The sequence below is a fragment of the Furipterus horrens genome, unplaced genomic scaffold, assembly GCF_987537825.1.
Source record: "Furipterus horrens unplaced genomic scaffold, mFurHor1.1.pri manual_scaffold_10, whole genome shotgun sequence".
Lineage (NCBI taxonomy): Eukaryota > Metazoa > Chordata > Mammalia > Chiroptera > Furipteridae > Furipterus > Furipterus horrens.
The window spans coordinates 32,467,770-32,611,948 of record NW_028327180.1 but is presented as its reverse complement, the minus strand read 5'-3'; the positions used below and the strand labels follow the sequence as shown (position 1 = coordinate 32,611,948).

The window sequence follows — 144,179 nt, the reverse complement described above, 5'->3', positions numbered from 1 at the left end:
TCCCTGGGCCTAGACTTCTGAAATTTGGTGGTTAAATCCCACTCCAAGTTTGGAGTTTGGTGCTGTACTGTCACAATTAAACACAAGTAGAGGGCATTCAGAAGAATCACACTAAGGGTGCATTTTATGGTACCAACAAACCCTTCCTCTCAATAAAACACTCATTTAAAGTCACTTTTACAGTAAATCCTGATCATATATCATATGTAGAAGACTAGAGAGACTATCAATGGGAATATGATGATGCTAAAGTTAACATTATCACTTACAAGTTTCTAAATAGGCCACCAGACCATGGATTGATCATTTGTGAATAATATTGTTAGCATAAAGAACTTCAGCATAGAACCCAAAATAGCAATCCCCCCAAAAATTATGTTTGAGAATCTTAGAATATAGATCATTATTTTATTTTAGCTTTTTCTTTCTTTTCTTTTTCTTTTTTTTTTTTTTACCAGTGACTAACACAAGTGGAAAAATGAAAATAAAATCTATCTCTAATTTCTATTTATTCTTTGACCATTTGAAGTGTGGGCTGTAAATTTGCTTAAAATGCAGATCCGATTGAACACCTGTTCTATCAAGCACCTACTTACTGCAGATACAAAGGTAGATACAGCATCATTCCACTCTTCAAGCTGTTCAGAATCTCTGTGGAAAGCAGTCAGGCCTAAGTGAATTGAAGTCACTGACTGCCCCTAGAATCTCCATTTCTCCTGTCCCTCTCTGGTTTAACCACCCCCAGCCCCTGTACCATCAGCATTTCTTCAATGCCCTATGAATTATTTTCCTTGGTATCTGCTGTTTTCTATGAATCTTTTATAAATTCCCAAAGCCAATGTCACAAGGAGGAAAACTCAGCTGGGAATGATCCCAAGGAACCTAGGGCCAGTTCTAAACTGATGACTTAGCACACACTTCCTAGATCCATCCTCAGCATCAAAATAACAACTTAAGAGGAGAAAACACAGAGCAAGTGTTAAGATACCAAATAAACATTATTAGCCAGTGACTGCTATTCAAAATTGCATATATATGCAAGTAAACGATGGGTTTGGCAGATTTAACTCATTTCAAGATGGGCAAACCTTTAATACATACCAATATGATTCCCATTGAAATCATACCCTACACTGAAACATATAAAGGATAAAGCCCTAGCTCTGGGGGACCCATCTTCCTAGACTTTTCTGAGGCAGGAGTCTATTGTAATTTTGCTCTGATCGCAGTTACCATGCTGGTCCCAGCAGGAGCCTAAGGACTCAACTTTTGAAATGTCATAAAAGAACTTTTCCTTGCTATGAAGAAATATAGTTTTCTGCCAGCTATAGAAGGAAGACTTTCTCCGCCTACTCTCCCTGGAGAACACTTGCACAGAAAACTCTGAACATCAAAGTAAAAAATAACCCATTATTTTCTAAGTCAGCAGTGTGTTTGCTTCTTACTAAGGCATCAGTAAATCCTTACGACAAATGATTTTATTTTATTTTACTAAAACCATGGGTAAGGTCAGGTTTCAGTAGAACTGTAAAGTGGAAATTTACCTCCAGCTTTGCCCACCCTCCTTTCTGGGCTTCTCTCCTCCATTTTGGTACTTAGTGCTTCATGCTCTTTTTCTGCCCCACAAAGAACTTTCAGTCCTTAAGAAAGTGATGGCCACTGATGGACTCATTGGAATTGAAAACCAAGGCTGTCTTTGTCTCTGACAATATTGTACTTAACCTATTCTGGAAATAAAAAAAGAAAAAAAATGTTGCAAATATATAGGAATGCAGAATAAAATATAACAAACATCCTTTGAAAAAATATTAAAAATTATTCAACTAAGCATACTCTTACCACACAATTCATCAATTGTACTGTTTGATATTTACTCAAATTAGCTGCAAACTTATGTCCACACAAAAACCTCTACATGGATAGTTATAGCAGTTTATTCATAATCGCCAAAATGTTGAAGCCACAAGGTGCCCTTCAGTAAGTGAATGAATATATAAGCTGTGGTACATCCTGACAATAAATGTCTAAAAAGAAATGAGCTATGGAAAAGACATGGATGGACATTAAATGCATATTACTAAATGAATCTGAGAAGGTTATATATTGTATGATTCCATCTATATGACACTCTAGGAATAGCAAATCTATAAAGTAAAAAACAATCAGTAGCTGCCAGGGGTTGGGTGTAAGAATGAATAGGTGGAGTTCAGATCATTGTTAAGGTAGTGAAAATATTCTGTGTTATACTATAATGATGGATACATGTTATTATACATTTGCCCAAACCCACAGAATGTACAATACCAAGCAGAAATCCTAATGTAAACTATGGTCTTTGGGCAATTATAATGTGTTAATGTAGGTTTGTCAGTTGTAACAAATGTACCACTCTGGTGTGTGATGTTGATAATGTAGGAAGCATGTGTGTAGGTAGAGTGTATATGGGAAATCTCTGTGACTTCTACTCAATTTTGCTATGAACTTGATACTGCTCTAAAAAGTAATAACATAAAGTCTTTTTTAAAAAGATATATCTGGTCTTCTGGTCAAAATGGTGGTGTAGGCAGACATGGCTTGCCTCTTTGCACAATCACATCAAAATTGCAGCTAAATTATAGAACTATGATCTCTCAGAACCATCAGAAATCAAGTTGAATGGAAGTCTGACCACTACAGAATTAAAGAAACCAAATCCACCCAGACTGGTAGGAGGGGTGCAGATGTGGAACAAGCTGGTCCCACACCCACGTGTGGTGGATAAAAATTAGGGAGGAATTCTCAGGAGTGAGGAGTCACAGCCCCACACCAGGCCCCCCAACCCAGGTTTCTAGTGCCAGGAAGATAAGTTTCCACAACTTCTGGCCACAAAAAACAGTGGAGATTGAGTCAGTGGAACAAACTGCTGGAATCCCAAGCAGTTCCTATTAAAGAACCCACACATGGACTCAACTTCTCAGACTCACTCCCTCTGAGCTCCAGCACTGAGGTAGCAGCTTGAAGGCACAAGTGGCATAAAGAAGGAACTGAAGTGTCTGGCATCAAGGTGAGCAAAGGCCATTGTCCTTTTTCTAAACTCTCCCCCCAACAGAGCTGGCAAGCTGGTGCCATATCTGAGACTCCCTCAACCTGGCTAACACTGTTTGACTCACTTTGGAGGTCCCCAGAGACTCTGCCCCACCCAATTTAACCAGCTCACACAAGCTGCTTTTCCATATGAATAGCTGGTCTTGTTTCATGCTTCACAACATCTAAATCCTATCAATAAGCAACAGCTGGCTTCAGTGAGCCCTAGGCATGGCACTAGCAGCAGCCAGCCAAGATTCACAACTTGATTTTGCTTGGGAATCTCCAAGCCCAGCACAAATAGTAGCCATCTCAGATTGCTTTATAGCTTAGGCAGGGTGGTCCCAGGCAAAACATATGTGGGGGCTGAGCTTGACCGGCACCACCTGGGAAACTCTAGGGTCAGCATACCCAGTGGACAGCTATAGACCACATCAGAGCACCACCACCCTGCCCCTGCAAAGCTTATCCTCCATGGAGGGCAGATGTGGTAGTCAGTGGTCACAGCCAATTTTTGCAGCTGACTGGCCTGGGTAATTATCCCCCAATGATAACCAAGGCTCAACTATATACAAGAGGAGCATGAACTCAGCCCACAAAAAGGGTGTACCTTGAGTACCAATCTTGGGTGATAGGGGAGGCTGTGCCACTGGAACCCAAAGGACACCTACTACATTAGGCCACGCTACCAAGACATGAAGTCAAAACAGCTCCTAATACATAGAAACAAACACAGGGAGGCCGTCAAATTGAGGAGACAAAGAAATATGGCCTAAATGAAATTAGATCAAACTCCAGAAAAAGAGCTAAATGAAATGAAGATAAGCAATCTATTAGATGCAGAGTTCAGAACACTGGTTATAAGGATGCCCAATAAACTCAGTGAAGACCTCAGCAGCATAAAAAGAGAGTCAGTCATAAATGAAAAATATACTAATTGAAATAAAGAACAATTTACAGGGAAACAACAGTACAGTGGATGAAACCAAGAATCAAATCAGTGATGGAGCATAGGGAACCAAAATTAACCAATCAGAATAACAAGAAGAAAAAGAATTTAAAAAAATAAGGAAAGTATAAGCAGACTCTGGGACAACTTCAAGAGGTCCAACAGCCACATTATAGGAGTGACAGAAAGAGAAGAGACCGAGTAAGAAATTGGAAATATATTTGAAAAAATAGCAATAGAAAACTTACATAATTTGGTCCCAAACAAGATAGATGCAAAGAGGCCCATTCTAAGACATATTATAATTAAAATGTCAAAGGTTAAAGATAAAGCGAAAATCTTAAAAGCAGCAAAAGAAAAAAAGTTAGTTACCTACAGGGGAGTTCCCATAAGACTGTCAGCTGATTTCTCAAAAGAGACTTTGCAGGCTAGAAGGGATTGGCCACAAATATTCAAAGTCATGAAGAGCAGGGACCTAAAGCCAAGATTGCTCTACCCAGCAAAGCTATCATTTAGAATCAAAGGCAGATAAAGAGCTTCCCCGACAAGAAAAAACTAGAAATGTTCTTCATCACCAAATCATTACTATATGAAATGTTAAGAGAACCTATTTAAGAAAAAGATCAAACTATGAATAATAAAATGACAAAAAATACATATCTATCAACAATTGAATCTAAGAAACAAACTGAGCAAATAAGAAGAACAGAGACAGAATCACGGATACAGAGAACATTTTGATGCTTGACAAATGGGAGGACATTTGAGAAGAGTGAGTGAAGAGGTGAGAGGATTAAGAAGTACAAATAGGTAGTCACAGAATAGCCACAAGGATGTGAAGTACAGTATAGAAAATGGATCAGCCAAGGAACTTATATGCATGACCCATGGACATGAACGATGATGGTGGTGGGTAGATTGCCTGAGGCAGTGGGGCTGCTGGATGGAGGGGGACAAAGGGGGAAAAACCAAGACAACTGTAATAGCATAATAAGTAAAATATAATATTTTAATAAAAGATATTCAGGGGAGTGGGTAGTAGGTGACTAAGTGGTAATAGAAAAAAAATACAGTAAAGATTAGATTTAAAAATTTTAAAAGAAATATTAAAAATTTAAAAAAAGATATATTCAGTCTAGAAACCAAAAGTACAAATTACAACCACTATAACTTTTCACATTCATCAGAGTGGCAAATGTTAAAAAACTTGACAATGTCAGTGTTACCAAAAATGTGGAAAAATAGAAGAACTCTGATCCACAGCGGGTGGAGTGTACCTTGGAAAAAAAGCACTTTAATTCCAATTTTAAAACTCTCATTAGATTGGAAAGGCAAACACTTTGTCACTCAAGAATTCCACCCAGGAAAAATCTCCCAGAAACCCTGTCAAATTTATGCACAGTAGTCATGGTTAACCCCTGGCTGGTTTGGCTCAGTGGATTGAGCGTCGGCCTGCGAGCTAAGTGTCGCTGGTTCGATCTTCCAGTCAGGGCACATCAGAGAAGGAAAACTCTGACTCCAAAAAACCTCCGCTGCCTTGCGGCATACCTCTTCAGGGGAAAGGCTAAGGGAGTAAACCCCGACAGAAAATCCGGAGCCGGAGTCCCTAAGGCGGTTTGACGTTGTAGTCAACACCGGCAACTCCTGCGGTGCACCTGAAGCCAAGCTGTATTGACTCCGTCTTTCCCTTGGACCCTTCAGCTGCGAAGAGAGGGGGGGTCTGCTGCATGGGCAACAGCAGACCCTCCATATCACCCTGCCCAGGCTCTGTAGCTTCAGCTTCACTGGAGAGGACACTCCAGCGTCATCGCAAGATGTCGATTCAACACGGGAGGAGACAGATACCGTGTCACTCCCGGGTCGGACTGCACAGCCATTTTCGGCGGTGCAGATAGACTCTTAAGAAGCTACACCATCGTCTCTCGAGATGGACGGCTGCCGACGACGACTAATTTTATCTATATTATATATAGGTATATGTGAAATATATATGTGTTTATACATTATTTCCATGATACAGCATTTAAATAAGTGAATAAATATTTAAAATGTTGATATTTTGATTTGTTTTAAAAATTCTTACTGTATTTTTAAACCAGAGAAGCTTTTCACAATGGAATCTGGAAATAAAACCTTCCTTGCCTTTAAATAATACTGCTCATTTTCTCTATCTTTCTGACTTATAATCAGAGACAAGTCTGGACATGTGAGTCTTAGTTTTCCACTATGCACTTATAATTACTACCAAACCTATTATACTCTCTCATAGGCTCTAAATGCATTGCCGAAAGCTCATTGCTTAGTGGGTTTACTTTTTAAATTGCTTGTTCTCACTGATTCTCTAAGAGTCGAGGACACATGGATCTGTAAATGAAATAACTAGAAATTCTGTGCTTGAACACTTCCAGGGCCAAGCCAATCCTTCCAGTCTTTCTCTCTGCCCTTCCTGCCCCTCTCCCCTTTTTCTTTCTCTTTCCCTTTCTCTCTCTCCTTCACAGGAAAAAGGGAATGAAGAAATAGAAGCTATGCAGCCCTGGTCTCCATGTAGTCCCTCTCCACAATTTCAGTCATTAGCTCATCCACTTCGTATTTTACTGTTATGTCTCTAGGAGCAAGTTGATTACTAGATGATTTCTGCTTGGTCAACTCAGAATCTATCCCCCCAAATTAATCACGATTCACTGCTAATATCCAGGAATTAAAGTTATCTTCCCTATGAGATGTCCTGTAAATAATAATTCCTGTTTCCAATAAAGTTATATAAGTTGAAGTTGCTTATTATTTTTCTAACTGGTTCAAACATATTATGTGTCCATGAGTCATTTGGTCATTAGCAGTCCATACCTTCTGAACTGAACTGGATGGCGAAACAGGCCATGGGAACCTAATTAGTGCCACTGGGAGTTCAAAGGTGCACAATGACTCTCTCTGGATGTCTCACTGAAGCACTGTATTTTTCTATGCTGGAGGTAGGAAAGTAGCGCTTATATATATATTTTTTCATGATCAGAAAAATGGCAACAAGGGCCAATTCTGTGAAGACACCTAAATTTCTTATAAATTTCTCAGTTAATCTGAAGGAAGTAGTTTATGGTACGTGCAAACATTTAGCTGTTTTTGCAATCCTGTGTGTAAAATTGTGTGTCTGTGTTTGCAACATTTTCAAAAAATGAAAAGAATCAGAATAGTAAAGGCTTTGAATATAAGGAACTCCATAAAGTAAAGAATGGCACATTCATATAATGGAATATTACATATCCATTTAAAGTAATCTTTGAGCCCTGACTGGCATGGCTCAGTTGGTTGAGTGTCCTCCAGCAAAACAAAAGGTCACTGGTTTGATTCCCAGTCAGGGCACATGCCTGGGTTGTGGGCCTGGTCCCCAGTTGGGGTTCACACGAGAGATAACAAATCTATGTTTCTCTCACACATCAATGTTTCTCTCCCTCTCTTTCTCCCTCCCTCCTCCTCTCTCTAAAAATTAAAAAAATAAAATAATGTTTGAAAATAATATGTATTGATAGGGAAACGTATTCACAATATATTAAGTGAAAGAAGTAGATCTCAAAGCAGTATACATAGCATGATCTCCTTTTATGTTAAAAATAACAATACATAATATGAAATCAAAGGGTATACAAGAAGATGAAGATAATAGTGAATAGTGATTACCCCTGTGCTGTTGTAATTACAAATGTCTTTTCTTTTTTTTAACCTTTTGTGTATCTGGATCTTTTAGTTATTTCATAACAGCCCTATATCACTCATGTAATAAAAAGAAAGAAAGAAAAGAAAGCCACAGGATTTAAATCCACTTAAATTAAATATGAAGGACATGTTCAAGCAGAAATCAGGTTTTAGTTTTCAAAGATAGAAAAACAAACACTTCAAAAATGTGAAACCTCAATTCTCTTTCTCCATTAAGTACATTAAAAATGATTACTGCTAACTAAAAGCTAAATGACAAGAAAATTTTGTGTCAGCCTTTTGCAAAAGTAACATTTACAAGATAGAGCCAGCTAAGGGAGGGCTAGGAAGAATTAGTCAAATCAAGCAATTATTAATCAATACAAAGATTAAGTTTTGCCAGTGTGAATTATCAACCATCCAGGAAAGGTATATCTAAAGAACTTCATAAATTGCTTCAGTTGTTATCAGTGGGGTCAGACAGTGGGAAGGCCTGAAATAACAATGGAGACTTAGGCTTGAGAAAGAATGGTGATATATGTCTTATTTTAGAATTATTTCGACAGATTTTTCACTTACTTAAGAGTACATGGTCTTAGATAATGTACTCTGGTGCATGTAGTAAACATATTTATTATTAGGGTGTTTTTCAATTTCTTCAAATAAATGATTCTCTCACTGAAAATAGGTAAGAAATTTTTTAAAATAGTGGTTTGATGTCAAAATGGCTTAGCATTTGTGAAAAGTTAGGTTTGCCTTTCCTCTAGCATTAATTTATCAGAAGCACAGTCGTCTAGACACTTAGGACAATAATAAAATCTCTAGATATCAATATACTAGGAATTTTTTTACCTTTATTTTATTGAAATCTAATTTTTGTGATGCTCTTGCTGTTTTCTTTTTGTTCTAATTAACTCTATGTCTTTTCCTTAATCATCCTTTTTTGGTCACACTCACGTTTCTTTCTGATTCCCTGCATTTACTAGTAGTTCAGCATTAAAAATAAGATATTCTTCCTTTTCAAGTATAAGCTGATAGCTTAAAACTGTGCTGGGCCAGGCTCTTTTTTTCCTTTGAATCTGTAATTGGCAGCCTGTCCTGTCTCAGAGGTCTCTGCCCACCCGTGAGGATGTGGCTCTTGCAAAGATGAGCTGAGAAGGCTCAGGAGGGTCGCATGTTGCCTGCCTTGTGTGGCCCTGGTGGCTGTGTCACAGAGTCTCTCATTGTTATCTGCGTAGGACAGACTCCAGGGGACCCAGGAAGTCTGGAAATGAAGTCATGTGGTAGAGAGAATGTGTGGTGGGAAAGTGGGTAGTCAGTATGAAGAAAATGTCAGCCTTGTTTAAATCTCTGAACAAGAAAATATGTACGTCAGATGTCAAACTGGACACAAGCTATATGAGTATCAGAATTATGGAAGGAAACATATGTAGGCAATGTATGTGGGAGAGCTTTCAGTGATGTCTGGTGTTTTGAAAAACATGAGAGAAATTGCAATAGAGAAGACACCTATAAATGTAAGGAATGTAGTCCTTCAACTTCACTTCAAATACATGATATAGCCCACACTGAAGAGAAACTTTACCAATGTAAACAATATGGAAAAGTCTATAAATTTGTCAAACTTTTCAAACACATGAAAGGACTCACACAAGCAAAAAACCCTATGAATGTAAGTAATTTGGTAAAACTTTGAGCTCTTTTCTATATTTCTGAACACATGAAAGAGCTCACAATGGAGAGAAGCCCTATGCACATAATGAATGTGGAAAAGCCTTCACATGTTATCAAAATTTTTGAAGATGTGAAAAAAAGTTCACTGGAGAGAAGCCCTATGAATGTAAAGAATGTGAGAAAACCTTCAGACTGCCTCAAAATTTTCAAATACACGAAAAAAATCCCACTGGACAGAAACCCTGTGAATGTAAGGAATGTGGGATAGCATACGGCAGTGATTTTTAACTGGCATGCTGTAAGAATTTTTAAAACATGCAATACCTGACTCTTTAGTCAGGGGCACTGACCTCTTTTCTCTTATATTGTCACATTAAAAAAATGACAACAGCCAACACTATAGTCATCTGGTGTGAATGTCCTGTCTTGAACCGTAAATACATAGATCATATAACAGAGTTCCATCTTATTGGTCACATCACATAATAAATTTGCATCTGATTGGTTGAGTTTGGGTACCAGGAATCCTTATATACAAGTATAGGCACCTGATTTTTTTAAAAAGTCACTTTGAAGCAAAAAGGGTAGGTAATTATTACTATTTTTTTTTGTAAATCAATCAAAATTATACCTATTATTTGTCAGGTCAGCAAAAATATATTTATTGGTGTGTCGCAGAACTTTAGTAATTAGTTTATGTGTGCCGTGAGGTGAAAACACAGGGCTATTATAGTACCTTACAAAGAAACAGAAAACTCACACTGGAGAGAAATCCTATGGGTGTAAGTGATGTGGTGAAGCCTACAGAGATCACAGTTCTTTAAAAACACAAAATAATTCATAATGGAGAGAGAGACCTTATTATGTAAACAGTGTAGTAAAGCATTTAGGTATCCTAGAGATCTTCAAAAACATGAAAGAAATGTCACTGGAGAGAAACCATTTGAACATAAACAATGCGGTGAAGCAACAGTGAGATCTCAGTTCCTTACAAACACGTGAAGGAACCCATAATGGAGAGAAATCCTATGAATGTAAGGAATGTGGAAATGCCTTACTTTACCACACAAATTTTTGAAGACATGTGACAATGTCCTCTGGAGAGAAACCATATATTCAATAGAATTACAGAATTCGGGAAGGGCTTCAGTTATCCCAGTTCCTTTCCAACACATGAAAAGACTCACTGGATAAAACCTCTTGAATGTAAACAGTGTGAAAAAGACCCACACTATTACATGTGAAGACTCCCATAGAAAAGAAATAGAAATGTAGCAGGAGAAAACTTGATAGAAATTAATCCACTTGTGATGTGCCAGAAAACTTTCAAGATGAAAGAGTTCTTATTAATGTTATATATATATATATATATATAGTGTTGATTGAACATTTGTCTATAGTACATCATTAGACTGTGTTTTATTCTAATTTCAGAAGTGAATATTCATGTGAGATAACTGATAGCTGTCTTTCAACAATGGTACATAGATTAATAGGTACTGCTTTTTCCTTAAAACATTTAATAATATTTTTTCTCCATTTCAAAACCAGCTAGATTTATGGGTGAATTAAAGTGTATTTTTATATGTAGTTAAGTTAAATATCTTTTTATAAATTTTATTTGTTCTGTGTTAAGGGGCCATTGAAACAGGGCAGTTTGATATTTGGATTTTCCTGTTGCCTTGTGGCTGAGGGATAAAATATATCCCACTGACAAAGCTCCTTTTGCAGGTGGGTGGGTGGGTAATGGGAATAGGAGCCTTTTTCTGTTTCCCATACTAATAAACAATAAATATTATGCATGGCAAAAAAAATTCTGCTCAGGGATGTTGAGAAAGATTTCATGATCAGCTGCTTTTCAGACTTTCCCCCAGCACAGGGAGGGGAGGAGGGAGAGAGATAGAGAAACAAAACAAACAAACGTGATGGGGCAATATATTTGGTTAGGACTAAATGTTTTCATGGGGGTTGTAAATATATTCTAGAAGCAAAACAGAAATGAAATGACCTCTTCCCCACCTCCCCTGCTCCTTAAAGACTAAGTAATACGGAAAAGGTATGGATAGGCTCTTTGTCACTAGAACCAGCATCTAGAGATTGGAGATCAGCCTCATGAATGCCTTCCTTTCACCGAGAAAAGAGTGGAGATGAACTTGAATGGAATTCATTACAGTCAGTATAGAAGTAGTTTATTAAAAACAGACTACTAGGATTCCTCCAGGTAACTTGGACCTGACTTTGAAAGAGAAGAGCTTTGTGATTGCGGGATGGACCAGGGGAAAATTTAGACGTCCAGGTTCAGCTGCACCCTTCCTTACCCGTGACCAGTTTACCTTAGTGTTCTGCTCTCACTTCATACAGACAGGTTTTCCCATGCGAGATGCACATGAGAGTTTCTACCTGGGTAGCCTGGAAGTTGGACTTTTTAACTAGAGGTCTTTAAGTTCATGGGTTTTATTAAATAAAACCCTAGAAAGAACACCCCGCCCAAATGATAGTTTTCCAATAACAGTAAATTAAGTTAAATCTTTCCAAACCGGTACTGTTATGCATTGACTTGTATAACTCCCCAAATTCACATGTTGAAGTCATTACTTCCAGCCCTCAGAATCTGTCCTATTTGAAAATGGAGTCATTGCAGATGTAATTAGTTAAGGCCATACTGGGGGAGGATGAGCCCCTTATCCAATAGTTCTGGTGTGCTATCTTTATAAAAGGGGGAAATCTGAACATAGACACACACACACAGGGAGAACAGCATGTAAAGATAAAGGCAGAGATTGGTGTGATGTTTTGCAGGCCAAGGAATGCCAATGATTGCCAGCAAACCACTAAAGCTGGGTGAGATGCATGAAATGGATTCTTTCTCACAACCCTCAGAAAGCACCGACTCTGTTGACACCTTAGTCTCAGACTTCCGGCCTCCAGAACCACGAGACAATACATTTCTGTGGCTTCAGTCACCCAGTTGCTAGTATTTTGGTCAGCTCTAATAGACTAATGCAAGCACTGAAAACAAATATGCTACTTGTCTCCCTTTATCCTGTGCTATCTACAATACAATCTACATCACAGAGCACTGGGTTTCTTTAATTTTGTAATATATCTTACTGCAATATATCCACCTCTAGTCACAACACATCCTAGAGACATAAGATGTTATGGAAAAAATGGATTTCTAGAATCCTTGGAGGTTAAAACAAAGGAACTTTCTGAGATACTATGAAATGAAAAATGCTTAATGAAAGAAAAAGTGAAAGAGTTTTAGGAGAAAAGAGTCTGTCTCCATGGTTATTTCACTGTCCATTCAGTCTTCCATGCATTTTCCTTCATCATTGACTCCTTTGTTTAGACCAGCAGTTCTCAACCTGTGGGTCGCGACCCCTTTGGGGGTCGAATGACCCTTTCACAGGGGTCACCTAAGACCATCGGAAAACATATATAATTACATACTGTTTTTGTGATTAATCACTATGCTTTATGTTCAATTTGTAACAATGAAAATACATCCTGCATATCAGATATTTACATTGCAATTCATAACAGTAGCAAAATTACAGTTATGAAGTAGCAACAAAAATAAATTTATGGTTGGGGGTCAGCACAACATGAGGAACTGTATTAAAGGGTTGCGGCATTAGGAAGGTTGAGAACCACTGGTTTAGACAAACCTTTTCTTTTAGCTCCTCACCCGCCCACATTTACTCTGCCTTATTCGTGCTTTCACCAGCCTTCTACATACTCCTTTCTTCTCACACTCCCTTCATCTTTCTCCCACTACTGTCTCACACACTTTTTAACTCATTTCTTTCCAGTGTTGCAAATGCAGTTGCCATTACCTTCCATGGGGCAACAGTGTGTGCAGAAGTGGATGTGGGGTTAGTTTCGCTGTACCCATTAAGCTCCTGGATTTCGAGTGTGTCAAGAATGGGATGAAGGAGATGTAGGGCTCGGTTTCTTGCAGCAAATTTCAACACTAAGTTTTGCTGGATTTAGGGAAGTAAGAGCAGCATGAGTCCTTAAATCAGGCTTGGATCAAGCCGAGGAAGATTGGATTAGACAAAGAAGGAAGTGGATGATGTAGGAATTGAAAAGAATGAGGAATAAAAGGTACTAAAGGTGTCAATATCAATAATAATGATGATATAATTAAAACTCACTGAACACTCATGCTTAGTATATTGTCTTCCTTAGAACCCAGGATATCAATAAATATATTTTAAAACAATGTTATGTTTTTAAAATACATATCTGCAACTTCCAGAAAAGATTTGAAAACAGACAATAGATTATTTTATTTTCTTGATTGTTTTTTTAAATATTTTTTAATTTTTTAATTTATTGATTTTTTATTTTAGAGAGAGAAAGGATGAAAGAAAGAGAGAGGGGAACATTAACTTGTTGTTCCATTTATTTATGCATTCATTGTTTGTTTCTTGTATGTGCCCTGACTGGGAATGGAACCCACAACTTTGGTGTATCAGGACAACACTCTAACCAACTGAACTACCTGGCCAGGACTTATTTTCCTGATTGTTCAATAGGGATTTGCTAAACAAATTTTAAGGTATTAAATTTCCCTAGAGATATTTCTTTTAAAAAATTATTTTACTCATCAGACAAAATGGCTTAAAATTCCAGGAATTTTTTCACATGAGCTACTGTACTTTATGTACTTTCTCATGGTGATACAAACAGAAGGATATTGAACCCATGGCCTCATTTTCAAAATTTATTTCAAAAGTATTTAACCAGAGGATGATGAAGTTAGTGGTAAGGTTTCTGGAAGTTATTGGCCTCTGTCTCTGCATTATCAACTTCTGCCTAGTTACAGCAGAAGTCCCCCACCACACAACATTGTGGTCGATTAGCCATAGTCATAGGGACCTGGACTACATGGGAATGTCCAGGAGAGGGGGCGTATGACCAAGCTGGGAATTCCAAGAAAATCACCAAAAAATAATACTTTAAATGCCTATTGAATCAACCAACGTTTTATAGACACCAACTTTCTGACAGATTCTCTAATCCTTAGTGTTCTGAGGTTTAAAATGAGTAAGATATGCCCCTCTCCAACCCCACACTTGAATAAATGATACTCTAGTTGGAGAATTACAGCCTAGAGAGAAATTATGAACCTTATAGCATACTCTAAATGAATATTCGAAAGTACTTCCAAAAAACAAAGTGCTGGATTTTCTACCCGGGACACTGTTTTACAAATTAATTTCTCCTAATTGAAAAAAAGCCATTAGAAATTATACAGAAAAAAGTAAGTTTATTTCTCTGAACATATTAACCCTTTTTAGTTTTTACTTAGCAAACCCTTATCCCTTAACCATGTGCCAGACTTTATTATAGTCACTTTTAAAAAATTAACCCGTTGCTCATTATAACAACCCTGTGAAGCATGTATTATTATTTTCACTATTTTATAAATAGTAAGTTAAGGACCAAAGCTAGTAAGTAACCCACTCAGGTTTACATAGCTAACAAGTAGGTTACCTTTAAGTAAGATAATAATATAAAATAAAAGATAAAAAAAGAAAATAAACTATATTAACACAAAAAGAAAAATATATTCCATATTAAGGGTTTAAGTTAAATCAGAATAAGAAAAAAATTTTAATGCCATACTAATTAGAATAACATGTTCTGTCCTTGGCAAGTTAGAATGTATGAGAATAAAGTGTGGGAAAATGAAATATTTTCTAGGAAAACCAGATTATCCTATTACTCCCTTTAGACTGAGTAAAGAACAACCAATTAATCTATATGAATCTTGGATCTATTTAAATGTTTGACTTATGTGTCCTCTTTGGGGTAAAACATTTTAGCACTAGTTCAAGTGAAAAATACTATTAATTTATATTAACTTATCTGAAAAAATGGGGATAAAAACAGCACTTATGTCATAGGATTATGAAAGAGTTCATAATGTAATAGTATAACATTCAGGTAGAAGAGCAGGGTACTAGAAAGGTATATTCACCAACAGGTACACTCCTCAAAAGAGCCCTTTTGCTTTGCTATGAATAAAATATAGCTATAAAGAGAAAGAAAACCAGCCCTGGCTTCTGTGGCTCAGTGGACTGAACATCGGCCTGTGAGCAAGTGTCGCTGGTTCGATACCCAGTCAGGGCACGTGACTAAGTTGCACGTCAGGTCCCCAGTTGGGGGCGCAAGTGAGAGGCAACCACATAGTGATGTTTCTCTCCCTCTCTTTCTCCTTTCCCCTCTCTCTAAAAATAAATAAATAAACAAACAAATAAATAAATAAATTTTTAAAAATTTGATAAATTTCTTTTAAAAAAAGAGAAAGGAAACCTTAACATCTTCACAATTCAAAAGTAAGTGCCAACATGTAAATAAGTCAATAAACTACTTTGTAGTTAAAGACAGCTTCCCAATCTTCCTGAGCCCACCAGAAAAAAAAAAAAAAAGTTTACTTTTCTTAGATTAGCAAATTGGCTTCCCAATCTCTTTGAGATTAGAAGGTTGCTTTATTTATTTGTTTTATTTTATTTTTTCTTAAATCATGCTTCAAAGCAATGTGAAACAAAATCCTATGGAACTGTCTTTCTGGAATACCTTATGGAATTTATTTACGTACGTCTGACTTCTTGGTAAAATGATTAAATCATTACTTCTGGGATTGGAGGTAGGGCTGTAGAAAATGAATTGATTGATCCTATCTATGAGGACAGATCAAGTTTTTAGCTTTATTATATTTTGTAATAGGAAAGGAAAGCCCTCCACAAGTCTGTCTGAGTATGATGTCTCAATAAATAAGCTTTAATTAACAAGCTTTACTTTCAGAGTTCTTAATTTCACTGGTCTAGTGCAGATTCGGAGTCAGGATATAGCCTGAGTCTTCTATTGAAACAACTGGTAGCTAGCTCCCTTGAGCTCATGATCAAAGCAAACTGAATCTAAACCAAGATGCTTCAGGAATTGTTGAGTCATTTGAGTCAATTGATAACCGTCAGACGCACAGGATTCCCCAAGCATTAAATGTATTTTTAATTTCATAAGGCTTAGACTGCTCACTGGCTCGGTAGAAAGCTCAATTCACCAATTCGGGTGGCGTGTCTACCTTCTTGCTTGCAACCACTCCTGCTACCTATGGCTGGTTCAACCTTTAGTCCTCAGAGGAATTTTGCTGTTGTTCATAGTGCATCTCTTCCAGGGATTTCAAGTTCCAGGAGAGCAAAGACCATTTTGTTTGCTACTGAACCCTTAATTCTCATCCTACTGCCAAAGTTTATGTGTGTGTGTTGATACATACAGGATTGGTAATATGGATAGAAAAAGAGGAAGTAAACAGACCTACCTATTCTAGAAGCCAATAATGATGAGAAAATACTGACATTTGAGTGCTTCTCACATTTTCATGTGCATTAAAAAATCATGTTACAATGCAAGTTCCCATTGGAACCTCGGGTTTGGGGCTGGGACTTGTGGGTGGGATTCTGTACAGCTAATGAAAGGTATCAGAATATGCCTCCCCCAAAAATGTCACTTTGGTTTAAGAATTATTTTGAGCTAAAGGAATTAAGAACCAGGAGATGTAGGAAAATCTCATTACTTCCCCTTAACTGCCTAAAAATCAGGTATAAATTTTTCCTTTTGTAAAGGAAATTTCCATTTGTAAACGTGTTGCTGTACCAGGAGGAGAGCTACTCCAGGAGACAACCCTTATCATCTGAGCTAGTTCTATCTGCCTCATAAGACAACCCTTATTCACCATACATTTCTTTTCCTCACTTTCCCATATTCAAGTCCCCACGCCCAGAAGTTCCAAACCCATTTTCCTTGGTTTAGCCCAGGATGGTATATAAACCTCACTCATCTGGCTGCCTCTTTGAGCCACATCTTTCTCCACTCCTGTATGTTAGAACTCTTTTGTCTCGTTAATCTGTCCTTATCAGTTTGATTGAGGACCTCAGCCATTGAACCTAGGTCGTCGTCGGCAGCCGTCCATCTCGAGAGATGATGGTGTAGCTTCTTAAGAGTCTATCTGCACCGCCGAGAATGGCTGTGCAGTCCGACTCGGGAGTGACACGGTATCTGTCTCCTCCCGTGTTGAATCGACATCTTGCGATGGCGCTGGAGTGTCCTCTCCAGTGAAGCTGAAGCTACAGAGCCTGGGCAGGGTGATATGGAGGGTCTGCTGTTGCCCATGCAGCAGACCCCCCTCTCTTCGCAGCTGAAGGGTCCAAGGGAAAGACGGAGTCAATACAGCTTGGCTTCAGGTGCGCCGCAGGAGTTGCCGGTGTTGACTACAACGTCAAACCGCCTTAGGGACTCCGGCTCCGGATTTTCTGTCGGGGTTTACTCCCTTAGCCTTTCCCCTGAAGAGGTATGCCGCAAGGCAGCGGAGTTTTTTTGGAGTCAGAGTTTTCCTTCTCTGATGTGCCCTGACTGGAAGATCGAACCAGCGACACTTAGCTCGCAGACCGACGCTCAATCCACTGAGCCAAACCAGCCAGGGGTAATTGAACCTAGGAGAGTAGAGGGAAACTGATTGTTCCTCAATTATACTAACTGGCTTCTTGGTGAGGCCAATGCTGCTGGTCTTCTGACCACACTGAAGAGTGAAGCCTTAGATGCTATCTATAAATGAGTAATATAGCAACAAATACCTCAAAACCAGTGCACTATATAAAAGACAGTAATTTTAATTCATGATAAATACTGTACTAAATACCTCAGAAAACTTTTCTCATTTAATCCTCTCTATACCTAGTAAATCGTCGTCGTCGGCAGCCGTCCGTCTCGAGAGACGATGGTGTAGCTTCTTAAGAGTCTATCTGCACCGCCGAGAATGGCTGTGCAGTCCGACTCGGGAGTGACACGGTATCTGTCTCCTCCCGTGTTGAATCGACATCTTGCGATGACGCTGGAGTGTCCCCTCCAGTGAAGCTGAAGCTACAGAGCCTGGGCAGGGTGATATGGAGGGTCTGCTGTTGCCCATGCAGCAGACCCCCCCTCTCTTCACAGCTGAAGGGTCCAAGGGAAAGACGGAGTCAATACAGCTTGGCTTCAGGTGCGCCGCAGGAGTTGCCGGTGTTGACTACAACGTCAAACCGCCTTAGGGACTCCGGCTCCGGATTTTCTGTCGGGGTTTACTCCCTTAGCCTTTCCACTGAAGAGGTATGCCGCAAGGCAGCGGAGGTTTTTTGGAATCAGAGTTTTCCTTCTCTGACCTAGTAAATATTATTTCATAAATTTAATAATGTCGAGATGAGAAAACTGAGACTTAGAGGATCTGTGTGTTTATACAAGGTCCTACAGCTAGTAGATCTGCCTATCTCTATGACTGCATTGGCTCCAAAACAGAGACTGAGTTCTGAAATGCCAACATCATCATACTGCAAAAAAAGAAGAGCAAATGGGGAAAGACTTTTTTTGACCAGTTATTAGTATAGTCATATCTCTGGGTCAGAAGGAGATTTTCACTTGAGCTCTTTGCCCTAATTCAAAGGGCAGTACTCACAATGACAAGTGCTAGTTTTTTTATTCTTTTCTGTAAGTTATTTTATTAATAAAAGTTATATATAGTTAAGGTATAGGGCATGATGACTTGATATACATATACATAGACAAATGATTGCTACTATCAAGCTAATTAACATATCCATTTCCTCATCCAAAAATAGTTGCCATTTTTTCTTTTTTGTGGTGAGACCACCTGAAATCTAACCTCCTAGCATATTTTCATTATTCAACACAATATTATTTGCTATAGTCATTGCGCTGTACATTAGATCTCTAGATTTATTCATCCCACAACTGCGACTTTGTATCCTTTGACCAACATCTTCCCATTTTTCCCACCTCCGTGCCTCTGGCCACCACCATTCTACTCTCTGCTTCTAGAAGTTTGACTCGACATATAAGTGAGAGCGTGAAGTTTTTTTCTCTGTGTGTCTGGCTTATCTTACTTTGCATAATGTTCTCCAGGTTGATCCATCCATGTTGTAACAATTGGCAAGATCTCTTTCTTTTTTAAGGCTAAAGTATATATATAGCAATTGTTGCTGCACTCTGTAAACGGAGACGCAGGGATAATCTCAGCAAGCAGAATGATTGGCCATCAACGGACAGAGGGCTGAAGCTCACTCAGGCTGTCAGCGAAGACTAGCAGCCCAACTGCTCCTTTTATTAGGTAAATGAAGTGATTAATAATAGAATCAAAGGGTCTTCATGTACTCAGTATACATTTTCTCAAGGATGTAAGAACAAACATAAGCGTATTCAAAACACATCTGTTATTTCTATTATGGCTACAAAACAAGGCTATAAATCTAAAGGGTATGTTTCACATGAGACATTATCGCTATGGGAGAGGAGACACGGCTCTCCGGCTTCTTTGTTTACCAGGACCTTGAGACTTCAGCTGCCATAAACAAGATCTGCCTTGCAGACCTCTGGGCTGAGTCAGGACACCTGGGCCGGAAGGCTTGCCTTCCAAGCTTTCAGGCAGAAGTCTTAGGAGTTAACCCTTCAAGCAATATCTTTATTCATTTGCCCAACAACAGACACTTAGATTGTTGCTATATCTTGACATTGTGAATAATGTTGCAATAACGTGGGAGTGTAAATATCTCTTTGGTTTAATTTTCTTTCCAAATATACCCAGAACATAGATTGCTAAATCATATGGTAGTTGTATTTTTATGTTTTTGAGGAACCTCCATACTGTTTCCCATAATGGCCGTACCAATTTACATTCCCACCAACAGTGTACAAGGGTTCCAAAACAGGACTAGGTCTTGAGGCAGACAAATCAGGCTTAAACTTGTGTTCTACCTGCTCCAAGCTGTGTGAACTAAGTCATTTCACCTTTCTGAACTTTAGTTTCCTTGTGTAACCATAGAACCAGCTCAGAATGATCTTATCCTGCTTAATGAGACATTGAGCTGCCTTTCAGAGACTACAGACCAAAACTGCAAGTCATGCAGCCAAAGCATGTGCAGGGGAGAGAACTTTGGTCTCCAGCTGCGCCGGAATCAAAGTCTTGCCCCTCACCCCCCATAGAACCAAAGGACTTGGAATAACCAGAACTTGAACACCAGGACACTTGTAGAAGCAGAGGGTCTATTTGAGGAAGATCCTGTGTTGAAGTCCCTTACCATAAATGGCCAAGCTCCAAGGTCCTCCAATTAAACCCTGCCGCACCGGCACTTCTGCATCCCTGTGCCCCCAATACCCTTAAAAACCCATCCTCCTGAAGCCTGAATCAGGGAGTTTGGGCTTTTGAGCATTAGCTTTCCAGCCTCATAATATAAGTACAATAGCCAATTTTCCTCTACTGCAATTCTTGATCATTAGTGTTTGTCTCTGCTAGCATCAGATGGACACATTGTTCTGTACCATGTGTAAAAGAAATTGTCATCATAGGGTTTGAAGATTTGATAATAAAATCCTTTTATAGTGCTTAGCACAATGTCAATCAGTACACGTTATTGAAACAACTTTTTATCTTTCTCTCTCTCTCTCTCTTTTTTTTTTTTTTTTTTTTTTTTTTTTTTTTTTGCTACCTTGCTTGATTTCCACTCAGTTGTGACTTTGGTAGCTCACAGAAGTAGCTAGGACTTTGGTTTGTGAAATCAAATGCTTCTGAAAGGGTTTGGAAAAATCTACTCCAGCATATTCTGTCTGCTTTAATGTTGTCCTTAATAAAAATGGAGTAATTACCTCTTGCCACCCTGCTGAAATGGTCAAGGTGAAGTTGAATGTGATGTTAAGACCCAATCAAAGCTTTTAAAGATAGTTTCTATGTAAACAAGTGAGGGCAATGAGGTTACTTCTGCTTAAAGGCGAATGCTCTGACTTATCTGTTATTACTCTAAAGCATTAAGTACTGAAATTGACGAGGTTAGTTCCAAATGGTCTCTTCTTTAGGTTGCAGTAGACAATTTAGTTCGTGCAAGGATTTAGGCAATTTTTCAGGAATGTGCTGCTTTGGGGTACAGATGCTGAGCATGTGAATCAAATTAACTCCTAGAGTAAAACATTAATCTATTCCCCTGGTGCTTTTCCTAAAAGTATTAAAAAGAAGTCACTTAAAAATTGTTGCTAGGAGGTTCTGGAGACCAACTTCAAGAAAAAGAATTCAACTTCTAATCATCTGGGTAATGTCAAAGCTTGATTTAAATATGATATTCAACCCTGAAATATTTAGTATTTTTTATCTTCATAAAAAGTAACACCTAGATTCTGAGCCCCTGGGCCAAATTCTCCGAATGCCTGCTTGTAGCTAATGTATTACATATAATCTCCAAAAGATTCACCTGAACCTAGATTGTTTAAGTGGAGAAATCACAAGCCAAGAACAAAATTTAAAAAAAAAAGTAGTGATGGGGGACTCAAATGTTAGAAAATTTTAATTTCAGGTAACAGCTAATAAGCTTAGTAATCAATGTATGTAAAAAGCCATTGTTTCAAGAACTGGAGGTATGACCCACCTTGACTCCAGGAGACCATAAGCAGTCCCACCTTTGTGCCTCAGGACGACTGCAAGCAATCAAGACAGTATCTGAGCCATTGTACTCCAGAGTGAGGCAACCACCACCCAGGATGCAAAGAGCACTGCCCAGGACACAAAGGCCAAAGCCCAGGGCACAAGGACCAAGGCCAGGGACACAGATGAGAGAATGCTGCAGCTGTTATCTGATTAACTTTTCCCCTAAATTTCAAACCCCTTACCTACCCTTCTTCTTATAAAAAGGGTCCATTTATACTGGAATTTAAGACAGCCTGCTAGGATACAAACCCACTGTCTTCTAGATCGCCAACCATCTGAATAAAGTGCCCATAAAGATTCAATCGCTTTCTCTGCTTACTGGTTTTGGTAGTGACAGGCAGCACAGACACCGGCTTTTCCAGTCTCCGTAGGGGTTGAAAGGGTAGGAATTAGAGACAGTAAAGGGAGGAGGAAGGAAAAATACATCCTTATGCAAGATTATTAATGCCTTAATATGTGTCAAGTTTTTGAGAAAAGTTAAACTAAGGGGAACCACGATAAAAAGTGTATACCCCAGTGGAACGGGGAGGGATATGATTGCAGGAGAGGGGGTGGGTTGGGTGGGGGAGAGAAATTAGGGGAAAAGGGGACAACTGTAATTGAAAAACCAAAATTAAAAAAAAAAAAAAAAGAATCATTTAATTATTGATCTCTTCGTTAGTCTTGATAGTCCCAGAGAATTTTCTTCAGGAAACTTCAATTTCAAGATCCAAGATCACGTTTGATCAAATTGATAAGCAGTCGTCCACAAAACCACGAGGGTAAACTGACATTCAACAGTGTTTTTATTGTGTTAAATAACTTTGCCCAGCTGCAGACTAAATGTAGGTATTCTGAGTGAATTTAAGATAGGCTAGGCTAAGCCTGAAGTTTGGTAGATTAGGTAGATTAAGTGCATTTCTGACTTACAATATTTTTGACTTATGATGGGTTTATCAGGATGTGACCCCATTGTAATGATAATGAAAGAAACATAAAATGGAATAAGCATGGCTAAGAGAGTCACTTAAAACTAGAGTAAGGAAGTTATCAGCAAGTGGGGCCTGTGCACAGCTTGTGCCTCAGTTCTTGGGGTTGCTATTAAGTTGCTAAACCTGTTGCCAAACTCATCTCACCGGTGAACCGTAAACATCTAGGAACAGCTGCTGCTGTGCAGACACAAACGGACTTGACTTCCTCCTTGTAGCATTTGCCTCCCTCATTTGCATTTTGGAACTAACCAGCGCCTATTAACCTAGCCAGCAAACCTTCATTTGCATAAAATAATTACATTTCATGGATTTGCCTGTATAAACCCTGCTTTTCCTTGTTCTCTCCAGTGCAATTTGGTTGCTACCTGAATCTATGACTCGTGGGTTGCAACTCTTTTTGCTTAAACGGATACTTTCTTTTCTTTGTCACAGCCTAAGCTTTTTGGTTAACAGTAAATTGAAGAGCATCTAAACTTGATCACCATCCCAACCTCACTGTGGATGTCTCATTATAGACATTTCACTCCTCTTTTATTGTCTAGCATCCATTAGGTTTAGATGATATAGTAGAAGGCAGATGAAAAAATGGACTACTTTTTGTAACAATTATGATACCTGAATCATGTGGAAATTTGCTTTAAACCATTTTGAGTATTCAAATGAGATTTTAAATATGTCTCTCCTACATAAAAGAGTTCCAGACCTAACATCCATTGCTTTATTCCATCTGGAATAAAACACAAAAGAACAGTACCACGCAAATAAATGCTTCAGAAATACCCTTGATGACAATGTATGGTTAGAATGTGATGCATGAATGAGTTAAATTCATAACCTCATTAATTAATCTCTGTAAAGAAGAGCATAGGATCCCTTAAAACTCGATGCTAAAGGAAATGTTTCAATTTACCCCTAGCAAATAAATTTTACAGAAAATCCAGCAAGTGATATGAAAATTGTCTCTTGGCTTTATCAAAATGAAAATATACTGAGTATTTTGGAACTTCCAGTCAAGATGGCACCATAGGCAGACATGGCTCACCTCTTCACACAAACACATCAAAATTACAACTAAAATGTAGAACAACCATCACTCAGAACTGTCAGAAATTGAGTTGAATGGAAGTCTGACAACTGCAGAATTAAAGAATCCACATCCATCCAGACTGGTAAGAGGAGTGCAGATGCGGAATAGGCTGGTCCCACACCCACGTGTGGTGGATAAAAATTTGGTAAGGATTTTCAAGAGCTACGAGTCCCAGCCTCACACCAGGGCCCCCAGCCTAAGGTACAAGCACCAGGAAGATAAGTTGTTTCCACAACTTCTGGCTGCAAAAACCAGCTGGGATGGAGTCAGTGAAACAAACTGCTGAAGTCCCAAACAATTCCTCTTAAAGAACCCACACACAGACTCACCTACTCAGACTCATTCCCTCTGAGCTCCAGCACCAGGGTAGCAGCTTGAAAGGCACCAGTGGCATAAAGGAAGGAACTGAAGTGTCTGGCATCAAGGTGAGCACAGGCCATTGATCCTTTTCTAAACCCTTCCCCCACAGAGCTGGCAAGTCGATGCCATATCTGAGACTCCACCAACCTGGCTAACAATGTTTGACCTGCCTTGGAGATCCCCAGAGACTTTACCCCAACCAACTTATGGGCCCACTTAAGCTGCTTTTCGATATGAGTGGCTGGTCTTGGCTCATGCTTTACAACTTCCTAAATCCTATCAAACAATCAATAAATAGCTGGCCTCAGTGAGCCCCAGGCCACATTATCAAGGTAGGGAGTCAACGCTCTACTTAATACATAGAAACAAATACTGGGAGGCTGCCCAAATGAGGAGACAAAAAAACATGGCCAAATGGAAGAACAGATCAAAACTCCAGAAAAAGGGCTAAACAAAATGGAGATTAGCAATCTATCAGATGCACAGTTAAAACACTGGTTATTAGGATGCTCAAGAAACTTGAACAACATAAAAAAGATCCAGTCAGAAATGAAGGATATACTAATTGAAATAAAGAACAATTTACAGGGAAACTACAATATAGTGGATGAAACCAAGAATAAAATCAATGATTTGGAACAAAATGAACCAAAAAACAACCAATCAGAATAACAAGAAGAAAAAAGAATCCAATAAATTAAAGAAAGTATAAGCAGCCTCTGGGACAACTTCAAGAGGTCCAACATTCACATTACAGGGGTGCCAGAAGGAGAAGAGAAAGAGCAAGAAATTGGAAATCTATTTGAAAAAGTAGTAAAAGAAAACTTCCCTACTTTGGTAAAGGAAATAGACATGCAAATTCAGGAATCACAGAGAGTCCCAAACAAGATGGATGCAAAGAGGCCCACTCCAAGACACATCAGAATTAAAATGCTAAAGGTGAAAGATAAAGAGAAAATACTAAAAGCAGCAAGAGAAAAGAAGTTAGTTCCCATAAGACTGTCAGCTGATTTCTCAAAGGAGACTGCAGGCTAGAAGGGATTGGCCACAAATATTCAAAGTCATGAAGAACAGGGACCTAAAGCCAAGATTGCTCTACCCAGCAAAGCTATCATTTAGAATCAAAGGCAGATAAAGAGCTTCCTGAACAAGAAAAAACAAAAAAAGTTCTTTATCACCAAATCATTACTATATGAAATGTTTAAGGGACCTATTTAAGAAAAAGATCAAAACTATGAACAATAAAATGGCAAAGAAAATACATATCTATCAACAATTGAATTTCAAAAACAAACTAAGCAAACAAGAAGAACGGAGACAGAATCATGGATACAGAGAGCTTTTTAATGGTTGCCAGATGGGAGAGGGGCATGAGAGGTGAGTGAAGATGTGAAAGGATTAAGAAGTACAAATAAAGAGTTACAGAATAGCCACGGGGATGTAAAGTACAGTATAGAAAATGAAATAGCCAAAGAACTTAGAGTATGACCCATGGATATGAACAATGGTGGGGGGATTGCCTGAGGGGGTGGGGGTGGCTGGATGGAGGGGGGCAAAGGAGGAAAAACCAAGATAAGTGTAATAACATAATCAATAAAATATCATTTTTTTTTTAAAAAAAGGAAAGGTACTTGGTATTTTGAAATTCAATATCACAGAACAGCGAATTTGTTCCTTTGCCTCATAGTGGTTGTTGTAATCTATAAATCCAAGAGAAAGGCTTTTCTCAGACAAGAAATGAGGAACAGCTGAATTTTGTGTAATTATTTGTAGGAGGAGGCAGAAATAAAGTAGTTGCTTAAAATTTCTGAAAGCCATGAAAATTTTGAACCAGAAAATTCCAGACGCCATCACAGAGCTCAATGCCATTTTTCTCCCCTCTAAAATTGTTCATTTTCATCCCAGACTGTTAGCCCAAGATTTATTTCACAAAGTTTTACTCTGAGGGTGGTCTTTCACAGTATGTTATTAATTGTAGGTTTTATATAACTTAACACTGATTTTTTTTTACGATTGGATTTGCAGCTTAAGCCTTGCTAATCACCAATGTCTATCATTACAGATTTGTATTTGCTAAAACCAAAATCAAATTTTTGCCTTATTTTCTCAGCTTTACCCCCAAAACGCCAAGTGAGCAAAAATCCAAACCTCTACTGCCATCCAGTGGTTCCTCTGAATTTTTCCAAATAAAACTGATGCAGCAAATTAACTAGCATTTTTAAAGGATTTTTTCTCTGTCAAATAACCAGGAAGTTTAAGATATTTTAATCCAAAACAACTAAAGATAAAAACTTTTTAAAAATCCCACTATACATTCTATTATATATAAAGTATCAATAATGTTAATCTTACCATAGCAACATAACAATGAAAGCAATAATATATAGCTCACTCCCAGCTTACTGTGTTTGACATGCGACTACATTAACTTTTTATTATGAAATAGAGATTCACAGGAGGTTGCAAAAAAAAAAAAATTCCCATGAAGAAATTTTCAAACTGTTTTTAGAGTGGTTGTTCCATTTTAGTTTCCCATCTGCAATGGATGAGAAATACAGTTTCTTAATGTTCTTACCAGCATTTGGTCTTATCACTGTTTTTCCATTTTAGCCATTCTGACAGGGATATAGTGATATCTCATTGTTTTAACATGCATTTCCCTAATGGCTCATGATGCTGTACATTTTTTCAAGTGCTTATTTGCTATCCACATCTTCTCTTTGGGAAATACCTGTTTATATCTTTTGCCCATTTTCTAACCTTTTTTTTTTTTTTGACTCTTGAGAGTTCTTTATGAATTCTAAAGCTGTGTAACAAATCAACAGAGAGCAGGGGCTTCCAAATAACTTTCATGGTTTAAATCCTGGATAAGTCCTTTACTAGCTACAGAAACTTGGAGACTTAGCTACTAAACATTTCAATTTCAGCATTTTTAATCTCCAAAATAGAATAATCCACTTACTACCTTGTGTTGCTGTCAAGCTGAGTTAAGAAATTTAAAACACTTAGAACAGTGCTTGCCGTATTAAGATGCAATAAATGCAGTTATCATTAATCAAATCTGATATAAAAAGTCTGACAGTCCCAGTGACAGCTTGAGTCAAATCTCTTTTTTTAAAAAAATAATTTATTTATTTATTTGTTAGTTTTGTTTATTTATTTATTTTTAGAAAGAGGGGAAAGGAGAAAGAGAGGGAGAGAAACATCACTGTGTGGTTGCCTCTCACTTGCGCCCCCAACTGGGGTCCTGACATGAAACCTAGTCATGTGCCCTGACTGGGAATCGAACCAGTGACACTTGGCTCGCAGGCCGATCAAATCTCTTTTAAGGTAAAATATATTTATCCTAAACCTTAAGCAAGTTCCTTACCTGGCTCCATTTCCTTATGGTAAAATAAGATTATTTTGAAGAACAAATGAGCTAAAGTCTCAGGGACAGTGCTCAGTAATATAGTATTTCTTTAGTAAATCCTACTTTTCTAAAATTTAAAATACTATTTATTGTAACTTACCATTATCAACAAGAGTGAATGTTTCTGGAGACCTAAAGTATATATAAAGTACTGTGTTAGCTAACAGGCTTAAAAAGCAATTAAGGCAATCCTCAAGCCAGACTGCATCTTATAGTCTACAAGCAAAATTAGGCCATCCGAAATAGAAGAGGCAGGAAGCGATCGCTCCCAGAGGCATATGAGACTAATCAGATTCAGTATCCATAATGCCCAAATGTAGTCTGAGTGCCAGTGGATTTCAACACCAACAACTCCGTTGACCCAGTTTTTAAAGACAGGGACGAAGTTGAGCAAATATGTGAAAATTAAGTTTCTCTGATATCCTGAGAGAAAGAAGTGCCAATTAAGGAAATTTTTTTTTTTGCTACAGAACAGCAGAGGTTGATCAACTTAATAATTGTACATGAGAACTGATTATTGACAAAGAAAATTTCAGGTGGTGCATTAAAGCACTGTGGTTATTTATCTCTTAAAAAGATAATGATCACATTTATAATATTATTTTTTTAATATATGATTGTTTTGAAGGAAAAGTAGAACAGACAGCTTGTCTCCTAAGTTCCTGTAGTCCCTCTCACCATTCCAGTGTGAGCACCTTACTGGCACCCACACCACTGTTCCTCCTGACAACTCACAAGTTTTCAGCAGGTAGATCATGAATGACTTCTTGTTGATTCAACCCACTTCGCCTACTGCAAATACCTCACTTGTCCAGAGAAGCAAGATGACCCAGAGCAGCCATGTGAACCCATTATAGGCAAAATCAAAGGCCGCACATGGAAGTAGTCACTGGAACAAATCAGTAAGTAGCTTAGCAAGTTTAAGATTTTTTAAGAAGTTGTTCCTATTTGTGCAATAAGTAAAGAGATTCAACTTGAAAATCAAAGTTTCCTCTTGACTTCATGATATCACTCTCTCCATTCTAGTCTCATAATTTTTTGAAAAAGAATAACATTATAGTTTTTCCTATGGATTACTTTGTTGTATATTTAATATTTTGATGACAATAAATCTTAGAATTGTGAAATATGTAAATTAATTAATTAATTTACTTACTTATTTTTTGAATCATGTTCATGTCTTTTCAAAAGAGAGAGTCCTAATAACATAGCCAAGACCTGAATGGATCACTGAAGCTGAAACGTTTCTAGCATGGGAGCAGGAAAGAGAATTTCCTCACTGCGCAGTACAAACCCTGACCCATTCTGAGACTTTCCGGGAATAACCTGAAATGCCTGTGCCTGTGATTGTTTGGACCAGTGACAACCTGTCTCTCTTTTTCTTTCACACCTAAATATATGGAACCTGAGGAAATGTGATCATAACCAATTTGGAGGGAGAAAGGATGTAGGAATTGGGACCAACATGCTGTTACCCTATGGAAGTCAAGGGGTATTTTTCATTCTTGGCATTTTGAAAATAGCTCACAAAACAAGAGTGTCTGTGCAAAGCTTTACAGTGAACAAAGTATTCTTGTGTATATTATTTAAGTTAACTCTCACAACCTAAATATGAATGGCGAAAATGCATAGCCACCAGTAAAATTGAATGTATACTATGATTTTGGTTTTGTTTGGTTTTCTAGGAACCTTTGAATAATCTTGGAATTGTCATTCTCTCAGGTAACACATGGAATGATTTTATGCATACAAGGAAAGAAAAAAAAAGGTGGAGAATTATGTCAAAGTTAACTGAACAGATCCACTCAAGCAAATAGCAGCCTGCAAAACAAAGTAACCTTTGTTCTACAGTCTTACAACTCACGGTTATCACTAAAATGTTAGGCAAACGATATATAAATCTATGTTCTTGATCTGCTAAAATAAATAGTTCTACCTTCCTGGAAGAGATTACATTGCCTAAAGAGGTTAGCTATAATTAATAACCCCTTTCTTTAGGTAGAGAATAATATTGCATAAAATAAAGTAGTAACTGGCATCAAGTCAATGAGAAATAGAGTATTAGAAGTCTTAAGAAGAAAAGAGCAAGAAGCTTTGGTAATGTCAAGAAGGTTCAGGCAAATACAGACGTAAACTTGCTATTAAGAAATGGGTAGAATTTAGATAGTTCGGCTGAGAGGAATAAGCAAGATGGTTCAAGTAAAGGAGAATGCATGTGTGGGACACTGTTAATAAACCACTTTGAATTGTGTGGAATGGTCATTCTCATGGACAAATAGACATAAAGTCAGTTGAGGCTAGAGAAGCCACAGGGTCCTGAAGAAAGGTTAAGGACTTTACATATTATTTATCCTTTTGAAAATGGGAAATCATTGATGGCTCTTAATAGGAAAGTGACATAATTAAAGGTATAGTTTGGGAAAATTAACCTAACACAGATCTACAAGCTAAATTAGGAAGGGGCCAAGCAGGAGACAGGAAGACAGGAAGAGGTTATCGCAAGGAATTTCCCCTGTAGAGGGCAACACTGACCTTCAGCCTTGGGAGTGGAAGTACAAAGGTACCACACTGATCAAGACCATTGCTTACTGAGCACTTTCAACTGGCAGACACCATCTAGGGCTTCATTTACTTTTGTAACAACACTGTGAGGTGAGCACTAAGGAAACAGCCAGTGGGTATTCAAGACGCCGTTCCACTTATTTATACATTCATTGGTTGCTTCTTGAATGTGCCCTGACCAGGGATTAAGCTCACAACCTTGGTGAATCAGGATGACTCTAATCAACTGAGCTACCTGGCCAGGGCCTGGCTTATTTTCATAAAGAGGCCTACACCTCTGTTTAAATCAGTGTTGCCCATCTCAGTGTCCATAAGGACACTGCACCACACTGAATTCTTCAAGTTGTAAAGGTGGAAACAAATTAAATACATTTCTTTCCCCATTTGCACTTGAACCACACATTTTACATGTCCCTTTAAACACTCAATGGTGTAGGCAGTCTGAGCATTGATGGCGCTAAAGAGCAAAGAGTTCAATAACAATGGATTGCTCTCACCATGGTAAGAGGCTAGGAAACAAACAAACAAACAAAGAACAGGCTTTAGCAAAGAACACATTTGTGTTCCCTACACAGTGTTGTAGAACAATGAATTTCTAGCCAAAGCAAATTAGCATACTTATCATGGAGCAGAAACTGTTAGAATTATAGTACATTTAATTGAAAGGCTGGATTACGTTTCTGTGAAATTAGAGTGAGCAAATAGATTATGGAGAACTCTGCCTCTAGAAAAAAGAGAGGAAAATGAGTTCATATTTATGTGTGGTTTGTGAGATGCCTAAAACATGAGAGAAAATAAAATTTTTAAAGGTTTACTTACAAAATAAAGAAAGCTCTCTGGTTTTAAAAAATATATATGTTTAAAATAATTCTTTTAGATTTAAAAATTTAAAAGCTCAATGATTATGATTGCTTTGGAATAAAGTCTGACTTATTTAAGAATACCATCATAGTGCCAATCCAATGAAGATGCTGAAATAAACTACCACTTGTTTGACACATTGTAAAGGAAATAACTAATGATATTAAAGAACATTTGGATTTTTGATGATTTTTTTTAACATCTTGGGAGTTTGGGGAGTTGTGTGTACAATGTAAAATGAAGTTTTATTTTTAAGTAAAGAACAAACGTACTCCAGGTAACAATCTTATATCTTATTGAATCTTTTTACCAAGTTGATTAACAGTTTATATTAGAATGCAGAAAAAGATTGTAGATGAACATGAGCACAAAATCATTTTTTCATCACTACTTCTATGTGTGAATGTTGAATCAGTTTCAGAGAATGAGAAACCCTGGACTTTTCCTCATGCCACAGTCAAAATTTCATTGATCTGATGCAGGACACAATAGAATGAACCTATTACAATGGGGATGGGTGTATAGGGGACTCGATAATGGAAGAAAACACAATAAAAATTGACTAGACAGGTTTAATAATTTTACTAACATGTAAGGATCCACTTTATGGACTATGTTCTTAGAGTCTTTAGCATGACTTGCCCAAATATTTGCTCCATAATGACTTCTTCCTGCCCCAAACCCATCTAAGATGAGCATGAATTAGTCATGACATGTTGTCCATTCCCTTTTAAGTGTCTTTTTGAGAATGTCAAGCAGCATTTAGATGTCACTGTCAGGTAGCCTTGCTCTGAGAAATCATCCAGAGAACAGTATAGGATTTTACACCAGATTTATTGAAGGAAGCTTGGAAGGAAAGGGGCTGGAAGTGAGAGGAATCTCCTGGACCAACTCAAGGACCCACAGAAGCAAAGGAAGGAGAAATGGAAACTCCCAGCCCACCTTGAGGGCCCGTAGGAGTCCCCTATCTGGGGGGATGGCAGGTGCCATCTCCACAACTTTCCAAACATACATTTCGATTAAGGTGAGTTTATCCAACAACACATTTGGCAGGTTAATTTGCATATGGCTTATTTGCATATGTCAAAAGTCCGGGCTGGCAGTCCAGCTGCCGCCATGTTCTGACAGCCACTAAAGTTGCAATGTCTTCTCATAACTATCACAGGAACAGTTCCCTACATCACCAGGGGCTAACACCATCGCAGCTGACTCAGTCTGGAGTTGCTCTGAAAGCGAGCTTCTCCCACACCTACAATTTTAACTACAGAAACTGTCAGAGGAGGTATTGGAACATGGAGCATAATTCAGTTAGGAGATCTCAGTTAAAGGAGAAAGGAGGAAATGGCCAAAATGAGACAGAATGCCATTGGATGCAGGAAGAACTGTCTTCTCCAAATAAGTTTTTGGTTTTTTTTTTTGTTTTTTTTTTTTAATGACAGCACTACGTTATAATTGAAGTTGCAAAGAACAGAACTGTGGATTATAACTTCAAAAATACCTGTGTGAGAAGAATGGCACAAGAATAGTTTTATGAGGTAGCTCCACTTAAAGAATGCAGCATCGTCATGGTCTCTGGTAGAATAACTATTTTTCTATTCTGAAGCCCGGGTAGGTGAGAGTAATTGATCCACAGAGATGTCTTTGATTTAGGAAAAGTAAAGGCTGAGTTAGTACAGGTAAACAAAGAAGAGCTGATACTTTATTGGTTTAAACTGAAGATTTTAATTCTAAGAATTTCATTAGATGTTAAAAATAACCTCCTGCTAACGGAGCAGACTTTAAAACATTGGGAACTCTCTCTTGGTGTTCTTAAAAATTGGTGTAACTCATGTCCCATATTCACCTGACCCTTGGTGACCTAGATAAGCCTGGATTGAACCCTATTTCAAAGCTTGCTGCAGAAGTCCAAAACTATTCCAAAACTGCTGGCTAATTTCTGGACAGTTTACTCTCTCAGGACTTCCTCTGTTTCTTGAGCTCTTGTTCCACACATGCTACCAGGTGCTGCCTCACATTGACCTGAATATAAAACAGCTCCTTTATCATGTTCCTCAAAAATTGAACCTGAGTTTTTGTAAGCATACGTGATTTAACTGATGATTGGAGAGACGAGGGGGCAAAACCATGTCACTCACTATAGTGTCCTCTTCCCCAGATTCATTTTTACCACTCACCTCCAGAGGTTTTTCTCTTGCCACTTTCTCTCGGCAGCACCTGCTTTTTTGTTTTGCTGGCTTGTCTCTTCTCCTCCTACCTTTACTCTGCTCTTCTGGACTCTGTCCTTCTCAGTGGCAAAACAACACGTTCCTTCTCTGACCTCACGCATGGCAGCTTCCCCTGCCTCTGAAGTCACTAACTGATACACTCCCAGCACTTATTAACATGTTTTCTGAACAGAAATAGCTCACAGAGAAGACTTCTGGACCCAATGTTAGGATAATACTTCCTACCTCTCACTATGTTATGTCTGTATTTGAATGAGATGAATGTGGTGTGGTCATGTGGAAAATCATTAAGATGAAACAAATAACTTCTCACTAGTTTACGAGTATATCATTTAATCTTCAGCAAAGGTAGGGGCAGAAAATCTTTTCCTTTCCCTTCTTAGACGCAGTGACTGGAAACCTGTTAATTAAACTAGCAAAAGACAGATTAAGAAAAAGGGCATACAATTCTTATTGATGTTAATATCCTCATATGTACAGGGGGTTCACAGAAAAGAAGTAAAAAAACTCAAAGGAGTGGTTAGAGTCAGGGGCTTATATACTATTTTAACAAGGGCCAATAAATTGTGGAGCAGTGACTAGACAGAGGAAACTAGATTTGGGCTTTTAAGGCTGAGAAATTATGTGAAAGTAACTAGAAAATACATGAAGGAATCTAATGACAGATAAAAATTACCTTAAAGGCTTGTTTATGTGGCCTCATCTTGGCACCAGCCCTCCATCTGTGGTGATAAGGGCTGCTCTCACCTTGGTACAGGAGACGAGAAAATTGATGTCCTGCTTTTAGGTAGAAAAGGTAGGGCAAAGGGTTCTTCTTGCACTTGCTGTTTCTCAATTGCTTCCGGCTCAAAATAATCAATATGCCAAAGTGGCATATTTGGGAGTAGCAAGTCCTAATCCCCATCACAAACAAGCAAAACATCTTTATACCTCACTTTATAGATGAGGGCACTCAAATGTCAGGAAACTTCTCCATGACTCAAAAGGAAGGGTAAAGCCTGTAAAAATACTCAGTTCTATTGACTCCTACTCACACATTTCACAGACTTTCTAAGGCAGCCAATGGTCAACACAATTTTCTGAATATCTATAATACACACATTCAAAACTTGACTATATACTGTCTTGTATTAGTTCTTGTGAGTCTTTTCTCCCTGACAAGAGAATGAGTTCTTCCAAGACCAACACTAATTAATGAACTTCTCTTCTATCTTCAGAAGTAATAACTAGTCACTATTTAATAAACACTTTTGGGTTTAATTTAATAATAACTTTCTTTATGCTAATTTACACTTATGTGAATAAGAATAAAACCATCTTATATAGATCTTAGAATAAAGGTAGCTTCGTAGATATCCTTAAATTAGGAACCAGAATTCAAACAAAATAATTAAACATTTGAGCAAATAATTTGAAAATATCATCCTTCAGGATTAACCATTAGTAAAATGCTGTGAAATGCAATTTCACTCACATGAATCAGAAAAATTCAGTTTCCCCTTAGAGTTGTTCAGAGCTTTCCCAGGATTTCTTTTTCCCAAGGTCTTGTGTTTTGATCCTTCTGTCCAGTCCCTAAAGGGCCCTGTAGTCCCTCCCTCCATCTATCCTTCTAAGGTGTTAGTGAAGTAAAGCCATTTAGTTAAAGGCTTTTAAAAAGAATAAGAAAAGAAAAAGAAAATAAAGAAAGAAAGGAAAAGGAAAGAAAAAGAAAAGAAAACCAGGTGTAAGAAAACAGCTATAAATAACTAACCACTCTTGGTAGTACCTGATGCTTTTTGTCTGTTTGTTTGTTTAATCTTTCTTTCTTTTTCTCTCTCTCTCTCTTTTTGTTTGGGAAAAGGGGGAAAAGAGGAGGTGTTTAAGAGAATAGTAAAAATGTTATATCACCAATTAACTAGAACATTCTTTGACTTCTATCATTCATTTTATGTCCCCATATAGTCTTTAAACTTTCTATTTCAGATTTATACATTACAGTGTACTTATTGGTTTAGACATCTTCCTCTTCTAGGCTGTAATCTCCTAGCATAAATAATTATTATTTTTTACTTAAGATTTTATTTATTTATTTTTAGAGAGAGAGAAAGGGAGGGAGAAAGAGAAGGAGAGAAATATCAATGCGTGGTTGCCTCTCATGTGCCCCCAACTGAGGACCTGGCCTACAACCCTGGCATATGCCCTGACTAGGAATTGAACTGGCGACCCTTTGGTTCATAGGCACTCGGTCCACTGAGCCATGCCAGCCAGGGCTTAATTGTTATTTTTTTTTAAATTGTGAAATAATGAATGAATAAGTATCGATCTTATTTTTTTCTCACACACTCCCCTCAATCCTATTTTAATGAAATGATCGAAAGTAGTTCCCCAGTTTTCCTTTACAATATATTCTAATATTCAACCAAAGTAGTTGGTTGAGTGAATCTGAATGAGTTGATCTTGAATCAATATGTCAAAGTGGCATATTTGGGGGTAGTAAGTCTTAATCCCCATCACAAGCAAGTGAGACATCTTTATTAGCAGCATCTAGTTCTAAATGGAAGATATCTGACAATCTTATATTTACATTTCATTTGTGAATGGAAAAGGGGGGCTCTATGGAAAGTAACCTCTAAGGGTGATCTGATCATGAATTCCTAACTGGGCAGGTCATTGTGGCTTGTAACTTTTTATTTTGCATATAATTTTTAGTAAAATGTTTATCTTTGCTTTAAGTAAGCTAAACCCTGTCCATTGTTTCTGTGTATCTAGGTTAACCACCTTTGAAGTAACCACCCTCAAGAGAGCACATAATCTTGTTAACTATTCTGTAATCCAGTTCCTGACTTGTTTTCCTTCACCTCTATGTAATTTTTGTTATGTTCCCTTCTTAATTTTAAATGCAATACAAGAAGTTGCAAAGCCGTTATTCTCGTAAGCATTTGAGATCTTGCTCCCTGGTGTATGTTTGTCAGTTTGGCTCAGGTAAAGTACTAAAAATTCTCTGCAAGTTTGGATGTTTCTTGTGTTGGCACATTAAGTTTTATCAATTTATTCCCAAAGAATATCTCTCATTATTTAGTAATAGCTTTTCTCTAATATTCTTATATATGCTTTCATAGCCATATATGCATCAGTTGGACTATTATTTTAACAATAATTTTCTTGACATTTAGCCCACAGAAATAAAGTGAGTTGTCTAGTTCATTATTTTGATTATGAAAATAATGCTCAAGTTTTCTAGAAAGAATATCCCTGGTGCCAGCCAGAGTACCCAGAACATAGCTGATGACTAATAAAGATGTGCTGAAAGAATAAATGAACAAGTTAAAGCCACAACTGGTGTAAGTGCTAAATATATACATATTTTTTCATTCATTTAAGCCATCAGCCTTATCTGCCCTGAAACAACGATAAGAATTAGTTGGAAGTCAGTCAGAATCTGCCCAAAATCTTTGATTAGCTGTGCAGGACAGGAACAGGCACTTCTCTGAGGTCCTTCTTTCCTAAAACAAGAGTCAAAACAGAAAGACCTAATATCTGGATCTCCCCCCCACCCCACTATCACTAACTTATCATTTTTAATTGCAGCCAGTTTCTTTAATTTTACCTCCAGGCTCCTTATCAGTGAGCACTTGCCAGTAAGCCTCCCTCATGGGAAGATTGTGGTTATTAAGTTCATTCAGAGGTGGAATGTGCTTTCTCCATCATTCTGCAGGCCATGGAATTCCTCGGCCATTCAGATGTACCATGCCATTTCTTGCAAACAAGATCACAAAGAGCTCTCTTATTCTCTGCCTACTTTTCTGGGCTCAATTACCAAGGTTGCAGCCCAAGTGGTGAAAACAGGAAGGCTGCTGAGTAGAACATTCACAAGCATCTTACTACACAGGAGGCAGACACACTCTCCAAATATCACTGTATTTCTGAAAGGCTCAGCCTTCACTGCCAGGAATGCACCTTCTGAGAGGACAGCTGGGAAGAAACAAATGAAAACAAGATTCTGGCATTGATTTTTGTCTATCATTGGGTTTAATTAACTCTTTTCAATGTCGGAAAGGACAATTTGATATAAGGCTCAATTCTCCTTCCCAGGGCACCTCCAGCAGGGGACAAACTGCTACACTCTTGCCTTCCCACACAGACAATTTTACAGGTACAGAATGAGGCTGATAATTCTTCTGCCTTAGAATAATAATAGATGCACCAACATAACAGGCACAATTTGGAGCAAACATTTGGATAGGTCAGAAAAGACAAATCTATGATAGCTGGTTAACAACTTCTGGCCATTTGGGAGAGGCTAAGTGAAGAGCCCTGTCACAGGGTGAAGTTCTGTCTGCCTTTGTCACAGAAGGCAAGAGGATTCTTCAAAACCTGCAGGGAGAAAAGTGTTGCATTATATGACCTCTGTGTTCCATTACCGTAAATTGAGACATATGGACAACACACCAGCACCTCAAGCAACTGGTCCCCAAATGTATCCTTTTGGTGGATGCTATGGCTCAAAAAGCTTTGGTTTTATGTATTTCTTTAAGAATAGATCCATTGTTATTATCTTGAAATGAAACATCAGAAGCACATCAAGTTCCCCTCTTTCACTTACCTAGAGTTCAAAGTGTTGTAACACTTCCATTATTTTCTGTAAGAAACTGCTGCAGGTTGACCCTGAGTTTTCCCCACATGAAGTAAATTGAACAGTTAAGGGTTTTGGAGACTTAGCTCATGAACGAAATACCCACATTAACCACTGTGTCAAGTTGGAAGTACATGCTATTGGAAAATAAACTGCTATAATAGTTGAGTGAACACTGAGTTTTGTCAAAAATCTGTCACTTTCAATGACAATGAAAATTACATTTAAGAAATCACTCTGCTTCTGGGTTTGCAGATGTGGTTTTTATATATCATATAAAATAAATCTGTGGAAGTAATCAAGGAATATCAAATACTTAGTAATGAGATAAAATGTTCATTTAAAAATTATTGATTTTGCCCTGGCTGGTGTGGCTCGGTGGATTGAGCACTGGCCTGCAAATCAGGAGGTCACTGGTTCAATTCCAGTCAGGGCACATGCCTGGGTTGTGGGCCAGGTCCCCAGTTGGGGGCAAGAGGCAACCATTTTATGTATCTCTTGCACATTGATGTTTCTCTCCTTCTCTCTCTCTCTCCCTTCTCCTCTTTCTAAAAAGTAAATAAATAATAACCTTTTTTTAAAAAAACACACCTTTAAAAATAAAGTAATAAAAAATAAAAAAAATTATTAATTTTTTGTTAGATATTAATCAAAAAGGTTTCAACCTGCTTTGCTGGTAATTAAATAATCTATTTTGACTTTATTCTTTAATTTTATATCTCTGAAGGGAAAAAAAAGGCACATGATTCTCTCTGTGAAAGTATAATTACCAGTTGAAACTATTAAGTTTTTAAACTATAAAGTTAAATTTGATGCTTTGGTGAAGTTATTTACTGAAGAGTTTAACCCTAAGCTATAGGAAGGTAAAGACAGTTGTAGTGAGTCATTAGTAATAATCAATCTAACTTCAATTTTTAAGCTCCCCTCCACTGGGCCACTGTGAAACTAATCATTGTGAAGGTCTGTCCCTGTCCAACCCAGAATTACTTTTTGGCTCTGATATCACATGAAGTGATATCAGTTTCTGGCCATCTGCAACCATCCTTGCAATTACCAGAGTTATCCCGTGACCCTATATGGCTCCATATGGCTCCTTCAGCTTTGGCAGATCTTTGGAGCTTTTACACCTCCTTGGGAACCTACTCTGACACTAAGGTGCCCTTGCTGGATACCCTGCAGTGGCCATCCTCTTGGGAGTCCCAGCTTTTCAGGCACTGACACTAAGTATGCAAATACCTCTGTTCTCACAATCCACAAGCCCCCTTTATCTCTCTGTCTTCAAATTATACACTCCCCCTTTCCTGCTTACTTCAAAATCTAAATCTTCTTAAGGTTGGAGGCTTTGAAGAAATAAAAGAACGATTTCTAAGCCAGTTCCACTTTCTGTCCTGCCCTTGTTACCAGATGGGGTCTGGACCTGAAGCAGGTCTGCCTTGGGCCCGCCAGTAGTGTGTGGGTTGTTCTTGACCTCATGCAGAAAAGATTTCACAACATGAGTCCAGGTGATTTTGAGAGTACATTTATTAAAGCTGGGGGAAGTGAAACAAAGGAAGGGCTTAAGACAGAAGAAACAACAGGAGAGAGCCCAAGCAGGGTTGTTTTTGCTCTCTAAGAAACAGAAGTTACAGTAGAGGAAGTGAGCTCACTGGGAAGTCAGAGAAAAGGGGGCCTTGGAGGCGGTACACCAGTGGCATTGCTAACTGCTTTCTGGGCAGCCTCTTTAGCTTGGTGGGCTTGTAGTACAGCTATAGCTTCATCAACTTTAGAACGGAGAGACTCTGGAGACGCAAGAATATGAAGAAGTTCTGAATTATTGATCTCCAACATCATGCCAGTGATTTTACCAGCAAGAGTAGGGTGCATGGCTTGAATGAGAAGAAAGAGCTGTTCACCCAACATTTGTTTCTGCTCTTGAGGAGGGGCAGATGCCAACATGGAAGCAGTCAAAGGCTCCTGACCTTGTACGGGAACAGCAGGCTGCTGCACGGTCACCTGCAGCTGCGCATTAAGATGTTGTTGAGGATTGCAGACTCCTGCAGCATACTTATACTGTGGAATGGTGCAGACAGCAGGTGTAGTAGCAGCTGCTGCAGGCCGTGGACCCATTGTCTTTGGTGATGTGCTGGCAACACGCTGTGTTGATATGACTCGTGGAACACATGAAGAAGCTGGTCTCATAGTACTAACTGGTGGTCTCGGAGCAGCTGGGCGTATAGCACTGGACATATTTTGGAATGGACGAGGTCTGGCACCCTGAGCAATCCAGTGAGGATTTGGTCTTGGTTGAGCAATTTGGCTAGGATAGTATGCACCACGGTTCTGAGTCTGTGGTTTAGCAGCCATGAAGGAACCTGAAGGAGGTGCTGGCTGGTAGGGGTTGATTACGGGGTTGAGCACAGCTCTCACACTGGCCATTCTCTGCATATACTTATTAGTGAGGCGAGCCTGGCGCTCTTCTTTGCATTGAGGTAAAGCTACATGCAATGGCCTGGTAGCCACGATTCTACCATGCATTTCTATAGCTGCTCTAGTGGCTTCTTTGGGTGAGGAGAAACATACAAAACCAAACCCTTCGCTGTGACCATCCTTCATCATAACCTTTGCACTAGTGATAGTACCAAATGGAGAAAACTCTTTCCGGAGACGTTCATCATCAACATCATCATCAAGATTTTTCACATAAAGGTTAACACGCTGGGGTCTGGTGATCCTATCTTGCCTCTTCTGCTCAAATTTGTGCTTAAGTTCCATCTGCCGTTCCACTTTTTTCTGAGCTCGGCCAACGAAAATTTGTTTTCCATTGAGCTCCTTTCCATTCATCTCATCCACGGCTTTCTGTGCATCTTCATGCCTTTCAAAGCTTACAAATCCAAAACCCTTGGATTTTCCACTTTCATCGGTCATTACATTCACACTTAAGGCCGGTCCAAGCTTGCCAAAGAGATCCTTAAGGCGCTCATCATCCACGTCTTCTCCCAAATTCTTGATGCAAACGTTGGTGAACTCAACGTTGGTGAACTCATTTGCACTAGCTCCAAGTTCTGCTTCTCGTTCTTTAGTAGCCTTAAATCGCCCAACAAATACTTTGCAATCATTTAGAAGCATCCCATTCATTTTTTCAATAGCTCTTTCAGCTGCTTCCTGTGTGTCAAAATGTACAAATCCGTAATACTTGGAACTATCTTGGTCACAAGCCACCTTACATGAAAGGATGTTACCAAAAGCAGAAAATGTATCAAACAGTGCTTTTTTATCAATGGATTTGTCCAAATTTTTAATGAATATGTAGCCCACTCCTCTTTTGCGAAGTGGTGGTTCCCGCTGACACCACATGATACGAACTGGCTTGCCCTTTATAATATCAAAATTCATGGTGTCCAAAGCACGTTCCGCGTCCGAAGGTTGCTGGAATTTCACATACGCGTAGCCCAAGGAGCGGCGGGTGATCATGTCCCTGCAGACCCGGACGGCGAGGATGGGTCCCGCCGGGCTGAACTTCTCGTAGAGCATCGCCTCAGTCACGTCGCAGTGTAGGTCCCCCACATAGAGCGTGGACGAGGGGGAGCTGGGGGCGTTGGGGTTCATCTCCGCACGGCTGGGCGCAGGGCCACAGACCACGACCTTCCCGCGAGAGGCGGAGAGCTAGTGCTGGGGCCGGGGCCCGAAAGGGGGAAGGTGGGCAGGTGCAGCGGAACACAAATCAAGGGAAATAGAAAACTACGCACTCAGCGGCCGCAGGACGGGGTCGGTGGCTGTCGGTCCGCTGCCGCTAGTCGCTGGCTGCTGGCTGGGGCTGGGGAGCGAAGGTGGCGGTGTCCGTCGGGGCAGCGAGGAGCTCTCGGTCTCTTGGTTCCTTCTTGGAGCTGCTGCGGGGCCTCGGGCGGGTCGGCCTCAGCTGCTTCCCCGGGTTATTTTATAAAAAAGAAAAAGAAAAATAGAAGTCTCCGGCGGGGGAGATGCGGCTGTTTGTAATCTGCGGGAGCGGTTAAAAGGTATTTTAAGGTTTTTCGGCGGTTTTTTTTAAAGTAATAAATGTGTGTTCCGAGCCCGGAGCACACACTCCGCCCTCTCGGCACTCACAGCCCTGGGGTATAGCCGGTTAGTTTCATTTCTAAAGAATGTCAAGAGATTAAGTTTCATTTCTAAAGAACGTCAGCAAGAACGTCATTGAAGAGAAACCGGGACCTAGGCGGTTCTGTTGGGGGAGGGGAGGGAGGAGAACTTTGTGTTTCATTAGCTGACTTGTAAATTTCTCAAATTGTTTGGCCTTGTTTAATTATTTTGTCTCAGTTTCCCTTATTCCACTTGTCAAGGGATTTCTGTAGCTCTTCCTATCCTGCCTCACCCCTACATTATTTGAAAATTTGAGGTCATAGTTGGGAGACAGAAAGCAAACAATATGGAGGGGAAGTACTTAGAACATACAAATACATCATGTGTCAGCATGTATACCATAGTCTTTACTTGCATTGGTTCATTTAATCCTCCTCTATCCACACAAGAGAGACAGTATGATCTCCATTTTATAAGTGAGAAAACGGAGGTTTCGGGAGATTAAGTTATTTGTTCAGGTTTCAAAAACTGGTACAGAAGTAGAACTAAGAATTCGACTAAAAAAAAGAAAAACAAGCCCTGTCTTTATGGTTTGGTGGGTTGGGCATCATCCGAACCGTCATCCGTTGGATACCAGGTCAGGGCACAGGCCTAGGTTGCTTGCCAGGTCCCCTGTTGGGGGCTAGAGGGCCTTCCAGAGCAGCCCATTGATGTTTCTCTTGCACATGCTGTTTCTCGCTCTCTCTTTCTCCCTCCCTTCCCCTTTCTCTAAAAATATAAAATCTTTAAAAGAAAAACACATAGAAGAATTCAACAATGGCAAAAATCTTATTACCAAATCTGTCCAAATTAATCACCCTACTAACCTCTGCCGAACAATAAGGTTTCTAAAGGTATAATAATATGGGACTTCTACCCAGGTCTACTGAAACAAGAGGGAGCTTCACAAAGGTCTGCCATTTGTGTACAGTTCTGAGGATTTTAAAGACATGATTTAGCCTTGTTTGCTAGAGAATCATATCAACATAAACTTTAACATCAATGTAACATCAAATATTTATTTTAAAATTACGGTGTAAACTTTAGACTTTTTGACGACAGGGTTAATACTTATCTCCCCCCTCCAAATGTCTAACACATTTCCTATAAAGAGTAAATAATAAATAGAAATTAATATCCCCACCTATAAATAGATTGGGGCAGTTAGTGAGGCACATACAGTGGGGGCTAGATGTTGGCATGGAGAAGGCAGACCAAGTGTCCCGGGAAAGCAGGGTCCGTAAATACTGCCAGCAAATGTGCTTATTTTGAGACACTAGTACAGTACTTTCTTTTTTTTTTAATGTATTTTATTGATTATATTGTTACAATAGTTCCAATTTTCTCCCCTTTACTCCCCTCCACCCAGCATCTCCCTCCCCCAGCACCCCCCCCAAGTCCATACCCATGGTTCGTAAAAAATAAGTACTTTCTTACTTTAGGAGCATTCTCAACTGTTACTGATCCACAGTCTAGTAGAGTAGGCAGTCTGGTACTTAACACACAAAAAGGCAGGGATAAAGTGGGAAGGAAAGAAGATTGCAATGACCCTTTAGAGAAGGAATTTGAATATATGTATCAGTATTTTTTTAAATTTATTCTCTTTGACTCAATAATTCTACTTCTGAACACATAGCCTTGATGGTCTTCTGATGTGTCAGCCTGACTAAGCTACAGTCCCCAGTTATTCACAAACACTTATCAGGGTGTTACTGTGAAGGTATTTTTTTAAGTTCATAGTCAATTGTGAGTAAAAGAGATTATGCTAGGTAATCTCTGTGGACCTTATTCAATTAGTTAAAGAACCTGAAATGTAGCTGAGCCTTCCAAGAAGAAGAAATTCTGCTTGTGGAACAGCAGTTTCAGCCCATTCCAGAGAGTTCCAGACTGCTCTGCCTGGCAGTCTTCCCAACAGATTCCACACTTGCTTAGCTGGGTTCTAGAATCAGGAGAGTCAGTTCCTTGCCATGAATTTCTTACTATATATCTCCTACTAGTTCTGCTTCTCCATTTGAAACTGGATGATAGATACTCTAAGTAAAAGAAACAATCTGAAATTTGTGAAAATGTCATGTAATAATGTGTTCATGAGAGTATTTTTATAACAGCACTTGAATGTGTAATATTATGTCATTAACTAAAATAATAATGACATAGTCATTTGGATTTTTAAATTACATGCATAAAGTTTTGTTAAACTTATGTTTGATTTTAAGTTTAAAATGCAGGACATAAACTGTATAGAGTATGGTCACAGTTATGTCAAAATTAATTTAAAAAAAAAAAGCCTAGAAGAGAACTTGTATTAAAAGAGGTTGTCTTTGGGAGGCAGAAATATTTATTACACTTTAAACTAAGGAAAAATAAATTTTAATCTTTAAAAAAATCTATGTTAATGCTGCACCTTCCTTCAGAACATTTCCAAATATAAGTAATTCAAGAACTGCTTTTAAATTCACTGGTGATTTTTCAAAGAAACCTGTGCTTTTAGATACCCTACAATGATAATATATTCCTACATAATACATAAACTTGAATAACTGTGTAAACCTAGTGAGCTATTTGATTCTAGAACCAAATGGCATCATTGCCATAGATCCACTAAGCATTTTCAAATACTTTTGATACTAAACCCTAACAACTTGCCTTTATTCCAATCACATATCGGGATACATTACACAGAGTGCTAGCAAATGTTTAATGTAACTAGTTCAATCAATCAAAAAAAAATAAGTACATAAAAAACACAGATAATTGTTATGATTCTGCTTGGTAAACTGTTGTCTGAAATTAGATTTTGAGGTTGATATTGTCCTATCAAAATGAACCATAATTTTAGCAGTTGTTGTAATAAGCATATATTTTAACAGATCTGCTTCTATGCAAAAAAAAAAAAATAGTAATAATAATTAACTGATGCTTCTCATGACCCCATCCCTCTTTCACCATCACCGCTCCCCTCACACCCCATCTGTGTATGTCATGGCAGCTCTGTGCCTATGTATCTCAACATGTTTTCCCACTCTTAAGCTGTCTTTGAAAATCAACAGTTTTTGTCAGAAAAGGAGTCAGAAAAAAGAGGTAAATGGAATCAGGGCTATAGACCCATGAGATGATTTTACTTAAATCACTCTGATGTGTGTGCAGAGAAAAGGTATGAAACAAATTTTGTCTTCTAAGGTTTGTCCAATTAGGATAAAAACTTAGTCCTAGCTGCCACATTCAGTTATTTACCATCTAACCTACTATCAATTCTTTTTTTTTTAATTAAATAACTTAATATACAAATATAAATAATGCAAAACTTAACATTTTAATCATTTTTAATAGTTTAATGACATTAAGTTCATTCACATTGTTGTGCTACCACCACCATATTATCACCTCTTAAATATATTTTATATGTACATTTAAACAGACATTAATTGAAAGCAAATACCTCCAGAGCAGAAAGCATTGCTTTATGTTATCTTATGTTTTATAGTGTATGAGAACCCATCTTTCCTCATATATCATGAATACCTTTATTGTGAAAGCATGTGCATGTATTCATAGGAATATTATATTTCAATAAGTCAATTTAAAAAATATATATCTTAAAGGCACAAGAATGTGGATACCAAATACAGGGTCAATGGGTATTCTTTTCTGCTTGCCTTGTGTCTTTGGATCATGGAGAGACTCCAGAGTCTCAGATTTGAAAGGAGTCAAACTTTGGAAGATTCTGAGATTATACAGCAGAGGTTAGGCTAGTAAAGTCCTCAAATGCATGTGTGTCTCCCTCCTCCAGCACTCCTGGGGGTATCAGCTCCTTTGAAAAAACATCCTGGGGAGGCGTGCTCTTTGGTCAGTAATCCTGAACTCTATGAGATCATAATAATAATTTCATACAGAAATTTTGGAAGAAGTCAGTAAACTTTGGCAATGTGCTGTGGGCATATGAGCTTGTTAGAGAAAACATGTAGTGATCATGAAGAGCTGATGACAATTCTGGATCCTCTTCTTCTAGGCATCTGTTTTCGTTTATATTCAGTTGTTCATCTGCTATTCATTCTGGAAAGTTTATTAGTAGCTTAGACATACTTAAGCAGTTGAATAGTCGAATCTACATAGAAAATTATTATAGTTGATCAGAAAAGATTAAGGCAGACTTCATTATATGTATATACACTACAATGACAATCCCCCCTTTAATTGTAGCCTTGTTTTATTTACATTGAAACTCATTATAGATAATAATGTTAGTTTCTGAGGCAAGTGGCCATTCAGTTCTATGATTCTCAACCTAGAGTTCTTATGTTCTGAAGGTAGACAGTCCTGTGCCATGGACTAAGCATGGGCTTTTACCTTGGTGCGTCAGATAAGCTTGCTCATATGTAAAGAATTACATTTTATGTTAAGGCAAGTAAGTTTATTAAATAGAATGAAAAATTTGTTTTTAAACAAAGCACTTGCACCACTTCAGGCTGTACCCTAGACTGCTAGAGCTACCCTTTGACTCTTCTCAAGCACTTCTCATTCACTCATTCAATCTTAAGCAGAACACCAAAGGCACAAGTCATGAAGGAAAATAATTGGGAAATTGGACTTCATTAAAATGAAAACGTTTGTTCTTTAAAACAAAATGCCATCAAGAAAATGAAAATGCAAGCCAAGAACTGGGAGAAAATCTGCACAACACATATGTCAAACAAAAAACTTACATCCAGAATATATAAAGAACTCTTAAAATTTAATCCTAAGGGGACAAACAACTCAAAAAAATGCCAAACTGTTTCCTCAGGTGGCTGTACAATTCCTACCAGCAATGGATGAGATTTTAGTTACTTATGAACTATGTGGTATTTGGCCAGTCAGAACATCTCTCTCCAACTCAGAAATGACAGTAGAATGCAAAAATAGTCATAACAGAAGTCCTCCGGAGAAGCAGTTTTCCCACCTGTTGACACCTGGGAGAACTTGCGACTATCTTGACCAACCAAATGCACTAGAAATCAGATGGTTGTCCTTGTTCCAACCCTGGGCCTCAAGAGGTCTTGAGGTTCCATTCTGGAGCTTTTGAAACTCGAGATGACCACATGGATAAGCCTGGGTTAGCAGGCTAGAGAATGAGGAACTTTGTAGAGGGGTCCTGTTGTCACAGCTAAGTCCTTTATAGATCAGCAAGGCTCCAACTGACTCATCAGTTCATCACAAGTTCATAGAGCTCCACCAAATCTCCTAAACCTGGTCAAGACTAAAAACCAGCCAATGAAGCCCCCCACCCCTACCCGAAAATCACTATCAACAGGATCATGAGTTCCATTCAGGGTTGATATTTTAAGCCACTAATTTTGGAGGTAGTTAATCACAATAATTAATTTATATAGACATCTCATCAATAACAGGTGATAACACAAGTATCTACCTAATGGGATTGTTAGGAGATTTAAATGAGATAATATATGTAATCTACTCTGTGCCCAGTTGGAGTCGTCGTCGTCGGCAGCCGTCCGTCTCGAGAGACGATGGTGTAGCTTCTTAAGAGTCTATCTGCACCGCCGAGAATGGCTGTGCAGTCCGACTCGGGAGTGACATGGTATCTGTCTCCTCCTGTGTTGAATCGACATCTTGCGATGACGCTGAAGCTACAGAGCCTGGGCAGGGTAATATGGAGGGTCTGCTGTTGTCCATGCAGCAGACCCCCCCTCTCTTCGCAGCTGAAGGGTCCAAGGGAAAGACGGAGTCGATACAGCTTGGGTTCAGTTGGAGTAAGTACTCAAATATGTTAGCAATGATTATTGTTATTGTTATTATTAAAGATTATCTTGTGTGGTTTGGCTCAGTGGATTGAGCGTCGGCCTGCGAGCTAAGTGTCGCTGGTTCGATCTTCCAGTCAGGGCACATCAGAGAAGGAAAACTCTGATTTCAAAAAACCTCCACTGCCTTGCGGCATACCTCTTCAGGGGAAAGGCTAAGGGAGTAAACCCCGACAGAAAATCCGGAGCCGGAGTCCCTAAGGCGGTTTGACGTTGTAGTCAACACCGGCAACTCCTGCGGCGCACCCGAAGCCAAGCTGTATTGACTCCGTCTTTCCCTTGGATCCTTCAGCTGCGAAGAGAGGGGGGGTCTGCTGCATGGGCAACGGCAGACCCTCCATATCACCCTGCCCAGGCTCTGTAGCTTCAGCTTCACTGGAGAGGACACTCCAGCGTCATCGCAAGATGTCGATTCAACACGGGAGGAGACAGGTACCGTGTCACTCCCGAGTCGGACTGCACAGCCATTCTCGGCGGTGCAGATAGACTCTTAAGAAGCTACACCATCGTCTCTCGAGACGGACGGCTGCCGACATTTCGACATTTCATCTTGTGTGGGGGGGGTCTTTTTCAAAAGTCTGGCACTTCTGGTAGCTAATGTATTATCTCATAGCCTGTAAAACTTCCCACTTTGAAAAAATACTGATGTCATCATCTCCAGTGCTGCACTCCTACTGCTCTGGCCAAAAATCACTGCTGCTGACGAGAAAGGTGGAGGAACTTCTCCAGATGCTGGGTGTTAAATGTTAATGTGTTGCTGATAAAAAGAGGAAGAAACTTTATTGTTCTCCCTAGTCATCTATCAGCTCATATTCTATCAAATTAAGCTTTTTGTCTTGAGTGGTATCAAGTTGGACTAAATAGGTAGAGGAAGTGAGGGAGGGGAATGTGGAAATAATATTCAGGAGACAGAAGTTCCAAGAGTAGGAGGGAGGGAGGGAGGGAGAGAGGGGAGTGTGGAAATAATATTTAGGAGACAGAAGTTACAAGAGGACCACAAAGAGCAAACTTGAGCAGAATACTTTGTTGATCATTGTTATGACATTAGCTGGGTCTCTTAACTACATTCTGTTAAATGCCACTACAGACAGTGATGCTCATTTGAATATATTTAGAATTTTATTCCAATGCATCTTTTCTTCATGCTCCCAAGACCCAAAATATAAAAGATACATTTCTAAAATAATTCTAAAAATATCTATTCCTAAACCTGTAAAACCTGATAATACATTAATTTTTCTTAATCTTAATTTTTTTTGCATAATTTTCAAATTTAAAAAGAAGTTATTCAGCAGTGCAGTAACTGTTTCACTAACAAGTGTTAATGTAGTTCCTGTCTTTTCCCCAAAGGACTATAAAACTGCAAGGCTTTTAGGATTTAAGGCATGGATATAAATATTCAACCCAGGTGTTTCTAAATCACCTTCTGCAATCTCAAACAATGCTATGCTTGAGTAGCTCTGGCAAAATGTCTGAGAGTGTCGTCTGTGTTTGTATCGAGCTATGTTACATCCAGAATAAATGCATAAAATAAAGCAAAGCCTGCTGACATATTTATTTTCAGGATAGTTCTGTCACATGAACTTTATAATCATATTTGAAAATCCAGCTGTGGAAAGGTATGCATACTAGATAAATGACTATTGGTCATTCGCCAGACCACAAAATTGAATTGTATATAGTAAAGAAAAATTCTAAACCAATGTTAGAGCAATTCATCTTTTTAAGTTAAAATAATCAATTAAGCACCTAGTTTCTGTCAATATCAATATAAAAATCCTGTTTATGCCTATTAAAAGTAAAAAAGATTACAACATTTTTCTGAAATTGCCTTAAAATGATTTTTTTCTGGCTTTTAAAAGTCTTATCTAAAGTGTTTCTATAAATATAAATGTCTTCTGTGCCCAATGTAATCAATTTTCCACTTTCAGTAAATTCCAAAGAACTCTGCCTTCCACAAGAAGATGTGGATTGTTTCTATTAGCAAGTGCATTTTGTAGAGAGGAATGTCTCCATGTGTTCTAGACTTCAATTTCAGGAAGGCAACAGGTTCAATTCTAAGCATCATTTCCCTCCAATTAGGAACAAAATTGTGTTTATTACTCCAAAAAATACATTACTTGAGCCACAATGTATGGACATACTCAACTCAAATTATTTTCTATTTGGGGTAAGGCTCCATATACTGAGAAAACATCTGAATCAGAACAGTAAGTGGTCATGATTAGTGCATACGTTGCTTGAGTTCTTTGGCAGTTCACATATGAAGTACATAAAATTTCTGCCACTTGGAGACCCAGACCATTTGGGGAGATATTTTCCGTTTTAAATAAGTCATAAAAATTAAAGTGAATTTTATTTGATGAAAATGATGTGAAAAAATTATGTTAGCAATTTGAGGAGTCAATAAATGCAGTGAGTGGAGCCAAGGCCTGTTACATATGGCCCATGGAAATGTGCTTATAAGATGTGGCTGATGCAATTAATAGAACAAATCTAGCCTGTTGCCAATGTCGCATGTTCAAAGACTAAGAAAATACTATTTCATTATTTTCCTTTTTTCTATTGCCATTGCTTTGTCCTACTCCACTGAAATGAATGACAGGGTTCGGCTGAGAATGTATAATCAACATAGGAGTTGGGATCTTAGATACAAGGGACTTTATTTTCTCCTTATTTACCCAGCTTTAATGGAACACTGAGCCTTTAGCCTACCAACCCTATAAACAACTATCTTCTTTGCCCTGCCCACTCTTTCCCTGATGCTTTCACTGTTGAGCTATGTCTTAGTTCCTACCTCTCTCTGCCAGTGTTTGACCCTTTCACTATGCTGGATATGTAACGCTTTCCCTATGTGGGACGACGAAGCAAGGATGGGCGATTTTGGTATTTCTGTAACATTTGGATTTTTCTCTCTATATTTTTTTCTAAAGTCAATAAATAGCTTTTCCACTTGCTCTCACTCCACTCCCCCTCCCCTCCGCCCCCATCCCTGCTCTGACTGGAGCAAGCTCTGCCTGGAGCTCCCTCCCAGCTTCTGCTAAGCCATCGCGGGGTGGGGCTTTCCTTCCAGCCGGCTTCATGATCATCTACCGAGACTTCATCAGTCATAATGAGATATTCTCTGATATCTACAAGATCCAGAAGATCACAGACAGGTTGCCTCCGAAAGCAGAGGGGAAGATGGCCACAGGACAGAGGTATCATTGATGACTCGCTTATTGGTGGAAATGCCTCCGCTGAAGGCCGAGAGGGTGAAGGTACTGAACGCACAGTAATCACAGCTGTAGATATTGTCAGGAACTCTCACTTGCAGGAAACCAGCTTCACAAAAGAAGCTTAAAAGAAATACATCGAAGATGATAGAAAATCAATCAAAGAGGGACTTGTAGAACTCAGACCAGAAGGAGTTAAACCTTTTATGACAGGGGCTGCAGAACAAATCAAGTACATCTTTCCTAATTTCAAAACTACCAGTTCTCTATTGGTGAAAGCACGCATCCAGATGGCATGGTTGCTGTGCTGGGCTGGCGAGAGGATGGTGCGACCCCCCATATACGATTCTCTTTATGGATGGCTTAGAACTGGAAAAATGTTTACGAATTTTGCAACGGGCTGCTGCTTTTCAATCCATACACCAGGACTAGGACAAACGAGACTGATGGTACCTTGAACCTTTCATTTATTTTGACCTTGATTTACTTGAAGCAGAGGCATTGTTTTTAAGAAAAACACATTATGCAGGTTGTCTAAAAATAAAATGCACTTAAACTCATCTCCGAGAATGCCTCTTAGTTTAATATATATTTAAATTCACCCTGTATAGTGTTCCTGGAGAAGCTAGAGCCTGGTTGTAGACCACTATGATAAGGTATAAGACTGTTTTCACAAAACTTCTACAGTGAAAACTACTTCTGGGCTGGAATATAAAAAACAAGGATCAAAAGTTTTAATTCTGAGTTGAAATGAAGGGAAAGACCATGCTCGCAGCTTCTTGAAGTGGATTCCTTAGACATTTTGTCACCTACAAACAGAAGTCGTTAAATGGAAGAGGTTACCAAAAGAATAAAAAGACACTAATACAGGTAGGGAAAAAACGGTCAAGAAAATATTTAAGTTAATGAAGTGGGCTTTCTATTTCGAGAAAGCATGTGCTTTCCCACCTCCATAGCTCCCATTTATCATGACAATAAAGGAATATGAAAGCTATAAAACCCACATGAAGAGTATGGGCCAGTAAAACCTTTCAGCAGAGGTTTTAACTAATTTCTCAAATACAGAAATCAGATGGGCAAGTGCTGTCTATGCAGCAGGAAGGAAAAACCATAGGTCAGGATACATCCATTCAAAGAGCTGGAGCTGAGGAGAGAGCCAGCTTTCTAGGCAGAATGCTAGAAAGCCTCTGGACTAAATGAGTGAATGCTATGAAAATGTCAGAGTGCAGCAAGAAAAGGGAGATATGAGATCCAAGAAATAGAGTTAAACACAGGAGAGAGGCCAAGGAAAAGTCTGTGATGAATGGCATAGAGTAGGCCCAGAGAGCAGCCAGCCCAGGTTGGAACAAGAAGATGGAGTCCTCCATGTGGGGAAATTCTAGGGAAAAAAACACAAAATTATAGACCCAGATATTGTACAAATATATTGGTAAGATGGGTAGATAGGAATTAGCATACTACTTCTTCTTCTTCCATAATAGGTAGTCTAAAGAAAATGCCTAAAGTAGACAAAACAAACAAAAACTATAACCACAGTATTTAGAAATAGACACCAGAAGTAACGGATAAAATGGTCAGTTTTTTCCTCTCGGGGGTGACGCTCAGGTAAAGAGCTATGGGGATCAGAAACCTCTGTAATTGTCTTACTTTTTAAATTATTTTTTAATTTTTTGTTGTAATTTTTTCCCCCAATTACCGTTATACCCCTCTTCTGCCCACGATCACCACACTGTTGTCCACGTCCACGAGTCCTTTCTCCTTCTGGCTCAAGCCCTCCACCTTCTAACCCCCACTCCCTGCCTGAACTGTCATCTGCTCTCCATCTGTGGGTCTGTCTCTGTTTTCCTTGTTAGTTCAGTTTGTTCATTAGATTCCACATATGAGTGGAATCATATGGTGTTTGTCTTTCCCTGACTGGCTTGTTTCACTTAGCATAATGTTCTTCAGGTCCATCCATGCTGTTGCAAAGGGAAAAAGTTCTTTTTTATGGCCAAGTAGTACTACATTATGTAAACATCCCATAGTTGTTTTATCCTCTCATCGACTGATGGACATAATTGTCTTACTTTAATAAAAAATTTAGAAGTAAATATAATGATAAAATAATGTAATTATCAGGAAAGATTAGGAGAGATTTAAAAATATATATGCTCAATTGTGGTGAGTGTATATATAAACAAAAGCTCTTAAAGAAGAGTATAACATTTATGGACATAAAGTCATAAGTAGATATTAATTACCTTAATCACTGCATACCCTAAACACATATCCTAAGGCCATAATAACATTATCAAAGATTTACACAGAGAAACATTTATTGTGGCACTTTTTATATTTAGGAACTTTATAAACCAGCAAACTATACAAGAGAAAAATTATTTAAAAGATTATGGTGTTAATGACTGGCATACTGAAGAAGGTCAAAGTTTGTTGAACTTCTAGAAGAGGATATTTATAGCTATTGAAATCCAGAGTTTGAATTTAAAAGCACATTAATGACATGGGAAGTGCTCATGAGTACCATAAAAAATAAAAATTATAGCTAAAATAGAATCTCCATTTTTAAATAACCACACAATCAATATAAATATACACATAGAAAAAAGGAAAAATTTATATACACCAAAATATTAACAAAAGTTATTTCTGGGTGCAATTTGCTCCTTGTACTCTAAAAAATTTCAAAATGAAAATAAAATGAACATGTGTTACTTTACATATGTTTTAAAAAATGAATGTTATATATTCAGAATAAAAACATGATTGTATATACTTATTTTAACAGGAAGTATAAAAGCTGAAACTATAATACGTTTTCTTATCTAAAAAATTTGAGTTTACATATTCCTTTTGACCTAAGGGCAGAGGATGTTATTTGTAATTCATCTAAACTCATGTTTAAAAATTTAACAAGACAGTTCAGTAGTCTATTTTTACCATAAATCTATCTTGAGCAAGAATGCTGATAACCTGAGGTTAACTTATATTCATTAGCATTTTTCTTTACTAAATCAGAGAACAACATAATCCAAACAGTCTTATCTGTTTTCCAAACTCCACCCCCTACTTTCCCCCCCAAAAAGTCATGGACTACCTTTTGAACTTTTCCCCTTCAGTTTCTCATAGCATAAAGTTTTTGGTTCCCATGAGTAACGTACATTCTTAAAGCTATAAAGTGTGAGAACATTATCCTGGAAGCAAAATGTTATTGTTAAACTATCAAATATATTTTAACATTGACTACTTTATAACATTTATAACTTTGAAGGTATATCAAAACAATTTAAAAACACATGTCTCCTTTAACTTTAACTTTTACAACTTAAAATCAATTAAAATTGCACTAAAAGAGGGAAAGCTAACAACTTTTCAAAATTTCTTATGACTAACTCTTGTTAAAAATGTGTGTTTGTGTGTGTGTGTGTGTGTGTGTGTGTGTGTGTGACCAAAGTGCTCTTTCTGTACTTTCCTACTCATCCTGATTCACCTTTCCAATAAAATGGGAAAGCATAAGTGGCATTACTTTCTGTATCCTAATCCTAAATGCTAACTGTTTGTAGTACATTTGTCTATGTAACATTATGTAACAGATTTTAAAAGCCTTTTAAATTCATATTGTTAAATGATAGTTTGGACCTAGAAAGTTAAGAGCTATTGATACCTTCTTTTACATGTATCAAAGTATTATGGTTAAAAATTATATTAAATAATTCTTTGCCATGATAAAAGAATTGAAAAATTTTTTTCTTTAAAGTACAATTTCCTGTATACATCATTATATCCATAAGACCTCTACTAATAATAGCAGCATACTGACTCATGCAAATGAGAAGTCCATAGGTAATCCTGGCTTTGAAAAGAGCTCCCACTAGCATTTCACTGTCCTGCCTTTTGAGATACTGGCTTCTTCTTTGAGGTTCTTTGTGGCAGTTTTTCACTCAGAAACAGAAACTGTATCAATGCCAGCTCACATCCTCATACTACACTTACACTGTACAGAGTAAGAGAGAGTCTCTTCTGGTAAGCTACTGTGGAAAAAGAAAGAAGTTTCTCTTCCCCAGAAGACCAAGCTCCTAGCCTTCAGTTGCCTACTCATCTCTTAAACAGTGTCTGGGAATAAGTAGAATGACTGAGTCCACACCTGAATTCACTTCCATTTAAAACTACATAGCTCAGAATGCGAAGGCACTGTTGCCCATTAGGAAACTTGGGTAAATTTTATAAATGAAACGAAGTGCAAGGGTGGACAGCAAATAAGTGTCTACTATATCAATCACAATTTTACAGGCTATTCCATATTAATAATTATTATGTTTCCTCACTTTTCAGAGAAAATAGCCAAAACAAAAAACAATTCTGTAGTCTTTAATTCTATGTGCAAAATGAACAACATAATATGCTTTTGACTTGAATATAGCTCCCGGGTCCCAGGTTAATGAGTCCATACACCCTGCCTTTTAATGTCGTTGAAAGAAAAGAGAAGGCAGGGATGGTCTCATGACAAATCAATGATGATCATAGGTAGTATTAAGAATGAAGGTTGTGCTCACTTTCGCAGCACATATACTAAAAATCGGAATGATACAGAAAAGATTACCATGGCCCCTGCTCAAGGATGACACACAAATTCATGAAGCATTCCATAAAAAAAAAAAAAAAAATGAAGGTTGTATTTGAGCCCCTTAAAAGAACTTTGTGAAAATACTGCTAGAAAATTATCATTTAAACTATGCAGAAACTAAATCGTTGTTCGGGGTTGACATTGTACTAAAGTCATATAAATCACATATAAACAAATCAATATATTTATTTAATTATTTGGAATTCTAGGTTGGGGATTATTTATCCTGTTGGACCCACTGACTTTCCACAGAAACACTATTAATGTTCTTTGGTTACTATAACCCATTCAAGACAGAAAATATCCTTTCTTTTTCTTTCCTCGCCCAGTCAGTCAACAATTAATTCGGCATCTATAGTATTTCTCTTTTCTGTCTCCCCTTTATCTCCAATGCTATTTAAAAAAATTTATTGTTGTTCTATTACAGTTGTCCCATTCTCCCCCCATTGTTCTCCCCTGCACAGCCCACTTCCCCCCTCTCCCACAGTCAATCCCCACCCTGTTGTCCATCCATGGGTCATTTATACTAGTTCATTGATTAATCCCCCCTTGCTATTTCTTTACCTGAGCCCCATTTCTCTTCTGGACACTAATGGTTCCCTAATCAGTCCTCCTGCTTCTAGTTCTGTCCTCTTCTAATTAGCCTTCTAAAACACCATGAGTCATCTTTAGAAAATGAAATTCTTGTCCTCATGGCTTTCCATTGTTTTGCAAGGTTAAGCTATTTAGGATGATATACAAGATTCTATCTCTCCAGGCTCATTTCTCACCAATGGTCACTGCCAATCTTTTTGGCAATTTCATGCAATGTTACTATGAGTACTATAAATATTCTTATATTTTCTTTAACTAATCGTGAGAGAATTTATCTAAGACATATGCCATAGTGTATATTGCTAGTTCTTAGGATATGCACATCTTCACTTTTATAAGATTTTTCCAAATTATATGCAAAGTAGTTCTACTGACTGTACACCTGCCATTGGTATGTAAGACTTCGTTTACAACCTTTAAAAAAATTAACGTTTGACTTTTTAAATTTTATATATCTAGTGGGTATCTCATCAGTATATTTTCATATGTATATTTCTCCTTCAGGATTCCTTTTCTCAGGAATTCCTAATGTCTTTTGTACTTTGTTATATTGTATTATTCTTATTTATTTATAGATGTTCTTTGCATATTCCAAATACTAATTTGTTGTTTCTACTAAAAGCTTGATCTCTGCTCTATCTCACAGTTTCTTTTGATGGGAATATTTTTGAGCTATTCTCATTTTTATTTCAGTGATGAAATCACATGGGGAAAAAAATCACATGAAATTTTACAAATGGAGAATGAGTTGTCAGTGTGGAGTCACAGGGGATGAGTGTTCAGAGACCCTAAAGTTCCTTTTGAAACTTCCATGTTTTCTACCAAAGCCCTCTAGTAACTTCTGGAACCTCCAAAGGTTACATGGTGCCTAGTTTGAGAACTAGTGCCCTGGGCCAAACTTCTCTGTACGGGGAAAGAGACCAAGGCTCAGAGAAGTTGAGCTACTTGCCCCAGGAACCCTGGTAGTGGACCCCCAGCACTGCCTTCAGGGAGGAAAGGGTGGGAAAATATGGTGGGTGGTGTGGAACTCATATAGTGGCCTCAATCTTATTCTCCTGCAACAAGGCCACTCCAGTAGTTTAGCCCTGCAGATGTCCAAACTGAAGGCTTCATTCAGTATAATTTCATGTCTGACCTCATACCCTTGGCATCCAGACTTGCACTCACCTTCTCAATCTTGTGGGCTCCATTGGAGAAGGAATATGAGCACTGGAGCCATTTTCTTCATGTGCTCTATTGGGGAAAACCAAGCTGTCAGAGAAAGCAGTCTGGATAAGGACGGTGCAGATATCGTGTGGATGTGGAATGATGTGGCCATTTCATCTTTTGCCAGCTGAGGCACAAGAGGCTTTCCAGGTTGCAGGTGGAAAAGGAGATGATCTCCAGTTCACATACAACAACTGAACAGCTCTCTGGAACTGGAGGTCAGGCTTGACAGCCAAGCATTAACCACCAACACTAACTCATGTCTCCTGGTGATCCTGTGTCTTGTCCTTATGAACATCTAAATCATCTTTTGAGAGACACAAAAGGTGTTTGTTTTGGCGCTGTTAAAGCCCTCTCATATTGAGAGCATTTTCTCAGACAGACCCAGACAGTTGTCGCTCAGCATACACACCTGGACTTTGTGGGCATGGTGGGGGCGGGGCAGTCATGAGCCCTAGCTGCATATCCGTCACACATAACTGTGGCTGCCCACATTTGCCTTAGCTTCAGGGCCCAATTCCCACAGCCTTCAGGTTTGGAATTCCCACATGGCCACAACTTAGCTGTTTTCTCCTTCTCTTCCTCCTTTGTGAGATTTTTGGGGTCTGTATATCTATGGTTCACTTTACTCATCAATTTGATGAGCCAATAAATTCCCTTTCATGCTCAAGTCTATTTAAGTGATTTGTGCAATAGGTGCCAGATGCTGGGGATATCTCCAACCACCTTCTGGCATGACATTTGCAGAGCTACCTTCTGTGCGAACAACCAATCCTTCAGGAAGCCACCATCTTTCCAGCCAGTAATTGAACTATTAATTTTAATGTCAAATACATCTTTTTAAATTTTTCAATTACAGCTGACATTCAATATTAATTTTAGTTTCAGGTATTTTTTTTATGGTTTGTACATTTTGTGTTTTGAGAATTATCTAAAAAAATGATAGCCAGGTATTCTAAAACTAGTTACTGAATAATCCATTCTTTCCCCTCCAATCAGTAATGCAGTGTTTGTCTTACATCTTATTATATAGAGTCTGTTTGGGAGCGCTCTGCTGAAATAGACAATTTGTCTGCCTTACACTACAACAATTATTTAATAATTCTAATTACTTTTAGTTACTACAGTTTTATAATAATTTACATATCTTATAGGGTCAATCCCCACCTATTTCTCTTCGTCAAAATTGTCTCAGTTATCTTGGGGCCTATCTCTTTTTTAATCATATATAATAATATTAAACTGCAATTAATTATAATGAAATTATATAGTGGGTGAGAATGAACAAGCTTTATTCAGTTTTCCTAACGTGAAGATGGTATGTCTCTCCATTAATGTTTTAATGTTTTTACTTTGTATAATTTTTATAATTTTATACATGGGGTTTACATACAACTTAAAACAATTTTTTTATTGACTGATTTTAGAGAGAGAAGATGGGGAGTGGAGAATCATCAATTTGTTGTTCCATCTATCTATGATTCATTGGTTGTTTCTTGCATGTGCCCTGACTGGCAATCAAACCACAACCTTGCTCTATCAGGACAATGCTCTAACCAATTGAGCTACTCAGCCAGGGATACATACAACTTTTGTGACATTTGGTCCTGTGTACCATTTAATATCTGTTCCTTTTATATATACATATATTTTAAGTAAATTTCAATTCATGGCTCCTTTATAGAAATAGTTGATTTTTATATATTGATGTAATATCCCCAAATCCACCAAATTCTAAGTATTTGTTTTTTGTTTTTTTTTGGTTGTTCTACATAGCCCTTCTCATTGCTTCTATGAACATTAGAACGCAAGTCTTTTTTTTGAACACACATTTTCACTTCTCTTGGGTAAACCTAGGAGTGGGATGGCTAGATCACATGACAAAGTTATGTTTTACTTTATGAGAAACTGCTAAACTCATTGAATTGACTTAAGTTGGTGAAACTGTTATGTGAATTATTCCACAAAAAGGTTGATGAAAAATGTGAGGGAAAAAAACCCGTAAGGCTTTAGATTCTTACTCTTAGCAAACAACTTCAGGGAAGCTGCTCTTTCAAGCAAGCTTAATACTCTGAATTTCTACTTCCTCCCTTGTCTGTCAGGAACTTCCTTTAATTTCTTGTGGTTAATATTATAGTTTCTCTAGAATATTTGATTTGTTGCAGGATTTTTAAAAATATCTTGTTTGCCACATTGCTGTAAGCTGAAATCTTTTTTTTTTCTCAAACTTCACTGGCTTCTAGTGCTTTAAGTGAGACCTATGTACCTTTTTGTGTAAACTTAAAAATATGGTAGTTCATAAAATTTCTTCACCTATTTATTAGGAGAAACTCATTGTATTAAGGCTCAAAAGTATTCATGCTTACAGTATGGAGAACAATGTTAAAAATTACCAACTTGGAAATTAATGCTGTATATTATATTCCATTTAAATATGTTAACAGACTAGCAATTATCAGAATTTGAAAACAAAACAGATTCTAGACTGATACATTCAGGCTTAAACAGAAGATGAGGTTGAGGCATGCCTTTCTCTTTCACCCTCTTCAGACCCAGTCTGGCTACTGACAATGCTTCCTAAGTATATATTCAAACCTTAAAATGCATCCCCCACGCACTCATTTTTACACTTCACAAACTGGGTTGTACTTCACAATTTTTTAAAGAAGGTCGAATATCACTGAATTTGAATTTAAATGTAAAATTTGTTTTCCTAATAGTCACTTTTCATGTATTCAGAAAGGTGACTGACATAATTTTGAAAAGTTTATATGTAGGCAGAAGATTGCCCGTTACACTTTAGGCAGCACAATTAAGGTAAAAAAAGAAAGAAGGAAAAATAAAACCTAGGAAATTTCTCGGCATACGCACAGATATTTCAGTTTCCCACTGTTCAACTTTCCTGGGTAATTAATATTGTGATTCTCTTCTTTTTCTTCAAATAATTTATACATTTGGGATACTTATTAAATAAGTACTCTGTTCTTAATTTTAAAATGCTGAGTTGAACATTTTGCATTAAAATTTGTTAAACCCAATTAAAATCTTCTACTAATGATTTAGTTAACTTCAGAGAGAAAAACAAAACATACATATCATACATACATCTCTCCATCCCTACAAGTATTAGATATAACTAAAAATCATCATAAAATGAGCATGGACTTCCCCTCCCAAGTGTTGCTGCCGTTGATCAGTGCTGGTTTTCCAGCTCTCTTCACTCTTTGAGGAGTGTAAGCTTGCCATTTTCACTAGAAGCATTAAGGCTCAAGTAACACATTAATTAGTTTTCTGATTTTGTAGGTTAACTTTTAAGTTTCACACTGACCCCACCTCATCACCTTCTCTACATCCTTCAGCTTGAAAGAAAGAGCACAAACCTGGGGATTGTTAAAAAGTAAAAATTAAATCTATAATGTTATTTGAACTCAAAAAGTGTTGTAGTTTGTAAAATTGACAAGGTTCTTTTACTTTTTAATGTTTCCCCAAGTGCTTGTCAATTATATAAAGTTGTGAGTAATGAATGGCATAAAACGCAGTTCCGAAGTCTTTAATTTTTATTTTTTAGGGACTATATTACATGTTAAAACACTGCATACTAGAGTAAAACAAGCAAAAAAAAAAAAAAATACAGACCTACTTTTTCCTACTTACTAGTCCTTAGTGGGAGCATTTGAGATCTTGCTCCCTGGCCATGTCATCAGTTTGGCTCAAATAAAAATTAAAAAGAAAAAGAAAAACGTCCTTTGCTTTGCTGAGAATTTACATATAGCTGATGTTACTCTTTTTAATCTGTTCTCATTAATGTCTTACCTTATGCATTCTTTAGTGTTGCTATATGATCTCAATCCAGATCACTCAAGAATGCAACACAGACAGGGCAGCACAAGCTGCTGATGACTTTCTGGTGAGTATAACAAATACCTGTCATCAGCTTATGAGACAATTAAGGGTGTGGAGTAGTGAAAATTCTAGTTAATAACTAAGAGTTTAATTATATAGCTCCAAATAATCTCTCCAGTATTCTCCTCCCTCACTTTCTTAAGATCTTGAAGTTAATCAAAAGGAGCTCACTTATGGTACAAGCTACTTAAAAACCGCCTGAGAGAAAATAACTTTTTCTACAATTTTTAAGAGAGAATAATAAATAATTTGGGTATCTGTTCAGTAACTTCAACTAAGTGAAATTTGCTTCCTTCCCCCCCAAAATTTATGCTGTCAAAAAACAGTAAGTCAAATTAAGATTCTTTGTAAGTGTAAATGTGTGGAGTTATTATGAGGTGATTTTACTAGTTCCTGTTTAAGTTTTAGATAACAGTGTAACAAAATTTGGGTTCCAGATTTCTACTTGATAACATAGGACACCTTTTACTATATTTTCAATTGTCATTTATAATTTTCACAATATGTAAATTGGGAGATTAAAATGTTTCAAATCATATAATTGTGTGTAAATGTACTCTATATAAAGAAATTAGAAAATATTGAGTGTCAAGTATAATTTAAAAACTTTAAAAATTTGTAATAAAAGGAGAGGGAGGGAAGAGACAAAGGAGACTTTTTCTTTTGTCTTTGCACAAGAAAACTTTATAAATGTTTCTTTTTAAAAGAAATTGAATTGAATTTTAAGTTGCGATTTTCAAAAGGAAAAATATGGTCCTATGTTTTATGGAAAAATCACTTTTTAATAAAAGATAACATACTTTCTGTGGCATATTAACCACAAGGTGGTGCTATAATTCCATGCTGGCACTGATAATCTTAGAAGTTAATTGATAGTTTTTCTAAGTTCTTGATTTTTATGCAATTTTTGTAATTGAAAATATAAAGCTAATTGAATTTGTTTCAGAAATATTCACTGAAACTCTACTAAATGTGAGGTTTTATGTGAACTTCAAAAGTTCACAATTTTAAAGTCTTAATTACTGAGCATGTATTAGAATACTAAAAATGCTTTCTTAAGTTTTTCTATTTAGAATTTTTACTTAATGTTAATATTTCATTTGTGACAAATTTCAAAGTACACATATATACAATATAAATAGATGGATAAATAACATACAATCAGGTGAACTAAAAAATAATAAAAAAGAAAAAGTACTTTCCTTTTCCTACCTAAAAATGGAATCAATTTTCTTGAAGATTATCCAGGATGATTATTACATTTTTATTTATAAAGTTAAAAAATAATAATTTATTTAGTAATTTAAAGTAAATTTCTTTTTTCTCTTAATTTAACTTTAAGACATTTTCTCTCTCCAGAAAAATATATTACTTCCCATCACTTAAAAAAAAAAAACCCCTCACTGTGTACCTTGTAATAGTGGACGGCCACCATCTGTGTCTGTGCTGCTGGTCTTAAAACGTATTACAGAACAGAGCACTAAAATCCTCGACACATTGTTCACAGAGGACTTTCCAACCTGCTTCTAAATACAAAAGGAGAATCATACCCTTACCTTCTCAATCAATGTTAACTAGAAACGTGTTGCTGCACTTTCACTAAGCATTAAATTGTTGTATTTTTGTTTTATTTAATTTTCAATGAGCATTTTTAGCTTTTCATTACGACATATCCATCAGTACAGATGGCAAAATGGTATGTATGACAGCCTCCTGGGTACAATATGCAAGTCCCAGTTGGAGTGTTTCCAACAGGATGTAAACTATGGCCCTGAAGCCTGTACTTTAAAAAACATTACTTAGCACACTGCCAACAAATGTCAACACAAAAATACAGTGCTGTAATGACTTCGCTCTGTAAAAGAAATGTACTGGCACATGAGTTTTCCTAGGAAAAGTAAAACAGTGAAAACACATAGTTATAGCACAAAAATATTTAAGTATTTATTCAATATCAAATGAAAAAGCTCATCTACCAAATGGAGTTAAGATTCTTAATAAAAATATTATAGTATATTAAAATTTATAGAGAATTCTTAAAATATACAACATGTACAGTAGCCAACATCTTGGAAAAATTCATGTAGAAAAATTCTATAATAAGTGATTTGAACCTTTCAGTAACTCTGCAGTTTCTTCAAACCTGAAAAATAATAAATAATACATTAAGTACATAAATATCATAAGGAGGCATAGGTTTTAATCTGCTAAAATTATGCTTCTAAACTTAAAATAAATTTCAATATTTATCTTATTTATAGGTATAGTTATTAATAAATAAAGTATACTATAGCCCGAAGGGAAGAATAACAACTTGAGTCAATTAATAGTCTTCATTTCTTGGAGCACAAGTTATTTCAGTACTTCTCAAATTTCAAAAAATGTGATAGTTTTTACAGTAGTAGGCTAATAACTTAAATATAACTTCATATTTCCTTTCAACTGTTCTTTAGATATAGATATGATTTTTAGTATTACCTTACCAATAACTTTCTGAAATACTCTAGCAATATTTTAACAATGCTTAAAATGTTTCCAAACCATCCAGCCACATATATTATTTAATTTTTGATAAATTAGTTATCAAAAATAGATAATCCTCTTGATTAACTATCAACCAAAAGTATCTCTGTACTGTTTAATGCACAATTAATACCATTAACAATGTTTTACATCACTTGCTGGAAACCAAAACAGTGACTCATCTCACAAACACATAACTGTAGGTGGATTTATTATCCACTTGAGTCCTGAAGGAAATTCCACACCTGATCAAGAGACCTTTAAGGTTTGAAAACACATATGCACATTCTATATATACTGTAATCCAATACAATTCCCTATAGAGAAATGAATTACTGTTGCCCCTTTCTGTTACTTACATTTTTTTCATCCTTTCCATTTTCTGGATTGTTGTTTCCTTTAATTTAAAAATCAACATATTTAGGCAATTTCTCAAAGTAACCCATCAACAAAGACAGACTATGAACATATAAAACACAGTCTAAAACATTGCATCAAGTACTGTTGATTTATCACAAAGAATTTTTATGAGAGATTAAGATTTACACAGTTTCACTACTTTTCTTGCCAATGCGATCTACAGCTAATTCTAATGCTTGCTTGTTCTCCTGACCTTAGAAAGGAAATCATCTAAGCAATTGCCAGTTTTTCTTACCTCTGAAATATCTTTCAAACCACAGTAATTAACAGTTGAGGTTCTGGGAGTTGAATCTTTTGATACTGTACTATAATCAGAGGACAGAGGAATACTTGCTTCCCTCTCTTTGCTTTTTCTCTCTGTGGAGAAATTAATTTTTAGGTTATCTTTCCCTTTCACAGTGGAGTAAAATATCTAAAAATTTTATGTATAAATAAAAACAAACATTTTAATATAAAATGGTTACTAGTATACGGATGAGTTTTTAATATTCTCCTAAGATAATGACTTACATAAAAAGACCAAGATGTTAAAAATTGGCCAATAATTACAAAAGGCAATACAGTATTATCTTTATCATTATAGCAATCAATCATTCAAATAAATAGGCAAGTTAATTTATTTTTAAGTATAAACTACTAACTCATGTCAAATCTTCCCTACAACTGAATCAATCACAGAACATCACAGATACGATATGCTCCTGTCAAATCAATCATCAGGTTTGGGGAACATTTGGCTGCAAAAACAAGGCCAAAAATATTAAAAAGACATTTGTTTAAACAGGTTTCTTGTAAGCCTACATAGATAACCTCCGTTAGGGAACAAAGTATTACCACATGAAGACTGAAACAACTAAAAATACTTTTACTTTCATCTCTCATACAGCCAGTGTCTTTTGTCTACTTCTCCTGCCTATTTGCTCCATTGTTCTGCTTACTAATCAACATGAACTTGGCTAAAATGCCCAGCCCAGGCTCAACATCATTTGATGTTATCTTTGGTGTCCTAATTCCAAATTTCCAACAGAGACAAAATGATTTGGCTCAACACCTTCTATAGTGGTTGTCATGCCAACAAAGCAGATTTCTTGTGTCTGGCAGTTGGAAGAATAGACGAGGCAGGGTTGGAATCTCTGATAGTTCCTTTGTTGCAGACATTACAGTATTGATACTTGCCCTCCAACCTTGGGCTTGCACTGGACTACCAGCTGGCCACTGGACGCGCTCCTGCGCCAGGCAGCCCCGCTCACTGCGCCTACAACTTGCTCCTTGCTGCACTCGAAGCTGAACACCCCATGGGGGTTCCTGCCCCTTTATACTATACATAGACAAAGCCAGACACTAGCCAAAATATGACATCAGTGCTCATATAACTGCGAGTGCACTGTGCAAGCAAGCTTAAAGTTATTTCTGGCAGCCCACACCTGGGTATTCGGGGTGAGAAAGCCTGACTAGATTCCATTGTCCTCACAGTGGTATTCCCCGATTAGCTGTCTATTCTTGATTCAATTATTTGAGCTCAGGGGTCAAGATTACATGGTACAACTTTGAAGACTAGCTACATCCCACCCATTTAGCAAACCGTATGCTGTTTATAGGTTACTGACAAATGCATTTTCTTCTCGTACATATATTATTTACATATGAGAAACTACTACTTAAGTTTAAATTCGGAACTTGGAGAACCATTCTTTCTTTTTTTTCTTAAGATTTTATTTATTTATTTTTAGAAAGGGTGAGGGAGGGAGAATGAGAGGGAGAGAAACATCCATGTGTGGTTGCCTCTTGTACACCCCCAAATGGGGACCTGGCCTGCAACCCAGGCAAGTGCCTTGACTGGGAATCGAACTGGCGACCCTTTGGTTCACAGGCTGGTGCTCAATCCACTGAGCCACACCAGCCAGGGCTGGAGAACCATTCTTATTACTTTATAGCACTTAGTAATTAAAAGGGTAAAACATCTTTAACAGTTTGCAATTTTGTACACTAGAATTTATTCAGTTCAACCACTATGACATATAAAATATGTAAGCTGGCCTCTTTAGTAATCCTCGTCATTGTAGTCTGTAAGGTCAATATTTTATTTGTTCCTAGGAGGTTTACAGTCTCTTAAAATACAAGTCTTGGGAATATTAAAATTGCCAAGTACCTATAAAAATTATTTTCCTAAACTTCTAACTATATCACCAATACCATAAGAACTTACCAGGTTTCAGAAGATTCATGTCACTACTGGAAGAATAGTCTTCATTCATTTCATTATATTCTATATATTCATCATTCTAGAATATTATAGTTTAGTATTTAGAATGAAATGAAAAGGAAAATGTTCTTATTTTATATTATTACTGCTAAGCATAAAATATAAAGATGACATGACAAATGCTTAAATATTTTTAACTATTTTACTTATAAAGCAATATATAAATACTTCTATGTATAAGAAATATTTAAAGTGTGAAATCAGTTAGTAACTTTCTTGAATCTACTAACTTTACTTTTTAGGAAAAAAATATAGACTAGGACCAGAAACTGAAATCCTGAGTAAATCAAGGAACAATCTCTCAGATTTGATAAGGCAATGGAAAACTTGGTAACTCTCTATAAAATTTACAAGTTTATTGAAGTAAATGAGTGAGAAAAGGAAGTTCTAATTTTAATTTTTTCCTCTCCTGCCAACTTATTCTTCACTCTGTAAAACAAGCCATTTGTGCTAGAGGCTATAAAATAATTTCATGGTTTTCTTAAACAAAAGAAAACATTATTTTACCTCATTTTAAATACTTCAAGTATTAATAGCTCTAAAAGCTCAATTTATAGGTTTGTCAGATTGTCTTCTTTGATGAAGTGAAAAACAATAGCCACGACAGCAGCAATAAAATAGGCTGTGTTTTCACAGGACTTCATCCCCACCAAACACTTTCCTATTCCTTAACAGTTTCTTATTTAGTATTTCCAAAGGGAACACACACACAATACTAAATAAAAACTTCATTGTATCTGAGATATTCCATAAATGTTAATAAAAGAAAATACCTTTTTGGACAAAAGCAGTTCTGTTTCAAGAAGAGTGACACGACTTATAAGATTAGTCCAGGTTTTCTCATCTACCATCACTTTTCCTTTCATCTTTTCTTCCAAAGAGTCTAATCTGCTCTCTATCTGAGTCAGTTTCTTAAGCTTTTCTTGGCATTCAGCAAGCATAGTCTGCAGTGCAGTAATCTCAGGATTAACTTTTATATCCTGAAATGATTAGAAAGATTAAAAATAATATTACACAAACTGAAATTCCTTTAAAAAGTCAATGTATTCCCATTTCCATTGTGTTATTTCAATAGTTAAAATAATCAATACAGCATGAGTTAAGACTGCTACCTTTGGAGGCAGACAGCTTGGTCAGTTATACTATCTCATCTAACATGTATGACCTTGAGGTTCCAATTTCCTTATTTAAAAAAAAACAGTTCCTACTTCATATGGTTCTAGTGAGAACTAAATAAGTTAACTTTCATAAGGCTCTCTAGAACAACACTGGATAGTACAATAAAACTGTCACTAACTAGCTTCTTATAACAACACCTAGCACTGAGACGTATAGATGTCACAAGACAGAAGAAAGATAGAAAAAGGAGCTTTAGCAGAAGCAATAAAGATAGACCCTATAACAGGGCCTGTGGCAATAAAGATACTCTAAGAGAAAAGAGAAAAGGACACCAAAGGCCCAAATATTAAAATGAAAAGGCACTAGTGTATCAATTTTTTTCATTCATCAATATAGAGAGACGATAAGAGAACCTTCACTGTATAAAGCAGTATATCTCTATATCTCATTACACTGTAAATTCCTTGAAGATAAGTACTATGTCTTATTCATCTCTGCATTACCCATAACACCTAACCCAGAACCCTAAATATAAGTAGTAAATAATATCTGTCAAGTTACATTCGGTTAGACTTGCTGATTCTTAAGTAATTGTAACAAAGACAATGAGTCATGATTAATAATTTAGAAGACTAGAGATATTCCAAAGTTTAGATGCTGAAGTAATCATGTACCTTGAAGTAAGAAATACTGGCAACTCTTAAAGAAGTCTAAAATTCTTACTTGTGACTCAGACTTGATTTCAGGGACCTTTTCTTCAGGAATCTTTATTTCAGTATCCTTTATGTCAGGCACAGCAAATGCTTCATTAACGTCTGTTACTGTGCTTAACGTATCCTCAGGAATGTTACCACCACCTTCATTATAGAGGTGACGGATCACTACAGCCTTCTTCTGCATAAAGAAAAATGTCAGAGCTGCTCCAGTGTTTCCCTCATGCAATTATTTTAAGCATATACATAGTAATTTTGCAAAAGAACTTTTATCTTCCTTTTAACATTCATAAAAGCTAAATACCACATGTAATGTATATATCAAACATTAATTAAGCTATTACTATTTTATGTGTAATGATGAAATTGTGGTTATCTTTTAAAGCATTTTTATTGATTAGAAAAATTGATATATTCAGTGATGTCTGGGATTTGTTTCAAATTGTTTCAAATTTGGGGGAAAGATGTTGGGAAAATTGGTTATAATAAAGATGAAACAAAATTAGTAAAGAGTTGAAAAATTGCTGAAACTAGGAATGAGTGACTTTATAAATATTTGAAATGTTTCATAATAAAAAGTTATTTAAAAAATAATTTCATCATAAAAAAGGTTACCACATAATTCATATAAAAATAATCAAGAACTGGTTCTGTGAATAAAACTCATTAAAATTAAAAAAAATTATTAAACCACAAAATATCAGACTTTCAGCTAACAATTCAAACATAATAATGACAAAGGGAAAGTCCTGAGAATAAGGATTAGGTCAAACTATGCATTTACAGAGGACTCAGTCAGCCATAGGAGCTCAAAACAGATAAGGGCAGAGAAGATATCTATCAACAAAGATATTAAAACACTAACCAAAAATCAGATTATAGGTTTGGGAACTATCTATCACTGGATACTTCATATTCCTGATAGAGAAATATGAACATAGGTAAATGAATCATCATAACCTATAACTAATGGTATGTTCTTTATATGTCCCCATGTTTTAGGAAGACTAAATACATAATTAGGAGTAAATGTTTATGAGCACATAATATAACCTTCCTACATCATTGTACTCTATCTGGGGAAAAATGCAGAAATATGAATTACAAATATAAAGAGAAAGTACAATTCTACATTTCTACTCTCGTCTTATAAATACTATAAATATTATAGTATAATATTTAATCGAAATTTTTACCAGCTGCTAGTTAGAAAAAGGAACCTTGTACATTGTATTAATTAGGTAGGTAACTCTTAAAACTATGATATACTCTCTGTACTTTCCCACCTTTCCTGAAGTCATAAACCTGCCAGTGATGTCAATGCCAACAGGTTCTGTAGAAGTCTTCTCACTGCTTGAAGAAGGTTCTGACCTAACAAAACTGATTTTCTTTCTTTGTTGTGATGGAGCCTAAAAACAAAAGTATTAAGATATAAAAAATTTTCTGTGAAAGCATGATGTATATTTAAATTCTATTATCATTTCAATTTTTGTATATGAAATATGACTGTCAAACAATAAGAGTCTATGAAACTACATGTCTTTTGAAAACTAAGAAGTGATGTAAATGCATGGTTTGTACTGCTAATTTAGGACTAGTAGCTCCAAGTTACAAATGTGTAAATATAAGTGACTAGTGTTTAAAGCAAAACCAGGTATTATGAGGTTACACAATGCAGTGAATAATTCAGTAATTATACTATGTATTAATTTGCTACCTAGGGAATCTGACTTTATACATTAAACTACCGGCCACTTAGCAGAAGTTAAAATCTATTAAGAAAATTACCTTCTCAAGGCCACTCAACTCCTTGTGCTTTTTCATCACACAGTTCAAAATATCACAAATAATTTGGATTTTCCATTCTGCAAATCCACATTGGAGAAACTGCTTTTTCGTCAAGATTGGTTTATAATTAAATTGATCACGAAGAAGCTATGAAGAAGGAATAGATCAACAAAAAACTAAGAACAATTTCTTTCAAAAATCCAAAATAATATTTGGCCACCTGTGTATGATAGCCTCTTAGTGAAAAGGTACTAAAGAGATTTATAGAAGTGATAAGAGTCATGACCAGGTAGGAGAGGTAGCTCGGTAGAAACAGGTAGCTAGGGATGTACCAAAGAACAGATGGCTGTCCAGAGAGATTGAAAAATAGAGCCAATGACAAAAAGTTCAAATATCCTCATGGGTACTAGAAATACTCCTTAGCTCACTACAGAATAAAAAATACCATACCAGGTATGTCAGAAAATCACAGTTCTATTTGTTTATAATTCTTCTACTACATGATTTTTTAAAAAGACAAGTCAGTAGGCCTCTGAGTTTCAATTTCCCATTTGTAAAATGAAAATAATAGACTAGACCAGTAACTTTTAAAACCTACTCTTGAAGCCTAGGATTTCTTAGAAGTACCTCTTAGGCTTCCACAGAAGTTTTCTAGGTAAAAGGCAAAGAAAGGGAAGATTAAACAAGAGACTCTGCACATAAAATCTCCCTTTGTATCAAATGCAACTTACTGTTTAAAAGAGAAGAATATTTAACTTGATAAATGGGTTTTAGCATTTTTTGAGAAGTTTAAGAAAACTAGAGTACTTGATAATAAGTAGGGTTTTTTAAAAAAAAATCAAATATGAAATTAAGTTCAGTGTATGTAATACAGTAGAAATACTAGGGTAGATGTAAGACATGGTCCCAGACCACAAGGAATACAAAATCTCAGTAAAAGCTGTAGTTCATTCTTACAAACAACGAAACAATGAAATTATCTTATAATTCTATGAACCACAACCATTGCTCAATAAAACCACATTTCTCTCTAACTTCTGCCAGCATACCAAATTTTACTAAAATTTGACATAAAAAGGGGCAAATGATAACCAATGATAAATGTTTACCAGTTATGATATTTAATAGAGTGTGAAAAAAAAGCAAACTTCAGTTACATCTTCACTGCAATAGGCACTGCATATAAATGAGGTAAATGCATATGAAAATGCTGTCAACTATACATGCTGCATTTATACATTTAAGAATTATTGTTAAAACATTAATCTTAAATCAATGACTCCTAAAACAATTATTATTTCAGAAACTCAAAAATACCTTATAGACAGTGTCTATAAAGCGCAAGTCATTCTTCCCTATGAGCTCTACATTGGATTCCACGAGAAGTTCTGCTACATAAGGTGAATATGAGGTAAGGGAATAGCTGATGATGGGCAAAGATGCTGCTGTATCTCCCTTTATCAAACTGTTGGGGGAAAAAGAAAAATATTTTTAATGAGCATAATTCCATAAAGTTGGATAATCAGGGAGAAACAATTATTGTCAAAATCTATAACATAACACTAAAGCCATAATGAGTGATACACAAGACCCTTTAGATTCTATCCCCTATGCTAAATCAGTCTAGCCAAATTACTACGATATTCTATTATTCATTTGCTCAAAGAGAGAATCTAGTACATTTTCTCCTAACAAAATAAATGTGCCCTCTCACAGTGCTCAGGTATACTTTACACTCTTGCAAACACTTGTTACTTGACCTCATGCTTTTACCACAAACTGCAAAGGTAAAATATTATGAATTCTAAATTATAGATGAGGAAAACAGGGTTGGGGTACTGTAACTAGGCTGATCAGTATCTTCCACCTGTAACAGGCTCCCCTGAAATCTGTACCTTGTTTTAGAGTTTGCTAACTCCTCCAGTCCAGAAAGGTATCTTATCCTGCTTTTCTCTGCCTAATTTTCATTCTTCATACATCATTTCTCAGATCTCAAGATTTCCATGCAGCCATGCTCAATGTTCTGATCCATATTTCTCTCTCCCAGAATGAGTCTCAGGCTATTCAGTATCTGATGCCTCATGCTCTATCATGTACTGAAAACAATTTCTTTCAAAAATCCAAAATAATGAATGGCCACTTGGCTATTTCTAATTGTCTACACATATGAATCTCAACCTTCAGATTCTCCCACAACAAAGCACCAAAGAGATTGGTTAAATTAGCCAGTTATATTTGTCCAACTGAAGTAATAATGCACTTACATAAAACATTTGTTTCCACAAAATTCAAGATGTACACAAATCTCCCTATTCCCACCCCATTTTTAAAAAATAAGGCAGAGAACAAGTATATGATGATAGCATTACCATTTGTTTTTCAGGACAAGTATAAATTGCTTCTCTTTTATGTTATGGGTACAATAATATTTTACCTAATGAGAAAACTGCTCTGGCAATTTTGTCAAATGTAAGACAGCTTTAAAAAGGAAAACAAAATATGTCCCATTTTATGCATATTATGAATACTTGAAGATAGCCAGGTTTGCATATAACATCTCATATATATCAACCTCAAAAGCCTTGGTTATCTCATTTCTAAGGACTTCAATTAGAAACAGTAAGAAAAACAAGTGTTATAAACTGGTACACTAAAACAAAACAGAAAACCAAAAACAGATCACAAGAGAAAAATTTTAAATAGAAAAAAGCAGAAAGAGTCAAAATATGAGTATGAAAAGATGCTCGACATCACTAACCATCAGAGAAATGCAAATTAAAAACACAATGAGCCTTCCGGCCAAGATGGATGCCTAGACAGACATGCTGAGTCTCCCTCCACAACTAAGAAGGAATATAACTACCTCAAAACTAGAGACAACCAGAAGTTCCAGAAAATCAAGCTGCATGGAAGTCCAGCAAACAAAGACATAAAGAAGAAATACTCATCCAGACAGGTAGGAGGGGCGGAGAGGACATGGTGTGGTAGCAGCAGCAGCAGGCCAGCAGAAAGCGCAGTCTCACATTTTAAAAAGTCAGGAGGGACACCTGGGGAGCATTCCCAGCTCCTCACCAGACCGCACAGCTCAGAGTCCCAGCTCCAGAGAAAATAAAACCTCATTGCTTTTGACTGTGCAAACCAGTGGGGGTTGGGGCAAGGAAAAAACTGCCAGTCTCTCAGCAGAATCCATTTGTTTAAAGGGCCCCTACGGTCCTAGAACATTTGCAGACTCACCCACTCTGGGAACGACGGCCAGGGCAGCAGCTAGAGAGGTGCCAGTCCCATACAAAGTGGGAGAAGTGCCTGGAAAAGAGGCAGGTGCTGAGCAAGCGGCATTGTTCCCTCTCTGACCCTTCCCCCGCATACAGTGCCACAATATGGTGAAATGGGTCACCTTGTACTGATGATACCTAAGGCTCTGCCTCTTATAACGTAACAGGAGTGAAAGCTTTACCTAAGACAGAGAGGCAAACAAACACAGGAGCCTGTCAAGATGAGGAGACAGAATTCAAAACACTGGTGATAAAGATGGTCACAGACTTGACAGATATGCTTAAGTATGGCAAACACATAAGGGAAGAGTGAAGGCTATGCTAAATGAAATGAAGGAAAATCCTCACAAAACCAATGATGAAGGGAAGGAAACCAGGGTTCAAATCAATGATTTGGAATATAAGGAAGAAAAAAACAGTCAACAAGTACAGAATGAGGAAACAAGAATTGAAAAAACTGAGGACAGGCTTAGGAACCTCTGGGACAACTCTAAACGTGCCAACATCCAAATTATAAGGGTTCCAGAAGGAGAAGAGGAAGAGCAAGAAATTGAAAGCTTATGTGAGAAAATAATGAAGAAAAACTTCCCAAATGTGGCAAAGGAAATAGACATAGAAGTCTAGGAAGCACAGAAAGTCCCAAACAAGCTAGACTTAAGGAGGACCACACAAAGACATATCATAATTAAAATGCCAAAGTTTCAAGATAAGGGGAGAATCTTAAAAGCAGCAAGAGAAAAGCAGACAGTCACCTACAAAGGGGTGCCTATAAGACCATCAGCTGATTTCTCAGAAGAAATTTTGCAGGCAAGAAGGGACTGGCAGGACATATTCAATGTGATGAAAAGCAAGGACTTACAACCAAGATTACTCTATCCAGCAAAGTTACCATTTGGAATGGAAGGGCAGATAAAGTGCTTCCCAGACAAGGTGAAGCTAAAGGAGTTCATCATCACCACGCCATTATTATATGAAATGTAAAAGGGACTTATTTATGAAAAAGAAGATCAAAACTATGAACACTAAAATGACAACAAACTCACAACTATCAACAACTGAATCTAAACAATAAATACAAAATCCAACTAAGCAAACCAGAATAGGAACAGAACCATAGGTATGGGGATCATTTGGAGGGTTATCAGCTAGGACGGGGAAAGGGGAGAATAGGGAAATGGTGCAGGGATTAAGAAGCATAATTGGTTGGTACAAAATAGACAGGGGGAAGTTAAGAATAATATAAGAAAGGGTGAAGCCAAAGAACCTATATGCACGACTCATAGATGTGAACTAAGGGAGGTGGGATTGCTGGGAGGAGAAGGGTATTGGGCAGAGGGGAGCAAAGGGGAAAAAAATTGGGACTACTGTAACAACATAATCAATAAAATATACTTTAAGAAACCACAATGAGATATCACTTCACACTCGTCAGAATGGCTGTAATCAGTAAATCAACAAACAACAAGTGCAGGTGAGGATGTGGGAAAGGGGAACCCTTTTGCACTGTTGGTGGGAATGTAGACTGGTGCAGCTACCGTGGAAATCAGCATGGAAATACTTCAAGAAATTGAAAATCAATCTGCCTTTTGACCCAATGAACCTACTTCTGGGATTATATCTGAAGGAATTCAAAACACAAATTCAAAAGAACATAAGTATCCCCAATATACACTGCAGTGTTGTTTAGTCACCAAGATATGGAAGCAGCCCAACTGTCCATCAGTAGATGAGTGGGACATTTACACAATGGAATACTACTCAGCTATAAAAAAAAAGAAAATTTTACCCTTTGCAACAGTATAGATGGATCTGGAGAACATTATGCGAAGTGAAATAAGCCAGTCAGAGAAAGACAAATACCATATGGTTTCACTCATATGTGGAATTTAACGAACGAACTGAACTAACAAGGAAAATGGGGAGAAACTGATAGAGGGCAGATGACAGCTGGTAGGGGGGAGGTTAGGGGGTGGAGGGACTGAGCAAAAAGGAAAAAGGACTCGTGGACATGGACAACAGTGTGGTGATTGCTGGGGGGAGGGGGTAAGGGGACTAAACAGTAATGGGAAAAAATACAATAAAGATTTTTAAAAGTAAAAAAAACAATCAATTTTCTAAAAATAAAGATAATTATTGCTCTTAATGAGATTCAGGTCAATAAGAAAATAAAATGTTTACACAGTGTACTCAAAAGAAAGGAAAATAATTGATACCTTTTAGAATTATTCCTATAAAAATGTTGATGGTTAAGGTGGTAAGAAAAAAACTTGGCTACTCAAACTGGTTAAGCCCTGGCAAGACTAAACAAGTAGCGATTTCCCTGTTATGATGAACCAACCTATGACTGGTACATGCTCTGGAAGCATACTGTGGAATACCTTCTGCTTCTCATATATAATGTCTGTAGTAACAGTCACTCGAACTCAACTTTCTCCTTGCTCTCCTCACTATCCTTTCATCTGAAGTCACCTCTTGGTGTTAACTCTCCCTAGTATAAAATCAGAACATCCATTTTTGTATATAAAGCCCATTACTCCAGCATTCTACTTAGTTGGTTTAACCACGACTCTACTACTTGAACATGTATCTAATCTGGACTTGTTCCTTGACACTCATCGAATAAATGTCTAATTAGCTTCTAGGCATCATTCTATTGTAGATGTGGGGATACTACAGTGAACAAAACTTAAGTACTAGATATGAGCTTACTTTCTAGAGGGGGACATATGTAATTAATGAATAATCCTATAATCCTAGGTAAGAAGAAAAAGAATTAGGGGATAGAGGATGTCAGGAATACCATATTATATTGGAATGAATATAGAAGAAATGTGTGTTGCTACATTCTACAAGTGCAAGTAAGCCATATTTGGAAAATGGAAACTAAAGTGAAACATTTAAAGTGGTGTCTGTTATGAGTTAGCTCAGTAATCTTCAGACAAGGCATAAGTTGTCATATCTATGAAGCAGAATCTTCCAAATCCTAAAGAAATACTATCTAACTGAATGTGACGGGGTGGTAAGTTATATAACTAATGAATTCATTATATTTCCATGAGTTTAAAACTTGTACACTGATGCTTACTTTTAAAAGGTATTTTACATCTCTAGAGTTGGACTTTTTAAATTCATACTTAGAAACAAACTCCCATAATTCCTTGCTTTTAAAAATATTTTAATCATTTCAAGGAAAAATTTTAAAGCTCCCAGATAAAATCAGTGTCTTTAGATATACTCCCCATGTCAAATATATCAAATCATTACCACAAACACTATAAATTAAGTTTTATGGTGTAGCTTACCCTACACAATCCACCTCTTGAGGATAATTTAGCAAACGAAGTGCTTGTTCTAGGTTCCGTAAGCTTCTTTTTAAGTCACCGGTTGCCATTATTTAACGTTACATTCAGCTCCAGCTTTTGAAATAATATAGCATTTCACCTAAAAATAAAAATCCATGAAACGCTGGTTAAGTATGTATATTTCTTAAGCGTCTCTATTCTATTTTGTCATATCTCCTATGGGCACTTACCGTACTTATCCTAGCTATTTCTCCTCTAACTTATTTTCCCTACTGGTCTAGGAATATAAGGTAGATACGAGGCAGTACTTACATTCCTGAATATAAGGTGTGCTTTTTCCAATATTTTTTCCTTATAAAAAAAGTTTGCCTTATGATCAGGCTCTTACAATGTGTCTTGTAAGGAACCGTGCCTCATGGTTTAGGGAACTGTAGCCCCGGCCTGAGCATGACTGCCGCCAGCATTCTGGTCGCGCCTGTCTTTAAGCCTCAACATAAGGCTGCGCTGGAGACATAACCGAAAGCCATGCAGAGGGTTTCCGTGGGAATTGGATTTAAAAAATACTTATTATGATGCTTTAGAACTTGCTCTGCTTTCTTTATCTGTAGTATAACATAAACAATATCTAGATAAGAATGTATGAAACCTTCACCTAATGCTAGTGTGGCATCAAGATGTTTGATAGACCCTGACACAGACTAGTCGCTGTACCCTCTGTACTAGTACATGTAATCTGTTACTGTCAACTGTAATCCTAAGGCCTCCAAGCTATTGATGATTCATGAATCTTGACTTTGTATCTCTTGTGTGTATCCTCCTCAATAAAAGGCATGAGGAAAGAAGGTCTAATCACTGTTTTCCTTCAGAGAGGCAGTCATCTTCCTTCCCCCAGACATAGTAAAGTGTCCTGAGTAAAAGTTATTTCATTGGACATAATAAAGTGTCCTAGGTAAGAGTTTGTTCCGCCGTGGTCAGAAGCCTCTGCTAGACAGAGTGACTTCCAACCAAGCCTAGGTTGTGTGAGGCACATCCGCCTCAGTGTCTCATATGATACTCTCTCAGATAGTTTATTTTGAACAACAATTACCATTTGGGAAGACACATCAACCCGAAATAATGACTATTTTGGATGCTTATAAAGGCTACATTTAAAAAACCAGTAAAAAACGAAGACAGAAATTTAGCACAGATTTAGTCATTATTCCCAGGGCTCTGATGTCACACAGTTGCAATAAGATGCTTTGTTTAAAAAACTAAATGATTAAAAACCATATGTACTAACCAGGGCAAACAGAACTAGAGGGATTCCACATGACAGAAGAGGTAGCAACAAAATTTTGGAAGATGAAAAGCACATGAATGAGTGATAGCCAACCTACCAGAGCAGAGACAGGTCAGTCCCATCTGTCTATTTAGCAGAAAACCAATAGCAACAAGATAGGTTGAGAAATGAGGGGCCCCTAATAGCTCTGTGAAGGGTGAGGCCAGAGGGTGCTGAAATAGGATGAGTATTGGAAAGTTCATATGAAGAGCTGCTAAATCCTAGATTTTTACTTTCCTTCTTCTCTCTGATACATAATTTGCTGTGCTGGACAACTACATCTCTGCTTCTCTGGTGCAGAGACCAGAATAAGCCATGCCTAATGGATTGGTTAGAGTCCTCAGTATGAATTCATGTTTAACTTAATATAGATACAGAGTTTTATATTGAAATACTTATAGATATGTGGATATAGACAGTTTAGTATTTACACATATATTTCCTTTCTCTGCCTGTTGAAAGTGACTAAAGGCATCGACACCCCAGTAGCAAAGAGCACACATGGCATCCAGATCTTGGTGTGCAATGCTGTTCTCCAATAAAAGGAACCAGGGGTCCCTGGAGAAATGGCCAATTCTAGGTCTGGGGCAGGAAATAAGCAAGATGAACCATTATGTAGGTCCAGAAAGTAAGAGAGTACACACAAAACCAACCAACCAATCTGACATTGTAGGGGTATGTCAAAAAGACGCAGGAACCAAACGAAATAGCTAGCTCCTAATGGTCAAAGCCAAAACAATTTGAAGAAAGTTAATAAATAGTATCAATTGTTATCCAAAGTATACAACAAGACAAAAAATCAGTATAATTCAATGCATTAACAAATAAAGAAAAAATCTTATAATCATTTCAATACATGAAGGATAAGTATTTGATAAAATTCAACACTCACTCATTATATAACTTTGAGGACATTAGCAATAGAAGGGAACTGCCTGCACTTGATAAAGTTTATCTAAAAAAATCTCTTGCAAACATTATATTTAATAGTGAAATATTAAACCCTTTCTTCCTGAGATTGGGAATGAGACAAGCTTACTCAGTATTATCATTTCTAGTCAACATTGTACTAGAAGTGGTAGATAGTACAAAAATGCAAGAAAAAGAAAAAAAAGGGGTAAAGACTAAAAAGGAAGAAATAAAAATGTCATTAATCACATATAACATAATTGTATATTAAAAAATAAAAAGAAATAAGTGAATTTCACATGGTTGCTAGATAGAGGGTCAATAGACAAAAATCAATTGTATTTCCCTGTACTCCCTAAATAATTAGAAAATGTTTTAAAATTATATATTTATAAATAATTTACTATAGTCATTGCAATAATATTCATAAATATGTTAGTAGATCTAGAAAAGATACATAAGGCTTCAAAAAAACCCATAAAACTTTATTGGGATATATTAAAGTAACCCTCAATAGAGGAGGTATACACCCTGATCAAAGATTGTAAGACTCAATATATTGATTCATAGATTCAACGTATTCTCTCCTGCTTCCCCCCAACCAAAAATATCTGCAGTTTTTCTTATGTGCGAATTGACAATTTTAAATCTAAAGTTTACATACAAATGCAAAAGATAAACTATCAAGATCAAAATTGGAGGACTTAACCATTGGATATCAAGATTCAGTATAAAGTTAAATTTGGAATTAGTGAAAAGAGGTACAGAAAGAACAATGGAACAGAATAGAGTCCAGAAACAGACCATGCTTATATTGACACTAGATTTATGACAAACTTGATGTTGAGTAGCCCTGGAGAAAGGATAGTCTTTTTCCATAAATGGTACTTTGTCAATTGAATATCCAGATGGAATAAATAAATCTTGAACCCCTGATGTAATTTTTCACAAAATTAATTTCAGGTTTGTTGAAGAACTAAATGTAAAATATGAGACAACCGGGTTTTCTGGAGATCACATAAGAGAATAATCTTTATGAGCTTCAGGTACAGAAAGATTTCTTACCTTATGACTGGTAAAATGAAACACATTAAAATTATTAACTTCTGTGCATCAAAAGAAAATTTTTTTTATGTTTTATTTTAAATTGATTTTAGAGAGGGGGAGAGAGACATCCATTTGTTGTTCCATTTATTTATGCATTCGTTGGTTGATTCTTGTTATGTGCCCTGACTGGTTATTGAACCTGCAACCCTGGTGTATCAGGTCAATGATCTAACCAACTGAGCCACCCAGCCAGGGCAAAAAAGACATCTTTAAGAGACTGGAAAGATAAACCATTGATGGAAGATTATGTTGTCATATATATAACCAACAAAAATATTCATATCTAGAATACATAAAGAAATTCCTATGAAGCAACAAGAAAAAGAAAGACAACTCAATAGAAAAAAACAGGAAAGAGACCTGAACAGGAACTTTACAGGAGAGTAAAAATATGAAGATACTCAATCCCAATAATTATTAGGAAATTACAAAGTAAATAAAAATGTAAGGCTGTAGAAGATCTGAAATCCAGATTGAGGTGAAAGGGTAAATTATTGTATTACTTTGGAATATTTATTGGCAATATCTACTAAAGCTGACAGACATAGTGCCTATAAGACAGAAACACGACTCCAAAGAATATACATAACAGAATAATGTTGTTTATGTGTGTGCACCAAAAGACATGAAAAATGTTTGACATTTTAAATAAAATGGTTCATTTTTTAAAATCCCAAAGAAAATAATACCATGGAATTATATTTTTAAATGACTTTTTATTGCATGCAGTAGGGCTTTTTGTTATTCTCAAAAAAGGTTATTCTCTAAGGAGATTCATAAAATGAGTAGATTTAAAAAAATAGTTAATAACCTTTGCTTAGAAAGAGATAAAAGAGAAATAGCTATCTAAACTATAAGTCTAGTCAACTAGTAAGGCAAAGCTCAATAACACACTTAAAAATATCTACTTGTAACTGCCTAAGGACACTTCATAAAAGGAAAATAATATATAACAATACCTGGAGTAATGAATCCTCTGGGAGTGAATCTCCTATAAAGTCATGACATTAAAAACAAAACAGAACAATTCATAAATTAGGTGAAGTAGAGTTAGTATGGTCCCCTCCCCCAGTCAACCTTCCAGCAGTTGCTCAGGATAGAAGTGATCTCCTTACACCCCTTCTATCTGTACATAACTAGAGGTAATAAGGCTAACAATGTGAGAAATCGTAAGTTTAGTAAGCTTTCTAAGTTTAAGCCCTAGCCACCCAATTTTAAACTCTTTCCCCATTTTAGGAATACAGTATCTTCCTGATCCAAGTCTCATCTCTTTGATCAATATGGTAAAGAACAAGTTACTGAATACATTTTTATACACTCCTGCATGCATTTCAGTCACTATTTTCAGCCAATAAATTACTTCAACTAAATATTTACATTTTCAGGCAGAGGGAATTTTAGGTACAGTCAAATGGGAGATAACTAGGGAAAAAAAAAAAGTAATCCTGAAACCACATTATGCAAAATGCTGGCCAGAAAGGCCAATCTTATTTAATGTCGTTAGGATGATTGGGGGATAGATAGACGGACAATGGAAGTAGTAAGAGAGGACTTCCCATGACCAGCCTTTATGTTTCAAGGAAAGATAGAGTAAGTAATCTGGCTATAACTACAAAAAATATATATTCTTAGATATTGTCATTGCCAATATAGTTGGTCTGGGCTTGTTTTAACTTTCAGATTCATTTACCTTAACACAATTCTTCTAGGGGCACCTTTCCCTTAAGACATTCTATAACTTTAATATAAATCGTATTCCTTCCCATAAACTTTAATACTTCCAGATTATATTCCATCTTTCCAATATATATAATGTCATTTTATTTAACACTTTATGGTTTCTTTCCATCTTTCCTTTCTCTGAAGTTCTGGAACATATATCAATGTCTCATTATTTCTACCTCTGGTAATGGAATTTCTGACAACAAAGTATGTCCCTGGAACACATCCTCTTCAGTACCAGCAGAATAAATATTCTGAAGAAGAATAAGATAAAAATACAGCCTGGATCTGTAGGTGAACGAAATAAGTGATAAAACAGAATAGAATAAAAAATAAGGGATACAAAATGTGAATATTATAGGAAAAATTAGTAGTTGCTCTACATTTTCGTGAAAGGCTTTACTGAGTCTATTAAAAAATTAAAAAATTAAGATATTAAAAGAAATCAATCTATGACTTAGGCAAAATAATTTATAACTTTAAGAAAAGAGTAATACACTTTATAACCCTTATCAAAGGAAATTAGAAGGAGATATTACTCAGCTTGTACTCTAGACTCAACCATTTAGGTGGTCTCAATATTGCTTCCAGCTTCCTCCAGAGAGATCGCTGCAAGACAGATCTGCCCGGTTGAACTCAATTGATTTTTAGTCTAGCTATAGATCTCATTGCTGTTGGAAGTCATTAAATGATGCTTCCCAGTGTGATGCCATTGAGAGTGGTTTTTGTTCAGAATGAAGCAACTATACTGACTGTAACGATTATGGTTGAGAACTAAGTTTGTGACATAGGTCATAACCCTACATATAAAAAATGTGTCTCGAAAATAGAGGAGTATAAGAATCTAATGAACAAAATAATGAGCAAAATAGAACCAGAGGCATAGAATCATGGAACAGATGACAGCTATAAGAGGGGATGGGGGCAGGAGGGATTGATTGAAAGAAGGTGCAGCGATTAGTCAAAGAACATATAGAAGGACCCAGGGACTGATGATGGAAGGGGGGGTGGAGGGGAGAAGGGGGAAAAAGTGGGACAACTGTAATAGCATAAATAATAAAATTAAAAAAAGTAGGGAAATAAACTGTAGAAAAAATAGAGGAGTAGAGATGAGGAAAAAATAAGTTATAAAACTTTTCACAAAAAGATATTAGGGATATACTGTTCTAAGAGAGAGGGAGAACTGCCTGGGAAGGAAAACATTGAGAAAAATTGGGGGGAAAATAAAGGAAGTAAGGGACAAGGATAGAGTTCAGTGGGACTGCTGTGTTTACATTTAAAACTGTTACAAGGTTTGGACAATTTGGGGATAAAATCTATTATAGCCATAATTCCGGAATCAAAACGCCAAGATTGATTTTTTTCATAAAAGAGGAAAAATCAATAGCTTTCTAGGAAAGTGGAAAAATACTGAAACACCAGAGAAACGCAAGCAAGAAAAACATCCACTTCTTTCACCCCTCATTCTAGTCAATATCACCAAAGAGCTGGATCGCTCCTCAGCTCAGATCCAATTGGAGGAATCAGCCTGTAACTTCCCGACCATAAATCACAACCTGATCTCAAAGGATGAGCTGCCACGATTCTGCCTACTTTGTTGTTACAAGGGGACGAACCAGTTGTGTCTATCGGCAAGCCGCATCTAGGGCTTCCCTTCCTCCACTTGACTTAAAAAGATGAAAAGACAGACCTGGTCAATCGCTCCCAACCGGGGCCTCGGTAAGGGCATCGGAGACAGGAGACCCCAGCCAGTCTAAGAGGCAGCCTCGCCAGTTTTCCCGGGCTCACCCAGCAGCCGCTGAGCACAGACGCGGAGGGGGAGGTTGCATATACAAACAGAGATAGCCACGGGAGCCCAGCGCCCAGCTCACGAGTCTCTACGGCCGGACGCCTAACCCGGTGAGCTGCTCGCGCCGACCGTTTGTATTTGCAACAGCGGGTCGAAGCCCGCCAAGCACCGCGGCAAAACCTTCAAAGCTGCTGGCTCCCCAGAGCGCCACGATTCCTCGCTGCAGATTCCACACCACGTTCGTCCAGACCCCTGAGGACACTGACTTTGCTGAGAGCCTTCTCGATGGCTAATCGATCCCAAGAGGCAGAGCAGAAGTTGGCCTAGTTTTGATGCTCTGAGTGGCTCGGGATGAGAAGTGAGGAAACAAGGAATTTATAACGAATTGTAAACAACGGGAAAAAAATGCTTTTTCTTTAAGGCTCATACCCCTGACGTCACTTCCGGCAACAATAGGAAACGTCAAAACTCGAACAGTAGACAAACCCTAGTTGCTGCAGCTTGAGGTGCGCTCAGTTTGGAGGAATACAGTGCTGTTTCTGGGATTCTCGACGCCGTCACCTTCACCGGCGTGAAGAAGTGAAGTTTGAACCGGCTTCTTCATGGCCTGGGCACCAGCTCCCGGCTGAGCCTTTTTCTTTTTGGCTGAAAGCCCCCGCCAAGAGGCCGATTCGTCGCGGCGGCGGTGGAGATCGCAGGTCGCTCAGGTACAAGCGTCAGCCTAGATATTTCAGAGCTCTTGTTTCTTTTCCCTGTACATCCCTACTTTTCTTTTCGGAAATAAAGATAACCGGTGTTTGCCAGTTGGCAGAAACTTGCCCACCAGCAAGACTTTGGGACCAATGACAGTGCAAGGCATCTTGAGTGACAGTGATGAAGGCTTATTGAAATGAGTAATCGGTGTCAGGAGGCGGGAGTAGGTGTGTTCCTTGTGTTTCTAGGCCACTGGGGTAGAAGGTCAGCTTGGGACCCCAGGTAGTGACCAGGCTGCATTCTGAGATAAAGCCGAGAAACGTCAGTAATTACTCGCTTCTAACCCAAGATGTTGCTTTTCAAGCAAAATAGGAGAAGAGGGGTGTGCATAGGCACAATTCTCGGTTCTTTGCATTCTTTTCAGTGATATGAATGCAAACACAGTTAAGGTCACGATAAATTGCCAGTTGCTTCAGTTGTCAAACTTTGGTTATACATTTGGCAGATTCTTAGTTTGTCCTCTCTTAAATGTGACTCAGCTCTAGTTCCTTTTTAATTTTTTTATTATATTTTATTGATTATGCTATTACAGTTGTTCTGATTTTCCCCCTTTGCCCCCCTCTCTACCCAGCACCCCCCCATTTCTTCAGGCAATCCGCTCACCATTGTTCATGTCCATGGGTTATGTATAGGTTCTTTAGTTTCTTACATGGGGGGGGTGCTCTATTAAGTATTATTTGGATGAAATTACATTAATGATTTCCAATCCTCAATATTTAACTATTTGGTGGTTGTTTTATTTTTAAGTCCTGTATGCATTTAGTAAGTTAAAATTAAGCCAACTTGTTTTAACAAGTGGAATTTATATTTTCAAGGATCCTAGCTGTTTCTCTCCAAATCAGTATATCACTTACTATTGCAAGATAGAGCTAGATTATATTTTCCACTTCAGCTTTTCTTCTAGTTATATTAATGTTTGGTGTTTGGTAACCTTATTTCTAAGGTAGAAGAGTCCCCCCAGCACTGGCCTAAGAAAATTGGTTTACAAAACTGAGAAGGATGAAGAATAAATTGTATTCTATTTTTTCAGTTTGAGTAGGAAACTTCACATTTTCACCCAGTAAACTTGACAATTTGTCTGATGAGATATTGTATTAGTTATCTATTGCTGAGTAACAAATTGCCCCCAAATTTAGCTGCTTAAAATAACAAACACTATGTCAAAGTTTTTGTGGGTCAGAAATTCATGCACAGCTTAGCAGAGCATCTCTGGCTCATGTTCTTTCATGCAGTTGTAGTCAAGCTGTGTCTGGAGGCTGACATCTCACTTGAAGACTCCACTGAAGGGTAGAAGGATCCACTTCCAAGTGCGCTCACCTGATTATTTTGTTTATTAAAATATTATTTTGTCAAAACATATTAATAGGTAACATCTTAGTGATTATTTGCTGTGGAATGAAACTTTATATGTGTTATTTAATATAACGGCTTTTTGAACATAAGTATTATTATTTCCCACATTACATATGAAGAAACTAAAGCTTAGAATAGTCAAGTAAATTCCCCCAAGATCCTGTAAGTAGTAATTAGTGGAGTGAGGATTTTAACTCCTCTGTTCCACCACATGGATTTCCCCCATAGTGCTGCCTCCCAATATAGCAGCTGGCTTTAATCAAAGAGCATCCAGCACTCTCTATAGTCTTTTATAACCTAATCTGAGAAGTTTATCCCATCATTACTGCCATATTGTAAATTAGAAGTGAGCCAATAATCCAACCCAAAATCTATCTGGACAGGATTACACACGGGCGTAAATCCCAGGATGCAAGAATCTTTGAGGGTAATCTTAGGAGCTGCCTAACACGAATACCCTGGCTGATAACTATTAGGAATTGATAGGTAGAATTAACTGAACAGAAACACAGACAACAGAAATTCAGTCAGACAAGGAGGAGTGCCAGATTGTAAAGAAATAAACAAATTTGTACAAGCCTTATCTCTCTTGGAAAACTTTTTTTTTCTCTTTTCTTCCCCCTACTAATTATCTGAAGGGAGGCTTATTATTTTGCTTGGGAAACTGCCTGAGGGATGATGTGTGTGAGAGGAATGCTTGTGCTTTTAGGGTCTATGTGAGCAGAAGATATCACAGCTGGAGGTTGTATGTATTCCTTACCATTGCCATTTTATATGGTTGAAATTGTAGCAAAACAAACATTAGCAAAGGTAGCTTTTAAGGAGGAGAAAAGTGAAGAAAGGATAGAGGAAAGCCTTCTGGAGGAGAAATAATGCAGATTGGTGGCAGTCTTTATGGTGGTATGGGATCAAATAGGGGTGAGAGGTGGGTGTCTTAGAGTGGAAATGTGTCTTGTATGTTTGTTTTTAAGCATAATTAGGTGGCAGATACCACCTTTTCCAGCATTATCTGGATGCACATGACCAGCACAGCTTTTGTTAAGGAACCATATAAATTCATTAGAAATTAAAAGTATAGGCTTCAGGGTTTTTTGTGACACTAATTTTGGCTGTGACCCACTGTAAAATTGCCTGTGCTTCTTCCACCTTTGAAAGATATTGTATATCTTTATCTGTTAGTAAAGTATTATTTAAGTTAATCTTTTATCCCTCAGGGGCTTAATACCAGCCTGATTGTGTCAATTCTCAGATTGTAAATTTGACTTTTAAATTGGGGCTCCCTATCAGATTAACATACTTCATTTATGGTAGTTTGGGGTGATGGCTGCAAAATTTTAAACAGATGCCTATGAAAGTAACAGTTGAAATACTTCCACCCACAAAATATCTTATGGTAATAACTCTTAGATAAACATAAATTGTAATTTATTATATATGATCAGTTTAGTAGAGAATGTTTTGTGTTTATTTTGCTTTGTGTAGACTAAAACATTGAACTACCAAGAGACGATCTTTTCTTTGCTCACAGTACATTGAAATTAGTCATTCAAATTTATGATTTTATAGTTCATTGCTAAACCATCTGCTATATACAACTATCTATTTTTTCTACATTTTGATTCAAATTTGGAAACTGAAACTAATTGCTTGGCTTGCCTGTGATAATGCATCAAAATCATTAATATTGCAAGTCTATTAGGTATACATCTGACTCATGATGATTTTCATTGAATTATTTTACTTAAGATTTTATTTATTCATTTTAGGAAGAAGGGAAAGTAGGATGAAAGAGTGTGGGAGAAACATGAATTGGTTGCTTCTCCCTCACTCCCCAACCTGGGACCAGGCCCACAACCCAAGCATGTGCCCTGACCGGAATCAAACCGGCAACCTCTGACTTTTTGAGTCAACGCTCAACCTACTGTCATGTTTATTGACATAGATTCTACAATAAAACTAAAATGTCCTGACTTGAGTAAGATTACATCATATTTGAGGCAAGTACTTTTGTGATATACAGATAAGAAAAGATATTTGCGGTTTTAAATTTAGGAAGCAGGTTTAGGGAACTTAGCTCTGTGATCAACAGTTTGTATATTCAAGAATAGACTGCATAGTATTTTATAAACTATTTGAAAAAAGGAGCAAGATTCTAGCAAGTGAGCCATGCTTGGAAAACCCTTATCTGCTCATACCAAATAGTGATTTGTGGAAGTCATGAACATGGAAAAGAGATGGAAAGAACAGATGCTTAACGCACAAACACACATTAACACATCTCTCCATCACCTCTTCATTTTACCTTTTTAAAAAAATTTCTCATTTTATTTTTATAGAATCATAGAATTTTATAGCTAAAAGACCTTAGAGATCATCAAGTTCAAAATCCTTGTAATACAAGTAAGGAAACTGAAACTTTGAAATTTAAGTGACTTGCCCAATACTTAAAACTAGTTAAGGAGCCCAGCCCTGGCCAGTGTGGCTTAGTTGTTTGGAGTGTCGTCCTGTAACAAAAGGGTTGCAGCTTCAATATCTGGTCAAGGCACATACCTAGGTTGCGGGTTCAGTCCCTGGTCCAGGTGCTTATGGGAGGCAACCAATTGATGCTTCTCTCTCACATTGATGTTTCTCTCTCTCCCTTATTCTCTCTTTTCCTCCCTCTCTCTAAGCAATGTAAAAATGTCCTCAGTGAGGATTAAAAAAAGAGAGAGAGAAGGAGCTTCAATCAAATCCATGTTTTGTGTCAGTCTTTTTATTATTGGATGTTTTCTCATCTCATTTCTAATTTTCCTGCTATTTTGGGCTTCCCTCAATATTCATTTTACTTTAATACATTGTTTAGTTTGTATAAAAGTAATTCAGTGAGAATTACATTTTTTGTTTTGTTTTTTGATTCCACAACTCATAGGAATGGCCGTTGTGGTTAGTGGGCATGGAGTGTGTGGAATGTCCCAAGGAGGTGAGTGGGGTATGCAGCTGCTGATTATAATTAGGTTGAGCAAATAGTGCAGTTAAGTAAGAAACAATGTAATTAAAAATAATGCTAGTGAGAAGTATGATACATTTATTTAAAAGTTAAAACAGTGGAACCATTTTTTGCGAAAGAAGCTGAAGAAATTAAATAAGTGGAATTAAATAGGCATAAAAGTCTCAGCTTTTCAGTTACATTTAAATGACACATCTTAATTTTTACATTTGTTTAGATGCCATTTGGTAACATTCATTATAGAATCAAATTAAAGAACAGGAAAAATCCTCCAGAAACAAAGTAATATTGTAAATCTTTGTAAATTAAAAAAAAATACAACTGGTGTGCCTTTTAGGAACAAAAACTGCTCTTGCAGAACCAGATCTTTAAATTTAATGAGTGGGGTTTTTTTTGTTGTTTTTTTTTATGTGTTTAATGTACCTTGTGACCTCTTAGTACTTAGTTATTTCCCTTTTCTCCCTAGAAAGACCTCCTTGTGGATGTACCCTTCCTTCATTTCTCTACAGTTGTTGCCTTTCAATTTTAGAGGTGTGATTGGTTATCAGGTTTTTTCTTTTCTTCCTTTTTTTTTTTTTTTTTTATTCTCAGACTCTTCTAAACTACTTTGGTGGTCTGTTCTTCTGGAAGTAGAGAAAAGTAAATGCTGTGCTGTAAAATTGATTCTAAATGTCTCATAGAAAATATTTTCTCACAGAATCTTCTGAGTCCCTCTTCCACTGAGTAATATCACATGATATCACTTAAAGACTTTTAAAACCTAGACTAAATGAAACTATAGTTGTTACTTTTTACTAGGGAAAAAAATGAAAAATTTCAAAAAGATACAAATAAGTGATTACCCCTCATCTTTAAATGTTAATAGAAATTTCATTTGAGAGAGAACTTCTTTGGTTCACATTTTAGGTCTTTATCTGAGATAGGAAGTTCTTATTTATAAATTCTACTGTGTAGACACTTAAGAAATATTGAAGAAAACTAATTTATAATGAGTATTTAAATGTGGTTTTTCATGTCAATCATTATAAACCAGTGATTTAACCTTGTTTGTTTAGGAAGAGACTTATGGAATTGGTTTGCTTTAAACAAAAGTATTTAAAGCAGAATGCTTTTTTTGAGACCTCCAGACTCCTTTATATTTTTCTTATCTTCCGCTGTGTATTCTCTACATGTGTAGTGTACAGATCATTTTATTACTTACAATTGTCTCCACAGCATGTGCTATTTGAATGCTTAATGTCATGGATTTACTGAAATATTACTATAGTTACCTTTTTATTATAGAATAGTGCTTTATTTGATGTTTAGCTGTTACAAGATGTTTTGATTAAAGCTGCTTTATACTTTAAAAATAGGCTTTATATAAGAGATACCAACAGCTATTATAAAATAATTTCTGTCTTATTCTTTTGTAGAAGTAATTTACCCTATTGAAAAAAGACATTACAAATACAGTCAGTCCAAAATACCATCCCTTTTTTAGAAATACAGCCATCTACTGGAAGTAAATAGAACAGTATTATTGTTCTTAAAAACTGATATTGTTGTTGGTAATTAATCTAATTTATACTGCCTCCTAGGTGGAAGTTTCTTTATGCTGTTTGCAACAAATTTGTTTAGACTAAAACTTTACTTCCTTTTTTTAAGAAAAATGAGAAATCTGTATCCAAAATCATGTCAAAAAAAGTACTATAGCTGTCTCTCAAATGTGTGCATTAGAGAAAAAGAAAGTGAGGCAGGACCTAACATACTGCTTTTCAATTAAAAGAGGCTTTTATATGTTATATTAGTTAAGGCTCATTAGCAACCCTATAAAATAGATAGGAGTGAATTCCCCTATTTTATAGGAAGTAGAAGCTCAGAAACATTGTTTGAAGTATTTGCAGTCACACGCCATATGGCATAATTGGAGCCCCAATTTTAAATTCACCCTTCAGAGTAACAGTGTCAAGAAAACTTCGACCCATTTCCCTGTCAGGCATTAACATTATCAATAGTGACTGAACATTGTGGTAGTACTTAATACTAAAAAGGTATCTGTTGTCACTGACCTTATTTGCCAAACTCTGTTTTTATATATAGTGTGTCAATCTAAGGAAAGTTAGCTTCTACTTACTAGTTGTTATTTTCTTCTCCTAGCAAAGTTAAATGGAATCTTTCCAAATTTCACAAATCCTAAATTAATGAAATTTGGAACCAGGATTATGACTACTCTGGTAATTACCTCCAAAATAATCAGGTGTACTCTGAAATGAAAGAACCAAAATGAAAGTTATCATTTAAAAGGGCTTAAGGAGTGACTACAAAACTAACTACCTCTTACTATAAACTACCTACTATGGGCTAGGTTCTCTAAATCCCATTGGATAAGAATTATCCATTTTACTGATGAGGCAAATGAGGACCACAGACTACAGGCTCATCAGATTCTATATTGGAGTCTGAACCAGATCTTCTTTTCACATCAAAGCCTATGTGCTTTCAACAAGAACAGTAGTAGCTTGAAAGAAAAGCACAGCTGGGACAACAATGGAGGTAATAAGCAGTGACAGAGGTAAAAGACATGAGCCAGTGATGAAGAAACAGATGGTGCATTGTCTTTGCCATCTCTAGGCCCTAATAACTCTGGGCATGTGGTTTGGTGGTTAAGAATAAAAGCTTTGGACTCAGATAGACCTGAGTTTGAATCCTAAATCTCCATTTGCCAGCCATCAGATCTCAGACCAACTTACTTCGCTTCTCTGGGTCACTACTGACTCAGCTATCAATTAGAATAATAATGTTTGCCTCTTAGGATTGTTGGAAGGATTAAAATGAGATTTTATATAAATAAAAATAAATAAATAAACACACACACTTTCACAGAGCCCTTGGCACAGAGTAAAAAATAAATGGTGGTTTAAAGTACTAAAACAATATTGCTTAATATTTATATTATTTTATAAGTAAATAAATATTATGTGTAATAGGGGGAAACACAGGAATTCCAAGCCTTAAATCTCCACACACAAAAAAAGTTAAAGAGGTGTTTTCCTAATTTCCTTTACAAAGTTTCTCCATCCTTTGAAATAAACATTTCTATAAAAAATGGCAAAAACAATTCTTATTGACTATTTTGATGTTTTTCTGGCCAGGGGCCTCCTACTACTCTTAAGCCATAATGCTGAGCATTTATCTCCTTAAGTGGTTTTTCACTCTGTAAGCCCTAGGGTAATAATTCCTAGACTGAATGAACCTAAAACTCAAAGACTTTTTCCAAAATCATATGCCTAAACTCCACAACCAGGAGATTTCTGTGGACAGGTAGATTATAAGATTACTAAAAATAACTAATGTATACCCTTTACTAAGATTCACCAATTAAAATAATTTTGCAACATTGCCTTATCATTTTCTTTATATAGAGATAGATGTTACTGTTTTTCTGAACTATAACTACTGTACAATTACCGAATTCAGGATATTTAACATTGATTCAATATTTTTATTCAGTCTTTAGCCCATTTATCTAGTTTTTCAATCGTCCCAATAATGTCCTTTATAGCAATTCTTTTTTCAAGTACAAGATCCAGCCCACATATTGCATTTAGATGTCATGTTGTTTAGTCTCTTGTAATCTGGACCTGTTCCTCAGCCTTTCTTTGACTTCCCAGTGTTTGCATTTGTGTAGATAAAAATTGTCATTTTACAGACTTTATTTGGGTTCCTCTGATATTCTTACGATTAGATTCAGCTTATTCATTTTCTGCCTGGAACACCATATACTTCATGTTGTGTCCTTCCCAGGGTATCATGTCCAGGGTCACGTGATATCCATTTGACTCTTATTGGTACATGTTAATTTTGGTCATTTGGTTAAATACAGTCTGATTTCTTAATATTTTTTGTAATTAATGAGTACCATCTGGGGACATAACTTGAGACTCTAAATATTCCATTGTTTATCAAGCTCCAGATTCAGCATCCATTGATAATTCTTGCTTGAATTATTTTTTCTGTGATGGTTGTAAAATGATGATTTTTTTCCATTATTCTATTTTATATAGTCAGTATTTTACTTGTAAAGGAGAGCTTTCCTTCCTTTTTCCTTCATTTATATATAGTTGTTGATTGATTTGAGAGAGAGGAAGAAAGGAAGAGAGGGAGGGAGGAAGAGACAGAGACAGACAGAGAGAGAGACATCAGTTTGTTGTTCTACTTATTTATGCATTCATTGGTTGATTCTTGTATGTGCCCTGACCTGAGATGGAACTTGATGGAACTTGCAACCCTGACATATAGGTACAACAGTGTAACCACCTGAGCTACCCGGCAGTGCTATAATCCATTATTGTTCCTTTTTTTATTTTGATGCTCAAATCGTCCCAAGCTAATAGGAGCTTCTTTAAATTAGTTCCTAATGTCTCTTTTGATATTGTGCCATTGCTTTTGGTTTGTTTTGATTTTCTTTTAGCTCACTGGATATTCATAATCGATATTTAAGACACATTCACTTGGTAGCCCTTAAGGGGGTCCCATGTGGACTGGAAAGGGAAAAGTTGGGAGAAATATGTACTTTTCTACCATATTCATATATAACAGAGCTTCAATGGGTTCTTACTCTAGGCAAACTCTCAATATGTAATATGTAGAGTATATGATTTTATAACTATATCTATTAGATTAATATTAAACTTAGGCCTGGCTGGGTCACTAACTTGGTTGGAGCATTGTCTGTGCACAAAGAGATTGCAAGTTCTGTTCCCAGTAAGGGCACATGCCTAGGTTTTGGGTTCAATCCCTGGTTGGGGCGCACACAGGAGGCAACCAACCAATGCTTCTCTCTCCCTTTCTCTCTCTCTCAAATCAGTAAACATATCCTTGAGTGAGGATTAAAAAAAGATAAAAAAGGTTAAACTTAACATTTATTAAAGAGTGACTGGATGAAATAAGGAAAAATAAACCAGGCGATTGTTGTGTGAGTGTTGCAGCTGCACTTTAATGCTTGCACGTTGGATTCTTGGGACAATAAAAAGTTGATTTATAGATGTATGCATCTGATATATGGTTGCCCTTGCTCTGATCTGATAACCATTATGCGGGGCCACTTGTTAATGCTAGTAGGAGAGGAGGGGAGTCTTTTCTCTAGGATCATTCAATTTCTTTAGTGAAAACACTTCTTCATTTTACCTAGTTAAGGGAAGGGGTTGAGGTAGATGCCTAAGCATTCTAGACAATTTTAAAAGAGTTCAGAGTTTTATTATATTTGTGGTAATCATTCTCCGTGAAGAATTTAAACTTACTAAAGAGTGTCTAAATCTTTGTTTATAAGTATCGATTTATTACCATTCTGAAAAATAATAAAATATGGGTCCTAATTACCTTGATTTTTCCCCATAACTCTTTTTCTCCTCTGAAAGAATTTTAACTATAATATCTTCTAGAGAATTTTTAAGCATAATTTCTCCTCTTTAACCTAAGTAATTGTGAAGTTTTTGCTTATTTCTGTCAGATAATTAGTAATGAAGTATGGTTTCTCATTTGGAGACGAAGAGAAAATATCTTTGGTTTCATTTGGAAGCTCCTTAGAATTTTACAGATCCTCTGAATATGATAAAGTAAATTCAAATTTAGAAGAAGATGCATGAGGCTTCTTGAATAATATTAATTTACAGTTCTCATTATTTGTAGATTTTTGTATTAGTGAATTTGCCTACTCATCAATTTTTTTATTCCCCAAATCAATTCTTGTGGCACTTTTCTAGTCATTGTTGGACATTTGCAGAGCTGCAAAAAATTTGCGTCTGTGAAGGCACACATTCCCAGCTAAGTTTGAACAAGGCAGTATTCTGCCTTCTTGCTTCAGTTATGTTGTAAACAAACCTCTTGTGGTCTATTTAGTGCCACATTTTTCATATTTGTGCTGTTTGTTGATGGTTTTGTGATTTAAAATGGTCCCCAATTGTAATGCTGTGTTCCTAAGTTTAAGAAGGCTCTGATGGTGCTTTACAGAGAAAAGACCTATTAGATAAGCTTCTTTCAGAATTGGTGAGTTCTCTGTTAATAAATATATAGAAACACACATAAAACAAAGTTATGTATTGGTCAGTTGGCAAAAATGTTTTGTCCACAAGCTGGCAGGAACCGAATCCTGTATTTCTGCTAGGAGCAATGGTTCAGGATTTGCTAATTAAGTGTTTGCAATGATTTTATAAAACTATAAGAATTGCCTGTTTTTTATTTGTGCATGAAATAGACTAATTATGTTCTTATAAGAGTATTATTTCCAGGAAATAAGTTTCTATTTTCATCAATCTGGATTTTAAAAATTTTTTAAGGTTTTTTTAAGTATATTTTATTGATTATGTTATTACAGTTGTCCCAATTTCTCCCCTTTTGTCCCCCTCTGCCCGATACCCACCTTCCCTCCAGTAATAACCCCCTTAATTCATGTCCATGGGTCATGCATATAAGTTCTTTGGCTTCTCAATTTCCTATACTATTCTTAACATCCCCCTGTCTATTTTATACCTACTAATTATGCTTCTTCATCCCTTCACCTTTTTCCCCCATTCTCCTCCTTCCCCCTCCCAGCTGACAACCCTCCAAATGATCTCCATATCTATGATTCAGTTCCTGTTCTAGTTGTTTGCTTTGTTTGTTTTTGTTTTGTTTTTTAGGTTGAGTTGTTGATTGTTGTTTATTGTCTCTTTAACATTTTATGTAATAATGGCTTGATGATAGTGAATTCCTTTATTTTTACCTTGTCTGGGAAACACTTTATCTGCCCTTGCATTCTAAATGATAGCTTTGCTGGCTAGAGTAATCTAGGTTGTAGGTCCTTGCTTTTCATCACCTTGAATACTTCTTGCCAGTCCCTTCTGTCCTACAAAGTTTCTTTTGAGAAATCATTTGATAGTCTTAGGGGAACTCCTTTGAAGGTAACTCTCTGATTTTCTCTTGTTTTTATGATTCTCTCTTTAACTTTAACCTCTGGTATTTTAATTTGGATGTGTCTTGGTGTGGTCCTCTTTGAGTCCATCTTGTTTGGGACTCTGTGCTTCCTGGACTTGTATGTCTATTTCCTTTGCCAAATTAGGAAAATTTTCCTTCATTATTTTTTCAAATCAGTTTTCAATTTCTTGCTCTTCCTCTTCTCCTTCTTGCTTCCCCATGACTTGGATGTTCACATTTGTGGAGATGTCCCAGAGTCTTCTTATACTCTCCTTTTAAAAAATTTTTTTATTCTGTTTTGTTTCTTGAATTCTTGTTTCTTCATTCTGTTCTGGTTGGATGTTTATTTCTTCATTATGATCCAAAACATTGACATGAACCCTGGCTTCCTCCCCTTCACTGTTGGTTCCCTGTAGATTTTTCTTTTTTATTTCTTTATTTCACTTAGTGTACCTTCAATTCTTCCCTTATATCTTTGCTGCACTCAGTGAGTTCTCTGAGCATCTTTAGCACCAGTGTTTTGAATTCTGCATCTCATAGGTTGGTTATCTCTGTTTTGTTTAGTTCTTTTTCTGGGATTCTGTTCTGTTCTTTCATTTGGGCCATATTTCTTTGTCTCCTCAATTTGCCAGCCTCCCTGTGTTTGTTTCTGTGTATTGGGTAGAGCAGTTTTGACTCCCTGTCTTAGTACACCTGTTAAGTTATATGGGGCAAAGCCTTAGGTATTTGCCACCATGGGGCAACCTACCTCACTGCTTTGTGGTGCTGTGTGGTGGGTGGAGTTGGAGAGGGGACAATGCCGCTGCTGGGCTTCTGGAGACTTGCCTAGCACTCACCATATTTCCAGTCACTTCATCCACTTTTCGTATGCAACTGGAGCCTTTCTAGCTGTTGCCCTGGTGTTGAATCCCAGAGTGGGTGGGTTTGCTTACTTTCTAAGTCTGTGCCCTTTAAGCAAAGTTTTTCTGAAAATCTGGCAGTTTCTTCCATCCCCCCCCAACCCCCCTGGTTTTTAAAGTCTGAAGTTATAAAGCTTTCTCTTCCCAGCACTGGAATGCTGGGCTGCTGCACAGTCTGGGGCTGGGATCGCTCGCTCTCAAGGTATCCCTCCCGATGTTTATTCATCACATGTGAATTGGGACCACCATTCTGCCGCTGCCACAACCACCTCTCTCTCCTTACCACACATTGCATCCTCTGCTCCCCAGGTCCCTGTCCCCCCCCACCACCCCCGACCTGTCTGGATAATTATGGCTTCTTTAAAGCCTTGGTTATTGGACTTCCATACAGTTCAATTTTCTGGCAGTTCTGGTTTTTTTTTGTTTTGAGGTTAGTTGTGATTCTCCTTGTGGTTGCACAAGGAGGTGAAGTGAGTCTATTTATGCTTCTATCTTGTTTGGAACCCTCAATCTGTTTTGAGTGAACAAATAATCAGCAGTGATTTCATCATAAAACACATATTTACCCCAAAATTATTTATTTGATATACAAAAACTTCTTTTGTGTTTAATTTTTATTAAGTTTGAAACTCTTTGCCTATTCAGTGATTCTACTATGCAGCTTTACCCTGGCTGATTTGGCTCAGTGGATTGAGCGTCGGCCTGCGAGCTAAGTGTCGCTGGTTCGATCTTCCAGTCAGGGCACATCAGAGAAGGAAAACTCTGACTTCAAAAAACCTCCGCTGCCTTGCGGCATACCTCTTCAGGGGAAAGGCTAAGGGAGTAAACCCCGACAGAAAATCCGGAGCCGGAGTCCCTAAGGCGGTTTGACGTTGTAGTCAACACCGGCAACTCCTGCGGCGCACCTGAAGCCAAGCTGTATTGACTCCGTCTTTCCCTTGGACCCTTCAGCTGCGAAGAGAGGGGGGTCTGCTGCATGGGCAACAGCAGACCCTCCATATCACCCTGCCCAGGCTCTGTAGCTTCAGCTCCACTGGAGAGGACACTCCAGCATCATCGCAAGATGTCGATTCAACACGGGAGGAGACAGATACCGTGTCACTCCCGAGTCGGACTGCACAGCCATTCTCGGCAGTGCAGATAGACTCTTAAGAAGCTACACCATCGTCTCTCGAGACGAACGGCTGCCGACGACGACGACGACTATGCAGCTTAATATCTTGACCAAATAATTGACAGAAATGACAGATTTTAAGAGTTTGAAATCATGTAAGAACCCAGCATGAAACTGTATCATATTTTATATCTATTTTAGAGCCAAATGTTGAAGCTTACTAATGATAACAGAAGGACTTGTTTCATGCCATTTCTGTTGGCTCTGTCGTAAGGCATGCTGAGTTTTAAAACAATTTTGTGAAACATAAGGAAGGATTTTTTTTAAGGTTTTGGTATTTTTTAATTTGGTGGTTGATATTTAAAAAACTGCACTTATGAGGGAAAAATAACCATGGCTAAAATATAGGATAACCAAAGGAGACAAAGAATTATGTATATAAGCCTTCCTGTGCTGTGCAAGTATCATCACAAGCAAATGAGTTTATCTGATGGGAAGAACATCAGGACAATTGAAATATCATTTAATATATTTTACCAAAGTGCTCATTATTTTCACTTTATTAAAGTCCTACTAAAACAAATTAATAGATAACATCTTAGTGATTATTTGCTGTAGAATGAAACTTTTTATGTATTATTTAATACAACAGCCTTTTGAACTATAAATATTATTATTTCCCACATTACATATGAAGAAACTAAAACTTAGAATAGTCAAGTAAATCCCCCAAGATCCTGTAAGTAATAACCAGCGGAGTGAAGATTTTAACTCGTTCTGTTCATCTTCAGAGTTCACCACACTGCTCCCAACTCGTCTTGCTTTACAATGTCTGCAATTGGATACGATGTCCTTTTGTGAGCCTTATCACTTTTCTGACAGTTCCACTCACATTCCACATTCCTGTTACCATAAGGAAGATTGGGTGTGGGGATGGAACACTATAAACACCATTGCCTTTCTCCATAGGATCAACTTATGATATTAATCTTCCTCAAGCGGTTTATTGTACTGTGTTCTTGCCCAGATCAACAACTACTTTAAAAGAAAGATGGACTCCCAAAACATCAATTTACAGTATTATTTAACAGTAGGAGAATAGAAAATACCATTTTCTTTGTCTGAATTATATGTACATGAACTTAAAACTTCCACTCTCCTCATCAAGTTTTTTTTAATTGAAGAACCAGCTGCTGGCGTTACCTCTTTCAACCTGCCGGATGCTTTCTGAATCATGTTTAGCGCTCAATTTTAGTGATCCCCATTAAAGTCCAAAGCCTAGGGAAATTACCCTAAATCTGTGTTCCCTAGCAACATCCCTGAGAGTAACAACAGCTGCTTAACCATATGCCACTAGAAAGATGCTGTAGGGGAAATACACAGAAACTGATACTATATACCTTAAATCTTGAGACTTCAAATATCATAGTTACCATGTTTGATTTTTTTACCTTTAGTTGTGCTAAAGCAAAGGAGAAGAATATGTTTAAGAATCTGAAATGATAGGGTAGATGAGCTTAGCAATCAATGTGATTTTTAGATATTTTCTTGCTAAGATAAAAACAGAAATAGCCATGATGAAAATAAAATACTTTTCTTTATAATTGTGAGCCTTAAAATGTTAAATTTGTATCAAAATTAAACTGTACATATGTTGTAATATGATATGACATATTTAAACATTAAGGGAGCTTAAAATGCCTTATAAATTTTTTGATAATCTGTATTTTTGTGTGTGTAAATTGTTTTATTCTCTCTGTTGTTTTGTCTGTTCCAGGATGTCACATATTTAAAATCATATTACGTAGCCTTTCAGATCAGTTTCTTTCACTTAGTATTATGCATTTAAGTTTCCTGCATGTCTTTTTACAGCTTGACAGCTCATTCCTGCTTTTTTTAATCAAAGTTACATTTTCATTTTTTAAATCATTTTTTACTGTTGTTCTGTTACAGTTCATTTTTGCCCCTTTGCCCCCAACCCCGCTCCCACAGTCAGTTCCCACACGGTTGTCCATGTCTGTGGGTCATTTCTTTTTTAGTGCTCAATATTCCATTGTAAGGATGTACCGCAGTTGATCCACCATCTACTAAGGGACATCCTGGTTTCTTACAAGTTTTGGTAATTATGGCTAAAGCTGCTGTAAACATTCATGGACATAAGTTTTCAGCTTATTTAGGTAAATACCAAGGAGCATGAATGCTGGGTTATATGATAAAACCACGTTTAGTTTTCTAAGAAACTGCCAAACTGTCTTCCAAAGTGACTGTACCATTCTGCATTACCCCATCCTTGTCAGCATTTGGTGTTGTTGCTGTTTCAGATTTTAATCATTCTGGTGGATGTGTGGTAATAGCTATTTCATTGCTGTTTTGACTTGTGATTGCCTAATAACATGTAATGTTGAGCATCTTTTCATGTGCATATCTGCTATCTGTATATATTTTTTGATGAGGCATCTTTTGAGATCTTTTGTGCATTTTTAAGTGGATTATTATTCTTTTGTTGTTGAGTTTTAAGAGTTCTTTGCATATTTTGGACTCCAGTACTTCATCAGATAGTGCTTTGCAAAGATTTTCTCCCAGTATGTGTCTTGTCTTTGTGTTATCTTAAGATTCTATAATAAAAATAAGAATTTACTTATTGTAGTTTAACCACTAATAGAGGATCTGGTACCATTATTGTGCTTTGTGTTGTAGGGAAGAAAGGTTATCTTTTGTGGTTTCTTTGTAAAAACAAATTTCCCCACACTTAAAAATCATTAATATGTTTCTTTTCTTGGTATCTCCCATCCCTTTATAGCTTAAGCTCCTGTAAGTCTAAGCTCCTGTAAGGAGAAAGAGTAAAAAATTATCCTGGACACTTTGTGTTTGTTTGTGTTCATCAAGAAGTGATGTGTTATAGTGACCATTATCCAAATAATGGCCACTAACTCACTAAATATACATGTGAATCATGCCTTTATAAATATTGAAAAAAATAATATCTTTGATATTCTTTGAAATTCTACTCCAGTTGTTCCTAATAACTTTCAAAATTTCTGGTCATCTGAGGATTTTGTTTCTTGGTTGTGTTTGTGTTTTTGTTAATCTTTATTGTAAATAGCCAATTAAAACAAAATTGTATTTTAAGGTCTGGTTATGCTATTCAATTTAGTTTAATGATTTTATACAAAAATTAGTTTTCCCCAAACTTTTTGAAATTCATAGACATATTAGTAGTCAACTTGGGTTTATAAAACAAGAATATTTTGTTTGGAAAAGAGATCACGAAATAATTATTTATATTAGCTAAAAGCTCTTTCTGATTTCACTTTTCTCAATGTATTTATTTGCCTGGGGAAAGTTACTTATTTAAAGCCAAGATCAAATAGGAAGTCTAGGCCATTTGTTTTCTATATATTTGTATGTGATAAAGTCCAATATTTGTAACAGATAAATGTGGAGCTGCTGTGGTTGGAGGTCAGTTGGGTGGAGATGGAGGTGGAGGAGACTGGAGCACTGTCTCTTTTGCCTTTTCCCAGTTATCTCTGAGGAATCCATAGGCCTATATGGAGAAAAATTGGAAAATTAGTCTAAATTATGATTTTTATTTAAAGCAACAACAAAACCAAATAGTCATTATTGAGCTATTTGTCATGGAGTTCTAGGTGTCTAATTTATAAGGCTTCTGAATTAGACTTCAGGGCCTATGTTACGTTTTATTACAGTCTACAACATAAATGTAGACTGGCAAGAATTAAACTAAAAGCCTGTTTCACAGCTGTTAGGCATCTGGGAGTTTGGTTAAAAGGGGCTAGCTTAGCTTAGCCTGAGTTGTGATAAAAAGCAGGGTCTAGAGGCCTTTTAACTCAAGTCCTGTGCTCTGATCAGAGCTCTATTTAATACTAGCCCGTAAGTCCACATGATTATAATTTGTAAGAGTCTTTAGGACACCAGTAACTTTTAAATCTCACCATGTGAAAAATTATTATGTCACCTGTGGACTTTAAAAGTAGTTAGCAAACTGGGATAAAGGTGATAATTAAACCAAATATTTCTGAAACTTTCTTTGCCCAACTTTTCTATGCATGATATACCAGCTAGTCTTTGTAATATATTACTTCTTAATATGTTTTAATGAGGAATGTTAATTCTGATAAACGAATGCTTCATGTCAGAGTTGTAGCACTGGGAAAGGCAAGTTTCTTTTCTGGTGTAACCTTTTACATTTGGCTTTCTCCCAGGCTTGCAGATGGGTCAGGGGCTGTGGAGAGTGGTCAGAAACCAGCAGCTACAACAGGAAGGCTATAGTGAACAAGGCTACCTCAGCAGAGAGCAAAGCAGGAGGATGGCTGCCAGCAGCATTGCTAACACCAGTCATCGTAAACAAGTCCAAGGAGGCATCGATATATATCACCTCTTGAAGGCAAGGAAATCTAAAGAACAGGAAGGATTCATTAATTTGGAAATGCTGCCTCCCGAGCTAAGTTTTACCATCTTGTCCTACCTGAATGCAACTGACCTCTGCTTAGCTTCATGTGTTTGGCATGACCTCGCTAATGATGAACTTCTGTGGCAAGGGTAAGTTTAATCCACATGTTTGATTCAGGTATCTCTAAGCATAATCATCATAACTGTTCTTTTTATAAAGGTATACATGTATCATGAAATATTTCTTTCACCCAGGACTTGTATTTGAGTTGTTCTTGATTAAAACCTGGAAATACAAAGATAGAGTTACCAAAACAGTCAAATTTGATATTGGGAAAAGAAAGCCAGTATAAAAGAAAATAATAAATAACAGAAGAAAGGATACCAATCAAGATGCGTCAGTTTATTATAAATCAAAAATTGTCAGTTTGGTCTAAAAAATACAAGTTGTTAAATGAGAATTTATCATCTAAAACTGCTGTAGTTTGTGCTTCCCTTATAAAGAATAGGCATACCAAAAAATCAGTAAGTATCCTTCAAATCTTACTGTTTTTATTGATTACAGATGGAGTATGTGTATGTTTGTTTACTCATTTATATATATTTTTTATCCGAGGTGCTTATTAGCATAAACTTGGGTGAATATTTCATTTCATCTACCTTTAATTTTTTTCTAACCATCATGTAATCAATGAAGTAGACAGGTATTAGAAAGCAAAAAGATGGTCTACTTGCTAAACTGAATGTAGAGTATAGAAATTTTAACAGCTATTATACCAGTTTAAATTTAAGCTATAAGTCTAAAAATGTTTGGTGTAATAGAATCTATTTTGTGGAACCTAAATTAATCCATAAGTAACATATGTACTTGAGTTGTGAAAATGTACCAAACATAGGAGAATCATTGGTTTTCCAGCATTCTTTACCAAAGTTTATTTAAGTCTCATTATTTTAAAAATAATATAAAACATACCTTTAAAAAAGCACACAATGCAACATACAGATCATGTATCATAGAAATGTACACTTGAGATTATGGGTGAGGGGTGGCAGAGGTGGGAGAGGGTATAGGGGAGATTAATGGTAATGGAAAAAATAATGTAAAAAAGAAATGTACACTTGAAACCTGTATGATCCTATTAATCAATGTTACTGATAAATTTAATTAAAAAAATAAGAACATGTCTTTTTGAGACTTTAATTTCTAAATGAAAATCTAATTGAATTAATAATTTATCTAAACAATCTTTAGTCAAAATGTATTACCAGCAATGACATTCCTCAGGCTCCGGATGCAACAGAATTATAGTATTAATTATATAGTTCATTTTTCAACCTCTAAATAGATATAAATCATTAGTATCATCTTGTCATTCTCTCATTGTCTTGCCATAGTGAAGGTACTACAAAAGTGAGAGGAAACCCTATTAATTAGTAATGTTTAAGATAAATTATGGTTATTAATTTTTTAATGAATGAGTATAAGACAAAATGAAAATACTTTAAAACTGGTTCATTTTATTTATAATTTCTTTTCTACAATTTAGTATATTCAGCAAACTTATGTTCTTATGTTTGAGAAAAGAAGTTTATATCTAAGCTCATCTGAATGAATTCAACCAGAATGTATTTTTCATTTAGGATTTAAATCTGGATTGTTCATTTCTGAAAGAAATGCTTACTTTTGGTGTACCATGTAATTATGCCTATTTTTATGACACTTGGATCTTTTTTTCTTAGTGATAAATCGCTTCTATTTTAAATTAAAGGCTGGCTTAGTTTTTATTTAAACTTCGGACGTGTCTAATACTTATTAAGGTTCTGTTGCTTAGTAATAAAAGTAAAAAAGTATGGTTACTGAAATATTAATTTTCTAAACAGGTTACTAAACCTACTGTTTTATTTTTTCTGTCCTTTTTTTTTAATTGAATTTATCAGGGTGACAATGGTTGATAAAATTGTACAGGTTTCAGGGATACGATTCTACAACACATCATCTGTATATTGTATTGCGTGTTTACCACCCCAAGCCAAGTCTCCTTCCATCCAAACCTACTATTTTAAAATAAATTTTTTTTGTTATAATAATGCAAGGATATAAATTAACTATTAAGAAGATATTCTCATATTAAATTAGATATCTTACCCACTGTTTTTCACAGTTTTTCTATTGTAGGCTGAGGAAGTAACTTTTTTTTCACACATTGTATGTGTGAAAAGAAGGAAGTTTGAGCGAAAAAATTAATAATGAATATCACAAAATGAAACTGCTTTAATGTTTATCTCTACAAGTAGGTGTTTGTTATTGTTGTTGTTGCTGATTCTTTAAATTGAATTCATTGGGGTGACATTGGTTAACAATTATATAGATTTCAGGTGTACAATTCTATAATACAATATCTGTATATTATAAACAACTAGGTGTTTGTCAACACACACAAAAATCAGATGATTTTGAGACAGAGCCATTAAAACGTGTTTGAAAATATAATTTGAGTATTTTTCATGTGTCTTGAGTAATGTGTTTACATTTTATGATCAATAATATACAGTTAGAATTTCTGGCATTGTAATAAGATAAAACTTTAGCTTTCAAATAATAACCAGTAGCTAATGGCTCTGTACAGAGTTAGAAACCACTATCCTATTCTGCAGAAATAGTGTGTTTTGAAATATAAGCTGTTAGCAATTTGGGTTTTATTGAATTTTTAAACAATCATGTATCACTGTGATAGTAAAGAGCCAGTGTTTTGCAGCTTTATCTTAAAAACAACTATACTTGATGTCATAGCTTTTGATGTATATGTATTAAAGTTATAACATTACAAACAATTTCAATGTGTAGTTTGCCTGTTGTTAATCTATATAGTTTATAAAAAGAAAAACAAATTTGTCCCCCTGCCCAGCAATCTCCACCCCCACCTCCATTCATTTTTATGTCACAATTGAGCACATATTTTACTTAATGCTGTTTTGCTTCTTGGTTAAGATGGTAAGCTCTGGAATAAGACTCCTTGGGTTCAAATCCTGCCTTTATACAAATTTGCTGCAACCTTGGGCATCTTTTTTATTGTGCCTGTGTTTCTTTACCTGTAGCATCAACATCATAGGATTGTTGTAAAAATTAAGCAAGTTAATACTGTCATAGTGCTTCAATTAGTGCCTGGCATTTAGTAACTACTTGGTAAATGTTAGCTATCATTATTATTGTTAAGTTTACATTTAGCTTCACAGAGAAGGAAAACTCTGATTCCAAAAAACCTCCGCTGCCTTGCGGCATACCTCTTCAGGGGAAAGGCTAAGGGAGTAAACCCCGACAGAAAATCCGGAGCCGGAGTCCCTAAGGCGGTTTGACGTTGTAGTCAACACCGGCAACTCCTGCGGCGCACCTGAAGCCAAGCTGTATTGACTCCGTCTTTCCCTTGGACCCTTCAGCTGCGAAGAGAGGGGGGGTCTGCTGCATGGGCAACAGCAGACCCTCCATATCACCCTGCCCAGGCTCTGTAGCTTCAGCTTCACTGGAGAGGACACTCCAGCGTCATCACAAAATGTCGACTCAACACGGGAGGAGACAGATACCGTGTCACTCCCGAGTCGGACTGCACAGCCATTCTCGGCAGTGCAGATAGACTCTTAAGAAGCTACACCATCGTCTCTCGAGACGGACGGCTGCCGACGACGACGACATTTAGCTTCAGATAGTACTTATGAATATTATTAATCTTTGTAACTCAATTAAATGTCATCAGAATTGCTAAATTGAAGGCATTTGTCTATCATACTCTGGTAAACAAGTTTTAAAGGTGTAAAATTAAACATTTTAAACTTTAGAGCTATAAAATCTAATTTGATATTTCATGTTACTATTTTCTCATGTTTATACACATTTTACTTGGAAAATTAAATATGGTAATGTCTTCTTGTCTGATTTTATCTTTTCTAGGTTGTGTAAATCCACTTGGGGTCACTGTTCCATATACAATAAGAACCCACCTATAGGATTTTCTTTTCGAAAATTATATATGCAGCTGGATGAAGGCAGCCTCACCTTTAATGCCAATCCAGAGGAGGTAAGTGAAGAACTTGAATGTCTGTAACAGTTGAACTTGATTACTTCTTGCTGCAACTTTCCAGTATTATAAACTTGCAAGTAAGCTAACAAGTCACTACACATGACTTTTCAGTCACTGGAAAGCCCAGTATTTGAGTTACTGCTGTTTTTACCTTACCATGTCACCTAATTTCTCTACCTGCTCACTTTGTATGGCAACTTCTGTGACACATGCAGTCCTCCCCTGGACCTGACTGAGATATTACTACATTATAAGTGGAGAACATAAAATATGTTCATCAGATCTTACCTGCAGCATTTTCTTTGTGCTTTGTTTATATCTGCATTTATATACTACTACTTTTATAAAAGATAATCACAAAAGGCATTGTTCTCGTTTGTGACACATCAAAGTCTTGTCTTTAAATAATGCCTTTAACAGTCTGATGCCATGTTGACATAGAAACTGCTTTTAGATTCTGTTATAAAATTGAATAATTTTATATTCATTATTTAATTTTTTTAAAGACAATAAATAAATACAAACAGAAAAAAGGGAGAGTGGGAGAAGCAACAATAACTGTTTAATAATTAATTTTTTCTTAACATAATACATAAGAATGATCAAAAGACAACTCTTTTACCTACTCCCCCGTCATCCCCCCCATTCTCTTTTTGCTCTATCCTGGAAAGGTTCAAATTTTCAGATAGATGTTTAAATACCTACTAGATTTATTCTTAGAAATCTAATAGAAATTTTATAACACTCAGAACTACTGTTTCTGGGTGTATTATTTTCTGTGAAAAAACTTAACTGGCAGTTATTTTAAATTACTTAATTTTTGAAACCCAACTTCCTGTTTCATTTGTTGCGGAGGTACTAGAGGCTATTTAAATCATGTAGTCAAAATATTTTAAAAATATCTCAACTTTTCTTATAATTAGAGAAATGTTTCTCTGATATAAAAAATTTAAATATTAAACAGAAATATCGATTTTATAAATATGCATATAATACAAATAACACCATATTTTTAAAGTTAATTTGATTTTTGCTTGTTATATATGATTTCTTTTTCTGTTAATTTTTTGTATATGAATGAAAAAGAAAATACAACATCACTACCAAAGATACATACACATTTTCAGTTAAGTCTTAGCCCACAAATATAACAAAATATATATATGTATATATATATGTCTTTTATGTATATATATAAAATATTAAGTCTTAAGTCTGATATACATATTTAAATTAAGGTATTTATTCTCTTCTTTCACCACTGATTAGAGTTTTTACTCTCAGTGAAAGAAAACTGATAATTTGTATCAAAGTAGGATGATTTATAATAAGTTAATGTTTAAATTATACATTTGAAACCAGTATGATATTTATTTATAGAAATTATTTGTTCTTGAGAAGACAAATGAGTAAACTCATAAATTTAGATTTTGTAACTTGTCACTTTGATTACAATGTTTTTCTGATGCTTTTATCATAAAATACAATTGTTTTTACTTTGTTTTTGGTCAAATTCAAGTTCTCTTCTATCTAAATATATAGCAACAGTAAGCATGTGGTGTTTTTGATCTTGCACTGTGACATACCTGCTCTGTACAAGAGATTTAATTAACTACACAATGTATTTGAAGACTGGCATGGTTTCAGAGTCTTCATTATTCATGTTTATTAGGCATTACTTGTTGCTAACTAAAACAGTTCATATGATGAACTTTATAATAAGATATATTTCTCATCAGTCTCTTGAGTTAATTGAATGGTTACTAGAGGGGAACTGAAGCAGAATAATAGTGTTTTACTGTAGACCTATAAGAATCAGAAAGGCAGCTCTTACGAGCCCCAGTCGTATTATGCCTGGTTTATCGAGGCACACTGGCTCCGGCCATAATTAAGCAGATGTTGAGTAAAACTGTCATCTTCAATTCATCTCACTTGCAAACGTTACATTCTAAGGAAAATGTAACTTGGTAAGTACCAAGTTGTAGATTTACAAAAGTCAGAAAAGTGGGATGTAACTGCTGATACTGATCATGGTAAGTCATCATTCCTTGCTAAAGGAATATCAATTTTTTAAACAAATTATAAAGCCATTGTTTTTATGGAAAGGTGAAAATATGGATAGGCCCTCATATACTAGAATGTGATGAATATTTTTAAATATCCAAATTAGAAAAGCTAGATGTCAAAATATGTTTCCATCTTTGCAGCTATGCATGTCAGACTATACAGTTCTTTTTATACCTCCTCTAGAGTATTTGGAGGGGGGGCAGAGAAAAGAGTTAAAACTAAAGTCCTTTTCTTATCTGACAAACATTTAAAAATCTTCAAGTCACATATTTGCTAAGAGAAGGGATTGAAGTTATTATTTAAAATAATATTTTGAGATCTTCAGAATTACTCATTCATCCTACCTCCCATTGTTATTGAGAGTTGGCTGTATTTTCTTTTTCTTCACTCCCTGGCCTGATTTAAAGATATCTTGCAGCATTCCAGAGGTATTGAATTCCCTGTTCAGGAAGGGGCACGTAGTGCTGCCAAGAGGCATAGAGCTGAACCATTCAAAGTGACATGCAATTCCAGAATTTTGATTCTGTGCTTTAATGAACATTAGTAATTTAGCAGGTGTTGCCTAATAGCAAAATAGAATTTTACCTTTACCAGAATGTACTTAGGATATAAATAGGCCAAGACGGATTTTGAAATACACTCTAGGTACAGAGAAATGAGGGGAAGTATTTTAATGACTATATCCCATACTTTATTGATTAATAGAAATAATCAATGTCAATTTAGTTGTTTATTCAAGTCATGCCTTCAAAATTGAAATCATGTAATTAAAAGAGATATCCTAATAGATATTTTTATATAGAACTTCTTTGTATGAGTCATACTTTTAGCCAAATCTTAGAATGACTCTTGCCATGTTTTCTGAATGCTAGAAATTAGTACTTTTTGGAGGTTTTTTTTTTTTTTTCCCTTTCTCTCCTCACTGGAGCACTACCATCAGATGTGTTATTTTGCGTTTAATTTAAGCCTAAGAAGTAAATTAGTTTTGATGTTATGTTTAAATGTAAGTGGTGTTTAATTTAAGTACCTGAGATAAGATGTATATAATTGTTCCGTATTGTATAAAAAAAAAAAAAGTACTTTCCCATAATTTCTAGTTCTCTACTTAACATTTTGATAGCAAGCACCATTAAAATATTATCAAAATAAGAATACTTACAGCCACAGGGAACAAGATTCTCCAAAGGACATCGTTCATGTCACGGATATGGGTAACCAAACTCCACAGCAACTGCTGGCAGTGGCTCAGGGGTGGGGGAGAAGATCTGCACAGTTCGTGGTACGATTTTTCTAGCACGCTGTTGTTATATGCATGCCATTGTGATCTCAGCTGTATGTAAAGTCTTGATCCTGTGCATGAGCTTGTGTACTTTGTGGCAGGTGATCACATTCTAGTAAAGGAATGTGCTGAAAACCATCTGTTTACATTAGGCTGTGTTTCCCCTGCATGTACAAGTGACGTGTGTTGATTTTATTCCATTAGCAGTATTGTAATAAAATAATTTTACTTATTAGTTAGTAAGCTATATTCCCTGTGCTTCATTTAGTATTGAACATTTTCATGACCTAGTTATTTTTAAATTTAGAGTATGAAAACTTGATAATGCACATGGTTTCTTAACTTTATTATAAGTTTATTTTTGTTTGTGTAAATTTGTGTTTTAAAAGTTTTTCAACATAATATCCTCATTGTGGTCAGGTAAAAGAAGTTCTTTATTTTTAACTATATAAGCACATGCATATGGTTTTATGAATTTTGTTAGACTGATCTGGTTAGAATCTGTTATGAGAAACATTTTAAATTTGACCTGTGCATGTGTTTTAGATAGAAACACATAAGTAAATTATTTTCAAGATAACAAGTTCTTTTTGTTGTTGGACCAGCAAAAATATAAACAGGAAATTTGTAGTTCTGTTATAGAAAGGAGCACAGGTATTTAGGCTCAATTCTTATGAATAGTAGCTCAGAAATTAAATATTACTGATTTTTTTTGCTCCAACATATAGCGCAAAGTGTTCATTACTGTTACTTAATAGCATAGCACAGTGATGAAAAATAACTTTTATTTTTATCACAAGAGATAGAAACCCCTGATTGGTATCAGCAGAATTTACAGATAAGCATTTCCCAAATGTATTCTTTGGCAGTAAGATGAAGGTATGCCTGATAGCATAAAGAAAGAATGCTAAACTAAAATTTTTTAATTTTTAGCTTATGTTATAAACTAATATATATCTAGGAATAATTCATCCTCAGTGTCCTTCACTTTCCTCGTCCACTCAGCCAGTACATTTTATGATCTGCTACCTGTAGTACATACTTTAACCCTGTATATATCAGCAAGGGTGTTTGGACTTGGAGGAGCAGAGAACGTAACTGGTAATGGCTTAAACATATACATTTATTTACTTCAAATGACATCCAGACGTAGGTATCCCAGAGTTATTTCACAAGGATCTCCTCATGGACACTCACTCAGTGTGTTGACTTTTGCCCTTTCTTGATAACAAGGTGGCTACCACTGCTCGAAGTATCTCATTCTCCTGTGAAAGTCCCCTCAGGACAAAGAGGGCAGACAAACTCCCTCCTCAAATTCCTTATGCTTGTTAGGGAGGAAAAAAGTCTTTTTCAGGAGCCTACAATATACTGTGCTCATTTCTTATGAACAGAACTGAATCAAATGAACACTCCTAGACCAACAGAGAACAGAATAGAAGGGATTACATGATTGACTAAACTTAATAAGATTTAGTAACTGTGACTGACATGCTAGAAGCAAGGAATAGAGTGAATGGCCTTTGGGCAGGCATCCAAGCATCTGAAACACTATTCTTTACTAGTAAGCCACTTGGAAAATTCATAATTCTGCTTTCCTTATTTGTGGGCTCTGCAGGTATAGAGGCTTTGATACCCAAAGTGGGTAGTATTGCCACCAGAACCACAAAAATTCAAATTGGTTGCTGAGACTACCTTCTTGCCATATTAGGTCCTTCTGCCACTGAACAGAGAGGCCCAAACAAAACCAGACAAATAGCAAACAAAAGAATATGAGGGTAGGTAATTATGCTGTGGTTGAGGTAATTAAGCCTAATTACCAGAAGGAAATAGTTACTGGCACACAGTAGGGGAAAACAAAAGGTGGAATTCAGGAGATGTTTCAGAGTTCCCTCTAACACCACTATATCCTATGGTAAAAGTAATTTCTAAGACAATCACTGTAGCCCTATATAGGCAGCGGCTAAATCCCATCACTTAGACCCTTCACTATAAACCAGCTGAGAGTCTGGTTTCAGTCCCAGCCTCAAGTGGAATATAGGTTATTCCAAACTAATCATGTTAATTCTATTCCCCTTAGCTTCCATGACATCCATTTAACAAAGTTCTGACCTGTGAGATTGGAGAAGATGGTGTGGAGAAAAAAATTTTAGGTTTCAAAAGAGACAAAGAGAAGTAGTACTGTGTGTGTGTGTGTGTGTGTGTGTGTGCATGTGTGTGTACACACACATACATGCACACTTCTGGACATTGGTGTATTGGGTCCCATGATGCCATGAACTAAACAACCCTGGAGTTATATTAGTTTTGAACTTCCTGTTATGCAGGGTAGTAAATTCCATTACTTTTTTTGAATTGAAGTTTATTGTTTTCCATCAAAAACATCCTAATGCTGCATAATCCTCATTTTTATCACTATTATTGCTGTTACCCAAACTTACAGTAGTTTGGTATGTCATTCAAACACATCTTTAAAAAAATAAACATTGCTATTTCTCATTAGCAAATTAATTTTATCCCCAGATTTGCTGATGAGAATTTAATCAGAGCAAAAGCAGCTAGTTGACAATGAAAGGAGTTGGAGCGCCTCACCAAATATATTTTCTCTTCTGTAAGAATTATTTACCCTGAAGAGCTAAAATCCTTAAATTCATTGACACAGTCCTTTTCCCTGTATCAGCATTAGAGTCAAAGTGCAAAACTGTGCCTCTCAGACACTAAATATTATCCTCTGTCAAGGTAGTTTAATAGTACCTTCAATCTGGTTGCAACTATTCAAGTCATACTAAACTGGAGGACGTTCACCTTTTCAAGCACAACATGATCTGCGTATGGGTATCTGCCTCTTTTCAGTCTGATTTCTCCTATGTTGATTTTTATGGTTAAGAAGGCAACTTTATCGGTGTGTACCAAGATAAAGATTTATTTTATTTTTTTTAATTTAACTTTATTTTACACTCCGCCCTGACCATATTATACCATGGCCACCCTCCCCTTCTCTTGTCTCCAAGAATCATTCTAGCATGTGATTTAGATTGAGTCCACTGAAGGATGTTGCTGGACTCATCCTTTTAGAAGCTTCAAAGAGAATCAATTTCCCAGGCTGTTTTCTAGCCTTAGTTTAATTGAAAAAGGGATTCAGGCCTAGAGTATTCCATAGTTTATTCTCCAGTCAAGCCACCTGATAGATTTTGCTTTGGTTTTCCTCAGTATGCTATGGGAAATACTAATTCATTATCTCATTTAGGGTGAACTGTCTGGGCTAAAAGTAAACTGAAACTAGTGGACAATGTATTGATATAGGACAGCAATTTTCAACCATGTGCCACAAGAATGTTTAAAACATGCAATATGTGACTATTTAGTCTTGGGCACCAACCTCTTTCCCTTAGACTGTCAAATAAAAAATGACAACAGCCAACACAACAATAGTAATCTGGTGTGAATGAATCAAATTATTCATTTTGGTCATATTGGCAAAAAATATATTTTTTGGTGTGCCCCAGAGTTTTAGTAATTAGCTTACATGTGTGCCATGATACAAAAAAGGTTGAAAATCGCTGATGTAGAAGTTTGGACAAGAGGAAAGAATAAAATTAGAAAATTTTAATTAGAATATTTTAGCATCACAACACCCAGACTACAATTTTTTAAGTGTGAAATTCTAAAAGGAGCAGAATTTCTTCTTTTGTTTGAATTTTGTTACCAATTTAGATTAATGTACCTGGATACTTTGCAGTATTGTATTACCATTTTAAGGACATTTCAAAGAAAAATTTGTTTGCCTTTTTTTTCCCTTTCATACCCTATCTGACCACCTTGACACCTCTGAAATGTTCTTTATCTCATGTGACCACAGTTTCAATGAAACTTGACATCACTTTCTAGATTTAACTTCTCAGCTTGTGTCCAGGGTAGTTGTCTCTACTATGTCTTTCCTGAATTTATCAATTGCTGCTATCAGTGTTACAGTAGATGTCACTCCAAAATATGTGTTTTATCAGAAATCTAACAAAGTATTTCTCAAGTCTTGGTTGTCACCAATTATACAACATCCATCAATTTAATTGTAACTTTTGAAAATGGGAGTATGAAGGAAATGCTACATTAAATGCAGTTTTTAACCAACTAATTGTATTGTACATCTACACATAAGATTATATAATTCTTTTCTACCATGTTATAAAGTTTAGAGATTCCTTATTTATAATCAAAGTCTTAAGATTTTTGTGAACCAATTTTGCCCATTAGCAGTTAACTGTATCATCACGATGACATGTTGGTTTTTATTATTTGGACAAATGACTCTGAACTTTGAGAGTTTATAATTTAAAGCATTTCATAGTGTACTGGAGTTTTGGTCCAATTATCGGTTTTTGTTGTTGTTGTAATTATTTTTCTATTTTTCCCCTTAGCTGAATTATACAATTCATAAAAGTTTACAGCTTCTCTTGAAAGTCAGTTGGAATCTTTGTACTCATATGTTCATTCAACAAATATTTATTAAGTATCTCTTCACTTACTTGTTCTATGATTTTCACCTTTGGCAAATTAAACTCCCTGTGCTTCAGTTTTACCATCTGTAAAATGGGGAAGTAATAATTCCTATATCATTGTGGTGTTGTGAAGATTAAATGAAATAATGTATGTTGAGTGCTTCTTAGAGTTTAGTACTCTTAAGTACTCACCCAAATTGTAGCTTTAAATTTATACTAGAGTTACAACTGCAACTTACATTACCAAGAGGCTAGCACTGCTCTAGGCTTTGAGGGTTTTTCTCTTTTGGAACTTCTGGATTCTAGTAGATAAATATTTGGCACCTGATGATGATTCTTCATGAAGTATGTATTGGTCACACCAACATCTCCTAGCTTTAGATGGTGATACTGTTTGCCTTTCATTTCATCTCGACATATGATGAGCAATCTTTTGCACATACAGTGATATTTTGTTTCAATCATACTACATAGTTTAGTCTCTGAGGACATTTTAAACAGTAATTCAGGGCCCAAAATTACGTTCAAATTAAACATGTGTCTTGACTGAAATGATGGTAGGATAAACAGATACTTTAATTACATGAGTAAGTAAACACATGTACTAGCAGTAAAACTACTCTTTAAGTCTCAACTTGCTTCTCTGCTTTTCTACTATTAAGATTTCAGGGTTTTAATGCTATTTTTAAATTGTTTAAGAGCTGTTAAAATATATTTATGAATGAACATCTTAAAACTTTAAGAAGAATTAGTCATTTAAGTCAATACACACACGTATTTTAAGTGCAATATTTGTGTATGAGTTTTTAAATTAGCTAATATTGGTATTCAAATGTGCCGCTTTCCCATTAGTTTGAATTGTTATTAATTATTATTGATTAAAATGCTTTCTTTTTTGAATTTTCAGACATATTAGAGGTAGAAGAGACTTTTTTAAGAAGCTTAGCTTCGCTACCAGCAACTCTGTCAATAATAATTAGAATAATGATTGCTGTATAGTGACATATCATTTAGGAAGTATCTTCATGTTCATCATCTTATTGCTCTTAGTCATGGTGTGACTCTTTTGGGGACTAGTAGAACTCACAGATGTGGCTCTTTCTGTTTGAGGTTATTAGAACTAATTAATAAGGACTATATATTGTTATGTAAAGCCTTAGATACTGAGGTTTATCTTATTTTGTCTAGTGTCATTGCTTTCTCTCATATGAAAAAGAACTGGAAAGATCTGTCCACCTCTCTTCCATTTTCCCTGGACTCCATCAGAGGGATTTCCCATTTTTCTTTTAATTTTCTTTTTTTTTTTTTTCAGATTTAATGTGTTTTATTGATTAAAATATTACATTTGTGCCAATTTCCCTTCCCTCTGCTCCCCTCCACCCGGTGGCCCCCCTCCCTCCAGTTGTCCCCCCCTTTTAGATTATGTCCATTAGTTGTGCATACAGTTCCTCCCAACCTCTCTCCGTCTATTCCATTCCCTCCTACCCTGATCCCCAATTCCTATATCATCTCCCTCCCTCTCCCCACTCCCCCTCCCTGTTGACCTCCCCCCAATATGCTTCCCGTACCCACAGTTCCTTTTCCACTCTCGTTGCCTGTTTAGTTTGCCTTTGTTTCATCTCCCTAGCTTCTGTTTTTTAAACCAGTCCCTTTAACATCTCATATAACAGTGGTTTGGATCTAATGAACTCTTTCAGTTTTATTTTGTCCTGGAAACACTTTCTCTGTCCTTCTATTCTGAATGACAATTTCGCTGGATAGAGTATTCGTGGTTGTAGGTTTTGGATTTTCATTACTTTGAATATTTCTTGCCAGTCCCTTCTTGCCTGTAGGGTCTCTCTTGAGAAGTCAGCTGATAGTCTAATTGGGACCCCTTTGTACATAATTCTTTTCTTCTCTCTTGCTGCTTTTAAGATTCTCTCTTTATCTTTAATTTTTGACATTTTGATTATGATGTGTCTTGGAGTGGTTCTCCCTGGGTCCAGCCTCTTGGGAAATCTCCTTGCTTCCTGGACCTGCAAGTCTATTCCCTTCCCCAAGTCTGGGAAGTTCTCCTTTATTATATTTTCACTCAATTTTTCAAGTTCTAGTTCATCTTCCTCACTCTCTGGCAAACCAATGATTCTTATGTTGGGCCTTTTAAAGCTGTCCCAGAGGTTTCTGATCCTCTCATTGTTGCTTCCCATTTCCTCTCTCTGCATTGGTTGACTGCTTGTTCCTTCTCCATATTCCAGTTTGTTGAAATGAACTCTGGATTTTTTTTCCTCACCATCTGTCTCGTATGCGGTTTTGTTCCTTTCGTTATGAATGTTTTTCGCTTCTTTCTTATCTTTTTCCTGCTCTTTTGTGAATTCTGTAAGCCACCTGATAACAATGGCCCAGAACTGAGCCTCTGACAGGTTTCTTATCTGTTCATCTGTCAGGTTCTCTATCTGTTGCCTGGTGAGCTGTGCCACCGGGATTTCTATAGTTGTCTGCCTCATTTTGACAGATGCGTTTTGTTTTCTTGGGCCAGCTGTAGGGGGCAGTGCCTGTGTACGCGTCACAAGTGAGCGACCGGCGCCTGTCTGCGACCTATTTCGCAGCCCTGTGGTGCTTTCTTTGGGGGCGGGGGTCCAAGATGGATTCACACAGTTATTCCGCTAGGAGACCGGGATCCGTCCTCCCGCCCCCCTGGGCCTCACTGTTCAAGGCGTTGCGGCGGCCGCTCTCCCCAGCGTTGGGGTCGCGCACTGCCAGGGGCCCGACCGCAGCTGGGATTTCTTGCCGCCCCGCCGCGGTCTCAGGTGCGACCGCAAACAGCGCTGCCCTCTTTAACTCTTACCTGCCCAAATGGCACCGCTGGTTTATAACTTCATATGTTGGGCTTCCGTGTAGTTTTATTTTCTGGAATTTCTAGTTATCCTTTGTTTTGAAGTAGTTGTATTCCTCTCTAGTTGTAGAGGGAGACCTAGCGTGTCCGTCTAAGCCTCCATCTTGGCCGGAAGTCTCTTTTAATTTTCTTTGAACTATCCCTCTTTTATGTGCAACTTCCTATTGACTTTTTCTGATTATATATAATTTAGGGTGTATAGGTGACCATTCTCAGCAATTCCTGAGCATTGTGAACGTTAGTGTACTAAAAAATCATTCATAGGTTGTTTTTGGAAGCTGAAGTCCTTGTCAGTTTAAAAATGTACATAAATAAACTGATTTCATTCTGTATTCCATACTCAAAAGTGAACAGTATGACTCTTCATTATACTCCAGATAAAATGTGATGTTCTGAGCAATTTCAGTAACTGTATCAGAAGGAATTGGCAGTTTCTCTCCTCTTCACAACGGTCTCTTCTCTCACATGAGTATGGGCGGTGTGTGCTCTCTGTTCTTCCTAGGGAAGAGATGAAACTTAAACCTGCCACTCAGATTTCAAACTAACATTAAAATTATCTATACATTTATTTTCCAATTTTCATTGCTTCCCTTCCTCTGAGTTATATGTCACACAGAGCCTTGCAGTGAATAGCTTAATTAGGGATACCTCAGTAAGAGGAAAACATTACTCTTATAAAACAATCTTTTCACATAGGACAACTTTAAAAAAATCTGGGCATAGCTTTTGCTGTCATCTTTGAATCTAGTGACTGAATTGAGTATAATAATTATTATATGTATGAGTAGTTTAAATTACCATGAATAAAAGCATTGTGTGACATTTCTGAAATATTTGCTAAGGTCAATGTTACACATAGGAGAGTGGCATGGAAATTTGCAGAAGGGAGAAAACAATGCAAATATTATTGGGTAGAATGAAATGAAATGACAGGATAAAAAATAGATACCTAGTCTTAAACTTGCCCATTTTGTAATCTGCATTTTTTTTTTTACTTCTGCTAAAAAGCAAGGTGTTGATTTTTATTTACAGAGTACATATCCTTTGAGCCCTGGCTGGTTTGGCTCAGTGGATTGAGCGTCGGCCTGCGAGCTAAGTGTCGCTGGTTCGATCTTCCAGTCAGGGCACATCAGAGAAGGAAAACTCTGACTCCAAAAAACCTCCGCTGCCTTGCGGCATACCTCTTCAGAGGAAGGGCTAAGGGAGTAAACCCCGACAGAAAATCCGGAGCCGGAGTCCCTAAGGCGGTTTGACGTTGTAGTCAACACCGGCAACTCCTGCGGCGCACCTGAAGCCAAGCTGTATTGACTCCGTCTTTCCCTTGGACCCTTCAGCTGCGAAGAGAGGGGGGGTCTGCTGCATGGGCAACAGCAGACCCTCCATATCACCCTGCCCAGGCTCTGTAGCTTCAGCTTCACTGGAGAGGACACTCCAGCGTCATCACAAGATGTCGATTCAACACGGGAGGAGACAGATACCGTGTCACTCCCGAGTCGGACTGCACAGCTATTCTCGGCGGTGCAGATAGACTCTTAAGAAGCTACACCATCGTCTCTTGAGACGGACGGCTGCCAACGACATATCCTTTGGTGAATTTGACCTATTCAAGTTCCATGTGGTTTTTTTTTTTTTATTTCACTTAATATAGAGCACATGTTATATGATTAAATAAGGAGAATGAGAACTACTGGACTACATAAAAATTAATAGATTTAACATTTTCCTTAGCAATTCTGAAGGCTGTATCGCAAGAATAAATACTATCAGCAGTTATCTTAACCATTGATGCTCTTTTCAAACAAGTCAATGGGAATATTCCTATTTGACCTATAGAGATGTGCTAATAATATTTTAGAAATAATTAAGAAAATAAAAGTTTTCGTAACATATGTTGTATCATCTAATTTTTACATCATTACTTCTGGTGTGAAAATGTTAACTTTCAATATATTGAATATTAATATTTAGTGTCATGTTGAAAGAAAAATTAGAAATTTAGATTGAACTATGTTGTTTTATAAGTAATTATTGTTAAAATTTTAGGATTGTTATTTTAAAAGTCTTCAATTTTTTTAAATAAAGAAAATTAAATACCCTATTCAGTTTGTTTTCTATTATATAATGCTCTAAGGACAGGTTTATTGCCTGAAAAGTAGTAGCCACGGTACGAGATTTTTATATTGTATACAACAGCAGATTTGAACAAAACTAGCTAAATCAAGATTTTCACTAAATATGTTTCCTAAGCTGTTCTGTAGGGAAACAAAATAAGGGTACTCCCTAGTATGCCACAGTTTTGTTTCATTAATGATTTCCTTTATTGACCAATTATTACACAATGTTTCTGACAAGTACTCATGCCAATAGCCAGTACTTTGAGTACCAACAGTTAACACTTTTATTTTTAATTAAGACTTTTTTTTTAAGAGTAGTTTTAAGTTCACAGCAAAAGTCGGTATTTTTTATTTGGCTTTGCATGTCTGGTTTTCTAGAATTCACTCTGTTCCCAAGTATATATTTTCTGGTTCTAAAGATATATATTTGGTAGATTTTGCTCTTGAAGCACACAGTGGATAATGGTGATTTAATTTTTTAAAAATAGACTCTATTAATGAGAGAAAATAAAGGTATTTATGTAGTAGAAGAAAGCAAAGTAGCTATATCTTAAAACATGAATTATTATGTGGAAAGAGTCATTCTTACAGTAATGACTAAATGGAGAGCTGCATTATACAGGTGACTAAGCTCCAGGACATCTGTTCTTCATTCTAAATTATTATACTTCTTATTGGTCTTAGTGATCTGTTTGTGTTTTCTTGAATTATTTGTTTTTGCCACCTAAACAGATTATGTCAGAACAGCTCACCACTCTTATATGATTGTATAAGTCTTGGTGCTATCATTTGCATAACAAATTTTAGTGGTTTTTTTTTTTTTTTTCTTGAATTACTGGAAACATCTGTTCTATTACAGAAAAGTTTAACAGATGGGATGAGTTAAATTTACCTGGGTTCTCATTGCTGCTTGGCTCTCCTTTTATTTATTCCTCAAGGATTTCTTGTTACACCCTGCACTATTACTGATAGAAATCTTTACCATTTTGCTTCAAGGTCCTAATCATGTCTCTTTTCTAATTCTCTCCAGATGATTTGTCTTCCCTAAGAAGAAAATCAACATGCACTCTGCTTTCTACTTCTATCACTTTCTTTTTTTTTTCTTTCTTTTTAAAATATTTATTTCAAAGTTATTTTCAGATTCACTGGAGTGAATTCTCTTGCTTTTACATTTGTTAGCTACTTCACAACTTCTCCAATACTTGTGATTACTTCTCTTGTGGATAACAGCCATTCTAACAGGTGGGAGGTAGTACCTTTTTTTTTTATATTTCTTTTATTTTTAGAGAGAGGGGAAGGGAGGGAGAAAGAGAGGGAGAGAAACATCAATGTGTAGTTGCCTCTTGAGCACCCCCAAATGGGTTCCTGGCTGGCAATCCAGTCATGTGCCAAACCGGCAACCCTTTGGTTCATAGGCCAGTGCTCAATCCACTGAGCTACACCAGCCAGAGCCTATTCCTTTCTTAATACCTTGTCTCTGGACCGGTAGTGCTATCCTGTCCACTAGGTTTAGGAAGCACAGTGAAGTCCCCTGTATTTTCAAACCTTTCCCCTGCTCCCTTCCTCTCTCTACCTTGCTGCTCTCATTATCTCCTCTTTCTCCTGCACTTCAATCTTTTTCTTTCTCCATTGATGCTCTTTCTTATGTTTTCTAACAAGTACAGGTCAAAATTATCTTGGAAAAAATTCATTTTATCTTTTGTCCTTTAACTTTGCCATGTTTTTCCTCCTTGATACTAATATATCTTTCAAGTGAGCGGTCTCTACTGTTTCCTTACGTTGTGTTCCTTCCTTAGCTTTCTACTTGAACTTGAGAGTCCCCATTACTCTTTGGAAAGAGACCTCTTTAAAGTCACTTTCTTTTTTGTCAGTCACCATATCTAGTGCCCTCCTTTCCTTTTTTTGTCCCCAGAGCTATCTAAAATATAAAGGGATCTAGCTGTGTTCTATGCTGGGCACTTTAATATCCTCACAATAGCCTTTTGTTTTTTACTTATTAGGACCCAAGCTGCAAGAAGGTTGAGTCAATTGTTTATGTCAACATAATCATTAAGGGGCAGAGCCATAATTTGCTCCCACTTCCGAAAATTATGCTTCTTTAACTCCACTATGTAATTGCATTGTCTACTTTTAATTTCAAAGACTCTTAGCCTTGGGGCTTATTCCTTACTGATTCTTCTTATTCAGGATCCTTAATCTGTACCCTCAATTCTCACTTTTTTCTTTATAGTACATTGCCAACTGCCTACTGTACCTTTCCAGTTGTACCTATCAGCATTTCTAAGACCAAACGTATCACTATTTCCTTCAAATTAATGCTGTCTATAACCTGTGGGGTTTTTTTACTATGAGTCATTTCTCTTTGCATCTAAGCCAGATATATCAGTTATCTTTGTCTTTCACTTTTTTAAGTATATTTTATTGATTATATTGTTACAATAGTTCCAATTTTTTCCCCTTTGCTCCCCTCCGCCCAGCACCCCCTCTCCCCCAGCAATCCCCCCCCCCAAAGTCCATGCCCATGGGTCGTACATAATAAGCTCTCCCGCTTCACCCTTTCATATATTCTTCTTCTTCTTTTTAAATAATTAATTAATTAATAATTATTTTAACAATAAAAAATAACAATCCCTCCCTCTCAGACTTAAGACCTTTTATAATCTTATAGAGGACAATGGACGAAGGTCTCGAGCTCCTCTAGCTGCTTCAAGCTGGGCATGGTCATCGTCCTACCTACCCCTGGGTCCAGAAATCCCTAATAAGAGTGGGGGTGTGGAGGGGATGGTGGCCTTCCCACATGGGGAAGGATCGTGCAGGCTCCAGGTCGGTTGGCTGTCCCCGGACAATGGCATGCTTGGTTTAACAGGTTGGCATCCTTGTTGTATTCTGGGGGCAACAGGTTTGGCAACAGGGTTAAAAGACATCATTCAATCCATAACCACTAGATGACAATAGGCAGGTATTAATTTTTCAATGTCCCACATTAGGGAAAAAATGGCTTCTTTGGAGGAAGGTGTGCCAGGGTAGAGGTAAAGTGAGGCCCACAGACCACCCCATTCTTCACCAACCCAGCCACTTAGTTCAGCCAAACCGCTGAGTCTCAGGAGGCAGTGATGCAGACAGGATTAAGTGAGGCCTATATGTACAGACAATCACTCAGGTAATGAGATCATAGGCTTATGCTCTATGAAAACAGATAACACATGTTAATTTATGTAACATAACCCACAAAAAAGTCTCTAAATCTGTAGGACTGTCTTATTGGAAAGACATCCAGTTGTAAGGAATTTGACATTTTTCTTGCCTGTAAATTAAGCATCTTTGATGATACCACAGACATAGTTTAACTTTCAAATGAAAACAAATTTTAAATGAAAAGAAACTTTAAAGACAGTTAGCTGCACTACTTTATAGTCTACCACTGAGCATTGTGATTTTTCTTGAATCGCGATTTTTCTCCGTAAGATTACCCTCCTTGTCATTAAAGGGACTGCATTAAGTCCATTTTTTTTTTTTTTTCACTGTGTGGTTGCCTCTCACTCGCGCCCCCAACTGGGGACCTGACGTGCAACCTAGTAATGTGCCCTGACTGGGAATCGAACCAGCCACACTTGGCTCACAGGCCAATGCTCAATCCACTGAGCCACAGCAGCCAGGGCTTATTAAGTTCATTTTTAATGTATCCTGTCCATTTGCATAAACACAACAAGAGCAGCAAATGATCACTTATGATCTTTAGTTCTGCTTTGCTGGAACTTACGCAAGGAACATTTAGGGTGACCTTCAGTCTGCCCTTCCGGGCACAGGAGCTGAGCCACATACCTGGCATTCAGCCTTGCCTGTGCACACTTGTCTTTTCCAAGTCCTTATGGTTTTCCATTGTGCCTTAAGGTCCCTTCTAGCCATCTTTCAGGAAAACAACCTTCATTCCTTCCCTGGAAAGATTGCTGTGGACCGCACAACCAACCAAGCTATCAGGCCTTTTATCTCGTGGGCTTTTTGTCTTTCACTTTTGATTATCCCCTGACTTGGTAGCATACGAGGGTTTGTTTGTTTTTTCATGTTTTTAGAAAAGATATCCTTTGCATTTTTAATTGTTTTTTCACATGTTCAAGCCTAAACAAGTTAGGTAAGATATTAAAAGTCTCAAGACATGTAATCCATAAAAAAGGGAATGACCAACAGTATACTTTTATGATACTTATATGAGGCAAATATCAGTGTTAATTTATAACTGAATAGCATCAAATGATATTAAAATGGTATATATCATGCAATTAGAGATTTATATACTATTTAATGAATCACATTAGTGGTTTTAAAATATTTTATATAATTTCACTTATCCTCCCCTGAGGACATTTTTAAATTGCTTTTTATAAAGGTCGGGGGGGTCACATTTTTTAGTTGCTTTTTAGAGAGAGGGAGGGAGAGAGAGAGAGAAAGAGAGAAATATTGATGTGAGATATAAACATTGGTTGCCTCTCATACGTGCCCCAACCAGAGGAATAGAACCCACCACCTAGATATGTGCCCTGCCTGGAGATCGAACTCACAACCTTCCAGTTCATGGGACAATGCTCCAACCAACTGAGCCATACTGGCCAGAGCATATACTTTATATAATTTTTAAAAAGTAGATTAGAATTGTTTTATATATCTTAAATATTGATTTATAAGTAGGTATGAATAAAGAACCTATTAAATAATATTTGATTTACACTTCTTTGTCTTTGAACCACTTAGGTTAAAATTAAGCACTTCTGATTGTTATTCTTTTAAATTCAGTAATTTTATGAAACGCCTGACAAGTTTTGCTGAGTAGACCAATTAAATATACAGTCAACTCTCGATTATTCAAACTAATGGAGGAAGGATGGAACAAGCATTACCATTTCTCTGGTTCCTGCCCCCTCAGACAGTTGCTGAAAGCCTCATTCCAGACAAATTCTTTGGCTTTCCATCTTGATCATGTTAACATTCTCTAGCCTTGTATCAGGGATGCAGTCTGAATATGGCTTGCAATTGAGTTGACAAGGGAGTTTCATGATATCCCATTCTATTCTTTATATACATTTTTAAAATCAGTGTTTTAGGATTGCTTTGGAATCCTAATTCTCATTAGGATGTTTTCTGATGGCTCATATGATTAGTTTTATATTTTAAAAGCTTATCTTTGAATTACAATTTACAAATAGTTATAAGGTTTCAAAAGCATTACCTTGTGGTACCAAATTATTTTTTAACATTTTTCAATATAAAAATTTTATGAGAGTTTTAAGAGCCTTTTATAAAAATCTTACAACTTTTGAATTCTTAATGTAGCTAATATATCTGGGTACTGTGTAAGTGTTTGTAAAGGGAAGAAATGCTGAAGGAATTTATGTGTGAAAACAGTATGTTGGGTGTATATAATATGTGATTTTCTCTACCGATTAACTGCGCACAATATGCTATTATCCAGACATAAGCATTCATGGTAATGCATGTATCTGGATAACTGTGAGTTGAAATAAACACACCTGCCTTTTATTTCAATAATTGCACATTCAAATCCACTTAAGGCAATTATTTGAATGTGACCTCCACATACATGACAGAACATAGGTTTTAGCGTTTGATTTTTTTGTTGATGTTTTGTTGTTGTTGGTTTAAATCTGAAATAGGTACAAACTACAGGTGATGGTTCTCTGGAAAACTGCATGCAGAGAAAAGGAAATTCAAAGCTAAATCCTATGAAGACCGTAAATTGTTTTATGTTTTGCTTCAGTGTGTATTGAAGCTAAGCTCTTGTAGAATATAGCAATGCTTAAAGCCAAAGTGCGTACAACCCGTAAACTGGTCTGGAATTGTGCCCGCTTTGCTTTAAGTAAAATAATTTAATTATTTTTCTTTTGAGAATGAAGTTGTTAGCCTTTCATTCGGAGAATCTTTTTTTCTCAGGAACCTGTTTCTTTGAAAAGTGCATAAGAATGTGTATCTGAGCTTTAAGACATTGTGTTTGTTTATTTGTTTATGTTTTGTTAATGGGAATGTTTGTGATAAGGCTTATTTTGAAGTCTATAAGTAGTTCCTCCTTCCCCTCTTCAGCACCCCCGCCCCCACACACACACACAATTTAGGCTATTTAGGCTATATTTTGGTATAATTAGTTTTAACTGACATGAGCCAGAAAATTGAATTAGAATTTCTTCAGGAATCTTAACTTTGAATTTCCTAGTTTTCATTGCATGTAAACCAGCAGCCACAAATAATAGTTTCAGTTTCAATTTTAGCTTGTATTTGCATGTTAAAGCTTTAAAAAGTCTTAATGCTAGAAAGAATTTATAGCTATTGTGCTGGTATTGCCTAATTGTTAAATTTATAAATAAAGACTGATTTTATTTATGATATTTGTCTTTCTGCTGTAGGGAGTGAACTACTTTATGTCCAAGGGTATCCTAGACGATTCACCAAAGGAAATAGCAAAGTTTATCTTCTGTACAAGAACACTAAATTGGAAAAAACTGAGAATCTATCTTGATGAAAGGTAAAAAAATATTAAAATTTTCATCAGAAATGAGTTTAGTAATGCTTTTTATGAGATGTTTTATTTTAAAAACTATACTACATAGCAGTTATCCAGTTGCAAAATTGAGTAAAGACAGGGAAAAGATTTTACAAGTCATTTCTTTGCTAGCTTTAACTTGCTGATAAGGAAAGTAAAAGTTAAAAAAATTACACATATACAGAACACAAACACACAAAATGGAAGCCCAACATCTTTGTAATAGCAAACCAAGACCAAGTATTTTTGAGGAAACTGCAGTCCTTTTTCTTAATAACTAGCTATAAAATTTAAGTGTTTGGGTAACTAAAAGTTATAAATTCTGAAATCACCCATATGAAAATTAAATAGGCAAATCGTAATCATAAATTCACAAATCCTAGTGATATGAAATATGTGTATATTTTCATATCAGTACTACACAAAAGTGTCATGTTCAGCTTTGAAAATCCTGCAAATGTGTCATTTAACAGTATGTTTTGTACAGATAGAAATGATGCCTACTAGCTGTTCTGATTTGATAGTCACTCATTTGTATTCTTTAATTATGGTTATCAATGTCCACGAAAATACTGGGATAACATTTTGGTGTGACATCACTGAACTACCATTTTTTAAATTATAGATCTCATAGTAATCTAATGAATGGTTCAAAATATTTGTCTTTTCATTGTAATTTTCAGTGCTTTTTACTTCTCAGGATTTTTCAATAGCAATCTCCATTCATTATATTCTAGGAACTTTGCTAGAGAGTAGGGTTATACAGTTGATTAAAACATAATCCGTGTCTTTGAGGAGTTTACAGTCCAGCATACTGATCATTGAAAGAAATCTCTTACATAAAGATGGTGTTATTAACTCTTTTGATCTTTAAATGTGAGGTACCTACAAATCAGCAGTTTTTCCTCTAAAGAAGCTGATCTTTTTGTAAATGTTTTAGGTTTTACAGACCATATGATTTCTGCCACAACTACTTATAACTCTACCTTTGTGTCATGAAAGCACACACATGTAGTACACAAACAAATGAGTCTGGCTGTGTTCTAATAAGACTGTATTTACAAAAATGGGCAGTGGCCATATTTGGTCCACTAACTGTTGTTTGCGTGTCCCTGCTGTAAGCTACTGGTAGATAGTAAAGATTGTGATTATATAATCATGATTTAGTTCAGTATTGATTTATAACAAAGATGACTTTATTATAATACTATTGATAAAAAATTAAATACATATATACATATGCAAATATTTCTATAATTGTAAATAATCTAAATGTTTATCAGTATTGTTATGTTCATAAGATGGGATACTGTGGAGCTGTTAAAAAGAATGAGTTAGACTTATGTGTAAAGACATAGAAAGCCGTTCACAATATGGGGTCTGTCCAGAAAGTACTATGAAAAATAGATATATTCAATGAAGAAGATACAGGATACAAGAAACATTGTACATAGGAACAATGACACCTCAGTCCCCTTCAAAGTAGGCACCCTGGGACCTCACACAGTTCTCCTAACTGCCATCAGTTGCCTGTTGTGTTTTCCAGAATCTCATCGAAGGTCTGAAATCTCTTCCCTTTCAAAGGTGATTTTAGTTTTGGGAAAAGTCAAAAGTTCCAGAGCACCAGACCTGGGCTGTAGGGGGAGTGAGTCACTAGGTGATTTGATGTTTTGCCAAAACATAATGCATGAGTGGGCACGTTGTCGTGATGAAGCTACCAATCACCAGTTGCCCATAGCTGTGGACTTCTGCATTATCCGGATAGTTTCTGCAGAGTAATATTGAAGCTTAATGCAAAATGTAATGCAGATTTGTTGCTGTACTCACTCAGTCATCTTGAACAATAGCCACGCAGTACACATCCTCACTCAACAGTGCCTACCACTCTCACTGACTTAAGTGCAGTGAAGTCGTCATTGTTCAGTCATGTGCATTCCAGTTCACTCTCCTTGGTTGCCAGGTTACATTGATGTCATGCAAACTGTTCTCATTTTTTAACAATGGTTGGACTTTTTCTGGACAGACCTCATATACTGTGTAAATAAACAAAAGAAAGTTCTACAACAACATATGGTATATGTAGTAAGGAGTTGTTACCTCTGGTGATGGGGATTGGTATGAAAGGTGAGTACTCCTTATTTTCATAATTTAAAAATATTTAAAATTATGTTGCTCATTTGGACTTAGCCAAGAAGACACTTGAAAAGTAGTGGCCCTTTTTAATACTGAAAATTTTATTTATTTTACTTTATTATTAGAATTACTATTTTTACCTTGTTTTCTTATTCTGTTTATGAAAAAATTTTTAAACTTTTATTTTATTTTTGGAGAGAGGTGAAGACAGGGAGAAAGATAGGGAGAGAAAGGAACATTGATATACGAGAGAGACATTGATTGGTTGCCTCCCGCACACCCCCAATTGAGGACCTGGCCTGCAGCCCAGGCATGTGCCCTGACTAGGAATCGAACCAGTGGCCTTTTGGTTCACAGGTTGGCACTCAATCCACTGAGCCACATCAGCCACAGCTATATATAATTCTTAAAATTAAAAAAAAATCTGGACTTCTGGCCAAGATAGAGGCCTAGACAGACACACTGCATCTCCCTCCACAACTAAAAAGGAACACAACTACTTCAAAACTAGAGAAAACCAGAAGTTCCAGAAAATCAAGCTGCATGGAAGTCCAACAAACAAAGATATAAAGAAGAAGTACTCATCCAGACAGGTAGGAGGGGCGGAGCCGGGACAGAGAGGACTTGGGGTGGTGGTGGCAGCAAATGCGGCAGCAGTGGCAGTGGCAGACTGGCAGAAAGTGCAGTTACATGTTTTAAAAAGTCAAGAGGGAACCTGGGGAGCGTTCCCAGCCCTAGACCAGGCCACGCAGCTCACAGTCCCAGTGCCAGGGAAAATAAGAGCCTCATTGCTTCTGACTGTGCAAACCACTGGGGGTTGGGGTGGAGGTGGAAACTGCCAGTCTCTCAGCAGAGTTCGCTTGTTTGAAGGGCCCCCACAGTCCTAGAACATCTGCAGACACACCCACTCTGGGAACAATGGCCAGGGCAACAGCTAGAGAGGCACCAGTCCCATACGGAAGTGGGAAAGGTGCCTAGAAGAGGGGTGAGTGCTGAGCGGGTGGCATTGTTCCCTCTCAGACCCCTCCCCCCCACACAGTGCCACAGTGTAATGAAATGGGTTGCCCTGTACTGACGAATACCTAAGGCTCCACCCCTTACAACGTAACAGGAATGACAGCTCTACCTAAGACACAGAGGCAAACAAACACAGGAGCCTGTCAAGATGAGGAGACAGAGGAGAAAGAGGATCAAAACTATGAACACTAAAATGACAACAAATTCACAACTATCAACAACCGAATCTAAAAAATAGAAACAAAATCCAACTAAGCAAACCAGAATAGGAACAGAATCATAGGTATGGGATCACTTGGAGGCTTATTAGCTGGGAGGGGGAAGGGAGAGAAATGGAGAAATGGTGCAGTTATTAAGAAGCATAATTGGTTGGTACAAAATGGACAGGGGGAAGTTAAAAATAATATAGGAAAGAGTGAAGCCAAGGAACTTATATGCACAATCCATGGACATGAACTAAGGGGGGTGGGATTGCTGGAGGGAAGGAGGGTGCTGGGCAGAGGGGAGCAAAGGGAAAAAAATTGGGACTACTGTAACAACATAATCAATAAAATATATTTAAATTTTTTTTTTAAATCTGAGTGTGATTATTTAAGTAATTAAATGATTTTAAAATATTTCATAGATCTGGTTGGTGTGGCTCAGTAGATTGAGTGCTGACCTGTGAACCAAAAGGTCACTGGTTCGACTCTGAGTCAGGGCACATGCCTGGGTTGTAGGTGATCTATCAATGTTTCTCTCGCACATTGATGTTCCTTTCTCTTCCTCTCTTCCCCTCTCTCTGAAAATGAATAAATAAAATCTTAAAACAAAAAACACTTAAAAAAATAAAACCAGGTCTCCAGGTGTTGTTTATGCAGGTGGTCACTGGCTCAGACTTTGGGAAATATTGCTCTAGAAAATAAAAACAATGCTGCAGTTGCCAAGACGGGCATTTATAAAACAGAAAAAAAAAATTTATATATACTTTATAGGATTAGCTGATCTGGTACTCAATAATAAAGTATTTTTATTCAAAAAATTATGATTAATAGAAAAATGTTAACTAAAGCTGTATCTTTTTTTTTATTATTAGGAGAGATGTCTTGGATGATCTTGTAACGCTGCATAATTTTAGAAATCAATTCTTGCCCAATGCACTGAGAGAATTTTTTCGTCACATCCATGCCCCTGAAGAGCGTGGGGAATATCTTGAAACTCTTATAACAAAGTTCTCACATAGATTCTGTGCTTGTAACCCTGACTTAATGAGAGAACTTGGCCTTAGTCCTGGTAAGAATATATATATAGTGAATTACTCCTTTCCCCGACTCCCACCTCCAGGTAAAAACAGTAGTTTATGAGACATTTTTCTCACTGTAGGGAAAAATTACAAATACTTGTCTTACTGCTTGTAGCAGTGACTATTTTAGTTTGCCATATCATTTATTTATATATAGTCAACAATCATTATCATTATGTCTATTCAACATTGTACGCCCTGGCTGGTTTGGCTCAGTGGATTGAGCGTCGGCCTGCGAGCTAGGTGTCGCTGGTTCGATCTTCCAGTCAGGGCACATCAGAGAAGGAAAACTCTGACTCCAAAAAACCTCCGCTGCCTTGCGGCATACCTCTTCAGGGGAAAGGCTAAGGGAGTAAACCCCGACAGAAAATCCGGAGCCGGAGTCCCTAAGGCGGTTTGATGTTGTAGTCAACACTGGCAACTCCTGCGGCGCACCTGAAGCCAAGCTGTATTGACTCCGTCTTTCCCTTGGACCCTTCAGCTGCGAAGAGAGGGGGGGTCTGCTGCATGGGCAACAGCAGACCCTCCATATCACTCTGCCCAGGCTCTGTAGCTTCAGCTTCACTGGAGAGGACACTCCAGTGTCATCGTAAGATGTCGATTCAACACGGGAGGAGGCAAATACCGTGTCACTCCGGAGTTGGACTGCACAGCCATTCTCGGCGGTGCAGATAGACTCTTAAGAAGCTACACCATCGTCTCTCGAGACGGACGGCTGCCGCCGAGTCAACAAACTGTTTTAGGAGGAAAGTTAGACTTAGCTATATACATTTTTAAAAAATATATTCTTGTTTGAGCATTGGTATTTTTACTACTCTAATTAAATACTTGAGAAATTATTTTTAAAGCTTTTAATTTACATATTACATGGGTAACACCTAGAATTTTTCTTTAAAAGTGTTTTTAATGTAACTAGCATTAATTGTATGTGTGTTTGCATAATATAGCCTGAGTCACTTACATATTTTTTCGTGTCATATAGCTTTACTTAACTATTCATATAAAGTTTTATTGTGTTTACTAAGAAGATTTTACAAAATAGTTATCATACTAAATTCGTTGAGCACAATTTTATAAGACATACTATTTAAGTAGCGTTGTTCAGACTGGATTCTGAAATATAAACACTATAGTAGTAGCAAGTATCATGAAGTTTGTTACTATTTTAATAGTAAACAGCAACTATTGCCGTGTGTGTGTGTGTGTAAATATTTTTGTTGCATGGTGCTCAGCTTTAGCACTCTTTTCCCTGAAGATTTACTTTTGAGAGTAATATGTAAAGTCCATAGACCTTTAAAATACGTATCTCAAATAATATTATCTTAACCATCTTATGAGTTGTTTACGTTTTATTTTCTAGTAGCAAGTTAATGCATTTCCTTGTCATTAAAGATGCTTTCAAATTAAACTAGGGTTGTGTAAAATCATATGTAAATAAATATGTGACTTCTTTTTAATGGGAAGGTAAAGATACTGACAGTACTGAAGTATTTTATGTGGAGTTGAATGGGACTATCACATTTGAAAGCAAGATGAAAATAAAGCCAATTATGAATTTTTAAAATTTAGAGTAAGTTTTCACTATAAACTCTTTAACTATTTTAAAGTTCTTTTGATTTGAAGAGAGTGCAGAATTGGTAGTCAGCTGTGCTGATAAGCCCTCGCTGTTTGCCCAGGACACAGGACCTTCAGTGCTGAAACTGGGAAAGGCCCAGGCAAGCCTGGATGGCTTGGTAATCCTGTAGTTAGAATCCAGTCTTGAGGTTTTGGAATCATGAACATGTTTGCATTGTCTCATGCCTGTAGAACCACATTTTGAAATGTTTCTTTTTCCTTCCAGATGCAGTCTATGTCCTGTGCTACTCTCTGATTCTGCTTTCCATTGACCTCACTAGCCCTCATGTGAAGAATAAAATGTCAAAACGAGAATTTATTCGAAATACCCGTCGTGCTGCTCAAAATATTAGCGAAGATTTTGTAGGGCACCTTTACGACAACATCTACCTTATTGGCCACGTGGCTGCATAACAGCACAATTGCTAGGACTTTAACTTTATTAACTTCAAACTAAAAGCTACCCAAGGACTTACGTAGCAGATATGGGGGTTACATTAGTCCTGGTTCTTCTATCCTCTGTATACAATCAAGCTTGAGTGTGCAACCTTATTTTCTTTTACTATTTTATTTTTTAGTAATTTCCTTGAAGAACTGAAGAATTTTGCAGAATTTTTCTTAATTTTGCTTATTATGTTTTGCACAAAGCAGAGTCCTCGTCTGACATAGCTGTTTAAGAATGTTAAACTGACATACTCTAAAAGATAGTATATTTGTGCATTAGATTTTCCTGAAAAACTACTCATTTCCATTCTTTTTAAAAATATACCATGTAATGTGTACATATTTAACTGAAGAGATTTATAATCATAATTATTTTATTGTAAAAATTTTAACTAAAGCCTTTTGTTTTCCTCTCAAACTGAGTCCTGAAATTTATTTGATTCTGATCTGAGATTATTAGTTTTCATGAAAGTTGACTCTTACTTTGGTAGAAATCAATATCAGCTTCTCTTTCCTTTCAACTTTGAAGAGTATTGATTTCTTAGTACCAAATAGGCACTTATTTTTATAATATAAATTTATCACTTGATTTTTAATTTTTAAAACTTCTGGGTCAGTCATGTCACAATAAACAAAATATTATTACAACTTATATTTGAAGTAACTAGCCTAACTTTACTCGTCGGCAGCCGTCCGTCTCGAGAGACGATGGTATAGCTTCTTAAGAGTCTATCTGCACCGCCGAGAATGGCTGTGCAGTCCAATTCGGGAGTGACACGGTATCTGTCTCCTCCCGTGTTGAATCGACATCTTGTGATGACGCTGGAGTGTCCTCTTCAGTGAAGCTGAAGCTACAGAGCCTGGGCAGGGTGATATGGAGGGTCTGCTGTCGCCCATGCAGCAGACCCCCCCTCTCTTCGCAGCTGAAGGGTCCAAGGGAAAGACGGAGTCAATACAGCTTGGCTTCAGGTGCGCCGCAGGAGTTGCCGGTGATGACTGCAACGTCAAACTGCCTTAGGGACTCCGGCTCCGGATTTTCTGTCGGGGTTTACTCCCTTAGCCTTTCCCCTGAAGAGGTATGCCGCAAGGCAGCGGAGGTTTTTTGAAGTCAGAGTTTTCCTTCTCTGATGTGCCCTGACTGGAAGATCGAACCAGCGACACTTAGCTCGCAGGCCGACGCTCAATCCACTGAGCCAAACCAGCCAGGGGTAGCCTAACTTTACTATTGACCTAATATTGATGATTTCTGTTCAGAATCAGTTGATATAAGGATTTTGTAAATGATAGTAAACATTTATTCATTCAGTAAATATTTATCAAGGGTTTTCTACTTGCTAAGCACTGTGGTAAGTACTTGTAAAACCTAGGCATGGGCTCTGCCTTCACAGATGTTATGTGATTAGGTAATGAGAGGAAAAATACTACTTAATGGAGATCAAATGTATAGAGTATATCTTTTTTAAAATTGTAAAATATTTTTAATATGCTTTATTGATTATGCTGTTACAGTTTTCCCAATTTCTTTTCCCTTTGTTCCTTTCCACCCAGTGACCCCCCTCCCTCCAGTTGTACCCCACCCTTAGTCCAGGCCTTTTGGTTGTGCATATAGTTCTTCTCAACATCTTCCTGTCTACTCCACTCCCTCCTACTATGCTTCTTAATTCCTGCATCATCTCCCTCCCTTTCCCCCCTTCCCCCTCCCCACTGACCCCCCCATATGTTCTCTATACCCATAATTCTCTTTTCACTCTCGTTACCTACTTAGTTTGCCTTTGTTTTGATTCCCTAGCTTCTGTTGTTGGTTGTTGTGATACAGTTTTCATTTTAATGTTTATAGTTTGGATCTTCTTTCTCCTAAACAAGTCCTTTTAACATTTCATATAACAGTGGTTTGGATCTGATGAACTCCTTCAGTTTTACTTTGTCCTGGAAGCACTTTCTCTGCCCTTCTATTCTGAATGACAGCTTCACTGGATAGAGTATTCATGGTTGTAAGTGTTTGCTTTTCATTACTTTGAATATTTCTTGCCAGTCCCTTCTTGCCCTCAGAGTTTCTTTTGAGAAATCAGCTGATAGCCTTTGTAAGTAATTCTCTTCTCTCTTGCTGCTTTTAAGATTCTCTCTTTATCCTTAATTTTTGACATTTTGGTGTGTTTCTCCCTGGGTCCAGTTTTTTTTGGAACTCTCTGTGCTTCCTGGACCTGTAAGTCTATTTCCTTCCCCAAGTTAAGGAAGTTCTGCTTCATTATTTTTTCACATAATTTTTCAACTTTTAGTTCTTCTTCTTCACCTTCTGGCAACCCTATGATTTGTATGTTGGCCCGCTTATAGCTGTCCCATAGTTTTCTGAGCCTCTCCTCCTTTTCCTCACTTCTCATTTCCTCTTTCTGCACTGGTTGACTGTTCGTTCCTTCCCTATGTTTCAACTTTTTGATTAGATCCCTGGTTTTCTTTCCCTCACCACTAGTTTCGTATGTGTTTTTGTTCATTTCAGCAGGACTAGCCATCATTCCTTCCCTGTTTTGTTTAAGATCTGCTGTTAGGTCTGTAAGCATTCATATAACCAAAGCTCTGAACTGTGCCTCAGAAAGATTTCCTGTCTGCTGCTTCGTTAGATCAGATATTTGCTGTCTGGTCAGCTGCATCACTGGGATCTCTATCATGATCTGTGCCATCCTAACAGTTTTGTGTTTACCTCTGCTTCCTGGGCGGGGCTGTCACACCTCCTGAACTATAGGGGGCAGAGCCCTGTGCACTCATCACAACTGAGTGACCCTTCTCACCACACTGTGCTGTTTTCTGTGAGGGCAGGGGTCCAAGATGGATTCCTGCTGCTCACTCTCTGCTGAGAGACTGGGAGCCTCCTCCTCTGTCCCCACCTCCTCTGGGCCACACAGTCCAAGGCAATGGAGGTCTGCCCTCCCCGGCATTGGAATCGCAAGCTGACGGGTCTGGTCTACAGCTAGGGGTGTTGCCCAGGCACTTCTCACCTCCCCTTAAATACGGGTGTCTATGCTTACCACCATCCCACCGCCATCGCTGCTGTTGCCACTGCCAGCACAGCTTGACCTCTCCACCCTGGCTTGTCCCTCCTACCCATTCGGACAAGCACTACTTTTTTTGACTTCATACATTGGACTTTCATTTATTTTCAGGAACTTCTGGTTATTTCTGGTTTTGCTGTAGTTGTATTCCTTCTTAGTTGTGGAGGGAGATGAAGCATGTCAGTCTAGGCCTCCATCTTGGCCGGAAGTCATAGAGCATATCTTAATTAACAATTAGTAATTTAAAAACTTAACCTCAGAATGATAGAGAACAGTATAAGTTATATGGTAAATCAAAAGTTCCCTGGAAATACTTCTAAGTGAAAAGCATCAGCTTTGGAATGATACACTAGGTGATGGATAGAGCTGCTCATTTATTGGGAGAGAATTAGAGGAGTAGATTCTCGTTGCTGGAGGTGTGGAATCCTAGCTTTCTTCCATATCTGGCCCTAAGTCAGTATTACAACTGAATGATGTACTACCGAATTTTCAAGGACAAACCTTAAGATAAACAACTTTTGAAAATCGAAGGGACTTTTAGACTGGTAGTAAACACTTTCTAAAATTTTGAAGCAAATATAATATTCACAGGTACATAATTTTGAATTCCATGAAAAAATTATTATCTTTAACTTCAAAACTGATGAAATGACTTCAAAACTACTGTGAAATTTTCTGAAAACAAAAAGTAGTGGTGATATTTATTCTTGTTCCTATTTTCCAATGAATAACACCTTGCCTTCTCTATTTATCTTCTTTTATCATTTCTTTGTTTTTCCATTCCTGTCTCTCCCTACCATTTGGTTTTCTCATCTGGTTTTAGCTTGACTATCTCTTTTTTTCTTTTTTTGTATCTTCCTTTACTCAGTTTCTTTTCCTTTTTCCTGTTTTATTTTTTCATCCTGACCTGATATAAATATAGATTGGCAGTAATAACTTTTTAACATTTCTGAAAAATTTCAAACATATAAAAGTTAAATATTTTATAGGGAATGCCAATGTACTCCTACCTAGATTCTACAATTAAAATTTTACTGCATTCACTTTACCACGTATTTATCCATCTTCTATCCATCAATCAACTCATCTTACTATTTTGATACAGGTCACAATAAGTTTCAGACATCAGTACACTTCATTCCTAAAGAATTCAATTTGCATACATTAACTAGACATCAATTTTTAATTTTTTTAGGTAAATTTACATTTAATAAAGGCATAAATGTTAAATATACTAATTAATGAGTCTTCAAAAATGTATACACCTGTGTAAACCAAATCCATATCAAGATACACAACCCTACAAAACCTATTTACAGTTAATATTGAACCACTACACATAAAATATAAAAACTTTGTAACCATGTAGGCATGTTTACCTCATTACCCTATCTGTTTTCTTATAGTTGTCATATGGCTTACAAATAGCATATGTTATAAACTCCACAATAAAATGACATAGTTTCCTTTGAACAGTCATATATTTTAAATAAAGAAAAATACTTATATTTATCCACACCTATTTCTAATGCTAGACTTTTTTGATGTCTCACAGATTTGTGAGGTTCTGTTGATTTTTTCACTCTTTTTGTTTTTTTTCAGTGCATTGTTTATCTTGATCTATATTCCAGTTCACTTACTTTCTGGTAATCATTCTTCTTTTAAGCCCATTCAATGAACTTTCTTCTCTTAATTACTGTATTTTTTGGTTATAGAAATTTCATTTAGTTTTTATAATTTATATTTCTTTGCTATTTCCTATCTTTTAATTCATTACAAGCACATTTTCCCTTACAGTCTAATAGTTATAATGGCTGCTTTAAAATCTTTTTCCGCTTATTTCAATATCAATATCATCTCAGTGACAGTCTTCCTTGATTGTCTTTTGTGAATAGATTACATGTTCTGTTTCTTCATACGTTAGTAATTTATATTTTGTCCTGGACGTGAATAAGATATAGAAACCCAAGATTCTGATACATTTCTCCAAAGACTTTTTAAAAATATGTTGGTAGTTAATTTGACTGAATTTCTGTTTCAAGCTTTTGCTTCCTTGAAATTGGTGGCAGCTCAAATGTCAGTTTAGTTCTTTAACTTAGTTTCTCTACTTGGAACCTTTCCTGTGCATGCATGCTTCAGAGACCAGTCAAGAGTTTGGGGCAGGACTTCCGGCCAAGATGGAGGCATAGGTAGATATGCTTCAGCTCCTTCCACAATCATAAGAAGGATTATATCTACTTCAAAACAAAAGACAACCAGAACTGCCAGAAAACTGAGCTGCATAGAAGACCAACAAACAAATGTATAAAGAAGTACTACTCATCCAGACAGGTGCACCAACTCTATCTAAGACACAGGGGCAAACACAGGAGGCTGTCCAGTTGAGGAGACAGAGAAGTATGGACCAAAAGAGGGAGCGGATCAAGGCTCCAGTGGGAGAACTAAGTGATGAGGAAATAGCCAACCTAACAGATGCAGAGTTCAAAACACTGCTAACAATGCTCACAAACTTGACAGGCATGCTTGAGTATGGCAAATTGATAAGGGAAGAAGTGAAGGCTATACTAAGTGAAACAAAGGAAAATCCATACAAAACCAATGGGGAAAGGAAGAAAGCCGGGGTTTAAATCAACAATTTGAAACACAAGGAAGAAATAAACAGTCAACCAGTACAGAATGAAGGAACAAGAATTTTAAAAAATGAGGCAAGGCTTAGGAAATTCTGGGACAACTTTAAAAGTGCCAACATCCAAATCATACGGGTGCCAGAAGGAGAAGAGGAAGAGCAAGAAATTGAAAACTTATGTGAAAAAATAAGGAAGGAAAACTTCCCTAATTTGGTGAAGGAAATAGACATACAAGTCCAGGAAGCACAGAGAGTCCCAAACAAGCTAGACCCAAAGAGGACCACACCAAGACACATCATAATTAAAATGCCAAAGGTTCAAGATAAAGAGAGAATCCTAAAAGCAGCGAGAGAAAAGAGAATTACCTACAAAGGAGTTCCCATACAACTATCAGCTGATTTCTCAAAAGAAACTTTGTAGGCAAGAAGGGACTGGCAAGAAGTATTCAAAGTGATAAAAAGCAAAGGCCTACAACCAAGATTTCTCTATCCAGCAAAGCTATCTTTTAGAATGGAAGGGCAGATAAAGTGCTTCCCAGACAAGAGTTCATTCTCACCAAGCCCTTATATGAAATGTTAAAGGGACACATTTAAGAAAAAGAAAATCAAAACTATGAACAACAAATTGATAGCAAACTCATAACTATCAACAAGTAAATTTTTTTAAAAGCTAAGCAAACAGCTAGAATAGAACAGTACCATTGATATGGAGATCATATGGAGGGTTGTCAGTGGGGTGGAGGGAGGGAGTGAATGGGGGAAAAGGTGAAAGGATCAAGAAACATAACTGGTAGGTACAAAATAAACAGTGGGATGTTAAGAATAGTATAGGAAATGAAAATGAAGAAGCCAAAGAATCTTATATACATGACCCATGGACATGAACTAAGTGGAGGGGATTGCTGGAGGGAAGGGAGGTACCAGGCAGAGGGGGGAAAGGGGAAAATATTGCGACAACAGTAATAGCATAAACAATTAAATATACTTACAAAATAAAATAAACTAGTAAAATAAAAGTTTGAGGCAGAGTATATACATGGAATTTAGGCCTTTTTCTCTGGTACTTTTTTTTTTTTTTTTTGTCATTATTTCTTCCTTTATTTTTAAGCAACTGCCATTGCCCCAAACTCTGTCCTATGGCTCTTCAAATCAGTAAAACTATAGACTCCCATGATATAGAAAGGCAATTGCCTTCAGGCTAAGAGCTATAAAAATTGGGAATGTCACTCAATGCTATTTTCCTCTTCTAAGTGTTCTCTTCTCTGTCATATCAATTTATTTTTTTTTAAGATTTTAAATTTATTTTTATACAGTGGGGAAGGAAGGGGGAAAGAGAGAAACATCGATCAGTTGCCTCTCCTACGTGCCCCAACCTGGACCAAACCAACAACCCAGGCATGTCCCCTGACTGGGAATCGAACTGGCTACACCCAACCAACTGAGCCACCGGTCGGGGGCTTAGCAGCCTATTTTAGGTTGCTTTCCATTACTTTCAGGTAGTTGATATGTTCTGTCCAGAGTCTGTGATTTTTATTTGTTGGTGGGTTGGTTTGAAAGAGCTACCTGGCTATCACTTGAAGTGGGGACCCTCCCCAATTAGTATTCTTTTACTACTTCCTATGTTTACTGAGTAAGGTTTTGCTATTGGTTATTTTTGAAACCAGGTGAGTAGAATTTTTAAAATGTTCTGTCTATGAAAACCTTAATAAATATTTACTAAAGACTTACTAAATTAGCTATTTATTGTTTCCCAGTGGGGGTCCCACTGGCTTTTGGGGAGGATGTTCATTACGGGAGACTGCTCCATGCAGTATAGGACATAAACATGCATGGCTTTTCTCTACTAGATGCCCGTAGCATCCCTCAGTAATTGTGACATACAAATAATGTCCCAGTGTTTCCAGGTGCCTGCTCGGGGTGGGGGGTGGGTGGGGGGCATATCCCTTAAAGTTGGGAACTATTGGAACGTCTCTTGGATATAACACTTATCTTTCTAAAATGCAAACTTCCGATGATACCAACTATTTAAAGTCTTTCAATGCCTCCTTTCCCTCTACAAAATTAATTATAGTTTCCTTAGCATGGCATAAAAGATCCTTCATCATCTGGCCTCAGCTTTTATTGAAGTCTCATCCCAAATGTAGTCTGGTCTGTCTTTGCCTTTTATAAGCTGTTCTTTCTGATATCCTTCTCTGCCTTCTGTGTCTAAAGTTCCCCTCATCAAATATCCACTCTAAGTATATTTTCTTCATCAAAGCTATCAAAGACTGTCTCTATCCTACCACCGCTGGTGTTAATTGCTTCTTTCTTTGTAAACCATAGCACTTAGTGAATATTTTTATTATTAGAATGTGATCTTATTAAGGTCATGGATTGCTCCCAGCCTGTCAGATTTTATTATAAGGACTAAACTAGGAAAATGGCAGAGGATTTAGAGAGGAGGAATGAATTTCAAAAAAAGTTTTACTAACACTGGTAATTGATAAAATTTAGTGATGTTTGGACAGAGTCTTCTAACATGAGTATCTAGTTGCCTTATTAACAAAGGTAGCTACTAGGAGGAGCAACCAGTAGGGTAATGGAGAAAAATGGGAAGATAAGGATCCCAATTTTTGAATTTGAAATTATCAATAGAACATTGATTAACTTCAACTGGAGAATAAGACTAGAGTTCAAAAACAATTGGGGCTGAATATGTAAGTTGGGGGGATCGTATTAGTTTATGAAGTTTCTTATATGAAGTGAAGCATGGAAAAAGACAACTCTTCTAGGGAATATGTTGAGTAAAAAGAAATACTTGGAAAACATAGCACTTTAAGTCTTGGTAGAGAAAATAAGTCAGAAAAAGAGGTTTTGTTAAAACTGGAGAAGGGCCAAAGAAGGGTATCCCAAGAACTAGGGAAGAAGAGATTTAGGAAGGATGTTGAGCTTTGCATGTGGCGCAGCCCAAGAAAAGTTTATCTTCGTCTACACTCAGCGTTTTTGAATCTGCTTTCCACTTGGGGCTAAGTTCTTTGAGGCTAGAGAAATCACAGTAGTGCTAATGGCTTTTATATTGTCTCTGACTAAATATTCCTTTACTCGGTGTGTAATATGAGCTCTCTTGAAACTCACAAGAGTACTTACGATCCACTGCAACTCAGACCTGTCTTCAGCTTCCGTCCCTACTGAACGCTGTGCTGTTTCAAGCTCAGAACGCTATACCAACTGGGTACTGCTAGTACATCCCTACTATACACAATCAACACCTATGTTTTCTAACATACAGATTTTTTCTTAAGGAAAGGAATGAAAAGTGGAAAAAATGCTTAAAAACTTTCAGTTTTCCAAATTTATCAACAAGATTTTCCCTATTACATTGTTAAAACTAACACTCTCTAGTCTCATTTGTTCTGCTTTCCCCTCTGGAAAGCTTGTAACCCCTACCTCAGATTTACCTGTTGAAATGTAATTTGTCCTTCAAAGTCTTCTCAGACTCTTTTTCCTCCAGAGAAACTTTCAATTCTTGCAGGTGAAAATTTTGTTATTGTGTCTCCCTCAGTACCTAACACAGACCTTGGCCCAGAGCAGTTTCTCAATAAACCCAGCTGAATTATTTTAGCCCTGGTTCAGTTTCTACATAAGCATATAGAAAGATGCTTTACTATTTGCATTTAAAAAAAAATATGCCCAGGTCTTTTAGATGTACAGAAGTTACAAGTCAGAATATATTAGTTAATATTTTAAAATATTAATACAGATTTAACCTGTCTATTATTCTAGATGTAAATTCATCTCTCTAGGACTTCTAACTTTAAGACTTTGGATGACTTTTGGCTTTGATCTATATATTTTTTAACTTCAAGAGTGTAAATCATTGACCTTGTTACTTCTCTAAATTGATCTTTTATATTTTCAACAATATTTTTGATATAGTGTTCAATGACAGTAAGCTTGTTCAGAAGTCTTAATACTTAAAATAATACCCTGTTTATACCAGTTGAAGTCTTTTTCTGAGTTTAAAGTAAACTTTTTCTTAAAGATCACTTTTAATAACACAGCTGCCTACAGTTTCTTTTCAAGCATTTGTAAGTGAATATGTCCTCTCTGGGAAGCCATCCTATGGAAATAGTCCAAAATAGACAAAAGGCAGTACATACACCTTAGTTACATCATTGTTTTTAAGTTTAAAAAATAAAAGAAACAACTAGAAAGCCCCAGAACTTGGTTCTTTTCTAGAAAATAACCAACAAATATTTGAGAACGTACTATGTACCAGGCACTATGCTAAGTACTGGTGATGTATACCAAAATACATCCTCATAATGTATTACCATGAAGCCATGATATTTATATAATAAATAATATGGAAAAACAGTTGCAAAACCTATAAATATTTTAAAGGATGTTAAATTATACACATACACACATATTACAATTACCACATAAAACAAAGCAAAAACCTATGACTGGGAAAAAGATTGGAATAAAATATACCTAAATATTACAGATAATGAGTTTTTTTCTTATTTTTAAAAATATTACTAAAGGTTATATATTTTAGGTACAATGAAATAAATTCATTGAAAGATAAATGATGTCCTTGATTTAACTAGTATAATTTCCCCTCAGAATGTTTCCATGTATTTTTATTCAAAATTTGTTTTATTTTTAAAAGACACTTGGTTGATCTGTTAAATCATATCTGGACAAATGTTTTGTTTGCAGGTTTAGAAAAGCGGATTGCTTTATTTTGTTTTTGTCTAACTGAATTAAAGACCAACAAAAGAAAGATACCAAATCTTTACTGGGGAAATTTTCATTTGTTAAAAAAGAAAAAAAGGCTTTCTTCCTGGCATGGTTGGATAGGAAGGTTGGATTTAATTTAGAATGATTAATGAGATTTTGTCAGGCTCCTTGACTTGACCACCACTGCAGTTTGTCAGTGCAACAACCTGGGAAACCCGGACGCCACTCTGTCGCCCAAAACCACTCTCCAGGGAAAAAATTAACTGGCAGGCCTAGTGCCAGGTTCCCGTCAGTGGCACTGTCTCTCGGGTATTGACAGCTTAAAGGTCTGAATCAGAAATATGTGTGTTGGGGGGACACACATACCTAGCCTATTGTTTTCTGTCTCTTTACAAGTGGTTAACCACTTCCGAAATATTTAAGTTGTTGGTGTTTTTCCCAAAGGAAACTTCTTAAAGACAAAATCTTGACAAAGTTCCTCCTCCCCAATTTATTTTAAAAAATTAGACAAAGTAACTCTAGGATCTCAAGTTACTTTTTGTTTTTTTTTCTTTTTTTTTTACGTAGATAATTAAGATTAAGCTTTTCTTAAAAAGTGAAATCACTTTTCATTTTTGAAAACCCATTTTTTGAACCAACTGCATGACCTGATTTTATAATCAAGTTTCAGATTAAGCTATAAAGCTGTGATGTGACTTAATATACATACCTCCTTTTTACTTACTTATGCACTTATGTTTAAAAATGATCAATGTCATGATTAGCCAAAACAAAATTACTGATCATGGCTAGTTATTATGTGGTGAATGCAATACATAGGTTTGCTTTGGCGTTTAACTGTAAGAAACCAATGTTTATCATCTTATTTTAAAAACCTGTCCAAAGAGTTCAGGCAGAAAGAGTTTCTCTGAACAAATGCATAGAGAAGGTCCTAAGGATCTGATAGACATCCAAAGACTGCTTTGTAGAAATTTAACATAATGTATATTTGCCAATTTTTATCAAAGCAAAAAAGGGACAAAGGGTTCTTTTATATTAAACGATTTCAGGGGTAGTTGCCCCTTCTGAGCTGCGTGAATATATGCAGCCTAAGGAGAGAGACTGTCTGCCAGAACCAGATTCCCAGTGAATATGTGCTTGTGCCTCTGGAGTAGGCAGTCTGAGAAAGCACACAGAAGTGGAGTGTCCTAGAAAAGTTTATCAGGAGCATTACTGAGAAGAAAATAAAAGGAGGAAAATAAAGTAGCTGTGTGTGTATACCAGTACAACTGTCGTCCATGATATTGCCCTGCAGTGAGTTTCTTCCCATGCGAAGGTCATTTTCAATCTTGAAGCCATCAAATAGTTTATTGTATTTCTAAAATTCAGAGAAATTATATAGACTATTTTCAACATGTGTGAATTTTAGTGAGATTACAATCTAAGTGCTGCATTACATATTTTTTCTCCCTAAAAGTCTAATGTAAGAAGGTGTGTTTATGGGGGAATTCACAGTCATTCATTTTATTTCACTTTGGAGATTTTTGTTTTTATTACATAAGTAATATATATGTGAGTGTGTGTGTGTGTGTGTGTGTGTGTGTGTGTGTGTGTGTGTCTGTCTGTCTCCTTCGCTTAATTAATCTGGGAACAAAGAAAATAATACATAGTATTTTCCAAAATGCCATCCAGGAAAGATTATGGCCACTGTCAATAATAAACCAGAGAAAAGGCTCTTGGATGGGGC

General features: G+C 36.7%; 2 protein-coding genes, 1 non-coding gene and 2 pseudogenes across 6 annotated transcripts; 3 read left to right on the top strand and 2 right to left on the bottom strand.

Moving 5' to 3' along the window:
• Positions 1-39,498: 39,498 nt before the first annotated feature.
• On the bottom strand, positions 39,499-42,054 carry LOC149999451 (polyadenylate-binding protein 1 pseudogene; annotated as a pseudogene).
• Positions 42,055-50,966: 8,912 nt separating this feature from the next.
• On the top strand, positions 50,967-51,532 carry LOC149999450 (translationally-controlled tumor protein-like; annotated as a pseudogene).
• A 4,110-nt stretch (positions 51,533-55,642) lies between these two features.
• On the top strand, positions 55,643-55,750 carry LOC149999449 (U6 spliceosomal RNA). The gene has a single exon (XR_016513899.1). It is a non-coding gene; the product is annotated as a U6 spliceosomal RNA (small nuclear RNA).
• Positions 55,751-63,382: 7,632 nt separating this feature from the next.
• On the bottom strand, positions 63,383-84,046 carry CEP44 (centrosomal protein 44). Of its 2 annotated transcripts, XM_090288937.1 has the most exons (11): positions 83,574-84,045; positions 76,825-76,963; positions 71,568-71,715; positions 70,251-70,397; positions 69,749-69,871; positions 68,473-68,643; positions 67,404-67,610; positions 66,574-66,649; positions 64,603-64,724; positions 64,307-64,344; positions 63,383-63,567 (listed from the first exon to the last, which is right to left on the bottom strand). In XM_090288937.1, the coding sequence occupies exons 2-11, from the start codon at positions 76,911-76,913 to the stop codon at positions 63,519-63,521; spliced, it is 1,170 nt and encodes a 389-aa protein (XP_090145063.1). In that variant the 5' UTR covers positions 76,914-76,963; positions 83,574-84,045; the 3' UTR covers positions 63,383-63,518. The 2 variants fall into 2 exon arrangements, with proteins under 2 accessions (XP_090145063.1, XP_090145064.1); XM_090288938.1 differs by lacking the exons at positions 63,383-63,567; positions 66,574-66,649 and having other exon boundaries at positions 64,305-64,344; positions 83,574-84,046.
• Positions 84,047-84,102: 56 nt separating this feature from the next.
• Positions 84,103-132,705, top strand: FBXO8 (F-box protein 8). 3 transcript variants are annotated; one of them, XM_090288939.1, is made up of 7 exons: positions 84,103-84,379; positions 101,934-102,270; positions 106,064-106,190; positions 109,381-109,539; positions 125,429-125,547; positions 129,791-129,987; positions 131,838-132,705. In XM_090288939.1, the coding sequence occupies exons 2-7, from the start codon at positions 101,942-101,944 to the stop codon at positions 132,023-132,025; spliced, it is 1,119 nt and encodes a 372-aa protein (XP_090145065.1). In that variant the 5' UTR covers positions 84,103-84,379; positions 101,934-101,941; the 3' UTR covers positions 132,026-132,705. The 3 variants fall into 3 exon arrangements, with proteins under 3 accessions (XP_090145065.1, XP_090145066.1, XP_090145067.1); XM_090288940.1 differs by lacking the exon at positions 109,381-109,539 and having other exon boundaries at positions 84,105-84,379; positions 131,838-132,701; XM_090288941.1 differs by lacking the exons at positions 84,103-84,379; positions 109,381-109,539 and having other exon boundaries at positions 101,937-102,270; positions 131,838-132,702.
• Positions 132,706-144,179: the final 11,474 nt, after the last annotated feature.

Coding starts and splice junctions, on each gene's coding strand:
- CEP44 (XM_090288937.1), bottom strand. CDS start 76,913: ATGGCAACCGGTGACTTAAAAAGAAGCTTACGGAACCTAGAACAAGCA. Junction 68,644..69,748: donor GGTTTATGACTTCAGGAAAG/GTGGGAAAGTAC, acceptor TTCTTTATGCAG/AAGAAGGCTGTAGTGATCCG. Junction 66,650..67,403: donor AACTGCTTTTGTCCAAAAAG/GTATTTTCTTTT, acceptor ATAATATTCTAG/AATGATGAATATATAGAATA.
- FBXO8 (XM_090288939.1), top strand. CDS start 101,942: ATGGGTCAGGGGCTGTGGAGAGTGGTCAGAAACCAGCAGCTACAACAG. Junction 102,271..106,063: donor GATGAACTTCTGTGGCAAGG/GTAAGTTTAATC, acceptor TATCTTTTCTAG/GTTGTGTAAATCCACTTGGG. Junction 129,988..131,837: donor AGAACTTGGCCTTAGTCCTG/GTAAGAATATAT, acceptor TTTTCCTTCCAG/ATGCAGTCTATGTCCTGTGC.